The sequence below is a fragment of the Notamacropus eugenii genome, chromosome Y (genome assembly GCF_028372415.1).
Source record: "Notamacropus eugenii isolate mMacEug1 chromosome Y, mMacEug1.pri_v2, whole genome shotgun sequence".
NCBI lineage: Eukaryota > Metazoa > Chordata > Mammalia > Diprotodontia > Macropodidae > Notamacropus > Notamacropus eugenii.
In genome coordinates this window covers 11,383,395-11,527,573 of record NC_092880.1, presented here as the reverse complement: position 1 = coordinate 11,527,573, position 144,179 = coordinate 11,383,395, and the positions used below count along the sequence as shown (strand labels likewise).

The 144,179-nt window shown below is 37.0% G+C and overlaps 3 long non-coding RNA genes and 1 pseudogene across 3 annotated transcripts; 2 read left to right on the top strand and 2 right to left on the bottom strand.

Annotated features, from left to right (window-relative positions):
* Positions 1-15,083: 15,083 nt before the first annotated feature.
* LOC140516868 (olfactory receptor 4P4-like) lies at positions 15,084-16,091 on the top strand (annotated as a pseudogene).
* Positions 16,092-24,388: 8,297 nt separating this feature from the next.
* Positions 24,389-33,602, bottom strand: LOC140516661 (uncharacterized). The gene is made up of 3 exons (XR_011971416.1): positions 33,097-33,602; positions 31,697-31,868; positions 24,389-24,615 (listed from the first exon to the last, which is right to left on the bottom strand). It is a non-coding gene; the product is annotated as an uncharacterized lncRNA (long non-coding RNA).
* A 282-nt stretch (positions 33,603-33,884) lies between these two features.
* On the top strand, positions 33,885-133,664 carry LOC140516660 (uncharacterized). The gene is made up of 8 exons (XR_011971415.1): positions 33,885-34,323; positions 61,753-61,799; positions 62,548-62,692; positions 63,166-63,330; positions 93,307-93,513; positions 93,909-93,997; positions 94,970-95,053; positions 133,038-133,664. It is a non-coding gene; the product is annotated as an uncharacterized lncRNA (long non-coding RNA).
* Positions 124,629-130,127, bottom strand: LOC140516662 (uncharacterized). Its single transcript, XR_011971417.1, has 2 exons — positions 130,040-130,127; positions 124,629-124,808 (listed from the first exon to the last, which is right to left on the bottom strand). It is a non-coding gene; the product is annotated as an uncharacterized lncRNA (long non-coding RNA).
* Positions 133,665-144,179: the final 10,515 nt, after the last annotated feature.

Genomic DNA, 144,179 nt, shown 5'->3' with positions numbered 1-144,179 from the left:
TTTGTTTTCTTTGGCATTTAAGAAGGCTTGAGTCGAATTCATTCGAGCACGACCCGGACCGTCGGTATTTTGGGGTCCCCTTCACCATTAACCTCATCAGATGTACACATACATTGAAACACATTAAAAATTCATACAAGTAGACAAGGGTAGAGATACCATTCCATCACAAGGCAGTCCCTTAGCTTGGCCTCCTGCTGCTTACAAAAGAGTGTTCTTGTCTTCAGGGGACAGAGAAACACACACATACACACTTACAGAACCACTTTATACATTTAGGGCCACTGTCCTAGGCTTGTCATTTTCTGTTTGCAAGGGACTCTTCTTACCTCTCACGGACAGAAAGTCACCATTACATTGCGTGCCACTTTCTGGATTCAGGAGTTGGAAAAAGATATCATTCCAACCAGCTCCATCCAGCTATGTGCTGCACTGATTTGACTTGCCTGCAAGGAAAGGGGAGCAAACCATTCCGTTGACTCCCCCAACTAAACCGTTTGCCTAAGCTATCTAAAAATCACCTTAGTATCATTATTCAAAATCCATTGTCTCCATCTCCCACTGGCTGCTCCTTTATTGGCCTTCCTTTCAACTCAGTACTCCTTGCTCAATGTCCCACTTTAGTTGACCAACGTCTTAACTTGCCCTCTGGGAAAGGCTTGTTCCATCAGTAACAAAAACTCTTTGATTTTAAATCCTTTCCTTTCCAAATCACTTGCTGAGATGGGGGATTTGGAATGTTCATTTCCACTTATAGGCACATCTACCACTATCACTCAGTAATCTCTCCTACTATAAAGTTCAGTCAATGCTTTTCTGCCGTTAAATCAAAATTATTCTAGTTATTCTCTAAAATCTTCCAAAATCCTCCCTTTGTCTCCTCAATGACATCAGTGTTCAGGTAACAGCTATTTTCATCTATTACCCAATTCCTAGGCTCCTACTAGGGGATTTTTAAAGTACATGTTGATTTTTTCTTCAATCACCCCGTGATAATGTTTACTATAAATTTTTGGAATAATCTCTTTGTTCTCTCTGAAGCAAACTCAGAGAATGCCTCTTCCTGTGTCAGCAAAAGCCAGCCAGGGCTGACTCTGCACTCCTTGGGAGACCTTTAACCTATGACATATCTTGAATAATGGGACTCTCCTTTGTATCTTATTATCTATAGACACATACTATGTTATGACATATCTTGAATAATGGACACATACTATGTTATGGGATATTAATGGTAAAGAAAAATAGGCATCCTGGGTTTCTATTGAACATTGTTTGCCCTTTCCTGCATCAGTTATCTGTTTGGGGCAGGAAGCCTGCCACTTGCTAGTGGTGGGATTTCCTTCCTTCCTTGTCACCGAGACATATGTTTACCCAGCTTGGAATCCCAACATTTGATTGACATTGCTTTGTTAATTGTCTTGTCTTACTGAATTTATGATTTGCTTAGTTAAGAGAGTTTCCTCCTCATGGCAAAATGTATATAAGCCAGAGGATTTCTGCACTGGGTAGCCAGAACATTTCTGGCTCCATAATGCATTATGTAACTGTTTTCTTTATGGGGAATTGATCAATTAATTAATTAAATCATAAAATGTATGCATTTAGCCATGTTGCCTTTTCTTCAACAAGTTTTCAGGTCAACACCCGAAAGCTCAATTCTTAATTTCACATGAATTACTTCTTCACTCTACCTCGGATACACAAAGAAATGATCATATCCTTGATCTTTCCATCACCAACATATTTAATGTTTAAATTTTCATGAACTCTGAAATTCCCTTGTCTTATTAAGATCTCATGACATTCCATTTTCCCTCTAGTTTTCAATCCAAGTTTATTTTTAGTCTACACTTTGATATTCAGTCCATATGCCCCTTTCTTTTTTCCCCTCACGAGATAATTCCAGCATTAGCTAATACCCCTTTTGGTGATTACACTTTGTGAACCAGTTTGATTCTTCACTAGTCTGTTCTCTCAAGTCTCTTGGTTTATTTTTCTATTACTGCTCTTGCCTCATCCAGTCTTAGCCTTGGATTACTACTCTTATGTGCATCTTTCACTCCTATTCGTGTTCTCCTGAGCAAAGCTGGATAAAAATCACAAATATGTAATAATCTCAAATGGACTCTCACTACAACACAGAAGTCCTTTTTTGACAACCTAATTGATTGAGTTTCCTTCTCATCACTGTGGCTTTTCCAAACTTTTTTCCTTCCTCCTCAAACCTCTCATTACAGTTGCTTCCTCTATCTTCTCATCAAAAATGTTGTTCTATATTTCACTGACAAAAATGAGGCTCATTTACACGTTCTACCTTCACTTCATTTCTGCTCAGTTTCTTCTTAATTCTCTGCAGTTTGGCTTTTGACTTTATCATTTAGCTGAAATTATGCTCTCCAAAGCTATTCCCTTAACCATTAAATAGACTGGCTTTTTCTAAATCATCATATTCACATCTCTGGAGCCTTTGAATTTGTTAATTGCCCTTTTCTGATACTCTCTTCTTTTATGTTTTTGTGATACTTCTTTCTCTTCATTCTTCTCCTGCCTGACTGAAGCTTCTCAGTCTTCTTTGCTGGATATTCATTCAGGTCATGCCCAGTAACCATGAATATCAGCCCAGTGTCCTATCCTGTGTGTTTTGATGATCTTATATGCTCTCATGTATTCAGTTATCATGTTTCTACAAATGATTCTCAGATTTCTCTACCTAGACCTAACTTTTTTCCTTGACATCCAGTATCATGTCTTTCTCTGCCTATTACATATTTCAAACTTGATGTCACCTAGACACTTGAAATTCAGCATATCCGAAATTAATCTTATTACCTGACACTCAATTCCTTCCCTATTCCTAATCTTTTTTAATTACTTTGAGAGTACCACCATACTCTTAGGCATTCAGGTTTGCAAACTAGGTATCACCCTTGACTCCTTGACCTGTTTCATTCCCATAGGCTAGGTCTTCTGAACCTTGCATAGAGGCCAGTTGAGAGACCTTGGAGCAGCAGGTTAGCCACAAGACCCTATGACAGAGTTGTAGGAGGCCAGCAAGCAGGCATTGGGCTTCAATAGAAGAAGCTTGAGACAGTATCCCTCCATCCCAGAGCAGAACACAATCTCTAAAGTAAAGGAATAACTTGGAAGAATAATTATAGCAACAGTAATGATGAAGAAGGTGGAGGAGTGGGAGGAGTGGGGGGAGAAGTACAACAATAACAACCACACCCATAGAAAGTTATTATGTGACAGGGAAGATTAAAACACGATCTCAGAAGGAGATAACAATGTCAAAATTGCTCAAAGGAAATCTCAAAAAAAGTAAATTGACTTTAGACCCAAAAAGAACTCCTGAAAATGCTGAAAAAGAATTTTGAAAATCAAATAAGAGAGGTAGAATAAAAATTGGTAAAAGGAAATGAGTTGCAGCAATAACCCATTTAGGGCGTATCCTAAAAAGATAACAAAAATTGATAAAGGACCCATATGTACACAAGGATAGCAGCTCTTTTTGTGGTGGCCAAGAACTGAAATTCAGTGGGATGTCCATCAACTAGGGAATGGCTGAATAAACTGTGGCATATGAGTGCAATTGAATACTATTGTCCTATAAGAAATGATGAACAGCTGGACTTGAGAAAAACCTGGAAAAATGTACATCAAATGGTGCTGAGTAAAGTGAGTTGAACCAGGAGAACATTATTTACAGTAACAGCTACAGTGTGTGAGGTTTGTTTTCAAAGACTTAGCCCATGACATGATGAAAGGATGTTAAACATTTCCAAATTACTCGTGATGCAAAATGCCATTCATGTCCAGAGGAAAATTTATGGATACATCAGAATGAATCAAACTATTTTCTCTTTTGTTATGTTTTGTTGTGTTTTACTCATGGTTTCTCCCATTCATTTTAAATCTTCTATGCAATATGAATAATGTCAAAATGTATTTAATGGAAATGCTTGTGGAAAGCCCATATATGATTATATGCTGTCTTGGGGAAGGAGGGGAGAAATTTTAAAACTTATGGAAATGCCTGTTCAAAACTGAAAACCAATAAATTAATAATGTTTTTTAGGGGGAAGAAATGAGAGTGATAAAAGAGAATAATGAAAGAGCAAAGAGCTTTTGTAAGGGAAGCACAGATATTTGTAGCACATGGGGGAAGAAAGGAAACCACCTTAAAAAGTAGAATTGGCCAAATGGAAAAGAAAGTATGCAAGTTAACTCTAGAAAATAATGTTTTAGGCAAAGCAAAGATGGCAGAGGAGACCCACTGATGTGATCTAGCACTCCCTAAACGCCCATAAAATACTTGTAAAAATGATTCTAAACAAGTTCTAAAGCAGGAGAAATCAAAAGAATGAAAAAAATAGAAGACAATGTGATATATCTCATTGGGAAAAAATAAACTGACCTGGAAAATAGATCCAGGAGAAGTTATTTAAAAATTATTGGTCTACCTGAAAACTATGATCAAGAAAAGATCCTAGACATCATCTTCCAAGAAATTATGGAAAACTGCTATGATATTCTAGAACCAGAGGGTAAAATAGAAATGGAAAGAATTCACCGATCACCTCCTGAAAGAGATCCCAAAAGGAAAACTCTTAGGAATATTGTAGCCAAATTCCAGAGTTCTTAAGTCAAGGAGAAAATATTACAAGCACCCAGAAAGGAACAATTCAAGTATTGTGGAAATACAATCAGGATAACACAAGATTTAGCAGCTGCTACACTAAGGGCTTGGAATAGGATATTCCACAGGTCAAAGGAAATAGGATGAAAACCAAGAATCACCTAGCCTGCAAAATTGAGTTTGGTACTTCAGCTAAAAAAAGGAATTTCAATGAAATAGAGTATTTCCAAGCATTCCTGCTGAAAAAGCCATACCTGAATATAAAATTTGACTTTCAAGTACAAGAATCAAGAGAAACATGAGAAAGTAAACAGGAAAGAGAAGCCTTAAGGAACTCATTGAAACTGAAATGTTTACATTTCCATTACATGGAAAGATGTTACTTCTAACTCATGAGACCTTTTTTCATTATTAGGGGAGTGAGAAGGAATATATATATATGTATGTATAGGTATGTATGGGTTTGTATGTGTGAGATATATATACGTAGGATTGTCTGTTTTCATGGGTATACGTGTGTAAGTATATAAATATACATAGACAGAGGCCACAGGGTGAGCTGAATATGAAGAGAGAATACCTAAAAAAAATAAAATTTACTATTGAGTGGAATGTACTAGGATTAAGTGAAAGGAAGAGGTGGAATGTAGAAAATCATGTCATGTAAAAGATGCAAGAAAGAACTTTCATAATTGAGGGGAAAAGGTGGAAGATGAAAGAAAATACATAAACCTTACTCTCATGGGATTTGGCTTAAGGAGGGAATAACACACTCAATAGGATACAGAAATCTATTTTACTCTGCAGTAAGACAACGTGGAAGGGTATAACAGAGGGAAGATGATAGAAGGGACAGCAATTTCATAAAAGGGATAATCAGAAACAAACCCAATTGTGGGAGGACAGGTCAAGGGAGAGAATGGAATAAAAGGAGGGATGGATAGGACAGAGGGAAATGTGGTTAGTCTTTCACAACATAACTATTATGAAAGTGTTTTGCATGGCTACACATGTATGACCTATATTTCTTTGTTTGTTTTCTTAATCAGGGTGGGTGGGAATGGAGGAAAGGAGAGAATATGGAACTCAAAGCTTTAATAATGAATGCTGAAAATTGTTTTAGCCTACGACTTCAAAATAAGTTATACAGAAAATGGGGTATAGAAATATATTTTGCCTTACAGGAAAATAGAGGAAAAGGGGATACATAAAGTGGTGTAATGAAAGGAAGACAGTCTAGAGAATGGGGTGGATGGGGTGCATGCTGTCCTGGGGTGGGGGTGGAGAGAGATGGGGAGAAAACTTTGCATTCAAATTGTTGCAGAAGTGAATGTTGAGAAGAGAAAATATAAATGTATATTTAAAAATGAATAACAAAGGTACAACAGAGCAAACGGAAGCTAACAACTTTATAAGAAATTAAGTTATTATAAAATAAAACCAAAAGAATGAAACAAAATGGAAGACATTGTGAAATATCTCACTGGAAAAAAGATCCAGTAGAGATAATTGAAGCACTATTGGTCTACCTGAAAACTGTTATCAAAAAAAGAGTCTTGATATCATCTTCCAAGAAATTTTCCAGGAAACTCTCCTGATATTCTACAAACTGAAGGTAAAATAGAAATTGAGTGAATTCACTGATCACCTCCTGAAAGAGATCCCAAAATGAAAGTTCTTAAGGATATTGTAGGCACATTCCAGATGTCCCAAGTCAAAGAGAAAATATTACAAGCAGCCAGAAAGTAACAATTTGAATACTGTGGAAATACAATCAGGATAACACAGGATTTTGCAGCTTCTACACTACGGGATCGAAGGGCTTATAATACTATATACCAGAAGTCAAAAGAGATAGGACTAAAACCAAGAATCACTCCCCCAGCAAAACTAAGCATTTTCAGGGGAAAAAAATGGAATTTCAATTAAATAAAGGACTTCCAAGCATGCTTGCTGAAAAAACCATGACTGAACAGAAAATTTAACTTTCAAATGCAAGAATCAAGAGAATCATAAAAAGGTAAATAGGAAAGAGAATCCTTAAGAAAGTCATCAAATTTGAACTGTTTACATTTTGACATGGAAAGATGTTTTTTTAACTCATGAGACCTTTTTCAGTATTAGGTTAGTAAGAGGAAACATATATACATACATACGTACAGACACACACACACACATATATGAAATGGAAGTGTTTGGCATAACTACACATATATGACCGATATTATTTGCTTCCAATCTCAATGGGGGTGGGGAAAGAGGGAAAAGGAGAGTATATGGAACTCAAACCTTTAATAATAACTGTAAAAAAAAAATTGTTTTTGCATGCAATGGGGAAATAAGTTGCACAGATAATGGAGTGTAGAAATCTCTTTTGCTCCACAGGAAAATAGGGGATGAGGGGGTGAAAGAAGGCTATTAACAGAAGGGAGGATTGAATAGAGGAAGGGATAGATGGGGTCCATCCTGCCCTGGGGTGGGTATAGAGAGAGATGGGAAAAATATCTATCCTGGAAAATAATTATAGTAAAGATAGTTTAAGATTTATTTTAGTACTTGAAATCCATGATGAAACCAAAATCCTAGACAACATGTATCAAAAATTTATTAAATACTAGATCCCTGACATCATATAATCAATGAGAAAATACAAATTGAAAGAATCTAATGATCACTTCCTGGTAGAGATTCTTCAACAAAAGTTACCTGGAATATTATGGACAAATTCCAGAACTTTCAGGTCAATGAGAAAATACTGCAAGCAGTGAGAAAGAAACAATTCAAATATCATGAAGTCAGTCAGGATTACACAAAATTTAGCAGCTTCTACATTAAAGGATAAGGGTCTTAAAATATATTCCAGAGAGTAAAGGAGATACAATTGCAACCAAGCATAACCTACCCAGTAAAAGTGAATACAAAATCCTTCAGGGGAAAATTGAGCATGAAATGACATAAGAAGTTTCAAGCATTTCTGATGAAAACATCAGAGCTGAACTGAAAATTTGATTTCCAAATATTAGACCCGAGAGATGAATAAAAAGACTAACAGGAAAGAGTAAGCATAAGAGATTCGAGAAGATTAAACTGTTTACATTCCTCCTGAAGAAAACCATATTTTCTAACATTTAAGAACTTTATCAATATCACAACAGTTAGAAGGAGCATATATATGTGTGTGTGTGTGTGTATGTACATATACATATATAATACACACACATACACATATACAGAGAGAGAGAGAGAGAGAGAGAGAGAGGCAGACAGATGGACAGATATAGGGTGCAAATATAACTTTACTTAGATGGAATGAAATTTTAAAAAAATAAGTGTTGAAAAAATAAGATCACATTGTAAAAAGTGAAAGGGAAGGGAGAGGTAAAATGTGGTAAATTATTTAACATAAAAGGGCACAAAAATACGGGGAGGAGATAGTGGGTATTACTTTCACCTTTGAACATCCTTAAAATATTGCTATTACAGTGTACAATGTTTTCCTGCTTCTAGTCATATACTTTGCATGCATTGATATGTCTTCCTAGGTTTTTCTGAAATCATCCCATTTATTTCTTAAAATATAACAATATTTCCTCACAATCATATAATATAATCTGTGCATCCATTCCGCAATTTATTGTCATCCCCTGTATTTCGTTTTCCACTATTAAAAAGAGCTACCATACTTTTTAAAAATATACTCATAGGTCCATTTCTTTTTACTTTGCTCTCTTTCTAATACAAATCTATCCAGTGACATTTCTAAGTCAAAGGATATGCAAAATCTTGCAGTCCTTTGGCCATAGTTTTAAATTTTTCTCAAGAATAATTGACCAAAGTCAATTCTCTAGCAATTTCAGAAAGTGATTAGTGGAATATTTTAATTTCTACTTTGCCTTTTGATTTAAAAGTATCTGTATAATGTTTCTTGACGATTTCTTTGAATAAGATATCTAAGCACTCTTCAGGATTTTGTCTATTGTTTTGTAAATTTTGTTTATTTATTTTTGGTTTTCAAGAGACACTTCCACAAGATTTTGAGTTACAAATTTTCTCCCTATCTCTCCCGTCCACGCACCCCAAGACAGCATGCATTCTGATCATCCCTTTCTTCAATCTATACTCCCTTCTCTCACAGCCCTCCCTTCTATTATCCCATCCCCTCTATTTTCTGGCACGGCAAGATAAATTTCTATACCCTATTGCCTGTATATCTTATTTCCCAGTTACACGTAAAAACAATTTATAACATTCACTTTTAAACCTTTATTTTCATCTACTCTCCCTTCCTCCCTCCCCACACAACTCCACTGAGAAGGCAAGCAATTTATTATAAGTTATACATGTGTAATTAGGCAAAATGCTTCCATGATAGTCATTTTGTGAAAGACTATTTCCCTCCATCCTATCCTGCCCTGTCCCCACCATTAATTCTTTTCTCTCTTTTGACCTATCCCTCCTCAAAAGCGTTTACTTCTAATTACCCGGTCCTCCAATTTGCTCTAACTTCTACCATCCCCCTAACTCTCATTTATCCCCTACCCCAGTATTTTCTTGTAGTATAAGACAAATTTTCATACCAAATTGAGTGTACATGTTATTCCCTCCTTAAGGTAATTGGGATGAGAGTAAGGTTCACTCTGTCCGTCTGACCTCCCTCCTCTTCCCCTCAATTTAAAATGCTTTTTCTTGTCTCTTTTGCATGGGAAAATTTGCCCCATTCTATTTCTCCTTTTCTACTCTCAATAAATTCCTCTGTGACCCCTTAGTTTTATTTTTTAAGATAACATTCTTACCTATTCACCTCACCCTGTGCTCTCTGTCTATGCGTATATAATACTTCCAACTATTCTAATACTGAAAAAAGTCTCCTGTGTGATGCTGACTGTATTTGCTTCATATTTGAATTGTTTCTTTCTGACTGCCTGCACTATTTTCTCCTTCACTTGGTAGTTCTGGAATTTTGTAGTGATATTCCTAGGTGATTTCAGTTTGGGATCCCTTTCAGGAGATGATCAATGGATTCTTTTGATGCTTATTTGGCCCTCTGGATCTTCGACCTCTGAGCAGTTTACCTTGATGAGTTCTTGTAAGGTATTGTCCAACTCAGTAAGCTTTAATGACTCCGTATCATATCTAGGATGGTATGATTCTCCATTACACTCAGTCACTCAATCTTTTCCATTAGTAGTTGTGAAACATAGAATATTTAAGTTAGAAAAAAAAGAAACATTCCCAGACAATTGGACCTCCAAACTTTTGCTTTTCTTTCTGTCTTTCAGACTCTCATCCTCTTCTCTCTGTGTCTCTGTCTCTGTCTTGTGTTTCTGTCTTTGCCTGTCTCTTTGTTTACCTATCTCTTTCTGTATCTGTCTCTGTGTGTCTGTCTCTATATCTCATTTGTCCTTGTCTCTCTCTCTCTCTCTCTCTCTCTCTCTCTCTCTCTCTCTCTCTCTATCTCTGCCTTCCTCTATGTCTCTGCCTCTTTCCCCTCACTCTTACAAATTGTAGCCAAAGGAAGTTTTATACACTTGTAAATACACTTGCTGCTATTTCTCTTCTGGTGCCAAACGAGGGACAACTGCAGAAAACTACAGTAGGCAGACAGGACCTAATAATTGTCCATTTATTGCCTGTATTTCTGAATACAGTGCTCTTTTCCCTCCACTACATGGCATTAGGAGGTAACTGTCCATTTGCCCTGGAGGGCATAATGTAGGACTAGTTCTGTTTAATTGAAAAAAAAAAGTCTCCTAAACTCCCTCTGGGAGCATCATTTCTTCAGATTCTCAAAGCCTTTTAAATACTTCTGCTCACATGTTAGAATCTGCTTGGATATTCTTTCTTTTTAAACTGATCATTAAGAGAGTTGAATGTTATATTTATTTTACTTTGTAATGCAGAAATGTTCTTCCTTTATTTCTGAGTTAAAAATTTATGATGAAAATATGTGTGTCAGTCTTCAGCCACGTTTTCATTTCTGGGAAGCAATTATCTCTTCTCAGTTTCTCAGAAGCTGTATGTGCAAGGACTTGAATTCTCCAGTTCTTGTGGAAAGCAAAGGTTTTTCTTCATGATTTGCAACAGACTTGATCTGTCCATTTCTAGTTTATAAACCCCTGCATTTAATCCGACTTCTTAATAAAGTAATCTTCTGATAGGTGTGTTTGACCAGTGGGTGAAATCAGACATGGCTACTTGTAAGATTAATTACTAGTCAGTATGTAGGGTAGTGAAATATTAAGCTACTGATGTTATTGTACATATATAACAACTAGATTCCAGGCTAACTGGATATTACCAAATTTATTGTATTTCATAGCTAATGATCAGAAAAAGTGATTTGATAAATGGTCACCTATAATCTCTGGGGTAAGGAAAGTTATAATGATGGCTGTAACTCAGCCTGATGAATCAAGGGCATAAGGAGCTCATTTAAACACCACCCTGCAATTCCTTGGATTCATCATTCAACAGCAGTAAGTTTTCTAACACGTTACATTACTTCATTTTCTAGAAGAGATAAAATGCATGTGTGTGCGTTTGTAAATACTGTTGTTAATCTGGTGAACTGCATGAATGTAAATAACTAAATTGACACTTCTACTGGGTCTCATTGATGTTTTAAGGATTATATTTAACGTCATAGTATAGTTCAAGAATTGAGGCAGTCAGAAAACACCTTTTTTGGATACTTCATCCTTTATTGCTTGCTATGTTCATTCTAATTTTCTTTTGTTTTCACTTATAACTTTTTAATTTGCTACTTGAAAGTGTCGCAAACACTTTTAGTCATCTCATTTCTCTCATCTCTAAGGGAGATGCTTTTTTAAAAGGTGATATTTTGTAGTTCATGATAGCTCATTTTTCCAGACTGGTCATAATCCTGCAGTTGTTCACTGAGCAGCAACTCTACTTTTGAACAATGGAAACTATTCTTAAATAAATCAGTTTCTAGTCTTATTATTTACGCCACCACAACAAAAAAAAGTGAAATGAAATGGTGGACAGAAGCAAAACATTTATGATGATGATGATCAACATGGTAATTGTTATTATTATTCACATCATCAACATTATCCTCATCATCATCATCTCCATTTTACAGATGAGCATATAGAGGCTGAGAAAAATTTGTCATTTGTGCACAGTAACACAGCTAGTTCTTTCCAACCACAACATTCCTTCCCACTGACAATTATTTCTACTGATAGGAATCTTTTTATTTATCTCATGTATTTGTTGGTTTTCCTTTTCCATTTTATGAAAACATAGAAGTTAATGCAAAAAGGAATCTTTGAAATTTTTTAATTAAGTCATTCTAAATTGATAGGTGAGAAAATCAGAGACACAGAGTCAAATGTTACCTGCCAATAGTCCCAAAACTAGTAAGCAGAGTATGCCTTTGACCCGAGATAATTTTTTAACTCAAATTTTGGCTTGTTTCCATTATCCTCTGCTGACTCTGAGAAAATCATAATTTATTGCCCAGAGTCCCCATAACTATAAATTTCCAAAAATAGAATTTGGATTCAAGCCTATTTCCAACTTTTATTTAAAGTCTAATAGTTTTGCTCTTTTGTCTAGTACCTGTCTTGTCCACTCACCTAGTATCTGAAAGTTATTATAGGAAATCTCCAAAACACGTATTACTTTATTTTTTACTTTCTTTTTTATTTTTTCCCAAACTACTTATTTACTTTGATATTTATCAATCCTCCTCCACCTCTTTGAAACCCACAATTTTGTATCGGTTTGTGACTTTGTGTGTGTGTGTGTGTGTGTGTGTGTGTGCATGTGTGTGTTTGTGTGTGTTTGTTCACTGCATACATGTGGTGGGGGTTAGGTGAGATTTTCCTACACTGTCTGTGCAATGACTGTTTTATACTCCTTAATCATTTCGAAGAACTGTGTCTAATGCCTCCATGGAAAGGAGAGAGAAATAGAAAAAATGCAATGGGATTGTTTGTCTTTTGTTAAAATTCTTGGCAAAAGACTCTGCCAGTTGTAAGGTTGGAATTTTTGGTTTTGTAGCCATGTGTAATGACTCCTTCAGAATTGTTCCTCTCCCTCTTAAAGTGGGAAGAACTGGCATGATTCTTTTAATAACAATAATGATTTCATAGATATTGGCCATTTCATAGTTTATAAAACATTTAAGTATAAATTCTCACTTAGTTCTCAATCATACTTTGTGTGGTATAAAAGTTCTTAAAGCCATAGGAAAATTTGTAGGCACAACCTATAATCAATGCAATGTAGTCATCATGGTCATTATCATCATCATCACTTATAAGGACATTTTTATAATCACAAGGATTGTGTTCTTTGTCATTGACAGGCTTACAAATTACTTTACAGGTTATCTCCTTTGATCCTCAAACTATATGAAGTGTTTTCATATTCTCCCTTTGAAGATGAAATAACAGAACAACACATAAATGAAGTGGTACAACACAAGAACAATATGAAATGAAGCTAGCACTTGGAGGAGACTACAGAGATCATCCAGTATAAATTTCTTATTTGTAGTATGTGGAAACTGAGGTCAGAGAAGTTAAATAATGAACTCAAATTCACATAATAATGACAGCTAATTTTTATTTGGATTCATTATCATTTGCCTAATAAATGTGACGAATTGATATTATGGGAAATCTGTCTAATGGCAAGAATCCTGCAGAAGTTAAGCACCCTTAAAAGGTGAAAGATCTAAAGGCAGAAGGGACAATTTTTGGAAGAAGTAGCTTTTTATTCATTAATGGTCTCCAGTACATAGCAGAAGGATTAATTATTAGTGTTGTTGTAGGAGAAAAGTATCAGACACATGTGGCATGCATGCCATATATACAACAACATACCTAACTGTGGCCCAAGTCAGACTAAAAGGTAATAGGGAAATATTTTTGCAAAAATATAATAAAATAAAACCTGACTAATAATACATTATAAACTAAGTCAGTAAGAAGCTCATATGGATTCTAATTGGGCATGAGTAGCCCTCATTTCAATTTGATTTTAACACCACTGTTGTAGAGTAAATTCTACTTTGCATATGGGTTTACCTAGGTAGGTGGTAGAGTGGATAAAGTATGGAACCTGGAATCAGGAAGAACTGAGTTCAAACACAGCTTCATATACTTATAAAGTGGTGATTTGGGGCAAGTCACTTAACCTTATTTGCCTCATTTTCCTCATCTGCAAAATGAGTTCAAGAAGGAAACAGTAAAGCACTCCAATATGTTTGCCAAGAAAATTCGAGAAGTGGTCATGAAAACTCAGACTTCGCTGAAACAACAAAAATATATCCTCTGAGGTCCTTTCCAAAACTGACATTCTATTTTTTCTCCTCTCAACTAAGGTGGCTCAGCTATGAATACCACAAACAACTAGAAGGCGATCTGAGGGTCATTTCTGGCAGTACAGTAGATTCTTACACCTTGTTTTTATGTTATACAAACCTATTGCATTGTCAGGGTCAATTAAAGAAGCTGGATCCAGTTTTCAAATATGCCTAGAGTGAGTGTAATATTTTCTGAGAATTTTATTTCTTCCTTTATAGTTTATTTTTTACACTTCAGACTTGGAGAGAGTTTTCACAGTAAAGTACAACAGCCTATGAATGGATAAATAATTTTTGTGTTATACCAGCTACAGTAAAAATGTGTTTTTTATTTCAGTAGACAATGACTTTATTATAAAATTATGGCATGAAATGATTAGCTCAGATTTTTCTTCCTGGGATATAGAAGAACGGGGAATGCAAATATTTGTGAGGTAACAAATATCACTTCATTGAAGGGATTGATAATTTCAATTAATACCAACAAGTAACGAATTAACATCACCGACAAATTATTTTAAATCATGTTTAAATATTCCATAACTTTGTTTTTTTAAGACTCAGTTCCCCAAAACTAAATTAAATCTGACATTTATTCTAAATTTATTCAAGCTACTCCTCAAGAAGAGTCTCTTCAAAAAGGTGTATTATCCATGGATATCTATCATTGATCTGAAAGCTTATTATGAGGGAGAATAATTTATGTTAATAGGTACAAAGATTTATTTTGAAACAGATGTAATTTTAGAAAAAAATGATTCATTTCATTGAGGTCAAACTCTTTCTTTCAATATACATATATGCATGATGTCTGTAAATACGCAAATAAGCACACATATTAGAATGAACATGTGGATACGTGTATGTGTGCATGAAATACAACATGTATGTGCTACTGTGTATATATTATGTATGTGTGTGGATCCTGTTCCTTTTGATAGACTGTCACATATTTGAAGACAGTTATCATAGCATGCCAAAGTTCTCCTCTCCAGGGTAAGTACCAGCTACTAATTCTATTCATCCTACTAGTATGATCTCAGAGTGTACACACTCTGCATTACAATTAATAAATTAAAGACATTTTATATGAATATACATTCACTAAAATATATTTTTTCTAATTTCAGATACAGAACTTAATCTTGAATATTAATTATCAAAACAAAAATGAGGACTCAGGGCAACATCACAGAATTCATTTTCTATGGACTTTCCTATGACCAGAACATAAAAATATTTTGTTTTGTCTTCTTCTTATTCTGTTACATCAGTCTCCTCATAGGAAACCTCTTAATCTTCATCTCTATCTGTTGCAGTCATCTTTTCCACCAATATACTATTTCCTCAGTCACTTGTCTTCTATGCACATCTGCTATACTTCCAGTGTTACACCAAAACTAATTGGGGATCTCTTATCTGAGAGAAAAATCATCTCCTATGATTTTTGTATGTTCCAAATCTTCAGTGTCCACTTCTTTGGCAGTATAGAGGTCTTCCTCCTGACTGCAATGGCCTTTGACCGCTATGTTGCCATCTGTAAACCTCTCCACTACATGGTCATCCTGAGCAGAAAGAAATGTAACTTTCTTGTTTTAGTGTCTTGGGCTGGTGGGGCTGCTCACTCCTTCCCTCAGTTGTCCATGACTCTCAAATTGGCCTTCTATGGCCCCAATGTAATTGATCACTATTACTGTGACATCTTCCCATTGCTGAAAATTGCCTGCACGGATACTTACACCACTGGTCTTCTTGTTGTCATTAATTCAGGGATAATTGCTTTGGGAATTTTTGTGATCTTATTCGTTTCTTATGCCATTATATTATGGACCCTACGCCCTTTCAGCAGAAGGGCGCCGGAAAGCTCTGTCCACCTGTGGGTCTCATTTCACAGTGGTTGTCTTGTTTTTTGTACCTGCAATTTTTTCCTATCTTCGACCTCCCACCACCTATCCAGAGGATAAAGTGCTTGCTCTATTTTATACCATCATTGCTCCAATGTTTAACCCCATAATTGATACTCTGAGAAACACTGAGATGAAAAATTCCATGAGAAAGGTGTGGTGTCAAAAGGTATTTTGGAAAGGAAATCTAAATGAATTTCATTAATTTATCTATTGTGATATTTCATGGAAGGAAACAAGAGATTTAAATTTCAAATAAAATTTTAGGATTAAATACTTCAAGGAAAGGCCTTATATACTCGATAGCAGGCAGGGTGATAAGCATGACTGCAGTAATGAAAAGACAAATATATTAGCTAATAAGGGAAGTTAAATATGAATGTCAATTATTTTCTGTCCATATTTTTGTCATCTCCCAATTCACACGTTTTTGAAGTATTTATTACATCCCAATATTTTGGTTCATAGTATGAGGTTTTGAATAATACTTTCAATAGGACATATATGTGTGTTTGTGTGTGTGTGTGTGTACATATATATATATATATAATATATTTATATATATTCCTTTGAAAGTAAACAGAATTAGGAACAAATATATATGTAGTATATTTGCATATAATCTCTCTATATAAACATACATTATATTTATACATATGTATTTAGGTGTTATCTCCTGAAATGATTCTTGCTTCTTCCAACTGACCTCCTGAATAAACATGATTCACATACCCAGAGACTAAACGCAAGTAAAAGTTAATTTTTCTCAATTCCTTTTTGATTTAATAGGTTTCGAAATTTACCATCTACTCTTTACTCCCAGACTCAGATAGATAGATAGATAGACAGACAGACAGACAGACAGACAGATAGACAGACAGACAGACAGACAGACAGACAGATAGATAGATAGATAGATAGCTCTAAAAATCATTGGTCTAATGATACGATAACATCTTCCTTTGTGCTTTTCGTAAAATTTCCTGTGGATTCTGAATATTCTAGTCTGAACCTGGCACTTGATTTTCAAACAATTTTCATTCCTGGCCATTCAGGAATTTCTTGATGTTCTCAGGAGACTAACGGGAAATTGTCATTGGAGGAGAGAGTTATCTGAAAGCTGACTTTCTAAAATGATCTCTGCACATCATTAGGGAAGATGAGGTCAGGCAGGCGGAAAAGTAGAGTGATGAGCCTGAAGACAAGAAGAACTGACTCTTCCATTTATTAGCGGTGTGAGCCTTAGTCATTTCACCCTGTTTGTCTCAGTTTCCTCATGTATAAAATGAACTGGAACAGGAAATGGAAAACGTTCCACTATCCTTGTCAAGAAATCCCCAAGTGGGGTCATACACAAAAATCAGACATTACTGAAAAATAATTAAATGACAAAGAACAGATGAACTTTCTTTTTTTATTGAATTATTTTTTTGTTTTCAGTGATCAACAATCACTTAGATATATGTAGATTTTTTTTCCACTCCCTTCCCCTCATTTCCCGCTCCTTCCTCCTCCCTGCCTGAGACAGCATACAATCTTACATAGGGGCCACGCGTACATTCCTATTAAATGAATGTTGTATAGAAGAATTAAAATGAATGGGAGAAACCATAAAACAAAACAAATCATAATACAAAAGGAAACAGTCTGTTTCTATCTGCAATCCAATTCCATAGATCATTCTCTGCATATGGAAGGAATTTTGCCTCAGGAGTCCACTGGAAATTTTTTCAGTCCATCCACTTCAATAAAATACTAAGTCTACCAGAAAAGTTCCTTGTACAATGTGGTGGTTGCTATGTACCATGTTCTCCTGGTTCTGCTCCTTTCACTCAACATCAGTTCATATATGTCTTTCCAGGCTTTTCTTAAGTCTGTCTCTTCATCGTTTCTCACAGCACAATAATATGCCATTACATTCATATACCAGAGCTTGTTCAGCCATTCCCCAATTGGTAGGCATCCCCTTGATTTCCAGTTTTTTGCCACCAAAAATAGTACTGCTATAAATATTTTTGTACCTGTAGGACACTTTGCCATTTTTATGATCTCTTGGGGTACAGTCCTAGAAGTGATATTTCTGGGTCAAGGTGTGTGCACATTATTGCAGCACTTTGGGCATAGTTCCAAATTGCTCTCTACTATGGTTGGATCAGCTCACAGTTCAACCAACAATGAATTAGTGTTGAAACTCTCCCGCATCTTCTCCAACATTTATATCTTTCTGTTTTGTCATGTTAGCCAATCTGATGGGTGTGATGTGGTACCTCAGAGTTGTTTGATTTGCATCTGTCTAATCAGTGTTGATTTAGAACATTGTTTCATATCATTATAGGTTGCTTTGATTTCTTCCTCTGAAAATTCCCTGTTCATATCCTTTGACCATATATCAATTGGGGAATGACTTGTATTCTTGAACATTTGACTCAGTTCTCTATATATTTTAGAAAGGAAGTCTTTGTCACAGACACTAGATGTAAAAATTCTTTCCCAGTTTTCTGCTTCCCTCCTAATCATTGTTGCATTAAATTTGTTTGTGCAAAAACTTTCCAATTTAATATAACCAAAATTATCCATTTTCTACTTCATAATGTTTTCTATCTCTTGTTCTGTCAAATTTTTTCCCTTCTCTATAAATCTGATACACTATTACTTGCTCCACTAATTGGTTTTTAGTATGAATTTTTATATCTACATCATGCATTCATTTGGACTTCATTCTTGTGTATGGTGTCAGGTATTGGTTTATGTCCAGTTTCTGCCACACTGTTATCCAATTTTCTCAGCAATTTTTGTCAAGTAGTGAGTTCTTATACCAGAAGATGGGTTCCTTGGATTTATCAAACAGTAGATTGCTATAATCATTGACTACTATGTCTTCAGTATCTAACCTGCTTAGACCCACTGGCCTACCCCTCTGTTTCTTAGTCAGTACCAAGTTGTTTTGATGATTGCTGATTTTATAATACAATTTGAGATCTGGTGGGTGAGGCAACATCCTCTAGCATGTTTTTTTCATTAGTTCCCTTCATATTCTGGACTTTTTGTTCTTCTAGATGAATTTTGATATTATATTTTCTAGCTCTAGAAAATAATTATCTGGTAGTTTAACTGATATGGTACTGAATAAGCAAATCAGTTTAGGTAGAATTGTCATTTTTATTATATTAGCTCAGCCTACCCACAAACAACTGATATTTTTCCACTTACTTAGATCTCACTTTATTTGTGGGAAAAAATTTTTGTAATTATGTTCATGCAGTCCCTGAGTTTGTTTTTGCAGGTAGACTTCCAAATATTTTACAGTGTCTACTGTAGCTTTAAATGAAATTTCTCTATCTCTTGCTGTTGAGCTTTGTTAGTAATATATAGAATTGCAAATGATTTATGTGGGTTTATTTTGCAACATGCAAATTTTCCAAACTGGTTTATTATTTCAAGTAATTTCTTTACTCGAATATCTGGGATACTCTATCATTATATCATCTGCAAGGAGTGATAATTGAATTTCATCTTTGCCTATTCTAATTCATTCAATTTCTTTTTCTTCTCTTATTGCTACAGTTGGCATTTCTACTACCATACTGAGTAACAGTAGTGATCATGGACATTCTTGTTTTGCCCCTGATCTTATTGGAAATGCATCTAGCTTGTCCACGTTGCATATAATGCTTGCTGATGGTTTTAGGTAGATATTGCTTATTATTTTTTGGATAGTTTCATTTATGCTTACCAGTGTTTTCAATAGGAATGGGTGTTGTATTTTGTCAAAATCTTTTTCTGTATCTATTGAGACAATTATGTGTTTTCTGTTTGTTTTCCTGTTGATATGATCAATAATGCTAATAGTTTTTCTAATATTGAACCAGTCTTGAATTCCCAGTATAATTCCTACCTGATCATAATGTATTATTCTCATGTTAAGTTGCTATATTCTTTTTGCTAAAAACATTTAAAATTTTTGCATCAATATTCATTAGAGAAACTGGTCTATAATTGTCTTTCTCTGTTTTGACTCTTCCTGATTTAGATATCAGAAGCATATTTGTATCATAAAAATAATTTGCGAGGACTTCTTCTTCAGCAGTTTGAGGTCCCCCACTAGTGTAGTTTTGCTATTTCTTCCTGTAACTCCCTTAACTTATCCTATAAGAATTTGGATGCTATATCACTTGGAGTGTATAAGGTTAGCAATGAAATTGCTTCATTGCCTATAGTACCTTTCAGCAGGATATAGTTTCCTTCTTTATCTCTTTTGATTAGATCTATTTCTGTTTTGGCTTTATCTGAGATTAGGATTGGTACCCCCAATTTTTTTTTTTTTACATCAGATGAAGCACAATATATTCTGCTCCAACTTTTCACCTTTACCCTGAGTGTATCCTCCCATTTCAAATGTGTTTCTTGTAAATAACAAATTGTTGGATTATTGTTTTTCATCTATTCTGCTATCTGTCTCCATTTTAATGGGAGAGTTCATCCCATTCACATTCACAGTTATGATTACTATCTATGTCTTTCCCTCCATCTCCTTTCCCCCTATTTTCCCCTTTTTTGGGCATTTTCCCAACAAATTACTTGACTTTTGGATCCTTTGTCAAGAGTAGGGTATAATCTGGGAATCTGTAAAATCTCAGTTCCTCCAAGGTGGCACAATCAAGTATGTATACTGGTCTGGGAGCAGAGAGAGAATTTTGTGGCAAAAAATCTTAGCAGTTACCTCTCCACAGCGCCCTGGTCTCCTGTTCTGCCAAGTCAGCACTGGGAGGCTGGGATTCAGTCAAACTGTGGAGGCAGGGCCACCATTCAGTGTGAGACAAAGACCGGCTCTCTCAGGGCCTCTACACAGGGCCAAGATAATAATTAGCTCCTCAGTGCCCCCACACGTTTAACGATCCAACAATGGATTCAGGCTGCTGTAGGGGCTGAGATGGGAGCTGCTGCTGCGTGCCAGAAGTGACCTCTGCAGCTGCTGCCTGATGCTGGAGCTATGGGAAGGCCCTTTTCCCTTCCTTGGCCAGCTGAAAAAAACCCAGTCACTGACCTTTGGAGGGTTGAGGGTCTGCGAATCTCCTGCTACTGGGACTGGAGATTCCACCCCCGAGGACTGTTCTCAAGCTAAGCCACATGACCAAGGCTGGGCTGGGCTGGGCTCCCCGCTCTGCTCCATGTCTGTGCAACAAATGTTTCCCATGGGCCTTTCAGGTCACTCTGGGCTGGAAATCTCCTCCACTCTGTTGTTCTCCACCTCTGCTTCTCCAAAATTTGTTGAGAGTCCCTCTCTACAGTTATTTTATGGGCTGTGTGGGGAGAGCCTGTCTTTGTATGTCTTTCTACTTTGCCATCTTGGCTCCACCCCCTACAGTCTGATTCTTTTTCCAGTTCTTGCTCTTTTTTCAAGGTATTTACTTGACTTTTGTGCACTTTCTCGAGGTAGTTCTCAGCTTCCAGTGGGGGTGGGGGTGCACTGTCAATCGATTGTTCCCCCCACAAAGTGTGAGCTGGGAATTCCATAAAGAGTTGCTGCCACAGGTTCTTCTTCTGTGGATTCCTCCACTGCCTCCACAAACCTGAGGCCCAGCAACTCTGCTCTTTCACAGACGTCCCACCTGATATTTCCAATGACCTTTCAACTTGTCCTCATCGTTTTGGGGTCATAAAGTCTGGAAACTGCCACAAAAACTTCAAATTACATTTCCCCCAAGACCTGATCAGGCCTCATCTTTCTTGGCATGGCCCATATTGTTCTGTGCTCTGTTCTCTGCACGGTGCGATAAACACTTCCCTGAGATATTCCAGGCTGTCTTGAACTGGAGATTTGCTTCCCTCCATCATTCTGTTTGTTCTGCAGCTCCACAATTTGTTTAGTCATTTTTAGATGTATTTGGTTAGGTTCAGGGGAGACCATTAACAAGTCCATGCCATTACTCCAATATCTTGGCTCTGCCTCCTTGGCTATTGTTAATGTGATAATTTAAAGTAAATTTATTTTCTTTGAGGTATTTTACATTTTCTCCAATTTTTATCATTATTTCGATTTTACTTTATTGTTTCTTGATGTCTATTGGAGTCATTAGTTTACATTTGATCAGTATTAATATTTAAGGAGTTATTTTCTTCAATTAACATTTGTATCTCTTTTACTATTTGGCTGATTCTTATTTTCAAGGAATTATTTTCTTCAACATTTTATATGTGTCTTTTACCAAACTTTTGATTCTCTTTTTAAAATAGTTTTCTTGTATCACTTTCAGTTATTTTCCCCAAATTCTGTCTACTGATGTTATTTGATTTTTATTATTTCTCTCCTTTCCTATCTTTAGATGTTTTCTTTAGAAATTCTTGTTAGTACTATGTTCAATTCAAATTTGATAGCAGTCGACAAACGACAAATGTATGTCATCAGTTGCCATAATTGGGAGTTGTTTTTATTTCTATTATTTAGTGGACATTTGCAACAACTACACAGGATCAGAAAGTCTAGATGGATAACAGTATCCAGAATAAATAGAATGTAAATATTCGTGAGTTTCAGGTTGAAGTGGTAAAAGAAGTACTGAAATTCTGTGAAGTCTTCAAGCTTTGCAGATGGAATCTTTCTATCCATTATACTCTGTGTACCTTGATTTGAATTTGCTCAGGGAATTTAATTGCAGATCATGAATGACTGATAAAGGATATGAGTGAATTATTTTGTTTTGTTAGATGAGGGAAGAGCAATTAGGATAGAAACCAGATAAGTCACAAAGGAAATGAATATATTTTCCCTTAACCCTACTTCTCAGTCAATTGCTGATATTTAAATGTTTTGTTGTATAATTTATTTCCACTCATTCACTTTGCATGTCATATGTATCCTGTGTCCTTTTTCCTTAAACTGTTGAGAACTTTTACCTACAATAACTCCCTATTAACTATCAAATAATACATATGATCATTTGTGAAATATTTAAAGCTCCTCATGAATTGAAAACTCTTCACAATTTGTTCGACCTCTATGAGACTATTTTTCAAATAGCTATCTAAGCTATATTCATAAACCACAAGTCTTACAGGCCCACATAAAAACTCATGCCAGCACTCTTCCTTGCTCCAAGATCATCATCCATGATTGTGCCCCAGATCCAAGCAGGGCACAGCAAGAGAATACTGCCTCAGTGCCATCAAAGAGAACCCTTCAATCCCCCTCTGACCGGTCACTTGATCCCCCCACCACTGTTTGTGGGCTGAGAGCTCTGGAAGCAGCCACTGCTGCTGCTGCCTGGGATTGGGGCCAGACCTAGTCCTTTCTCACACAGGTCAGACAGACGTTCCCTACTGATCTTTTATGGTGTCTTTGGCATTTGCGGGTTGAGAAGTCTGCAAACTACCACAGCTGCCAGTGATTCAGTCCCCTGAGGTCTCCTTGGGCCAATCCTCTTGTTGAACTGTGCTCTTCTGTCAGACTGGTGCAACAGATCTTTCTTGTCAACCTTCCAGGTTTTCTTGGGCTGGAAATTTGTTTCACTCTGTCATTTTGTAGGTGCTGTTGTTCTAGAATTTATTTAGAGTCATTTTTTACAAGTATTTGGAGGGCTTGGGGGGGAGCTCAAGCAAGTCCCTATTTTGCTCCACCATCTTGGCTCCAACCTTCCACTATTAAAGACTTTCAAAGCACTTTTCACCAACAACCCCGTGGGTTGTTAATACAAGAATCATCATACTGTTTTCGCATATGAAGGAGCTAGGGGACAGAGTGATATGCCCATGGTCACACCACATTTAGAATATAGTTTGTCAACTAAAAGTTCAGTGGTCTTCCACTACATTAATATTTCTTCCATACATTTAGGCTCTAAACATTCTCTTATTCAAAAAGGATCATCTGTGTAGTCAGGGGGCCAAAGTCTTTATTTGAATTAATGGATGCTGCATAGTTCTTCTGGAACCAGCATCATGACAGCCACTGTTCTCTATTTATGTGCAAAGATATTTAAAAGAATTCCATTAAGCCTTCCTTGGCTTTTGTTCTCTTGTTTTAGGTGGAGGAACACTGTGGTCAATATATTGAAACAGCTCATATTGTTGAGGTTTAGGGATGTTGGGACCCTAAAATAGCGACACCTGGATCCTGCCCAAATGAATTTGACCCAAGACTTCTTTTAGCCAAAGAAAAAATACAAAATTTATTAAAAATCTGCCACATTGGTCAGACTCTTAAGAAATCTCAGCATTGGTTAGACTCTTAAGGAGTCTGAGCCCTCACCTTTGTCTGTTAAGCAATATTATTGACAGAACACTGGGTCTGGAGTCAGGAAGACCTGAGTTCAAATCCAGCCTTAGATTTTGCTCATTAGCTATGCAGCCCTTTCTGCCAAAGTTATCTCAATTGTAAAATGTGAATAATAATAGTACTTAGTCTCCAAGGCTGTTTTGAGAATCAAGTGAGATATCTGTAAAGCACTTATAGTGGTCCTTGGCACATAATAGGTTCTTAAGAAATGGAAGACAGAAATGAATAAGTTTAGGGTTAGGCTAAAATCTGTTTTATTAAGAAGAAAAAGGGGTAGGGTCACTTCTTTTCCACTCTTTTCTCCAGGATATACCATAGTGCCTGACACATAGTTGGCACTTAATAAATGTTCTTCGATTGATGAGTCTCTCAAGTTTTTAGCATGGCTTTTCTTGTTCCCTTCAAACAATCTAGAAACGCATTTATTTGAAATCCTTGGCATGCTACATTTCGAGTTCTGTAGGGGATAGAAATATATATGAAATATGTTTTTTACCCTTAAGGAGCTTTTGAGATAATTCCAAACAAAAACTGACACGGAAATAAACTGCCAAATGGGAACTAGAAGTTCTAATAAGACTGTGCTTTTCTCTAAAACTTGGTGTGCATACTACCTGAATGGCTTTTTTCAGGAATAGATAATACTGTGCATGATGAAAGGATGGGAACAAATATTAGATCAACTTTATACATAATTGGAAGGAGGTCACAGGAAGGATTCTACTCTTTTCCTTGTCTGCGTCCTTTAATACTTTTATCTTCTGTCCTGAATGTTCTGGACATTTGGGTGAGAATAAGTATGAGATGGAATGCAGTGAATAATGTGCTGTTTCTGAAATTAAGGACCTGGATTTGAATCTGGCTGTTATTTACTACCTGTATGATTTTGGGTAAATCCCATGCCACCTTTGGACCTCAGTTTCTTTATCAATCAAATGAGAGATTGAGTTAGTTTTTATCTCGAATCCCTCTCAGCTCTAAATTTGATGATGCCATCTTCCTCCAAATGTCTGTTCCTTCCATTCCTCTTTCATACCAATTAGATATATTTTCAGAGCTCAAGTAATAAAACAGATGTTTGACAATTAAAACTAAATGTCTATTAGATAAGTATAAGACACATGAAGAAAATGTGTTGAAGGAACATATTAAGGGCTGAAAATCAATTCTTCCATATTGGCTCAAATAAGCTTTTCAGTGTTATTCTCTTTTTTACTGTCAAAACATAAATCTTGAGACATTTCAAGTAATTCCTTCCCTCCCTCATTTTTAACTATTTCTCTGTGAAGATATTCCCCTGAAGCTATAAAATAGTTAATGATCACAGGTCAGGCTAATGTATTATATTACTAATAACCACATAACAATTATTATGAATGTCAACTCATCTTTTTTATAATTCACATAAGCATAGTCACTTAAAAAAAAAATAGAGCAGGGGGAATTTTAATGGATTTTTAGTTGGTTCAAGCAAATCCTCCCAGCGCTCTTTGGGTTTCTACATTAATTTTAGCCTACGTAACCAAGAAACAAACAACGAGGATTGGGTTCAGCTAAAAATGGGAACAAAAGGAAGAAAATGATATTGTCATAAAGATGACAATAAGCTACTGATAATTAGTGGCAAAGGCTTATTAACCTTCCCCGAGGTTCATAAAAAAAATCTTACCACGGGTGAGTGATGCAATGTTAAGTGCAATACAACTCATCAGAAGGAGGTATTTTAAAAGAGAGGGAAATGGTGAAAGTCAGTTGAAGACAGCAAGCTGAAACAAAATCATTTGGGGCAATGAGCTACAATAATCCTGAGAGACAATGTTAATCATTCATTTTTCCCCTTAATGAATTAGTATTCTCCAACAAAAGCAACTGATTTTCTGCTAAAGTGGAGTAGCATCATATGAGCACAGGGAAAGAATGGATAGTGAGGGGAAGAATTAGAATCAATATTGAAATTCATAACAAGTGTACAGTGGCTAAAAGTAACTTTCAGAATAAAATACTAGAAATGAGTTTCATTTCTAGTGAAGAATACAGCAGTATGCCATAAAATGAACAACATGTAGCCTTTTATTCAACCAATATAATAATAATTAATAATGTGAAGTTCCATGTAAGCAATTTGTGCTCTCCTTCAGTTCTATTGCTGCTAATCAAAATGTGCACCCAGATATGCAGAAATATTTTCATCTGTGTTCAAATAGCTAGATCACTGGCTTAATATGACTTGAGTTTTGCAACTCCAAGGTGGTTTCTTGGGGTCTAGTGAAGACTAATCTAAGATGTACTCATTTTAGTGGTATATCTATTGATATAATTTAAAATCTACAAAATTTTATTAGTGCAATAAGTCACAGAATCTGAGAACCAGGAGGGACCTCTGAGGTCATATAGATCTACTCTTGTCTAAAGCAGAAATCTTCCTGATGATATTCCTTGCAAGGACAACAAAGTCTCTAATCTCTACTTGATAAATTTCAAGAAGAATGTACTGCCTCCTGAAGCAGCCTAATTCACATTTAGAAAGTTCCTGATTAGTTAATTTCCCCTTTATATCAAGATTAAATTTGCCTTTCTGCGTCTAAATTGGGAGTTAGTTCAGGTTTCTGGAGCCATGTAAAACTTGTGTGAGAAGTCTTTCACATGACTGTACTTGAAGATAACTATCATGTCCCTGCCATCATATTTTCTCCAGGTGAAACAATTCTACTTCCTTTCATCTTTGGTTTGGGATTTCATCACCTTCCTATTTGCTTTTCACTGAATTTATAACAGTAAGGCAATATGCTTACTAAAACGTATATGTATTTTTTCATAAGTGACAACTATATGAAATATTACTTTAAATTACTAAGAACAAAAAATACAAATTAAAAGCTCACAATCAGGCAATTGGCAAAAATGACAAAAGACAGAAATAATCAATGACCTAAGGGCAAGAGGCATATTAAGCAATCAAACCATCCTGGAAACCAATTTGGAACTGTGCACAAAAAAAAAAAAAAGCCTAAAATCTTTATACCCTTTTAAATATATTTCAAAGAGGTAAAGGACAGGAAGAATAGTCCAACTATTTGTAGCAGTGCTGATTTTTTGTAGCAAATGACAAATTGAATGAATGGATGAATTATTGAATGAAAAAGTATTGCTTATATTTACTTAGAAGCAAAGCTCTGTGACAAGTGCTGGGAAAGCAAATAGAAAAATTCAGCCAATCCTTGCTCTCATGGACCTCATACTCTGATTGGGGTAGACAACACAAAATAAAAGAATTCAGATGTTTGTATGGACAAAAGAAAGGTCTAAACGTCCTAAGGGTACATTAAAGAAAAGAATGGTAAGATCCAGAAGTCTTTAGGATACATCAAATGACAAGGCCTGAGGGTATCTGCAGACTACGGTAGCAGGGCAGCTAGGACTAGGATTTAGTAGGAGGGTAGATGATAAGATTCGATGGTTCAGGCTTGTAAATGTTGATGCCCAGCTCATCCATATGGAATGGCCATCCCTGCTGCTTTTCCTCTCAGTGTTCCTCATGGGATCTGGTCAGAAGGGGACAGGTAAGGGGCAAAGAGAAAGCAAGGGGAAGGATACCCCATCTTGTGGTTTTTCCTGTTCATCTAGCCCAGAAGCAGTATGTATCAATTGGAAAATAGCTAAATAAATTGTTCACATGAATGTGATAGAATATTGTTGTGTGAGAAGAAATGTTAATAGGAATTCACAGAAATATAAAGAAAATTGTATTAACTGATGCAGAATAAGGAACTAAGAAATACACACCTATGTATGTATATGTGTATGTATGTACATATGTATTTGACTCACGAGAAAATATTAATACACTCATCTTTCATTGGAGAGGTAGGAGACTGTGGCGATAGCACGCTGTATGTATTTTTGGATGCAATTGATGTGACAGTTTTTCTTAATTTTTTTATTTTATAAGAGGAGTTTCTAATGGGCAGGGTACAATTGAATATGGTTATAATATAAAACAAAAGGCAAAAATGAACATTTAATAAAAATAACTAGTTTTAACTTCTGGCTTTGCCATTTTCTAACTATATGGCCTTGGGTATGTCCCTTAACATACCTGTTCCTCAGTTTCCTTATCTGTAAAATAGAGGTGGTAATACCTAGACCGTATTTTTCATGAGTTTATTATTAACATCAAAGGAGGTAATTTGTTAACAGATCTTTGTAAAGACTACGTATATATATCGTCACCTATAGTTTGATTCATAACTATAACTTCTTTAATGTACCCTAGACAAAAGCGTGATTCAATGGTGATCTAAGCTGTTTACTCTGAAAATGTACAAACAATTCATATAACATATAACTCAGTTCTGGGTCCCCCTTTTTAATTTTGCTCCCTATTCACTATTTATTTTATCCCAAGTTTTTAATCTTTCCATCTCTGCATCTTGCATGAAAGCATGTGAAATATTATATCTTTAATACCAGGATTATCAGAATGCCAAAAGCATAAGGCTTATTCCAAGATTTATTTCTGATTTTGCCACATCAATCCTGTCCTAACTGAATGCATCCCTCTAGTGAAAATATTTTGTTTTCATAGCTAAATTTTCTTTGGGAAAATATCGAATGGTCCATTTAGGTGAAAAATAAACAAATTAGATCTTTTATATCTAGACAAATACCAAGCAAGCACGAGATGAAGGAGTGAAAGTATGACACTATTCTTTAACATATAAAACATCTGAGTATTCTTTTTTTCTTCCTCTTCCTTCTGGCAACGTGTTTCATAAAGAACTCATACTGTCAGCTGCCCAACTTTTGCCTCTGATTTTTAAATTGTGGTTATAAGGAAACTTCTAACATTTCTTCATTGTACATAGTGCCTATTAGTCATATCCCAGAAAGGATGTGCATATCCAAAGTCAATTGTTCTCAGCATGTGCATGTGGGGTTTGAGGTTATCGAGAAACGTTCAATTCCATTCCATTCAATAAACATTTATTAAGCCCCTACTATGTGGAAGGCATAGAGTTAGGTGTTTTAGATACAAGGATGAAAAATAGCATAATCCCCAAGGTTATATTCCTGTGAGAGATCTAAATCAGCCTGTGAAATCTCATTATCAAGGATAAAAGGAATAGATCATTTGGCTGCGTAGAGTATTTGTTAATACTCATTTGACAACAGAGAGAGTAACTTTCTATTATTCATAAATCAATGAACTTTTAGAGTAGAGTGGGAGAATATAATGAAAAAAGTGGAGAGACACTTCTTAGACGGAAGGAGGAAACAAAAGAAGATTGAAGGAGAGGGCAAATCAGAAAAGAACAATGTATACTGTTTCCACACACCCCTCCACCAGCTTTTTAGCTCCTTTTTTGTGTGTTGACTTTTTTCCATTACAACGTACCATTCAGGATAGGTATTATATTTTTGCTTGTATTTGTATTTTCATTGCATAGTACAGTACCTTCAATGTAGTATGCACTTAATAAATACTTATCTATATATCGTCTATCTGTCTATCTATCTATCTATTGTTGACCTGAAAACTTGGTTAAAGAAGGCAACAGGCTGAATGCATACATTTTATGATTTAATTAATTAATTGATCAATTCCCCATAAAGAAAACAGTGATATAGCGCTATGGAGTCAGAGGTGACTCTGACTACCTAGTACAGAAAACATCTGTCTTAAATACATTTTGCCATGAGAAGGAAACTCTTCTAATTAAGCAAATCATAAATTCAGTAAGACAAGACAATTAACAAAGCAATGTCAGTCAAATCTTGAGATTCCAAGCTGGGTAAACATATGTCCCAGGTGGTAAGGAAATCCCACCACTAGTAAGTGGCAGGCTTCCTGCCCCAAACAGATAACTGACACAGGAAAGGGCAAACAATGTTCAATAGAAACCCAGGATGCCTATTTTTTCTTTACCATTAATATGCCATAACATAGTATGTGTCTATAGATAATAAGATACAAAGGAAAGTCCCATTATTCAAGATATGTCATAGGTTAAAGGTCTCCTTAAGGAATGTAGAGTCAGCCCTGGCTGGCCTCTGCCGACACAGGAAGAGGCATTCTCTGAGTTTGCTTCAGAGAGAACAAAGAGATTATTCCAAAATGTTATATTAAACATTATCACTATCTATCTATCTATCTATCTATCTATCTATCTATCTATCTATCTATCTATCTATCTTGAAAAGCCAAAGAATCCAGGGAGAGCATCCAAAAGCAGATTAGTTAACTGATTGAATGTGTGGGGTGAGAGAGACAGGGATAACTCCTTAGGTAGAACCTGGGAACCTGAAAGAATAATGACATAGTAGAAATATAGAAGTTTGTAAGAAGTTGATTAAGAAGAGATATCTAAAAAAGATAAAATTAAGGGGTGAGAGAGGAGTATATTGGGAGGAGAAAGGGAGACATGGAATGGGGCAAATGATCTCTCATAAAAGAGGCAAGAATAAGCTTATTCAATGGAGGAGAAAAGGGAAGAGGTGAGAGGGGAAAAGTGAAGCTTATTCTCTTCACATGTGGCTTAAGGAGGGAATAACATGCTCACTCAATTTGGTATGAAAATCTATATTATACTATAGCAAAGTAGGGGAGAAGGGGACAAGTGGGGTGAGGGGGATGATAGAAGGGAGGGCAAATGGGAGAAGAGAGTAATTAGAAGTAAACACTTATGGGGAGGGACAAGGTCAAAAGAGAGAATAAGGGGGGGGGCAGGGTAGGATGGAGGGAAATATAGTTTGTCTTACACAACATGACTGTTATGGAAGTCTTTTGCAAAACGACACATATATAGCCTGTATTGAATTGTTTGCCTTCTCAGTGGGGAATGGGTGGGGAGGGGGGAAGGGAGAGAAGTTGGAATTCAAAGTATTAGGAACGAATGTTGCGAAACGTTTTTTGCGTACAACTGGGAAATAAGAAATACAGGTAATGGGGTACAGAAATATATCTTGCTGTACAAGAAAAGAGAGAAGATGGGGATAAGGGAAGGGAGGGGTGAGATAGAAGGGAAGGCATACTGAGGGAAAGGGTAATCAGAATGCAAGACGTTATGGGATGGCGGAGGGGAGTGATGGGGAGAAAATATGGAACTCAAAATTTTGTGGAAATGAATGTTGAAAACTAAAAATTAATTAATAAACACTTAAAATTAAAGAAAAATAAAATATATATCTTATCTGAAAGTGATTAGTGAGAGAAGTTCCCTGATGGATGATAACATTGTTTAGGACTTTGATCATCTCTCATTGATTTTTTTAATGGCTGACTTACACTATTATAGGTTGAAATCACCTATTTCTTCTGTGCTTTTAAGAGGGAGTCAGCTATGGAGGTAGACCCTTTTTGTTATTTTTTTCCTTTCTGGAGGAAAGACTTTCTGGCAACAGAGCTACAAGGAAACCTGGGTTGTTCTGGGCCTGGGAGTCTTTGAAGAAGTGTATGCATGTCACATTCTCCTCCCCTGTGGTCACCTAGAATCTTGAATGGCTTTCTTAGGACAGAGGCACAGAATAGGTATACTCACTGTCTCAAATTAGGTCTAAGGGGAACTCGGCCTCCTGGATAGAGGAGAGACTTCTTAGAGAACTCCTGAATCCTAGGCTCTTGAACTTCCTTAGTAGGGGTGTTTGGAGAGGTGAAGGATATTCTTAAGTCTTCATAGGCCACTTGTAAAGAAAAGGATTCTGAAGTCCAGCCTTCCAAAGAGAAAGAAGGAAGACCAGGGCAAGAATCAGTTTCAGTTGTACCTTTTTAGTAACATTGAGAAGAGTAAGTTTTGGGACACTGCCATTCTCTTGAATAGAAGAGAATCCCAGAACCCAGACTTGTACAGGGAGAAGGAGTTCTTAAGCAGCAGGCAATAGCAGCTTCTTGATAAGAATAAGACTATGCATGTGTTTTCTAGAGTTATTAGAGTAACAAAGGAAGACGCCAAGGCATGAGCGAGTAGGAGACAAGGACTTTTCCTTTTGGTAGCAAATATTTGAATATATTGGAACTGGACAAGGACTTTTCCTTTTGGTAGCAAATATTGGAATATATTGGAACCTTTTGAATATATTGGAACTGATGAGAAGCAGATTGTCTGTCTAGCAATGTCATTTGTTCCCCTTCTGTGGGGATACCAAATCACAGGGTTGTACTATGAGTCTAGAGGATTGTAGAAGGCTCCAATGGGAACTTGAGATTCCTTAGAGAGGAAAGGGAATTGCACTTGTTTAGAAGCTATTGTGAATCCTTGTTATGTGTTTTCTGCAGAAAATGTTAAAATAAAAGCTGCTGTTTATCCAATATACACTGTTGACCTGAAAACTTGGTTAGAGAAAAGGCAACAGGCTAAATGCATACATTTTATGATTTAATTAATTAATCAGTTCCCCATAAAGATAACAGTTACATAGCGCTATGGAGCCAGATCAGAATTGGCTCCCTTAGTACAGAAATTGACTGTCTTAAGTACATTTTGCCATGAGGAAGGAGTTCTCTTAAACACATTGTAAACAAAGTGGCGTCATTTGGGTTTTATGATTCCAAGCTATGGGCATCTTCTTTCTGTAGCATATCTCTGTGATTTAAGATAAGGAAAAGGTCCCACCACCCAGATAACAGACATCCTGTCCTACACAGGTCTTTGAAGTTGTTATCTTAACAGAGTTTGACAAAAGCTGAAGTCATACCCCAAGGTATTTGTGTTTTTCTCTTAACACTAGGATGCTAGAAGAAGGGTCTGATAAGGACGTCCCATTTGCCCATCAAAAGGCATCCTCTAAACAAAGGAGACTAATAGGTCCAGGCTCTTCTTAATTCAAACTTTGGCCCTTATTAAAGTCTAAAATTTGTATTAAATATTAACAACACTAGATCAGTTACCATCCTCACCTCTGGGCACACACCGTAAGATTAAGCCACAACTTATTTCCATACCTGCACATAGAAAGGCATCGTAGCCTCGGGGAAGGAGCGCCGAATTTAAAAAGAACTGGAGTTTGAACGTTGGCCTGCCGTTTCCTTCTGGAGAAATTCACTTAAGCTGTGTCTGTTTTCCAAGCCTTTACCTTTAAAGTGAGGGGTTGGTCTGGGGAACTTACGGAGTGTCTCGTATTTTTAAAGTCTTGTAACACCATCTGGAATTGTTACCACAGAAATGAAGCTTGTGCTGGGATCCTGGACATTGAAAGTTGGAAGAATCCTTCGCGTTTATGTATTCTGAATTCCTCCATTTTTCGGATAAAAAAAAAATTGAGGTTGAAAGGTGGGATAGTTTAACTAGTGGGAGAGAAATTTTTCCTTGGCTTCAGTTTTGTTGTTCAGTGATTTCAGCTGGGTCTGAGTCCGTGACCCAGCTGGGCTTTTCTATAGATCGGGGCAGACAGTGGGAGAGAAAGGGCCGGAGAGGGGGGTAGGGTCAGAGGGAGGAGAGGGGGGTAAAGGTCAGAGGGCGGAGAGGGGGGTAAGGGTCAGAGGGCGGGGAGGGGGGTAGGGTCAGAGGCCGGAGAGGGGGGTAAGGGTCAGGGGGCGGGGAGAAAGGTAATTTATACCATTTGGGACTGGACGCGATTGGGCCCAGGGCCCTCCTATTACACACAGCGGTACAGCCGTGGTCGCGTGAATGTGTCTCCCGGGCACGGGACGCCTTTTCGTTGGCTCATGGGCTTGGGGTTGCCGGGGAACGGCATTAATGAGCGCATTCTCCCCATTGGTTACAATCTGCAGCTGACGTGCCTGCGGGACGGCTTCACTCCCCAGAGGAAGCACGGGATCTGCGGGAGTCACTTCGGGAACACGGGCTAAAAAACAAAACCAAACAGCTTCACGTGCTTCAAAGTTCGTTAGAACTAGACCAGCGGAGCAACGCAGCTCAGGCGCCCGAGGGTGGGCGCGCAGTTAGAACACGTGGGTACTTCTCTCCTACCATTGGTCGTTGTAGGTACTCTGCCTGGAAACCCCCGCCGATTGGGAGATACAGCCGTTTCTCAGACTTGCCAGCCAATCAGAAAAGGGAAGCCTCCCGGGACTCCTGGGAGTTGCAGTTCGCCTGTTTCTCCCCTTACCCAGGTGAAGAGGGACCTTGGCACCCAGGCTCTTGTTCCTCTGCCTCTGTGATCTCTCCGGACTGCTGACCCAGCGCTTGCTTCTCTTCCTTAAGACGAGGTAAGTGAGGAATAAAAAGCAACATCAGGTTATTAACTGTTAACTGTGAGGACCTTAACTATTCATCTGTTGAAGCGATTGGGGGATGCTAAAAGGCTTTCGGGGTTCGGGGGTGCGGTCACACGGTTGGTTCCTTCCTTCCAGCACCGAGGTCCAGGTTTCACAGAACCGGAAGGAGTGTGCGGGTTCAGAACCTCCGTGTCACCCTGGGCAGACCCTTTTCCTTCTCGGGACGTCAGGTTCGCAGCTGTCAAAACAAACGGGGTCGTAACGATTAGAGGGGCCTCCGATTTGTGGGGGCGTCTGGAAGGTGTTTGGGACCCTTAACTACCTGACTCAAGGGCGTGTGTGCGCGTGCGCACGTACACTAGATGTGCTGTATATGCACGTGTGTGTCATACATGTGGAGGTGCATCTGCACCTACTGCATTATGTGTTTACATGTGTCTTAATGCATGGTTAGGCTATAAACCTTAAAACCTCACTGAGATCTTTACAGCGCTATATGATGTATAATAGTTAAATATCATGTATAGATTAAAACTGTATTAAGGTGATTGGGATATTGGATATGACGTCACATTAGTATTAAACAATACATATTTACACACACATACACACGCACATTTTATATATGATGAGGCTTGGCGTGCTGGGACCCCAACAATGCCAAAGCAGAGTGGCCTGGAATGAATGTATACCCTCAAGCTCCTCTTAATCAAGTGGCAAAGGATTTATTGCAATGCTTTGGCAAAAATGGGCAGAGGTCCTTAGGAGAACGAACAACAGACGGAGGATGATGCTGGGTTTATGTACAAAACAAGGGCATGTGAAGAATCTAACGGTCCACGTATTTTCGAAAGTGATTAGTGGGAAACGATAGAGAGTATCCCAGACCTTGAGGGAGCTGTCCAATGCGTAGACCTTGAGGGAGCTGTCCAACGCGTAGACCTTGAGGGAGCTGTCCAACGCGTAGACCTTGAGGGAGCTGGCAGGGCCATCCAGGGACCAAAGCCCTTGGACCAGGGTCCGCCCTCCCACCCCCCGCTGAGCCTGACATAGGGACACATGCTAGCTAATACCCTGCGTAACAGTCCAAAACAGGAATTTTTAACCTTTTTGTCTCATACACCCCTTTGGCAGTCTGAAACCTGTAGACCTTTTGGGGGGATTAAAAAAGATTCATAACTGAAAGAAATGATAAATTTCACCTATGGGTTGCTTCATGAAAATAAAGACCTGATCTTTTTCCCATCCAACCTCATAAACCCCCTGAAAGTCACTTCTGATTTTTAGATTTCAGTTTCTTTATCAAGGACATAAAGACCTTTGTATAGATAATCTCTGTAGTTCCATCCAGTGCTGACATGTCTCTGGGAGTGCAGTGGGAGGACTCCGCTAATATGAAGTGGAAGACTGTTCTAGATGCACAAAATTAGAAGAACATAAGGAATCTGAAGCATGGTGATGAAACAAAAAGGACGAAAAATGGAAAAAAGCTTGGAGGAAAGTGGTTGAGGAGGATAGAGTGGATTAGAGGAGTGCACTTTCTTTTATGTACCTGGTGCAAATGGAGGAAGACTTCCATTGCGGGGGTTAAGTTCTCTTTCTTATAAAAACACCACATAAGGCAAATATTTCTAAAAGTAAGAGGAAAAGATTGTATATGAAACTGTAAATTTCTCATGTAGAACTTGCTGGTTTTTAAACAAAAACTTCAAATACATAACTATCACAGCCACCATGTCCAAAAATGTATTTCTTATTAAGTATTTTCAGTTAATTAGGTATTCGGCACTATGTTTTGTATTAAGTACTTTCGGGTTATGGCTATTTGTTGCATTCTTGTTTTTAATTTTTTTTAAACAACTCTCTTTTTGTAAAACTGTTTTTCCTGTTTCTACTTCCTTCTACATTATTTCATTCCTTTCCCAGTTTTCTCTGAATCCGTATTTTTTTTTTTTGTTCTTTCTTACAGAACCAATATATTCATGTACCATAGTTTGGTCCAACCTTACTCTCTAGTACACTGTAACTTTAAAAAGAACTGAATTAAATACTTTTGTTTACATGAACACTTGCTCCTCATTTTTTAAAATTTCTTTGAAAATAACTCTAGTAGTACTATTGCTTGGTCAAAGGGTATATATAATATAATTAAACACTTTCTCCAAATTCCTGACTTCATTAGTCTCACTTATCCCAATGCAAATTAGCAACCCCACATCCCTAAATGGAAAGTTTAGTGATTTTTTTCTTTTTTTTTGCTTTTTGCTTTGCATAGAAGTTTATCACTAGTGAATAACTGACTTTGGGGTATAGTTCCAAATTACTCTCCAGAATGGCCAGACCAATTCTGTAGCTCCATGAACGATGCATTAATGTGATCATTTCCCATCAGGTCAAGAAAACCATAAATTTTAGAAATATGACTCTTCTATTTGTAATACACTACTTTTCTAAAGAATTAGCATTTTCTCTATAGAGATGTTAGGGCATCAAGAACGGTCTCATGAGGTGAGATCACAAGGGAGATTGAGAGTAGAAATTTTTTAGAGGTAGAACTTAGCGTAGTATGTGGACATGTATAATATAAATGTACATACCTATATAAAAGTAACAATTTGCATAATATACTGGATTAAAAACTGCTCTGTGAAGACATTGATGAGTAAGTGCAGATGAGTGGCAGAAGTTGTAAGAACAACTGTAAATGTCAGATTCTCTACTTTAGAGAGTGATAAACACATTTTGAGAAAATGGGCAAAAAAAAGAGAAATAGATTTGGACTTGGAGCATCTTGTTTTGAATCTTGGGTTTGCCACTTAACTCAATGTGTAACCTTGTTGACTAAGTCACTTAATCTGTTTTGGCCTCAGTTTCCTTACCTGTGAAAATGGAGAGCATAATAATTGTAGAGGTTCACAGTAAGGCTTAAGTGAGATTCATGTTCTTTCCAAACATTGTAAAAAACATACATGCATACACAAATCAGTTATTAGGGCGTACCATTCTTTTGGAATTAATTGAACAGCTTCACAGAAAGCTATGAGGCCATAGAAAATGATTTATACAGGCATGTTTGATGGGATGTTTAGGGGTACATTTTGGCCTCTTCTGAATATTCTCTAACTGCAAGTTCTTCACCTAATTCATCATATTTTCCCCCCTCCAATATAATTCCTGACTTCCTTAGTCTGACCCCAATGCAAATTAGCAACCCCACATCCCTAAATGGAAAGTTTAATGACTTTTTGTTGCTTTTTGTTTTTCATAGAAGCTTATTACTAGATAGCCAACTTTTGGTGATAAACCTTTCTGAGCTTAACTCAGGTTTATCCTTTGACAGTCTTTGTGTTGTATTGCATAGGACCGTGGTATAGGTAGGAATTACCTCAGATTATTTAATCTATTTATGAATAAACTGAGGCCTATGGAGGTTAAGTGACTTTCCCAAGGTCACTGAGAGCACCCAGAATGTCTGGGGATTTGATCTTTAGTCTGCCTAATTCCATATTCTATGTTCTTTCCTCACCCCTTTGCAGCATGGTCGGATGTTCTGACAAAGAGTTTGGGAGTACCTGGTTACCTCTACTCATGACAAAGAAACTTAAAAGAACACCTCTAGACTGTGTGTCCTCTTAAGTGACAGTGGAAACTTTGTGCTAGATGTTTATTTCTAGCCATCAACTCAGTTATAGCTTTGCTATCCTTGCCCCTTATCTTCTCATTCTAGTTTGACCTTTCTTATCTCATGAATAATAATGGTAATAATGATGATGCCAGATTGCAATAGTTCTCCCTAAAAAGGTGGGAATATTTTCAACCTTTTAATTTTTTTTTTTGTGGAAAGGCGTTACAGAGAAAAATTTAGAGGCCACTGCTTCAGAAGGTTTTTTCCTGTAGCTAGTTATTCTTGCATTATGGAGAATGAATATGAACTAAGTGGCTATGTAATTTTTTTCGTGGTACATTGATTTCCATTAGAGAAGGACAGGATTGTGGCAGTGGTGAATCACTGACCAACCCAGTCCCTTTTGGCTAAGCCTCTTGGCATTTCTAGGACAAACTGCAGTCAGTTCTAGTACTGTTACTTCTCGTTAGGGATTTTTGGTAGCAGCCAGAAGAAGCTATTTGCAACCTTCCTCCACCCTTTTTTCATTTAAAAAAAAAAAAACAGCAAAAAAAACCAGTGTTCCCTAGGTCATATGGTTAGGGCATATGCCTGTACTCCAGTACGCTTCTGTGTGATAGCATGAGTGCTATTACTTTTATGATTTTTACGTTTGTATAGAATTTCAGGTTTTTTTGCTAAGTGCCTTTATAATCAATTTTTATGGTTCAGCTTAAAGGCAGGCAGAGTTATAGTCATCTTTGTCAGAAATCATTTAGCACAATCTAGAGAAAGGGCTGAATTCTAAATACTGGGCTCTTACTGTGATGTGCAAAAACTCCAGTGAGCACAAATTAGATAAAGTTGAAAAGAAAATGTGAACTCGTTATTATCTCTAGAGAACAAACTGTTAATGGGTGATACAGCAAGTAAGATATACTTAATGATTTTTACCTATATGTTTCAAAACAAGGAAATAATAGCTTAGAATTGGTTAAGATCAATGGCATTTCGTATCCAGTGGCACCCAGGGACATGGTGGAGAGCTTGGTAATTGTTTTACATGTCTACTGTTTTCTAAAATCTTTGAGTTCTGTGCAATTACCAGACGATGGTGCAGTTTGTATGTGCGTGTGGGAAGCCAAAGTAGAGCAAAGAGGACACTTGATGAAAACTGACTCTGGGCTTTCTTATAGGTTTTCCCCCATGCCTGAAAAATCTTCATTTCTGCTTCCTAGACTTCCTTCAAGTCTTATCTTAAATGCCACTTTCTACCAGTTTCTCCCTATCTTCATTAATCTTGGTGCTTTCTGTTTCTTGATTATTTATCCTGTGTACAGATTGTTTACACATAGTTGCTTTTATCTTGTCTCTCCCATTAGACTAAGCTCCTTGAAAGCAAGGGCTCTTTTGACTTTTTTGTATCACCTGTATTTAGCACAAGGCCCAGTACATAGTGCGTACTTAGTAAATATTTATCATCTAACTCAATAAAGTGGGTTAAATAAAATATACTCATTTTCAGGTCTCACTGACTTAGGTACTTTGTGTTAAAATTGCTGTCACTAATAGGATGCAGGTGAGATTTCTCGGTGTGTCTGCCTGTTTGTCTCTCTCTTTCTCCGTCAGTTCCAATTACCAACTATTTTGTAATCTGAAGTCTTTAAGAGTTACTTGGAGCACTAGTGAAATTAAGGGCTTTGCCAATGAGTCAGAAGTGAAATTTGAATCCAGGGCTTTCTTGTTAGGAGGCTTGCTCCTTGTCATTATTTCTCATTGTATTATGGGGTAGCATACTCTTAATATGCATCCTTTTTCTTTCATTCTTTCACTTTCTGCATGTATGAATGGAATAGAACATGGGAAATAGAAGTGTGTGAAATGATATACTGGTTAACCCTATATTAGGGTATTTACTCTATGCTGAACTTAGTCATGGGTTCTGTAGTTTTACAGTAAGGAAAACACTTGGAAATTTTAATAGTAGTGCCATCATTAGAATCTCATAAAAGGTCACTTTGCCAAATACAGAGTTATAATTTGCAGTGAATATACATTTTATATATAATATGTAATATTTTATAACAAATACATATATATGCACATATACATACATCTGTATAAAGTATACCTTGTAAAATGTATATAAAGGTGCCCAGCTGACTTGGATTTTCCTGGTCCCTTTCTCCTGTTCTGTGCTGTCCTGTCCTCTCCCCAAACCTTAAACCTATTGCACCCTGAAACTGGGACACCACAGGGCCCTGCCTAAGGGCTCCTCTTGACCCTCCTTGCTTTTGAGTGATTATCAATAGTAACTGTTGCTGTTTCCCTCCCAGCCTGATGTCTTTCTTTTCTTTGCCTCATTAAAGGGGCCACGCCCTGTCTACTTCTTAAACAGACCTATTCAATGAGTGGGCATTGCCTCACCCTAAGTGAGTACCTGAAAAGACCATGGCCTGAAGGGCCCAAGGTCTCCCAGTGCTTCCTGGGTCATCTCCAGTCTCCCTGTTGGATGTCTGACCACTGGACCCAGATGGCTGTGGAGGAGAAGTGAGGCTGGTGACCTGCACAGCCCTCCCTCACTCAGAACAAAGTCAAGTGCAAGTCATGTCATTATTTTTCTGATGGCATGGTCTTCTTTGGCAATGAAGTTCAAACGCAATCTTAGTATGTACAATATACTCTATATTATGATTTTTAGCCATATATATAATCTAGGTTAATAATATGTAATATAATTTTTGGAGTAATTTATTTTCAGCATTATCATCTTTTGCTCTATTGAAATCATACTGTTAGTACTTCACTGTCTATTTTCACTAAGTTAAAAGGCTGTATAATCAATTCCATCTAGTTAGTGCGTAGTCTTATGAATTGCTTCTATCTCTTTTTGTCCTGTACATTGATAATAGAATAATAATAATCTTCTGCTCTTGTCATTGCATTTCTCAATGAGGCCTACGGAATTCAGAATTCTTAATATGTGCTTTATTAACTCCTCCGCCACTCTTCACAAAATTCTTTACCACTTGTCCTCCTTAGACTATTATTACAGCCCAGCGTCAACTCTTTGCCTTGGCCACAGGTCTAACATGTTTGGACCTCAGCTATTGTAACACTGATGTTACATTAGTGTGATTTCTCTCTACAATATCAGCTAAGTTCCACTCATCAAACATTTGAAAATGCCTCCTATATGCAAGGTACCATGCTGCTAAAGACAAAAATGAAAAATAATCACTGACTTTGAGGAACTTACACAGATAAGTAAATACAGGCTAATTTGAGGCAGCTTCTTTTCTATCCTCATGAAATCTTTGTCAAATTTATCCCTTCCTCTATGTTCCTATTGTCATCATTCTGAATGCAAGAGCCCTAACATGTAATGCTCACGGTTGTCACTAGAGAGGGAGACTGTAGAATGCAGTTGACTTACAGCATACTATAAATGTGGCCTCCACTCTACCCTTTTTGTCTCTGGATATTTAAGCAACCACACTATTAAAACAATGAGGTTGTCTTTTTCCTCCTTTTCTTCATAAGGACAGTATAATGTAAAACTTCAGGTGAGCAAAAATGTTGGCCTAAAAAGATAAATAAAGCATGTTACAGTGTCTGTTAATGGATGAGCAGAAGTAGGGGAAAGACAACCCCTTTTCCTTAGAGATGGTGTAACCAATGACTTGAGCCCTAATTTTTTTCTCTGAGCCTGCAGAAGGAGATGACTTTCCTCTTAAGTCATTATTCTTCTGTGCTGAAGCTGAGTCTTCTGTGTGGTTTCTCTTTTTACTTGTTGCCTCTAGTGTGACAGCCAGTTTTGTGTTTGTTTTGGTTTTGGCTCAGTTTAAATCCTGGGCAGCGCAAGGCTAAAGAGGCTGATCTCAGTGCTGCTTATTCCTTATTTCTCCTTTGCTACCCTCCTCTGAAAAATGGAGGACTTAGATTAGGTGATTTGTATTTCAATTTCTATTGAATATTCAATTTCTGTTTCAGTTGTAGTCATAGAATTTGAGAATAGAAAGATACTCTACTTGCAATTTGGTTCAACACGTATGTAAAAGACATCTCTACTATAACACATCTCATATATGATTATGTGGTCTCTACTTAAAGCCCTTCAAGAAGGGGGAATGATATTTTTATTATAAAATTTGTCATAGATTTAGAACTACAAGGGATCCTATATATATCATCATCCATTCTAAGGCTTTTAGCATGATGTATACAGTTTAAGGTTTTATACATATGTGTGTGTGTGTATATATATATACACACACACACATATATACTGTTAAGGAATGTTAAGAAGTCGCCTGAACTTATTTTTTTGAGTTGCCATATTATCCCGAAACACTGGACCCAGAGTATGCAGGAGGCCCTGAATGTGTGGAGAATGAAGCCTCCCTCACCAGCTCCTCCTGTGTGGAAGGTCCTTGGGTGTTATGACAGGCACCAGTCAGTCTGTATTAGATTGAGAAACTGCTTGTGCAGCTGGGATCCTTGTAGATCATCCTGTTTTCATGGTCTAGCAGTTCCCAAGGGAAAAGAATGTGTTTTTGCCATAGCCTTGCCCCTCCACTTCCAGAGGTGTTTTTTTTTTACTTGCCTTTACTGCATATTTTCCCCTCCTGTGCCATGCCCCTTTAGGGTGAGATTTGTGTTTCCTTATCCTTCCTTTTTTGTACTGCTATAAATATGCAAACTTGTGTATGGATTATGAACTGTTTGGGTTCCACATGCATGTTAATTTCTCATATAATAAACATAGTTTTCACATAAGTTTCACAAAGTTGTGATTGTCTCTTGATAATACAGACATGTTGTGTGTGTGTATATACAAATATACTTATCTGTGTGTGTATAGTCAGTTATTTAAGAAGTCAGGAAACTATACGTACTATATAGAAATAGAAATGAAATGATCTTCACTCAGCTTTTCAAATTTCAAATCCACCACTTTTTGTTTTCTTTTTTTACTTGATTTTACGCCTTGAGTCTAAAGTCCTCAATTTTTGCCTGTAGGTGGGTGGGGCAGTGTTTTCCGTGGAGGAGATGTGAATCTCACAGTTCTCCTTATCACAAAGGACTACTTGATGCCTTTGTACTCAGGCTTTTAGCTTCTGCTTTGTCAACCTGAATGAAAATTCCCTTCAGAGTTCTGCCCTAAATATCAGTGACCACTTATATGCTCAACTCCATGACTGGAAGATATCAATAAATAACGTTGTCACTCAGATGTTATATTCCGTTATTTCCTTACATTAGATACCATTTTCTCCCTACCTTTGACCTTTTGAGTGTCATACTCATTTCTTTCTGTAGCAGCTTGATGGTACAGTGGATGGTTTTGGACTTGGAGTCAGGAAGACTTGATTTTGAATCTTGCTTCAGACAATGTGACCTTGGACAAGACACTTAACCTTTGTCAGCCTTAGTTTCTTCATCTGTAAAATGAAGATAATAGCACATATCTGTGTTGTTTTTAAGATACATGAGACATGTTGAGAAGGCTTCTTAAACCTTAAAGTGGTATATAAATGTAGGTATTATTATTAATAATATTAGTATTTGTCATGGATCCTGGAACCCAGGTCCCATCACAGTTTTGTAGTTGCCATTTGCCTCTAGGTGTCTTATGGGTAAAGCTGCTAGTCAGTGTTCTTATCCACAATAAGGAGATAATAGTCTTCACTGCCTTCTCTTTTCATCCCCCCCCCCCCCCTGCCCCCACCCCGGATCCTTTCTGCCTTCCTCCTCCACCCCAATCCAAACTGTCTAAATCCATTCTCACCACTGAGTGTATTTTCCAAATTTTTGAGGAGGGGTATAAGGAATCTCAAGTTATCTGGCCATTGGGCAAGGCCCAGAAAAGCTCAACCAAGGGGACTCTTTTGATTAGGTAGCATACATTCCAGTGTTCTTTTGAGAAGTGCTTATTGCTCTTTAACTCTCTGTAGTAACACTGCCTTTTCTGTGAAGATACTTCTTTGTAGGCTAGTTTCTCTGTTGGTTTTGTGTATGTGTCTGTGTAAGATCTATGACCTTGGCCAAGTCTGTTTATCTCTTTGTGCCTCAATTTCCTTAGTGCAATGGTAATTTAAGATTAACGGTGGGTGGGGGGAAGAGTTAAAGATCTTCCCCTCCCATTAGTAGACCTCAGTATCTTTTGTTAAGGAGTCCTGCCCTCCAGCTCTGAGGTAAGGCTTTACTTTGGGAATTAGCTATTGGAAATGTTTGTCCAGAGGAGACTCCGGGCAGCTGCTAAGGAACCCCTTCCCTTTGAAAACCCATTTGTCTGTGGTAACTATGTTTGTTTTACTTCTGGTCAGACAGTTGGAAGCCTTCTTTGTTGGGTTTATTCCTGTGTATTATCTCTGAAGTGTTCAGGGTGCTGACTCTTTCTTGTGATTTTGTTTGTGAGTGACTTTAAGTTTCAAGTGGAAGAGTTTGTACTTTATCTTAAAAGCAGGTGGGAGGCATGGAGGAATGAAATCATGAGTTCTTTACTTCAGGGATATTTATTTGGTGTCTGTGTGGAGGATGGATTGATGATGAGAGGCTAGCTATAAACACAAATTAGGAGGTGGTTGTAGTCCAGGAGAGACATGATGAGAAAGTGAACTTGTGTGGTGGCCATGAGAGTGTAGAGAAGGGAAATGATATGAAAAGTGGAGAGGTGCAATTGGCAAGACTTTATACTTGGATAAAGAAAATAAAGAGTCAAAGCTCACTGGTAGGATGGTGATGTTCTCAAGAAAAGTAGGAGGAGGGATGAGCTAAGGCTCATGTTATCATTCAGCCCACTTTATGTTATCATTCAGCCCACTTATCTCCCGTCTTGGCTTTGTGAATATCAATTCAATTCAATTGAACAAATACTTATTAACAATCATCAGCCTGTCAAATGTCTTCTTGAAATTAAGGTTATAACAATGCTGAGTGTATGCTAGTAGAATTTATGCTCTGAGTGAATTTTTAAATAGTAGGAATGGATTTATGTTAGTCCTTTTACTGTCTCTTCTCATCTCCCTCATTAACAATGATATATTTTTATGCATTAAGGATTAAAGGTAAATACTGTGGCAAACTAAAGTTCATTGATCCATTGAGGTCTGAGCCAAGATCATGTCTTTTTGACAGTTCCATACTCTTAAAAGATTGCTTTAATGAGCCCCAGAGTCCAGATATGCCAAGATTAACTGTATTTGTGGCTTATGAAGACAGGTCCTGAGAAACCCAACTTAAATTGCAGTTGGAGGGATTTAGATATTATAGTTTTGAAATTGAGAAGAAATACACCTCATATAGTCTAACAATTCAGGCTCCCTTGAAAAGCAGTCAATACCAACTTTGCTGGAAGGATGGTTACAACAAGAGATTTTTAAAAGAATGATTCCATATGAAACTGAATCCTTACTGAATACAGTTTTTATGTATGTTTATGTCATGTAAATATATACAGTATATATATGAAATTTTACATGATATTACAAGCTCATCCTTTCTTTTCTGTGTCCCTTTAAAAACTCCTTCTTGTTTTAAAATGTTTCATTGCTACTCTTTTCTTTCTTCTGCTACATTTTCTTAACTTTTCTCCAGGGCTAAATGTGGTTATTACAAACACGTACAATTTTAATTGTTTTTGTACTTTCAATTTATATTTTATGCAGAATTTTTCCTGTTTTTGCTTACTTTAATCAGCATCAGTTCATATAATTTCCCATGTTTCTCTGAATTCTTCATATTTGTTGTTATGGCAAATTATTTTGTCATGTCATAGCTTTGTTTAGTAATTACCAATTTTGTGGGCATCTTCCCTATTTTCAGTTCCATATTAACACAAAAAGTTATGCTGTGGGTAACTAATCATATATGAGACTTTTCTTTTTGTCTTTGATATTCTTGGAGTGTACGTCTAGTAGTTCAATCACTTTCTTGGCGCAGCAACAAAAATGAACGATGATAGCAGTATTATCTGATTGGATCCTCATGGTAACTCCAGGAGTATGATGCTTGTTTTATCCCCATTTTACAGATGAAGAAACTAAGGAAGGCAAGGTTAAGTGACTTGCCCCGCATCAGCTAGCAAGTAGGTTTCTAAGGCAAGATTTAAAAGTTGAGTCTTCCCAACTCCAAGTCTAGAACTCTAAATTGCTTTCTAGAATGGTTGGAACAAATTCACTAGCAGTTTATTAGGGTACCTATTTTTTAATGACACCTACAACATTGACTATTTCCATCTTTTTGTAATGTTTGCCCATGTTTGGGGTATGAGGTAATGCCTCAGAGTTGTTTTGATCTGTTTTTCTCTCAGTGATTTAAAATACTCTTCATTGTTTATTGTGGTTAATAGTTAATATTTTAGAACTATTTATCCACACATTTATTCATAGTAATATACATTGGACAATGACTGCCATACATTTGTATCAATTCATTCTACATACTGAATATTATACCCTTTTCAGAGATATTTGATTCAAAGGCTTTTTTTTCTCAATCATCAGTTACTTTTATAATTCTTGCTGAATTAATTGTTCTTGTATAAAAGCTTTGAATTTCCATCTAATAAAAATAATCGATTTTATATGTTGTGACACCCTCTATGCCTCATTTGGTTACGAATTCTCCACCATCCACAGTTGTGAAAGATCTTGACATCCATTTTTCTCAGCAATACCACAGCTTGGCCTATACTCAAAAGAGATAAAAAAGAGAGGAAATAGTTATTTATGTACAAAACCATAGGATCTCTTTTTGTGGTGGCATATAAATTGGAAACAAAGAGTATGTTCAACTGTTGAAGAATGAATAAGTTGTGACATATGAATATGATGGAATACTATTGTACTGTAAGAAAGGAGGAAACTGATGATTTCAAAAAAGACAAGGAAAGATTTCTATGAATTGATGCAGAGTGAAATGAACAGAACTTGAGAAACATTTTGTACTACAAGATCCATATTATAAAAACAATGAATAGTAATGGAAACTATAGTAATGAATTGTAATGAATATTATTAAAAATAATTCATGGTTAATACAATGACTTTTCATGATTCCAGAGGAAATTATAATAAAACACGCTATCCATTACAAGGATGTGACAAATTTAGGGTACAGAATGAGAATATATATGTGTGCATGTACACACATGTATGTGTACATATATACACATATACACAACAGATATATTGAATGTATATGAATATACAGACACACACCATATATACTAATACACATGTGTATATGTATGTGTATTTGTTTAGGTACATATATGCACATATACACATATGCATATATGCACTGAGGGAGTTTGTCTTGCTTGATTATGCATATTTGTTATAGCATATTGAAAGAGAGGAAATAGATTATTGTTAATTCTTTTAAAGTAGAGTTAGGAGTGCTTTGTATGTGAAATTTTGTGTTTTCAAATGAAGTTACTAAATTATTAATTTTACTTAATAAACTTTGTCTTAAGAGACCTCTCAAAAATTTTGAAATTTTTGAAATGTAGAACAAACAATGAACTTAATAAAACTGAAAAACCCCCCACAACCTTTTATATTTGTTGAGTATTCATTAGAAGCTGGTGGTACTATTTGGTATAAGATGTTGTTCTAACCAATTTCTTTAAAACTGCTTGGTAATTTTGCATTTTCATTAATTCTTGTCAAATAAGGAATTCTTCCTGGAGTAGTTTATATTCTTGGATTTACTGAACACAGTGTTATTGAGTTGAACTCTTCATTGCACCGTTCTACTTTTCTGTTTTTTTTTTTAACCAGTTTAAAATAGTTTTTTTAACAATTACCTCTTTATGATATAATTTGGGGTCTGGAAGCATTATTTTCACTTCATTCCTACTTTTTTCCATTATTTTTCTTGAGATTCTACACCCTTTGTTCCTTCAAATGAATTTTGTTATTGTTTTGTCTGGGTCCGTAAAGTACCCCATTGGTAGTTTAATTGGCGTAATGCTAAATCTGTAAGTTAATTTAGGCAGTATCACTGTCAGTATTTTACTGGCACAGCCCAACCATGAACAATGAGTATTCCTCCAGTTATATTATTCTTTGTTATTTTAAAGAGTTTTAAAATGGTATTTATTTTTATTGATATATTTTGTTTTTCCATCATATTAATCTCCAAATACATGCCTCTGGCAACCGCTCCTCCAGAGAGACATCTTTTGTTACAAAGAAGGAAAGAGAAGCAGAAAAAAGCAGCTCAGCAAAATTAACCAACACATAACAACATGTTATGGCTTATGCAACATTCCACATTCTTATTTGTACTTCAGATACATTTTCTCTTCTTCACGATTAAGTTTGGTAATTACAAATACAAGGTACAATTTCCTTTTCTTTTCTTCTCTCCCTCACTCCCTCACTTCTCTCTGTCACTCTTCTTTTTATGTTGATATAATGATTTTGTACATCAATTTCCTGGTTCCACTTATTAATTTTGCATCAGTTCCTGTAGTTTTCCATGTTTCTCTATATGCTTCATCTAAACAATTTCTTATAAATAAGAAATATTCCATTATATTCATGCAATGAAATTTCACCATTCTCCAGTAGAGAGACATATTATTTCTAGTTTTCCTTAATACAAAAAGTATTACTGCAATTATTTTTGCTATACATGGGAACTTTCTATCTTTGCCCTTCTTGGGTTATATACTTAGTGGTGGATTGCCTTGGGCAAAAGGTGTGAATTTGAGTTACTTTCTTCATACAATTCCATTTTTTTTGCCAGAATTATCAGGAAAATTCACAGCTTATAATTGTGTACGAGTTTTAGTAGATTTTAGATTTATTACCAGCATTTTATACTTAATGTTGAGTAGGATTTCTCTTTGCAGTACTTCCTTCTGGAAGTATGGCTGCTATATGGAAAGGATCATTTTATCGATTTATTTTGCATACTGCCACTTTGTTATTCGTTGCTTCTAGTTTTGTTCATTCTTCCAGATGATGGCCTTTAGATAATTGCAATCATATCTCTCCTAGGTTTTCTTTTCTCTAGGTTTAAGAAAGGGCAAATCTATTTCTCATGAATCAGAGCTAACTCTAAGTGAATGGGCCACCTCATGAGATAATCCTTTCCTGTTAATTGGAGATTTACAGTTAAAACCGTTTGAATCTGTACTTGTTGGGTATGTTGTGAAAATAATATAATTCACTTTGTGCTTTGGATTTGATAGCTTCTGACATTCTGGTTTTAAGCACCTCCTAAAATATAAGACCTTCCCCCAAGTTCTTCTCTGTTTCCTCCTTATGTCATGATAGGGATCCTAGTTTCTGGAAAGACATGCCACTGAATAGCAAGTTGCTCTGTGTTGAGAGAGTTTTGTGTATGATTCTAGGGATATGATGAATCTGCTGCCTGAGAACCAGCAAAGCAGCAGTATGAAGAGACTCATCACCAATGGGTTAGTTACTAGGATGAATTTCTTGACCCTAACAAGCCACCTCTTCTTCTGTAATTACCAGGGTGGGATGGAGGGATAGGGGTCAAAGAATCACACAGATTTTGAATCTCTGAATATCTCTTTGTCCGATAAGTAGCAGATTGACATATACTTGACCAAACTAACTCACCTAAATATAGATCAGGAGTGGGAAACCTGAGGCCTCGAGGTCACATGCGGCCCTCTGGCTCCTCAAATACAATCCTTTGACTGAATCGAAACTTCACAGAGCAAATTCCCTTAATAAATAAATCCCCTTAATAAAAGGATTTGTTCTGTGAAGTTTGAATTCAGTCAAAAGGCCACACTTGAGGAGCCAGAGGGCCACATGTGGCCTTGAGGACACAGCTTCTCTGTCCCTGACATAGATCAAAATGTTTTTAGTAAGCAGCTACTAGGTGACAGGCACTGTACAAATGTTATTGTAGTTATCAAACCAAGAAGACAAAAAGGAGTTGCCTTTGTTTTAAGGGGATTATTAAAAAGAACTTTTTGAATTCCCAAAGCTACTTCAGCCAACTCCTCTATTCAGTCCTGGTATCAGTTCATTGATGGTTTGCATTGTTTGTCCAATATATTTACATTTCTTCTTCATTCCTTCACCTGTAGAAGGAAACAGGAGAGAAATAAATGCATGATATCCTATGCATTTGTCTACATAAATACCATTCTGGGAAGGTGAGGAATGAGTGTATGAGAAAGAGTTATTGTTTAACTTGTGCGCAAAACTAATGCAGCAGTAGGGTAGGGAGAAAAGAAGAACTGATTTTAATGCCTTTAGAATGTGTTCAGTCTATTTTATCTTTTCTATTGGAAGCTCCTTAAGGGAAGGACTTGGGCCTCCATGCTGGGTTAGATGGTACAATGCAGTTGTGGGTAATTAGTAAACATTTACTAATAAGAAAAAGAATTAGTAGCAAAAATAATCAGTATACACTGGATCAGTAGCTAGAGGACTTAGGTTTCCATCTTGACTCTGTCACTTACCAGTTTTTTGACCTTGGATAAGTCATTCAGATCTTCCAAGCTTTAATTTCCTTATTTATAAAATGAGAGCATTAGATTACGTGACCTATAAGGTCCCTTTTAGCTCTACATCTATAATGCCAGTATGAGCCATGTTTATTCTAACATCTAACATTATAATGAGAGGTAGCCAGGTGGCGTAGCGAATGAGTACTGGGCTGGAGGCAGGAGGATCTGAGTTCAAATTCGACCTCAGATCCTTCCCAGCCGTATGATTCTGGGCAAATCACTTAAACTCTATTTGCCTCAGTTTTCTCATGTTGCGTTTACTTCCCAGAGTTGTTGTGAAGATTAAATGAAATAATATTTTTTAAAGCTCAGTGCCTGGTATAGAGTAAGGTGATGTTTAAGTACCAGCTGTTATTATCATTCTTATTATTAATAATCTAATTGTACTTAATGGAGTAATTAATTATAATTAACTCTTGGTTGGTTGGTTGTTGTCCTTTGTTCTGGAAGAGGATCAAAATGACATCACCATGATAAAGTGAAGCTTCATTGTGTCCAACTGTGGCTGATCAGACCCGTACGAGCTCAGAATGCTCTACCACCGGTTGGGCACAGATAGTCCAAGTGAATATTTGGAATGGATACTCCAAATTTGTGCATCCTGTGTTTACTTTGTGCTGTCTCAATTCTGCTTTGCTCATAGAGCACAGCACTCTTTCTGATGTGGGCACGCCGTGCTGAGCGGTCCTGTGCCAGTGTCTCCCATGTCGCACAGTTAAATCTAGAGTTCTTGAGAGAGACCTGGACAGTGTCCTTGCATCACTTCTTCTGACCTCCATGTGATCGCCTGCCCCATGTGAGTTCTCCATAAAATAGTCTTTTTGGCAAGTATACATTTGTATTCAAACAACATGGCCAGTCCATCAGAGCTGCGCTCTCTTACAATAATAAATGTAGTTACCAAGTAAGTTACAAAATTCAGCTAAAGTTTCTTCCATCTCAGGCTTTTATAATGATACAATGAAAGGCATGGAAAGAAGAATTGTTTGTCTAAGTAGCACATGTCAAAACAATGTCTGCATCAATGCCTAAAGACATCATTTGTAACCTGTTACTCATCATCCCAAAGCCTGGCACTTCTGTGGTCCTGGTCCTGGAACCATTGTGGTTCCAAAAGTGTCCTTCTTTGGCTCATTTTCCCCACCCCTCCTCCCTAGAGGTATTTCTTGGATATCTCTGACTTGATTATAACTTATGTCTTGTTTAGCCATTTCAGTCTTGTCCAGTGCTTTGTGACCCCACTTAGGGTTTTCTTGTCAAGGATTCTCAGTACTCTGTCACTTCCTTTTCTCACTCATTTTACAGATGAGTGAACTGAGGCAAGCAGAGTTAAGTGATTTCTAAGGATCACACAGCTAGTTAAGTGTCTGAGGCCAGATTTGAACTCAGGAAGATGAGTCTTCGTGACTTCAGCCCCAGCACTGAATCCACTGTGTCATCTAGCTACCTGAATCATATCTAGGCCTCCAGAGATGCAAGTACAGGGTTCTCAGCCCTGTATAGCACTCAAGGTAACAATTTCTGCTTGGTACAGTTTTTATTTTTACCTCACAGAAAATGCATAAATGACATAAAGGACTTAGAGTGGTCCATAAACAATCGATACAATTGTTTCTAGCGTGTTCCACTTTCCCCCAGGACCATTTAGAGATCTCTGGACTTAGGAAAACCCTTGTTTGGACATCCATTAGAATTGAAATTAATTTGGTATTTCTAGACAAGCAATCTCCCAACATTACCATGAGTCTCACTTTCACCCCAGAGACCTACACAAACACCCAGCCTCATGGTACCACTCTGACATCTTGGATTTCCTTAAGGGAAACACACTTGGAATTGTCAGACAAAATTCAGGGTTTGGTTATTGTTATTTCCTCATGTTGGAACTTTAGTCCTTGATTGTACCTCTAGCTCCATGTGTTACGTGAATAATTCTATGTTCCAGGAGTGGCTGACACTTCCAGGAACTCTTTCGTGTTACCATGGCCAGATGGAGGTACTTTTCCACATTTCTTTTCTCCTCTTCCCTCCCCCAATTCAGGCTACTTAGGTCCTGCCATTTTCCCCTCCAACAGGATGCTAGGCAGAAACAACTCCATTTACCCCAAACTTCCTGTCAAAGTCTCTTGTCCCCCCCTCCCCTTCACCCATTGCTTCCCATGTGGGAAGGAAGCCAGAATCTCTGCTTCACTCAGGCTCCTTCCTCTCTTTCCCATATTGCTGGGTTGGCCTCACTAGCCTCCCTCCAAACTTTGTTCCCCACCCCCTTTTTGTAGACGAGGCATAGTATCTCATACTGTTTGGATTAGTTAGGGGTCATTATTTGTAATTATTTTGTTAAGAAGACCCGTTCTAACGATCCATCCTGCTATTCTGTCCTAATGTCCACCTTTCTTGACAATAAGCTTTCATGTACTTGTTGACTCCCTCAATGATAGTATGAGAATGGGAACCATTTCCCTTTTGGGGCTTATATCTCCGCAGAAATTGAGAGACAGTGTTGCATAGATAGAGTGCTAGCCTTAGAGCCAGAAAGACCTGAAGATAAGACACACCTCAAATAAGTATTCTTTTGTTGATCTTGGGCAAATTTCTTTACTTCTCGGTGCAATAGGCAACTCTCTTGGACTCTAAGTTACAGAAAAGGTTTAGACCTGCATTAGTAGGAGTTCCCTGCATCAGTGAAATCTTAGGTTCAGTCCCTTTTACTATAATCCTCCTAGCACTCTGCACAGTGCTTGGCCCACAGTAAATGCTTAACCACCCATTTGTTCATTTCTCAGGATAAGTTGTCAAATTACACAATGGCCAATGATTACGTAAAACACTAATCTAGATTATACAGTATTTTATTTAAGAGAAGTTGTTTCCAAATTCAAGAATTTGTATGAAAAAGTAAGGACCTCAATGGGTAACATGTGGTATATAATAAGGTCTATAGGATCAGAGTGCCATGGATTACTTTGGACACAGATAGTAGTGGTGCTACCACTCAGCTTAAATTGCAGGGAACCAGTGTGATACTGCTTTGACTTTAGAACCATCTTGACTACTTTCTGTAGCACAGTACATAAGTCCAAATCTTATAGGTTTGCATTGATTCAAATCTGATATAATTCAAATATTTGGAATGACAGCGTGACTTACAATAAATAAATAATTAAGAAATTAAAGAACTACTTGGACCACAATAGGAAGAGTTGACAGTGGCCTGAAAGGAAAGAAAGTAAGCAGATTTAATTTGATCTGGGGCAAGGAACTTAAATTCTCTGGGTCTCAATTTCCTCATCTGTAAATTTACGTGGTTCATCAACATGACCCTCAGGTCTAAATTTTTGGAGGAAAAATTCTCCATGATTCTAGAGGTTTTAGACCCTAGAAGGAAGTCTAGAGTCTAGACCAATGATTCTAGAAACATTAAAATTTCATTTATAACAGACCATTTCTACTGTATTGTTGAACTTGGGGAAACGAATTTTTGGACACATTGGTCATGAACTTATTTCTGTAAACCTCAACTGAGCAAGCATAAGCTATTTATATACTCTGATTGAAGTTGGTCTTTCTGCCCACAATTGAATTTATTTTTGTCCTACTGCTTTTTTATTTATTTTTTTGTTATTTAAAACTTGACAAATGCCAAGAAACCTGAACACTTCCATATATAAATATCAGAAAAAGAGGATTACACTGCATATGAAATACGGAATCTATTACCTATAACTTGCTTAAAAAGTAAACAATTGATTTATAGTATTTTTTTTTGTTATAAAGGACAATCTGATTCCTTTCATTACTTTTAATAACAGATTTAATAGAAAAAATTATTCTTTTATATGGAGATGGTGTTGTATGGTAGGAGAAATACTGCAAAAGATGGGGGTTCTACTCCTCCCTTCTTGCTCCATGCCAACTCCTCATTGAAGCTACATGAGACCTTAGACAAGTCAGTTTATCATAAGGGGTCTCAGCTGTGTAATTCACTAAAAATGTTAATAGCAATTACTTACCTACTTGAAAGCAGGGGGTTAGGCCAGATGGTCTGGGAGTTCCTTTGAGTTTTAAGATCTGTGATGCTAGGTGATTAATAAAAAACTGGGCCTATGCATAAAGCGAGGAGTGTGTTAAAGGAAATATAGTAAATAAAATGAGTCAGAATGTTCTTACACTGTGCCTGTAATGTATACACAGAGTTAGGAGTAAATGCTTGGGAAATTGTTTTTGCAGGTTTTCTATAATACCTTGGGGAAGTCTGAGAGAATTCATACAACTCTTAAAGGGACCACTATGATTGTTTGGAGGACTTTAGAGGCTATGAATATCTCATCCACCAAGGAGCATATAATGTTGCTAAGTATAGCTACTTTTCACTCTCCAATGCTAGGGTGACTCTGAAAGAGAACTGCTAGTTTGAGGAGTCCAGGATTCAAAAGTTAAACTGGATTGGGGTTGATCTTACTAGGAAAATTACTATACAACATTTCAGTAAGACTCAAAGATTAGTTAAGGTAGTAGATAAATTGAATTAGTTAATATGACTTGGTAATTAAATTATTCCTCTGGAGAAACAAGAGGAATTAGGTACAATTTGCCTTTGTATTGAGGTTAACAGGTGAATCAGACAGAGATGTAGTGAAATAATGTGAAGTAAAATAATTATCAAGTCCTAAGCTTTTATACACTGATTTGTCTAAGATCTCTGGGATTGCACTAGCAATACCTAGTATAAAATTCTTGACAGTACATATTTAAATTTATACTAGAATGCTTCTGGGGATGTTGAGGTCAGTACTTCATAAGGCTATTAGAAAAGCATTTCTTATGTTAAATGGAAACCTGTTTCCCTATAATTTTTGCTGATTGGTCAGGGTTCTGCTCTTTGGAGCAGCACAGAACATATACTCTGTGACCCAGTGACACTGGTCTCCTTATTTTTCTATGTACATAAAACTCAGTCTTCTACTTCTGTACATTTTCACTGGTTTCTCTTCTAGCCTGGAATGCTCTTCCTTCTCATCCCTATCTCTTGCCTTCCCTGACTTTCTTTTCAAACTAGCTAAAACCTACCTTTTTCAAGAAGCCTGTCATAACTACCCCCATAAATTATCCCCCATTTTTTCTATCTGTATCTTGCTCTTTCCCCAACTTCTCCTCCCAGTGACTATGCAGTAATATTGAGATAAACTCTGCCAGTTTCTTTTACCTAAATGCTTATATTCTGAATTTTGTTTTAAGCAGAAAGAGGCCTGGAGTTAGCAAAAGACAGACACAGTTTTAAATGGGGATGGAGAGACAAAATTCTATCTGAGTGTTAGGGTTTTTTTTTCTAATTTGGGACTCTGAGCTATTGTAATGAAGCTATCAACTTTTTGTCTGACATAAACTCCATAAAATAGTAGAGGAAGGGGCCACAAGACCTAGTCTGAGAACCCCAAGGCTAAAAGTGAGCTAGCTCTTGTGACAAGTGATGGCTATGAAAGTCTCTAGCTTCACATGTGAAAAAGGAAAGATGGCAGAGAGACCTAAGTGAAAGTGATGAGACCTAGATGAGGTGCAGGTCTTCTTCTCCCAGAATGGAAGAAGGATTCATGACTTTTGAGATCCCTTCTAGTTTCAGATTTTTGATCCTATAAATCTTTGGGAACATGATGAAACCAAACTCAAATATTCAAAGAAAAGCATTGAGCTAGGCCTCTTTTTAAACAAAAACTACTTTATTTCTACTGTTACTGTCTTGGTTCAGTTGTTTTATGATGTTCAACTCTTTGTGTCCCAATTTGAGGTTTTCTTGACAAAGATACTAGAGTAGTTTATCACTTCCTTCTTCAGCTTATTTTACAGATGAGCAAACTGAGGCAAAAAGTGTTACAATGACTTTCCCAGGATCACACATCTAGGAAGTATCTAAGGCCAGATTTGAACTCAGAAAGAAGAGTCTTTCCTGACTTTAGGCCCAACACTCTATCCACTGTACCAGCTAGCTGCCCCTTATGTCTTCTAGTTTAATTTATAGTGAGATTTCCAAAATGAATATGGTCCTTTCAGAAAATGAGAGAATCACAAGATCTTAGAGTGGAAAGAGACTTTAGAGGCCATCTACTCTCACTCATAGTGGAATGAGGATCCCATATGAGTCCCACTTAGTACCTATGGAGGCAGCTAGGTGGCACAGCAGATAGACTATTGGGCCTGGAATCAGGAAGACCTGAATTCGAATTGACATTTAGACACTAGATGTGTGCCCCTACTTCTGTCTGCTTCAGTTTCCTCAACTGTAACATGGGGATACCTATCTCCTAGAGTTGTTGTTAGGATGAAATGAAATGACATTTATGAAGTACTTAGCACAGTACCTGACACACAGTAGTCACTTAATAAGTGTTCGTTCCTTGGTTCTTCCTCCATCTACATCATGAATCAATTAGCAAGTATTTCTTAAATGTCTACTGTGTTTCATAAACTCTGATAGGTGCTAAAGATACAGAGGCAAAAGTGAAATGTGTCTAACATCATTCTTACATTCTATTAAGGTGATACTATATATACATGCAACTATATACCATACATATACATAGATATGTAGATATAATGCAGTAACATCATATTATAATTATAATAATATAATTAACAAATATATACATGCTTCTGTATATGTTTGGAAATTGAGTAGGAGAGATTCTAATCTTGAAGACTGATGGATCAGGAAAGGCTTCAGGTATGAAGTGACATTTAGGTTTTGAAGGAAATTAAAGATTTTAAGAGACAAAGGTAAGGATGCGTGCATTACAGTCATGGGTGACAGCCTGTGCAAAGTTGGATACAAATGCTATATATGAGGGACAATAAGTAAGCCAATTTTGTTAACTCACAGAGGACAGGAAAGAGAGGAATGTGCAAGAGAATTGGAGAGGTCATTTGGAGCCAATAGTGAAATACTTTAAATGCCAAAGAAGAGTATATTTAATATTAGAGGCAAAAGAACCATTGGAGCTCCATGAGAAGGAACGTGAAGTCGTCAGATCTGGGCTTCAAGAATATCACTACGACTGTTGAGTAAAGGAGATACTGGAAATGGAAGAGAACTGAGGGAGGGAGATCAAATAGGAGGTTATTGAAACATTCAAGAAGAGGCGACGAAACCTTGAACATACAGACTTGTGACTCTGAGAGTAGGAAGAAGGGGAAGGATATCAGAAATGGAACCACAGAATCAACAAAACTTGGCACTTGATGAGATATGGGAGATGAGGAAGAGGGAATCACTGAGATCCGATTCTGATGTTGTGAACTTGGACCCTTGGAAAAACCTTTGAAAGACTCTTTGAAGGATAAAAATAGGGAAATTAGGAAGTGGAAGGGCTTTTGGGGGAATTTTTTTTTGACAAATTGAATTTGAGATATTGATTGGACATTGAATTGGAAATATCCAATAGGCAGTTGGTAAAGGGGGACTAGAGAAGAGAAGGGAAAATAAGGTTAGATATAAAATTATGAGGATCATTTACTTAGAGCTGTTTTTTGAAACCATGTTAATTGATGAAATCACTGAGAGAAGGAATATAAAACAGGGCCCAAGCTACTCTTCTAGTTAGAAGGCAGCAAAGAACATTGAGAAAGAGTCACTGGATAAGTAGAAGGAAAAGCATGAGACACTAGTACTCCAAAATCCCAGAGGATTCATGGCACATAGAAGATATTCAGTAATTGTTTGCTAAAATCATCATTGAATTTAGTAGTTAAGACTCAATTGTTAATGTTTGATAGAGCCATTTCCTTATAAAGTGGTATAGTTGGAAATTAGATTTCAAGAATCTGAGAGGAAGAGAGTTGTAAGAAAATAGAGGCAGCAAATTTAAATAATTCTTTTTAGGAATTTGGCAATGAAAATCATAATAGCTCAAGGAGTTGGCAAGGTAAAGTGCCGATTTTCTAAAGACATGGTAATTTTGAACCTGCTTATAGGCATTGGGGAAAGACTATAGACTGAGCAAGAATTAAGTTGAGAGAGAAAGGGAATGATTGCTAGAATAAACTTTAGGGAGAGAGTAATTGAAATGGAATCAGTGGTACAAATTGAATGGTTTGCTACCTTTTCTTTGCAGACTGTCAAAGGATAAAGAGGATAGGTGAAGGTATAGAGGGATAATGAGGTATGAAATATGGGTCATGGATAGATGAAGGAGCTCAGGATTTTTCAGTCAGGTAGCAGAAAGATTTGTTGAGACAGGGGGAAGTAAGTAATAAAAAATAAATTCAAAACCAACTCAAAAACTTGGGAGAATGCTATAAAAAAAGATGATGATTGACTCAGAAAACGGAGATTTAGGACGACAGAGGTCACACTGGGAATAAATATGGATTTAGAAGGAGTTATACATGTGTGCAGATAAGTATTATACAAGATAGAGCATAATAGGGTCTAACACGCTAGTCTGGGATTTTAAGGATCAGAGGTATAGTTTTGTTGACCTGAAAACTTGTTAAGAAAAGGCAACAAGCTAAATGGATACATTTTATGATTTAATTAATTAATTAATCAATTCCCTATTAAAGACAACGGTAACATAATGCATTATGGAGCCAGAAATGTTTTGGCTACCCAGTACAGAAATCTTCTGGCTTATCTACATTTTGCCGTGAGAAAGGAGTTCTCTTAGATAAACACACTGAAAACAAAGTAGCATCAGTTGGGTTTTATGATCCCAAGCTCTGGGCATCTTCTTTCCCTAGCATGCCTTTGAAGTTGTTTATCTTAACAGAGTTGACAAAGCTGAAGTTACAACCCAAGGTATCTGTGTTTTTCTCTTATCACTAGGATACTAGAAGAAGGGTCTGGTAAGGAAGTCCCATTTGCTTGACATCAAAAGGCATCCTCTAAGTTAAACATAGGGGACTATTAGGTTCAGGCTCTTCTTAATTCAAACTTTGAACCTTATTAAAGTCTAAAATTTATATTAAATATTATCAGTTTCATACTGAGTTTGATCTAGCTATAGGGAGGTTAATTGCAATAATACTTTACAAGTCATTGGTAATGGACACACACACACACACACACACACACACACACACACACAAATACCCATACCATGACCTTCCCTGAGTGCCCCCCCCCCCCCCCACGTATATGTACAAAGATTCACTTCTGTAAGTTTTTATTAGGAAATCCAGAGAAATGAAAAAGCACATAGGAATATCCAAAGAAACCAGCCAAGAGGTACTGGCTGATTATGAACAGCCCAAATGTTTATACCTTTAAATACAAAAAGTCATGAGTAGATTAGGTAAGGATGATCACAAGGCTTAATAACAATGATGTCTAGTATTTACAGAGAGCTTTAATGTTATATTTACATGCTCTATTTTTCTAAAACTGCTTCCAACTCTTCCTCATTATTGAACATCCATCTTTTGTCCTATATGATTAAGCTCAAATTTGTAGGATAGGGCATCCTGAGCTATATTCTGAGCTCCAAATGCTCTTTGGAATATGCTATTCTTATTCCCTCCTTCTCCTAGTGGGTATGAAATATTCTTATGTTAATTGAATGCCCTTTCCTTTGTATTTGATGGTCTTTCTCCTGATGGTTTGTGGAACTTGTTTCTGAATTGAATTGTTAAATTTAATCACTATGTGTCTTGGAGTTTGCAGCCTTGGGTTTTTTTCTGGAGGCAATCTGTGAATTCTTTCCATTGGGATTTAATTTTATATATTTAAAAGTTTTGAACATTTCTCTTTTGTAATTTCCTTCATTATGGTATTAAGATTTTTCTTCTTGTCCTAATCCTTAGGCTGTCTTTATACATCCTTATTGTTTGCTTGCATAGTAAACATATTTACTATTAATTTTTTTTTTGCCTCTCTTCTAGGTTATCCTTCATTTCTGTGTATATGCATTCCCAGTCTATTCTCTTTTGTTTCTTTGGTGACAATTTTCCATTAAAGATTCAGGTTTTTCTATTGTACTCATTATTTTGCTATGCAGGACTTAGATTCTGCTTTCATAATTCTCATTTCTCTTTTAAACCACTCAAGAACATTATGTTGCTGTTCAACGTTCTCTTCTAATTTTACAGGGTCCTCTATTTCATCAAGCATTGGATCATTTTCTTTCATTTTGCAATATTTATTCATACATGTCTGAACTCATTTATTAGTCTGGAGGTCATGTTTCCATCTGTTACTGTTTTTCCTGCTGATGTATCATTTTTTTGAAATTTCTTCTTCCTGAAAGCATTGATACTTTCAGTCTCTGCACCCCTGCCCCCATTTTCTTTATCACTCGCTTCTTGACTCCTTCTCCTCTGATTTTGGTTTCCTTGGGGGCTGAATCTCAAAATTTCTCAGACTCTTCCCACACTGGGCAATTCAGGACTGACTAAAATGATTATTGGGTAGTTAGAAATGGCCTTAGATGGTTGTGCTCTATCTCTGAGGCTTGGTGGAGTGCTGCACAAGACCTTACGCTCAGAGTACCTGTCCCACTCCCTCTGTTCCTGAGTTCTCTGGCCTGGCTCTAGCAGTTCAGAGCCTGCTCACCCTGGCACTGGCAGCTTATAAGTTTGCAGTGCTGGTGCTTCTGGGTGACAGCTCCCAGCAGGCTTTTGTTCCTGATGGGCTATGTCCAACCTAGCTGTTGAGACCTCAGAAACTTATAAAGTCTATAACCAGGGTCTCTATGGCACTTGAACGAAGGAGGGGGGAACTGGGTGCAGAAACTAGTTTTAATGGAAACCTATGCTGTGTCCTTGGATCTGCTGGTACAGTCTCACTGCCACTAGTGTAGGAGGGGACAGAGGGGTGCTGAGTGCACTCAGATTCAGTGAGCTGATGTCAGTTCCTGGGATTTGAGCTTTTTGTTTTTGTTTGTTTTTGTTTTTAACCTTCCTTTGGATTCTGCATATCCTGGACCATGGAAACAGCTGAAGTTGATTTATCTTTGATGCATAATTTCTCTTTTGGAGTGGTTTAGAGTTGTGGGTATTGGAGAAAATGTTTAGTCTGTCATCTTGTTGCTCACGTGGCTCAGAAGGCTTTGCATGTTAACTCAGTTGAGTCTCATAATAATCCTGTGAAAGTAATGGGATTATTATCCCTATTTTATATGTGAAAAAACATGTTGAGGAAAGATAAATGACTTGTTCAGGGTCACATGGTTAACTCATTATCTAAGGTGAGACTCACATTCAAACCAGAGCACTGCATCACCTCTCTTCCAAAATAATGCTTCAATTTGCACAGTATTATCATATTTGATCTTCATAACAACTATGTGAGATATGTATTATCATCTTCATTTTACAGATGAGAAAGCTGAAGCTGAGAGGAGAAGTTACTTGCCCACACAGCTAGTAAGTGTTGGAGGTAAAATTTGTTACCTCTTTCCTGTTTTTTAAATTGAAATTTTTAAACTTTTTTTCCCCAGAGATAGACTTTGAACTCAGATCTTCTTGAACTTAAAATCAGTGCTCTATGCATTATACAATGCAGCTGGGTATTGTAGTGGATGGAGTGCTGTACTTGAAGTCAAAAAGACCTAAGTCCAATTTTGTGCTCAGACACTTACTAGAAATGTGATCCGGAGTTAGTCGCTTAACTCTCTTCCTCTCTGTAAAATGGGGTTAATAACAGCACTTACTTCTCAGTGTAGTCATGAGGCTCAATGTTCAATCAGTCAAACAATAAATATTAAGCACCTCTCTGCCCGATATTGTGCTAAACAGTGGTTGTACAAAAAGGGGCAAACAACAGTTTTTGTCCTCAAGGAGCTTACAGTCTAATAGGGGAGATCAAGTGAGATAACATTTGTAAATCACTTTATAAACCTTGAAGGATTATACAGATATTAGTATTTTTATTAATTATTCCCAGCTGACTAACAGCTACATTCTTTTAGTGTTCAAGGATTACACTTAGGAATTCATCAGTAATTTTAGTTGTTTCTGTACATATGTTTCCTTTTCTTCCTGTGGGAGGGTAGGTAGGAAGGGGAGGGATCACTATTTGTATAAAGTATCACGAGATACAAATGGGCACTAAACCAAGTGTCTTAAGAAAATCTAAGGTTAGAAAGGTGATTTTTTTGCTGTGTTATTACAGAAGATTTTCAACAGGCTGATAATGTTAAAGATGGTCCTTCTAAGCATATGAATACATGGAGATAGAGAAACCTGAATGAGACTGGAATTAGTAATTTACTTTGGCTGAAACATCAAACGTGTGAAAGGGAGCAATTTGAACTAAGGTAAGAAAAGCATACTAGAGACAGATTGTGGAGAAAAGACCACAGCAAACAATAGTAGACAGGACATCCCATTTGATAAAAAGTACAAATTTTTAATGGGAAGAAATTAGTGGCATAAAAGGAAAAGCTAATAATTATTTATTTATTTAAGATCCTTTAATAAAATCTTACACAAATATTTCATCTTGTTGTGTAGATGATTTTGGGTTCCCAGAGATTTGGTCAGTAGAGAAAAATCTTCCACAGTTCCTGCCAGGGTGGGTGACAGGTCCATTAATAGACTGTGTGTCCCCGTGGAACAGTTGAAAGAACTCTAGGCTTGGCATTAGAGACCCTGTGTTTGAATGTCACCTCTGTCATGCCTGTGACATTGGGTGGACAAGACTCTTAATCTCTCTGGGTCTGAATATCTTCATCTGTAAAATGACCTCTGGGCTCACTTCTAGCTTTAAATCTCTCATCTTTTGTCCAAGACCAAGGAGATTTATGTTTGGAGACCCTCATGGCCAAGGTGGCCACAGGGTGATGAATTCTTCAGCCACAGCAAGTCTCAATGATCCCCTAAAGCTACAGAGGGTCTGCAAACTGTCTCCATGGATGAAGTCCACAAATCACAGCTCATTGAGATAATGAAATAAGTAAGTAAAGAAAATAGAACAATGAAATGAAATTGTGGCAAACATGAGATGATGATGAAAAAAACTTATTTTATTGTAACAGTGACAGGCTGTTAAGGGCATTGTGGAGTCACCAGCTTGGAGAATGCGTCATAGCCATCTTGAGGCCAAAAGGAGTCCATACAAAATATTGTTTATTTTTTCTTCAAATAATTACAAAAGAAAAGAATAGAAAAAATATACCAATTAGATGATGAAACTACTTCCAGGGAGGGAGAATCTAGATGAACCACACCTCATTACTCTGAACATTCCCACCAGATGACTCTTCACCACATCTCGGATAGATGTACGACAAATGAATGGTCTCCACCACATCCACAGTAGAAGTTCATTTAGAACCTGATCCATGCCAAATCATTTGTCACAATTTTGGCACATGGGCTAATTCCCCAAAACATATTCACAGGACACAACTAAGTGTATATGTACTGACTGTGCCTTCACATTCATGATGTAGAATCAGGGACATAAAAGGGATTTTTGAGAGGTCAACTAATCTATACCTTCTGTCTACAGGCAGGGCCACATCCAAAAGTGTGAGAACTTCTCCTGTTTTTAAAGCTCTCTGGAGATGTTTCGCTCTTTCAGCAGCCCATCTCAATGTCTAACAACACTTGTTGTCAGGAAATTCTTCCTTATGTCTAACCTAACCCCCTCATGCTGAAGATTAAACCCAGTTACTCTTGTTCTGTCCCCAGTGGAGATGGAAAACATTTGGTCCGATCATCTCCCTACAGTAATAACCATTAAGTCACCCCTTAACTTTCTCTTTTCCAGCTGGGCCAAATAATCCTAATTCCTTTAGCATTTACTTCATGGGTTTTGTTGGACAATATCTATTTTGCCTTTTTCCTGGAGCACTGACCTTGTACCTTCTTTTTCCACAGACACATAAAGTGTTAGAGCTGCAAAAAATCTTAGGGATCATTTGGCCCAACTTTCTAATTTTTAAAATGAGGAAACTGAGTCTCAAAGACGGAAAGTGATCTTTTTATGGTGACCTACTGAGTTAATTAGAAACAGTTATGGGTAGAACTCAGCTCTCTTGAGTCTTAATTCCCTGCTGTTTAAAAAATTAGGATACAAGGTAGGGTAGGTTATGGGGTGAGGAGAACAGCAAAAGATGGTGATGGTTATGTGAATGCTTGCCAAATGATAATTTTATTGTTATTTTGGAATTTTTTTGGAATCCCATTATAAAACAGCATATACTTCTGAGAAGAAGTGACTGTAATGTAATGAGATGTTTTATTGTGCTATAGGATTTGAGAAGAAATAATGGAAGCAAAAGATATTATAGAGATAGAATTGGAAGGACTTGGCAACTAATTGTATGTCAGGGATGAGGGTAGGGAAGAGTCAAAGGTTGTTCCAAGATTATGAGCCTAGGGATCTTGGAATACATTGGTGTCTAGAAATAGAGAAGTCAATGGGAAGGTCATGTTTAACAGTATGATGACTTTGATTTAGGATCTATTAAATTTGGCAAGCTGGATGACCAAAAAGAGATGCCCAGTAGGTGGTTGGAAACAAATTAGCATTCTAGGGAGAGATAAAGATTTGGAGTTAGGAGTCACTGTATGGAGATGATCATTTAAACAATAGTAATGAATTAGATCACCAGAGGAAAAAGTAGAAAGAAAAGAGAAGAGGCCATGGACAGTATCTTGAGGTACAACCATTTTTAAATGATGGTAGAAGAGTAAACAGTCAGCATGAGGGAAAGTGGAGAAGTCTCAGAGGTAGGAAGAGGGGAGAGTACAGTATCATGGAAATTAAGGGAGAAGAGAATATGAAGAGGGAAGGGTAATATAATAATAATAATAGGAATGAAGCTTAATGGTATAAGAAAGGAAACCTATTTATATGAAAAACCGTCAAATATTTGGGAATTAACTTACATAAGAATATCTAAGAGCTATATAAGGAACATGATAAAACTATAATGATTAAAATAAAGGAAAATCTAAACAACTGCAGGTCATTCATAGGCAGATTGGATTAACATAGTGAAAATGATCATATTCGTCTAATTAACTAATTTATTTAGTGCAATGGTAATCAGAATAACAAAGGGTTTTCTGGATGAAATTATAATTAAATATATGGAAAATAAGTAGGTAACATGGAAAGCTAATTAAGGGGATCTTGTATTTTATACTTTCAAAAATAGTATTACAAAGCAATTGTCAAAATGATCTTGTGCTGAGAAAAAAAACAGAGGAGACCAATGAGATACTAGATGGCCAACTGAATTTATGCAAAATATTAGTGTCTAATAAACCTTTTAGACGTTAATTAAAATATGGGGATACGAGTCATTCTTTGCATAAATAGACTTAGAGAAATAAGTTGATTATTTGACAAGAAGAGGTGTCGGACCTGTAGTTTGCACCATGCACTCTAGTAAAATGTAACTGAAAGATCTAAACAAACAAACAAACATAAGAAAGACCTCTAGAAAAGATGAAAGTAAATGAAATGAATTTTTTATCTCATTTGTGGGTGAGATGATTTTTTTTTCAATTCAGCAAGTGGAAGGAATTTTTTGGGCTAAGATAGAAGTGCTAGACTACATTAAAATAAAATAATGTTAAAAAATGAGAAAATAATGACAAAACATGTATGATAAATATCACAAAACTTGACATATAATACATATAAGTAATGGTTAAACAATTGTAATACTAACTCTTAGACTATAATGTATAAATGGTCAGATATATGAACAGAATATTTCAAAAGAGCATATAGATATTGTTAATAATCACTTGAAAAAATTCCCAACCTCACTAATAATAAGGGAACTAAATCAAAATATTTTTGAGGTACAACTCCCTATCAAATTGATGAAATTATCTAATGGCAATGAGACTAAAATTGAAGGGATTGTGAAGAAATAAGTCCACTCATTCATTGCTGGTGGAATTGCAAATGTTTAGAATACTTATTGTAAAAATGTGATGATCAAAATAATGAATTGGTATTGGAAAGCAAGAGCTCAAATGATGTGAGATCACATAAATTTTTAGTAGACCCAGTTGGTGCAATTGTATTTTTTTCTTCATCAATCTTTGTAACTTGGTTGCAGGAGTGGAGGAGATATTTACCCATTGTTACTCAGAGTTGATTCACAAGACGTTAGAGTTGAAAGGGACCCTAGAAATCATGTAATCTAGCTTTCTCGTATTACAGAAGAGCAAATTAAGGCCAGACTATGAGAAGTGACATACCCAAGATCACATAAGTGCCACAATCAAGACATCCTCTAAATCTATCTAGTGATTTTCCATTCTATCATATTAATCTTTAATAGAGTAAGAATTCTGGAAGGTCAAAGGAATTCAAGGGCAAGAGGGTAATAATAAAGTTATTGACAATAAGATCTGGCTGGGTAGGGAAGAATGTGTGACAGAAGACTGCTACTGTATTGTAAAACTTAGTGACCTGAGTGCTAAGGATAGTGAAAAGAGAAATAGGAGGTATAAGGGAGTGGGGCAGATGGAAGCTTAGGGGATTTTGGTTTAAGAGAGGAATGCCAGAGTTCAGAATTTAAAAGATGGATCTCTTTTAAATTACAGTGAGGTCTAAACTATGGCTATTCTACTGATTAGTTAAAGGGGAAGAAAAATAGAGGCCCATTAAAGTAAGTTGTCAAAATGTCAGAGGAGGAGACTAGAGGAAGCAAGAGAGAAAAGAGATAGAAAGTCTGTAGCCAAAGTCATGGATAAACACAGGGGAATGGTCATAAGGTTAGTGTATGATAACAACATGGATAGGTATAATTTGAAATTATGGTATAGATTGCTGAGAAATAATGGATAAAACTTGTAGTCAGAAAACCTTGGGTTCAAATTTTGTGTGTCATTTACTGACTAAATGACTTTTGGCCAACCAGTTAACCAATCTAGACCTCAGTTTCTTCAACTGTAAGATAAAGAGGTTAGACTCTAAGTTCCCTTCCAATTCTAGATTTATGATCCTGTATGGTCATAGAAGAAAGGGAAATATTGAATAAGCAGAGACAAATATTTCATTAAGAAGGTCAAGTTTCCATTTAGAAGATTGGTGTGATGGAGCAATCTCTAAAAGCCTGGGTTTCCATACACGTAGCTCTCCCCTAGATTTCCTGAATGCTTTGAAAGGGCCATGTTGAGAAGAGAAAGTTAAACATTTTGTTTTGATTTCTCTTTTTGTTTTTTGGATATGCTCTTTCTGCATGTGCATGTGGCTATTATGGTGTGCATAAACATCTCTACCCTTGCTGTCTTCACGCTATCACCTCTGCTCTCTTGCCACTTAAAAACTAGACATTGATCTAGAATCAATGTGGGATTTTATAATATGTTTTGGACTTATCTTACTTAATTCTAGGACTCCATAGCATTTTACTGACATCTCCAGACATGCCACAGATTACTCCACACCTCCCCTAACCCAAACATTTCCAGTTCTCCTTTATGTGCTGTTTTCTACCATTAGAATGTAAACTCAGGGAGGCAGAGCAAAGATGGTGGATTAGAGGCAGTCACTCAGCTGAACTCTCTCAATGTTCCCCTTTAAGAAATTTTAAAATAATACCTCAAATCGAATTTTGGAATAGCAGAGCCAACAAAAAGTTCAAGTAGGCATTTTTCCAGCCTAAGACAATTTAGGAGGTCAGAAGGAAAGGTTTTGTCACTGTTGAAGCATCAGTGCTGGGCCTTAGAGGAAGCTGAGACAGCAGCAGCTGCAGTAGCTTTTGGAACTCTTAGCCCAGAGATGGTAAGGGGCTCAGACAACTGGTCAGAAAGAACACTCTCCATTCAGCAGCACAAAGAAGCTTGAAGCTTGGCACAGTGCCTCACCACTCCCAGGTCAGCAGAGACCAACTTTAACATTAAGTTCAAAGTCAAGACATAGATTGAAAAAATAGCCATCAAAAGCAACAACAAAAAATGACACAAAAACCTGTGGTGGTAGGGAAGAGAAGGAGAAAAAGACATAATCTCAGACTAAGACAACAGTGTGAAAACAGCTAGATGCAAAGTCTCAAAGAAAAATCCTAATTGGACTGAAGCCCAACAAGAATTCCTGGAAAAGTAAAAGAAAGAGATAAGAATGACAGAGGAAAAATTGGGAAAAGAAATAAGAATGATACAAGATAATTATGAAAAGACAATGAACAGTTTGATAAAAGATGGACAAAAAATACCAAAGAAAACAATACCTTAAAAACAGAATTGATCTAATGGTATAAGAGGCACAAAAATTCACAGAAGAAAAGAACTCCTTATAAAGCAGAATCCCCAGATGGAAAAACAGGTAAAAGAACTCACTGAAGAAAATAATCCTTTACAATTAGAATTGGACAAATGAAAGCTAATGACTCCACAAGACAACAAGAAACAATAAGACAAAGTGAAAAGAATGAAAAGCTAGAAGAAATTTGAAACATCTCCTCAGAAAAACAATTGACCTGGAAAATAGATTGAGGAGAGATAATTTAAGGATTATTGGAAATAGAATCACTGATCCCCTCCTGAAAGCGATCCTATATGAAAAGACATAGGAGTATTATAGCTGAGTTCCAGAATTCCCATGTCAAGGAAAAATATTGCAAGTAGCCAGAAAGAATTCAAGTACCATGGAGTCATAGTCAGGATTATTCAAGATCCTTCCATGTTAAAGGAGTAAAAGACTTGAAATATGATATTCTTGAAGGCAAAGGAGGTAAGATTACAGTCAAGTATAATCTCTCCAGCAAGACTAAGCATAATTCATCAAAGAAAACTGGATATTTAATGAAATAGAGAACTTTCAAAGATTACTGATGAAAAGATTAGAGCTGAATAGAAAATTTGATGTTCAAACATAAGACTCAAGAGATGCATAAAAGGTAAACATGAAAGAGTAATCATAAGGGAATTAATGGATTTAAACTGTTTACATTCCTACATGGGGCAGTGATATATGCAACTCCTAAGAACTTTATCATTATTAGGGCAGCTAGGAGGAGTCTGTACAGACAGAGGGCATTGGTGTGAGTCAGTTATGTTGGCATGACCTCTGGAAAAGAATGTAGGGGAGAAAAAGAGGGATGCATTGGGAGATGGGGAAAGGGACAGGTAGAATGTGACAAATTTTTCTCACATAAAGGAGGTACACAAGTAAAAATTGTATAGTAGAGGGGAAAATTATATACATATGTATATTAGATATAACTATATATATATATATATATATATATATATATATATATATATATATATATATATATATATATATATGTAGTAGAGGGGAGATAGTAGGCAATGCATGAACCTCATTCTACCTGGCATTAGTTCAAAGAGGGAAGAATATATCTACATCCTCAGCTGGGTAAAGAAATCTAATTTCACCATCGGGAAATAGGAGAGGAAGGAGATAAGAGAGATGGGGCTGGGGGGAGATCATGATAAAAGGGAAGGCAGGTTGAGGTACAAAACAGACTTTTGAGGGGGGACAGGATAAAAAGAGAGAGAAAGAAGGAAAAATAGAAGAAGAAATGAGGGAGGGAAATATGTAGTCATCATAAGTGTAAATGTGAATGGGATGAGTTTACCTATAAAATGAAAGCAGAAAGTAGAATGGATTAGAAACCAGAACCCGCCAATATGCTGCTTACAAGAGACACATTTGAAAAGGAAAGGTACATACAGAGTTAAAGTAAAGGGCTAGAGCAGAATCTGTATCAGAATGCATCAGCTGAAGTAATAAAGGCAGGGGTAGCAATTTTGATCTCAGACAAAGCAAAGCAAAAATAGACCTACTTAAAAGAGATAATCAGGGAAACATCATTTTGCTAAAAGGTACTGTAGACAATGAAGTAATATCAAAAAAACTTTACAGCAAGTTTCTCTGATAAAGGCCTCAATTCTCAAAAAAATAAGGGAATGAATCAAAGTCATAAAACTAAGAATCATTCTCTAGCTGATAAATTGTCAAAAGGTATGAACAGGCAGCTTTCAGAGGAAGAAATCAATGATAGCTATAAGTCATATGAAAAAATGCTTTAAATTACTATTATTTAGAGTAATTCAAACAAAAACAACTCCAAGACTCCACCTCACACTTATCAGAAATGACAGATGCTAGCTTTTTTGTGGTAGCAAAAAATTGAGAATTGAGGGCATGCCCATCAGTTGGGGACTGGTTGAACAAGCTGTAGTATATGGATGTAATGGAATACGATTGAAGCATAAGAAATGATGAGTAGGTTGGATTTCAGAAAAACCTGGAAAGATTTACATGAACTGATGCAAAGTGCAGTGAATAGAACCAGAACATTGTACACAAAAACAACACTATTGTATGGTGATCAACTGTGAATCACTTAGCTATTCTCAGCAACACAATGATGCAAGACAATTCCAAAGGACTCATGATGAAAGAAATGCTGGAGTCTGAATAAAGATCTAAGCATACTATTTTTCACTTTATTTTTTTTCATTTTTTTGTCTGTGTTTTCTTTCACAGCATGACTAGTATATGTTTTATATGATTGCACATATATAGCCTATATAAAATTGCTTACCATATTAGGGAGTGGGGAGTAAAGGGAAAGAGGGAGAGAATTTGGAACTCAAAGTTTTTAAAAATGAATGGTACAAATTGTTTTTTTACCTGTAATTGGGGAAAATAAAATATTTTTTCAAAAAGGAATGACAAATGTTAGAGGAGACCAGGGAAAGGAGGTACATGAATAAACTGTTAGTGAAGTGGTGAACTGGTCCAACTATTCTAGAGAACTATTCAGAACTGTGCCCAAAGTATTATAAAACAACAATACCCAACAACACAACTACTAAACCTATACCCCAAAGGGATCAAAGAGAAAAGGAAAAGGACCTCTATGCAAAAAAGTATTTATTACATTTTTGTGGGTCAAGGAATTGGAAATTAAGAGAATGCTTATCAGTTGGGGAATGACTGAATGAACTGTGGTGAAGTACTGTTGGGTTATGAGAAATGACAAGAGGGGTGGTTTTAGAAAAAAATGCAAGACCTATATGAATTGATGCAAAGTGAAGTGAGAAGAACTGGAATATCACAGTGCACAGTAGCAGCAATGTTGTAACGATGATCAAATGTGAAAGACTTGGCTACTCTGATCAACACAGTTATTCAAGTCAATTCCAAAGGACTCATGGGAGAAGATGCTATTTATATTGAGAGAGCTAAAGAGAAAGAGGAGAGCTAATGAATTCTGATAGTAAACTGAAGTATAATTCTTGCTTGCTTTATTATTTTTGCCTTTTTTTGTATTATGCTAATATGGAAATGTTTTGCATGATTTTACATGTATAATGATATTCTAATATTGATTGCTTTTTCAGTGGGTGGGGGAAAGGTGAGATGTAGGAATAAAACTTGGAACTCAAAATTTTAAAAGAAAAAGATGTTAAGAATAAATAATAAATTAAAAATAATATAAGTTCATTGAGAGCAGAGCTTATCTTACTTGGTTGTATTTGTGTTCTCAATTTTTAGCATAGTGCCTGGCACATTGTAAGTAATTAATAAATGAATATCTTTTTAATTTTGACTGAATCACAACATCTGTAATACTGCTTCTAAAAGACAATATTGGGAAAAATAAAGCTTAGGTTAGCAACAAATAAGCTATCTGACCTTAAGCAAGTTGTTTGTTTCCTCTGGACCTCAGTTTCCCAGTATTACAGAATTTTAGAGTTGCAAAGGGATTGAAAGATCAAATTGCCTGACACCTCATTTTACTGAAAAAGGAAACTGAGACCTAGAGAGATTTCATAACCTGTCCAAAGTCATATAATTGGAAAGTATGAGAACATCAATTTGAACTCAGGTCCTCTGAATTCATGTCCGGTACTCTGCTCCCATTTCACTGTATTCCCTCATCTCTAAAATAATGGGCATGGATGAGATGATTTCTAAAGTTCTTTTCAGCTTTAAGAGGTTATGATTCCATGATACTTTGAGATGAGTAGTTCGGTCCTCCCTGTCTGCCAGACGCAAATTGAGAAAAAGGGAGACTGCAAAGTGTGCTTGTCTTTTCTTTGTGGTGGGTTATACTCATTTCCTCCCACTGAAGGGGAGAAGTACTTTGAAACAGCATCTTATCATGCAAATAGATTTCAAGTCAATTTACCACTTTTCTAAATGCAGTACAGGCCAAAGTCATGATTGTAGAAACTATAATGCAACTCCTAAGTGTTTTTCCTCTGGGGACAATTTATTAAATTCTTCACTGGCCATACATCAAAAACCTGTGATTTCATCAGTGTGGGAACTCCCTCAGGCCATGCACATGGCAACCTGTCTGTAATTTAGAGAGAGAGAGAGAGCAAGAGAGAGAGAGAGAGAGAGAGAGAGAGAGAGAGAGAGAGAGAGAGAGAGAGAGAGAGAGACAGATAGACAGAGACAGAGAGAGACAGAGACAGACAGAGAGAGAGAGAGAGAAAGAGAGAGAGAGAGAGAGAGTTAGTTGACCAGAGTAGTTGTGTGATTTACTCAGTTACACAGCCACTAAGCATCAGAGGTAGGAATTTGAACTTGGATCTTCTTGAGCCCAAGTCCAGTACTCTATCCATTTCAACGTACTGCTCCTCCTCATCTAGCCAAAGTGGTCAGTGCTTATGCTCTTTCAAGGACTTACAAAATCTTCCCATTTGAACTTCTTTTGAAAGTGTCTTTTTATGTTTGGGTCAGTCATTTTGTTATGTACTGTGTACATGTTATCAAACCAGCCTTGACCTTCAGTATTCAGGCTGCTTCCATAAGGGTCGAACATGCCTGGAAATCCCCAAGCTAGCCTCTGACCTATATGAGTACAAAAAAATAAAGCACCACGTTGCTCACCGGCATAGTACCTGGAGTTTTGAACTGTTCCTTCAGGGTTAGGGAAAGTGTTTAAAGAGAACAGTGTGAGCAATCCATTTCACACTCGGCTGACTTCCCCTTCCCTTTTTAATAAGCATGTTTAATCTGGATCCATTCCAGGCACTGTAATCTTATGCTCCATACATTTATTCATTGATGATAATAGGGTGTAATGGCAACAAACAACATTTCCATCTCCAAAGTGCTTTGGGCAAACATTTAATTAGTAATCTCTGGGGGGCAGGCTCATGAATTTTCTAATTCCTGGCATACTGTGTGACTGAGGACCCAGAGAAGAATTGGGTTACCAAAATTTCCCCTGGGTCCAAATCACAAAAATGATTATTTTCCCATGGCATATCCTAATAATGCATTTCTTCACCAGAAACTAGAATTGTTTATATATCTGCAAGCATGTCCTGAGCCTAGAGAGATAAGTGTTCTACAAGGGCTCCCCTTTGCTTTTCTTGGGATAGCTCTTTACTCTTTCTGAACAGCAGAAGGAAATAATGGCTTGAGCCTGTGTACTAACAAAAAAAAAAGTCCACTGGATTTATGTACTAAGTCTGTCAAATCATATTCATTGGGACTCATTGGAATTTGAGAGTATTTCTAAATAACCTTTAAAAGAAAACAGCTTTTGGCAATTAAGAAAAATAATAATTTGTAAGCATCATATATTGACTAAGGTTGGCCATAATATTTATAAATAACCATAGAAACACATGACTAACAGGATCTACACAGTTGCTTCCAAACCTCCTTGCCAGCATCACTATATTCACATAACACTCCTAATCTGAAAGACCAGGTGATGGCAAATATTACTTATGTGAAGGTAGAAGAAGCAACCATGCGAGAGGCGTTCGTTAATGGGGATACTCTGCAAATAGGACAGCCATAGTCAGAGAGGGTGCAGACCGCAGATGACTGATTAAATCGTGACGTATCTACAAGGATTTGCTTGATGCTTGTGGTTTGAGAAAGCTGTAGAAATATATAAAATAGATTTGTTCTATATTTCGTCAGGCTTATTGGTAGGAGGAAAGAAAAATCAAAAACCCAAAGAAAATCAAAATAGATCATGTCTCTTAAAGTATTCCTGAATATCTGATCCAAAGGAGATTTGTCTGTTAGCTGCTTGTAAATCTCTCATGCTCAGTGACAGCCCACATGACTTTTTCAGGGGAACTCTGCAAGGATGTTAATGCTACCATTGTGGCAAAGCATCAGCTGAACTGGAGGCGGCCCTCGCATCCAGAATTAAAACCATCAATCCAAGAAGCAAGACACTTTGCAATGACACAGTTTTCTTTGAGAAGACAAGAAGAAAAACAGAGAGGTGGCATGTGAGCTCCAAGTCACTGGACAGCTCTGGAGCTGATTGTTGGGGAGAGAGAGAGAGTTTTTGAGAATGGTGTTACCGCCCTAATTAAGCTCAGTCTATGATGTCATTTGGGGAAATGCACTGTCCCGAGCATCACTTACCCAAGAATGATTTCAGAGGGCTGAAAATAATCATAGCTTGTTTGGTGCAGACATGTAATTAGTGGAAATTCTTTCTTCATGCATGCCAACATCACACCTCATGTCTGTTCTTAATGTAACAAGATCACCTGGTTCTATCTGGAGAAGAAATCTACTCCAATACGTGTGGGTTGTATCCTGTAGGCTTTGAGATATCAGTTATGCTTTTGAAAGAAGGAGTAGCTCGATGGTGCAGTGGATAGAGTGCTGGGTCCAGGGTAAAGAAAACCTGAGTTCAAATCCAACCACAGACAAGTACTGTCAGTGTGACTCTGGGCAAGTCACTTAACCCTGTTTACTTGAGTTTCCTTATCTGTTAAATGAACTGGAGAAAGAAATGGCAAACTACTCCAGTATCTTTGCCCAGAGATAACTGAATGGACACATCTGAAAACAACTAAATAACCTGAAAGTAAATTCCGATTGCCTGGCAAAAACTTTATGTTTTTTTAAGTGCTTTCTGTAGTTCCATGAGGGTAGGGAGCACAAATTAATGGTGCTTACATCTTCCTTCCACTTCGAATAATAAATTGTTGTTGAATGAATAAATGAATACATTATCTAATTCTTATAACAGAACTTTGAGAAAGGGAAATTGAGGGTGAATGGTGAAATGACTTAGTTAAAGCCATGCATTGAATAAAATGGTAAAATTGAAATGTGAACCTCACTCTTCTGACTTTTAAATCCCATGTCCTAACACCATTTTGCCAGTCTTTGGAGGGCAGGGAATATGTAGATTTAGGTACAATGTTAGTGTCAGCATTGAAACAGTGCAATTTTATACAACTCTGGCCACACTATCCCATGAAAAATAAATGTAGCAGTGGTGTAGAAAGGCATCCATGCACTCAACTAATGTGACAATTTTGGCTGCATAGCTATTCTCTATCCAGCAATTATTGTCATTGATTACCAGCAGTTGTACTGAACTGATCTTTAAAAAGACCATCAACAAACTAAAATAAGCATTCAGCTCATTCCCCAAAGTTTACAGATTTCTGGCTAACTATGCCAACAGCAGCTCACAGGGTACAAAGGGCTATTTAGTAGTTTGGTCACCTGTATCAAGCTACTTCAAATGACTTTAATACCCTTAAGTTGCTTGCATTCTAATAGGATAGTAGTCAGTCAGTAAAAGTTGTATACTATACTAAGTGCTAGAGATTCAAAGAAATATAAAAGAGAGTTTGCTTTGAAGGAGCTCTTAGTCTAATGGGGGAGGCAATGTGCAAACAGCTATGCACAAACAAGATCTATGAAGGAAGAAATGATGATCAACAGAGAGAAGGCACTTGAATTTTAAGGGGAAATCAAGAAAGGCTTCCTGTAGATGATGGGAGTTTAACTGGGGCTTGAAGCAACCCAGAATAGAGGGATGAGGAGGGAGACCATTCCATGCATGATGAATGACCAGTAAACTGGAGTTAAGAGATGGAATATCTTCTTTGAGAAACAGCAAGTGGGCTGGCAATTTGGAGACAGCTAGATGGCTCAGTGGAGGAGAGTGCTGAGCCTAGGTTTTTCAGAAAAACCTGAATTCAAATGTGACCTCAGACACTACCTGGATGACCTTGGGCAAGTCACTTAACCTCTGTTTGCCCTGGAGGCAGCGGAAGTGGCTCAGTGGATAGAGTGCTGGGTCTGGAGTCATGAAGACCTGAATTCCAATCAGGTCTCATATGCTTACTAGCTGTGTAACCCTGTACAGGTTACTTAATCTCTGTTTGCCTTAATCTACTGGAGAAGAAAACGACAAACCACTCTAGTATCTTTGCCAAGAAACCCCATGGATAGCATGGTCCCTGTGGTCATGAAGAGTTACATATGACTAAGCAAATGAACAACAAATGGGCCAGTGTCATTGAATCACAGAAGACAAAGTGTGTTTTTATCATTGTAAGTACATGTTTACATATATAAATTAATTATAAGAGTGTTGAAGGGAAGAGTGGAGTAGGTTATAGGACTGGAAAATTGCTAGAATTTGTCTAGGAAAATGACTTAGTAGATTCATGTAAATTTAGAATGTTAGAGCCTGACTTAATCCAAGGGAGAACATCTAGTTGAAACTGTTCATTTTATAGGCAAAGAAACTGAGTCCCTGAATGGTAATATGATCTATCCAAGGTCACAGATGCTTTATGACTCATTAGAAATTATAAATCAATGAAACTCATTATTCTGAGTAATTATAAATCTCAAAAAGTTCTTTAAACATAGACTAAAATTCGGTATTTTAATCCAAATTGCATTGCAATTGGAATATCTTCACATACAAACTCATACAATTCAAGATTGAATAAATAGGTCTTAGACTATCCAGTTCAAAATTTGAAAATGTCATAGCTTTTCCTCTACTGGCTGACCATACTTATTTCCTTTAATAGAATCTTACCTGGCATAGTCTTAAGACTCTTCATTGTCTGGTTTGCCTTTTGGACAGTCTCTTGCTAATCAGTAAATCAGCAAGCATATTTTAAGCTTCTACTGTGTGGCAGGCTCTGTTTTAGGAGGCATACAAGTACAGCTAGATCCCAATTAGTGGAAAGAATTAATTCCCCCTAAAAGGGCTGCATTATTTGGATTCACACTGCATATTTCCATTGGACTTAAGCCCATCACCATATTTAACATAATTATAACTTAGAATAGGGTGAATTCAAAAACACGCAAACACCATGTAATTCATTATTTGCATTAATGAATATCGATCTCTATAAAGAAAGAAACAACACCTACTTGAAAGAGTTTGCATTCTAATTGGGGCCAAGGAAAACCACCACCATAACCATATATAGCATCAAATAGTGAATAAATGACAAATAAATACAAAGTCGTTTGGAAGGGAAGAAGCTACATGTTGGGAGGACCAGGGGTCCGAGACAGGTTTTAGGAAGTCCTTGAGGTAGATCTTACAGGAAAAAGAGAGACTTGATATGGTGTCCAGAGCTGAATACAGTACTCTAGACAGAGTGGGAACTAGGGCTATCATCTCCCAAGTCATGGAAACTTTACTTCCTTTAATGAAGTCTAAACTTGAATTAGCTTTTGGAGGCAACTTTATCATTATTATTCTATCCTATTGAAGTTTTAGTCCATTCAAGCCCTTATACTTTTTTTTCCAGGTGATCTATTGTCTGGTAACATCTCCCCCACTTTGTTTTGTATTGATATTTTGAGCCCAGTTATGATGTTTTATATTTATTCATCTTTAATTTTTTTATTAAGGTTAGCATAATGTTATAGTCTCTTAAAATCTTTTTGATTCTTTGTCCTTTAATATATTATCTACCCTTCAAACTTTGTACCATCCGAAAATTTGGTAAGGGTGTCATCGAAACCTTTATCTAAATCACTGATGAAAAAATTTAACAGAACAGGGCCACTAAGAAATACCTGGGGCACTCTGCTAGATACCACCTTCCAAACTGACATCAAACTATTAGTAATTATTCTCTGGGTCTGAATATTCCACCATTTCCAAAACCACCTATTTCATAGTCTCCATCTCTTTGTCTTTTCCAAAAGAACAGTATGAAAAACTAATAAGCTTGTTTAAAATCTAGATAAACTATATCTGTCATTCATTCCCATGATCTACCACTCTATTAACCTGTGGAAGAAAGAAAATAATGATGGTCTACTATGACATGTTCTTGATGAAGCCTAGATGGTTTTCTGTGATCATCACTTCATTTCCTAAGTATTTATTGACCATCCTTTTAACATCATGCTCTTAAATTTAGTCATAAAACTAAAGTCAAAACCCATATTTTACAGATTCCATTATTTTCCCTGTGATTCCCAGCATCTGTCTATTCGAAATAGAAGCTAGGGTGATGGGTGAATTTAGGACTGACAGATGTCCAGTGGGATGCTGGTGGCCATGAAGTAACTACACTTAGCACTTTTAAGAAGGTACTCTATCTCTAGCCTCCATGACATACTTAATCCAGGAAATAGACATAGAAAAAGGGCATCCTGTTCTTGGATTTCAGGTTCCAAATGCAACTTTACTTCATATTTCTCAGTTGCTTTCTTTTTAGGAGCAAAGTAAAGATATCCCCGTTCACTGCTATAAACTGAACAGCCTAGCAGAATTTTCTCACAATGATAGATGTAACATGCAGCTTAAAATTCCTGATCATTGAGGAGACTAGAATTAATAACGCCCAATATCCCATGAAGTGAGGAAAATAATTCTAGCATGCCTCTAAGAAAATGAAGGTATTCTGGATCTTTGCTGTCATTACCTGCTGATATTCAATATCAGTTTAGTTTTGTGTTAGAAAGACCTGATTTGAAAAGCTATCTGCTTATAATATTTGTGCATTGTCAGATCGCTACTACAATGCTTCCTGAATCACAGAGACCATTGTGGTTCTACCAAATCCTGTGTTTCTCGGTCCCTGGCCTAAGCGATCAGTTTAAGTCACTGTCTTACTCCTTTCTTGGCACTCATACCATGGTACTCTCTCTGAATGATTACAGATGAATATTCTGTGGAAGGACTGTGGCTTAGGATCATTAAGTGATCCAACATTTCTATTTCTTTAGTACCTTACCTGGGTTTCACTCTTCTGTCATTGAAGACTGATTCCTTGGCAAAATCTGTGACTCAAGACCCTGAATATAGCATTTCCTCCTACCAGTTAGCAATAGTAAAATAAGACTGAGACAAGACAGTTTTTTGAATTCTATAAATATTGTGCATTTTGTGTGCTAAAATAATAATACATTATAATATGTACTCTCTAATACTGAATACTCAAATTAGATCTGTTGATACCAACAACATGGAAGTTTTTTCCAACAATACAGAATAAAATCCATCCATCCAACTGCCTGTACTCTTTTCCATGTTCTCCTATAGGTTTGCCATGGGAGGTCAGACAACATGCTGGAGACCTTTCTTGATCTCTCAACAGTATTTTGGTGGAACACTTGGGCTTTCTAAAAGATAGAATTCACTCTCACTGTGTGCCCTTCCATCTTTTTAGTCAAACACTTTTTGATGACATCCTTTCAAGCCACAAAACAAAGGAAAAAAACAACTAATCAGGATCACCTTTATTTTTCTTTTAACAGATATTATCTCCTTATTCTTTCCTACTTCACACAGTACAATTAAATTGATTTTAAGGTTCTGAAAGCTAGGAGAGGAAGAAGCTAAGTGTCCAAGATCACCAGTTAGGTTCATAATAGGTGGGCTCAATCAGTGAATTAACTAACATTTATTAAATGCCAACTATATACTTGGACTATACTATGGGTTGGGGCAAAAGTCTAAAGGATTCAGGGGTAAAAGTGGCCCTCTCTGACTACAAGATGCTTCCATTTCATGGAAGTGGGACAGGGTGAGGACTTAAGTCTCATAGTTCTTAGGTTAACCCATATCCACCACACTAAACTTCATTACAGATGTCTCAGAATCCCCAACGCCCAGTCACTGTACATGGTCTTGTGTACCATTTGGGTCGTTCACAAAAGACAATAACATTTATTCTTTGAAAGCTTGGTTAATGCTACAGCTGTCAGCTGGCTATGGCATATCTCATACCTGCTGTCGTATCTCACTAAGCTCCAGCAGTTGTGTGACCATGGGCAATTTTTTTAACCTCTCAAATATGCTCCAGACTAGAGATATCAAATCACTCTGGTCACATTAAACACTTTGAGTATAGATTGAACTAGATGAAATATAATTGGGAAATATTTAACAAAATAAATAAACAATAGGACATAGATAATGTTGGTATGTGCTTTTCTAAGTCAATATTTCAGCCTACAGGGATCCTTATGTACAGTTTATTGGTTCCATTTCCATTTGAATTTGGCATCATTACTCTAGGTAACTCTCAAAGACTCTAAGTTATAGAAGAGCTGCTATTGTGCATTGGTGGAGGGATTATCTACACCAAATGAAATCATATATCTGTACCAAAACCAAGACCAAAAATACAGAAGCATATACATATATATGTATACATATGTATATGTATATATGTATGTATGTATGTATATACACATAGACATTTTCACACACACACACACATATATATATATGTAGCCACATCTGAAACACATATATATTTCATTCTTCTGAGGACTAGTTGGATAATTCTTAATAACTAAGTCATATGGGAATTTCAATTAGGAATGAGTCCAGAAATATATTTTAAAGCAGCTAAAGTGTTCCCAAATCTTTTTTGGGAGGGGGAGGATGATCTCAGAAGACAGCTTTCCCAGAGGAGGAATTTACAGGCCCAGGCGATCTTTTTGGAATTTCCAGGAGGAACAAACCCACCAAAGAGGTAGATTTGAGAAACAGATCATTTTCTGTTTCTTTAGAATATGTGGAAACTTAAAAGACATTGAGTAACTCCCCCAGATGGAAGCCACGCTTGCTCGGCAGTGATAAAAAAGCATCAACATCTGCAAAAGGTTCATTTGAACCAGCACTGGGTTTGGAAATAGGAAGACGGGCAGCTGCAGACAGTCAGTGGGGGCAGGGTGGGGATTCGAAGCTTACAAGTAAAAAAAAAACAAACATTTTATTGTTTGAAACCTTGTGAAGAATAAAATGGTATGGCCTTTCCAGGTCCAGCTGGTTACCCAGTTTGTAATAGAGTTGTTTTTTTCTTTTTTTAAAATTCTGCAGGTGTGGAAGGAGAGAAACATGAAAGATTCTTTTCAAACATCTTTGTGTCTTCAAGATGTGCCATGTAGGATAGGATGGACCAAGGGCACCCTAATGATCCCTAATCTGTTTTTAAATGTGAATCATGCCCAGATCGCTTGTCAATTTTTTGGTACATGTGTGTAGAAGGAAGGAAAGTGAATGTAGGAGAATATCATTGTTTTAAAATTATTATTTTTTTAAAAATATCAATGACATTTATTATATGTAAAGATAGGCAAGTCACTTAAACAAATTTCTTTAAGCCTTACTTTCCTCATCTGCAAAATGAGGATTTGGAATAAATGACCTGTAGGAGGCTTTCCAACTCTAATTCTGTGATCTGAATATTTACCTTTCCTTGTTCTCCCTCAGAGAACCATCTCTTGACTTGCAAAGATTAGAGAAGAGGGAGAAAAACAATTCAGTGAGACTAACTAGCAAATCAGACAACTCTGATATTATATGTAGAATTCCATACCCATAATCCTCTCCCATCCCCACCCCCCCACACTCTCTGCAAAGAAGAGAGGGAAATTTATAAGAGAATGTCATTCTAAGGCCACCTCATTTCTCTAGCATGGGAGTCATTAGACAGTGTGCAAATATGGCTAAAAGAAGAACCCTTAGAGTTTCCCAAACCACAAATTTCTATTTAATGGCATTTCTATGTCAAAATGCTCTGCTGAGAATAATAAATAGTTGGTAATTCTATTTCTTTTCAAATTCATTGAATGAATTGGTGCTTAGAAATTTTTGCCCTTTAAGCACATTTACACAACAACATCACACCATCATGCATGAAGCAAAGAAGTATATGCCTGTCCTGAATTTTTCTTTCCTGAATACATGTGGAACAGTCTTGCTTTTGATACACTGAAGAGAAGGAACTATACCTGTGTTGCTCTGTGTCTGAATGTATTAGGAACAGGTAGAATATAGGTGTTCTCATAATTGAGTGCCCAGTAAGCCCACCCAGGGACAGATATGGATGGAGGATGCATTACTCAGTGTGATGGGACCCAGTGCAGATTTTGTAGGTCAAGTCTTGATTTGAATGTTAAGGGACATAAAAGCTATTGTTAAGACTAGGCTAAATATGTATTAAATGCTAAGAAATTCAGCTAAATCACAATTTAGAGCTAGGATGAATGGATTATTTTATTAAATCTCAAAGACAGAGTGTATACACACATATACACAAAGTAACATGTTATATATATCATATAATATATGATATAGATAGATATTTACTGGACAGTAATAGGATTAAAGTTACTGCCGTGAACCAGGTCAAAATAATAAGGTAAATTTTAGTGGTTTATGAAATTGTAGAACCAGAGCAAAACCTGAACACTATAAAAAAATTCTCTGAATCACATTGCTCTTTGGGCGCTCTCTCTCTCTTTCTCTCTCTCTGTCTCACACACGCACGCACACACGCACACACACACACACACACGCACACACGCACACACGCACACTTACATGTACAATTAGAGCTCTATATCTGCCCAGAACATATATCCTGGTCCTGTTCAATTCCTCTCAAGAATGTCCTCCACACGAATGCAGCCTGGATAGCATGAATGCTGGGAAGTTATTTCTGTCATGTCACTTAGTGTAGTAAATGAGTGTTGTTGTTGTTTTTCTCCTTAACTAAAGTGGAAGTCAGTAGTGCAAGGCACAGTTTTCACTTTTTCTGGATGAAAATAAAAAGAAAGGAAAAAGAAAATTCAGGAAAATAAGGATGAAATCTGAGTCCACTTAGAATTTAGAAAACTGTGTCGGGCTGTTTAGCCTATTGGAGCACATCTGTCTTCTTTCTATAGAGGAAAGAAATCGACCTTCTAAGGAGGATTTAATTTTCTCTTTACAAATGTGCAACAGAATCACTGCTGTGGAACTCTTATTAACCTTTCTTTTACCATAACTCTTGATATCTGTACTCCATATATGATGGTCTGCAAACCTGAAATCTCCAAATGAGCTTCAGGGTCTACCCTGATATCTGGTGATGTGTGAATGTTTGATGTCCTAATCCAGTCCATCAAATGTGTTTTGGAGAAGCCTCGGCAGTGAGGAGGCCTGCCCAGAATTCCAATGGGCAATAGTTTTGCCAAACTACTTTGGCAGACCTAAGAGTGAGAGTTATGAAAAATGATCACAGCTCAGAAATGGATGAACACTTGCCATGTACCTTGTTCTGATCTTTCTCAGGCACCTTCTTAGCCATCTGCTCTTCTTGTGAAGGCTGACAGCACCCCCACCATACCTATATCAAAGTGAATATTTATGAGAAGGGGGATGTCTCAATACCAGCTCCATGTGGAAGAAAGCTGAATTGTTAACCCGGCTCCATCAGGGTTTTGGTTTGCCAATTACGCAGCAGAAGCCGAAGCTGGCGGACTTTGCCCCAAAGCATGAAATGCCTGGCGATATGCCACATCCTGTGGAGAGTGGACCTTCTTTTTGATTGGAAAAGCAGCATCATGGAAGGACTCAGACTTAACTGGCTCTGTCAGCGATTTTGGAAACACCCTCCCTTGAACGTCAGTATCTTTTACCAGGTGCTCCTCAGGAAAGATTGCTTAGAAATCTGTGAAGAGAGTTTTGAATTGGTCCATTAACATGCACGGCCATGTCTGGACTCACTGAGCAGAACACTCCTAGACAAAACGACAAAGTTGGAAAAATGTAGTAAAGGACCAAGGAGTTGATTTATGTTTTGCGTGTGTAATAAGTTAAGCCTTGGTCCAACTCATGGGAGGAGCAAAGAAATACTTACTCAATTTGACCATAACAAATATTGGAAAGACAAGAAGCTAGTGTGGATGGTCTTGAGAGAATTCTTGTTTTAGACGAGAATTAAATTAACCAGAGGTATTATCTTATAAGGAAATATGTGTGAAGCAATGTGTGCTATAGAGAAAGTAGAACCCAGTAGACAGTGAGGAGATTTTGCTTCTCTTCTGAGTTCTGCCGCTAACCAGAGGTCTCAATTTTCTTATTTGTATAATGAAGGGGATAGATGAGGTTGTCTCCAGGGTCTCTTTCAGCTTTAAAAGTCTGTGAGTACTCATTTAGCACTGCATTTGCAAACCAACTTACTATATCCTCTACTAACTCTCTCTTAGAACATAAGACTGGTATAATATCTTCTATTGTTAGCTATGAAATTTTGCCCAGAGTAATGCAGGATGGTAAGGAAAGGGCTGGTGCTAAGTATTCAGGGCCCCAAATGTCGGTACTACTCTTTACCCTGACCCAGACACAATACTCCCTAATCTCAAGTCTGCACTGTTAGATATCAAACTAGTGTTGTGACCTCAAGTCTTCTTTTCTAAAAATGGTAAAAGTCATTTGTCATTTTCAACTCAAACTCTTATTGTTAAAAATAAGTCATAATGCAGTGTTTAAAAAGATCCATTTTCCCCTGTGACCTCTAATTTTTAGACACAATGAAACGCTTTGGGGTTAAGGATCTAACCACTTTATTTTAGACTGACTATGACTGTACATACAGTAGAATTATCTTCTGTATTCTCGTCATCTTTACCCTAATGGTTTTGCCAGGTAAAAATCCTTGTAGTTAGAATACAGCCAAAATGGAAAATTGTGCCTTTAACATTCATCAGTGATACGCTATAGGAATTTACTAACATAATCGGATACTTATGAAGAGAGGCACACTGCCTTCCTATGTTATTAGGATTAGTAACATAATCTGAAGCAATGGAGGATGCTTGGTGATCTTAGCTATTCCTTATAGTTAATTGTTTCATCTGAGACCTGGTGGTGTAGTGAGTGACCATATAGCTACATGTTTCTGGGGCTGTCCCAATGTCAAGAAATGAAAATATGCTTTTAAATAAGTCTCTGCAAAAGGAATATACTTTGCCAGATCATATGGCCTGATTTTTGGTTCAGAAATATGGTCACCAAAGAAAGAGAGCCAAAGAGAAGGAAATGAGGGTTCCAGTATTTCTGTGCAAGGGAGTTTAGAGTAAAGAAGTGGTGGATCCATTGAACACTGTGGTCTGTCAGAATAACTGGGTCCATTCACAATTTCTGCCAAAAAAGTCTTCTGTGAGGGGAGCTCAGAATTTCCATTGACTTCAAATGGAAATAGAGGCATATAAAAAGATACACAGCATACACTGTGCTAAAAGGAGAAATGTTCATCAAATTATAATCAAAGTTAGTTTCTCTATGTGAGTATAACTGTTCACCAAATACCCAAAATAAATCCTATAAGAAAAACCACCCATCTATCACTGCTTCAAAATATCTGTCATGATGTGAAATCCTGTAAATTCTTGTTATATGTTAGAGGTTTTGGGGTCTAATAGGGGCTGCTTTTGTTTGCTGATCCATAGGAAATACTAACATATTGTCCCTTGATTTTTTTTATTGACAGGCACAAGATCTGTTTTTGCAATTTGTTCATATAGCACACGTTTGCTACTAAGGGTAAAAAATCTGTAAAATATGGCTTCATTTTATTTAATGGGATTGTATAAATGAAGATGATCTGCGTATGTGTGCTTGGATTTTTAAAAAATGATATATATGTTCTGCATATCTCCTCCTTGATCCAAGTATATATCATACCAATTTAGCAAATACTTATAAACTGCCTCTTATGGTCAAGGCACTGTGCTAGAGTCTAGGGATTCAAAATTGAAACAGACCTACTGTCAAGAATCTTATACATGTTTTACAGGGTATGATGCAATATGTGTACAAATAAGTAAATACAAAGTATAGACCAACACAAAGTGATTTCAAGGAGAAAGTGGTAATTACCAAGAGGGAGAGGAGAGAAGGAATTTGTGTTTTTGTTTTGAAGGAAACTGGAGATTGGATGTTGGGGAGGTGAGGAAAATGTACCTTCCAGATATTGGGGAACAACTGGTGCATATGAAAGGAGATATAAGACAGAAGGTTGTCTCTGGGCAACAGATGGATGGTCAACTGGACTAGAATGTGAAGGGTGTAAAAGAGAGTAATAGGAGATAATACCAGAAAGGGTAATTGAGATGTAGATCACAAGAGACTTTGGATATATCACAGTGAGGATTTTTTTAAATTTCATGTCAGAAGAGAGAAGGTACCATTGAAGATTTTGGAATGTCTGTGCCCTCTGCTCCCCTTGCCTTGAGTGGGGACCCAATGTGAGATAGGGAAGAGGTGTGTGCATGGCTGGGGTAGGATAGAAGGAGAGGTGTTTGATGACTGTGTTTTAGGAATATCAGTTTGGTAGCTCTGTAGTGTAAAAAATGCATTGAACAGGGAATATTGAGTAGTAAGCTGTAAATTAATAATTTAATTCTTTTTGCTTTGTTTCCCACAAGTATTTGTTGATTATGATAATTTCTTTCCTTTTTTTTTTTTTAAAGTGTGAGGCAATCAGAAGTTAAGTGACTTCACACAATAGGTATCAAGTGTTTGAGGCTGGATTTGAACTCAGGTCCTTCTGATTCCAGGGTTGGTACTCTATCCAGTGAGCCACCTAGTTGTCCCAATGGCAATAATTTCAACAAACACAATTCTTTATCTTTTCTGAGGATGTCATCTGTGTGTATATATGTGTACGTGTGTGTATATGATTTTCCTAAAGGTTTTCATAGAGATAGGAAGATAGAGGTATTTAGGTTGGTCATTGATATTTTGGAGAACACTTTTTTGATATTGAAAAGTACTGAGTTTCTTCCCCCCACACCTTTGACTTTTCATCCTCCATATAGTAAATTAAGTTCCCAGGATAATTATAATAGCAATGATAAGATTGTCACTTCTAGCATAGATCCCCAGCTCATATTGATTTGTGACAGTCCATTGTTAAATTTTCAATGGGAATATTTACATCAGATATCAGCAAATGTTAGAAGTCAGGGCTTTGCTTATTTATTTTTGTTTTTTTTGTGGTTGACCATCTAGACTTAAGAAAGTGATGAGAAAATTTTAGTAGTGTTCTGATTGGATTATTTTATGGTTTTCATCTGTTCTAAAATTCTGCCAGTTTTGACTCAAAAATATGGTCCACATAGACATGAGAAGGTGTGGTCTCTAGGATTTCTGCACTATGGTCTTTAAAGAGAAGAAAAGGTGGCGTTCCCAGGAAACATTATGATCTTTCAGAATCATGAGATTCTGATTAGATGACTAGATCCTGCTTTTTTGGGGACAAAAAGACCAGTGCTTGGTCTATATGATGTGTACATGTATTTTTAGGAAGTCGTTTAGTGAACTCAAAGGATCATAGAACTGGAAGAGATCTCAGAGGTCACCAAGTTCATCTCTCTCATTTTAGAGATGAGGATATTAAAATTTGGAAAAGTTAAGTGATTTGCCCAAGGACAAAGGTAGTAATTGCCAGAGTAGGGAGTCCAACCCAGGTATTCCAACTACAAAAGCAGCATTCTTTTCACTGTACCTCAATGGTAGCAACTTCTTTTCATGTCCTCTCTTTTCAAGGTGAATTACCGTGTTGTTCTGAGTTCCAAAAAAGGCAGTCCTAGACTTGTCTTCTTTTTTAAAAAAGATTTATTTTGACTAACACTATACCAGTGTTATATATAGGCCTCCTTTCCAATTATTTACCTTTAAATAGATGAGTTTTTACTTATCAAATATCGTAACTAAATTTCACTCACTCCTTCCCAGTTTATCACATTGATTTTTATTCATTCATTCTTGTTTACTTTTAAAAATCATCATTTCTAAGATGAACAGGTAGATGTCAGAAAAACCTGGAAAGACTAATATGAACTGACGCTGAGTGAAGTGAGCAGAACCAGGAGAACATGATACACAGTTACAGCCACAGTGTGTGAGGGCTTTCTTTGATAGACTCAGATTTTCTCATCAATGCAAGGTTCTAAAACGATCCCAAAGGAATCATGATGGAAAATGTCCTTCACATCCAGAGAAAGAACTATGAAGTCTGAATGCAGAGCGAAGCAGACTATTTTTTTTGTTCTGTTTTTTTCTTTCTCATGGTTCCTCCTCCCCGCCATTTGCTCTAATTCTTCTATACAACATGACTAATGTGAAAATATGTTTAATAGAAATGTATATGTAGAGCCTATATCAGATTTCATGCTATCTTGGGGAGGGAGGAAGGGGGAAACAAATTAGAAACTTATGGAAGTGAATGTTGAAAACTAAAAATAAACTAAAAAATTTTTTTTAAATCATCATTTCTAACTTTAATGTACTCAGGCCCATTGTATCTGAACATGATACTTATTAATATAAGCATTCTCTTTATTCATTTTTAACTTTAAAAAAGATTGTAAAGTGTTTCAGAGAAAAATTTCAAGAATTATTCCACTAAAACATGGCTATGCCTCTGATAGTTAGAAAATATGTAATTTGGCACTATGACTAAACACATTTATGGTTTCAAATCCTTTCTCAGACTAGCTGCGTGACCCTAGGCAAGTCAGTTAACTTCTCTCGTATAGAAAAGGTCGATTATAATAGCACATACCTAACAAGGTTGGTTTGAGGAACAAAATGAGATAGTGCCTCTCAAGTACCTTGCAAGCCTTAAAGCTCTGAAGCATGATATAAAAGTATTATCATTATTATCATTTTACCTTCTCATATAATTTCACAAGGGGATTGCCTACCCTGGGACAGGTAGATTGGTTCTTCATAACTCTTTTGATATTCTTAACGTGAGAATGGTGCTCTGTTATAGTGTAAAGTTACCAGTTTCCTCCCAGCTGACTGTAAACTTAGACTTAAGTTTCAAGCACTTCGTTTTTCTTTTACCTCTAAGAAGAGGGCTTTATTTTGGCCTCTGACTTGATTTTTCCATATTCATCATTCACTCAATCAAAAATAAAGAGCTTAGTGAATTTCTGCAGGTTGCTACCACTGAGTAGTAGTGATGAACTTCCAGACAGGTAGGCTATAAATAAACATTGCAGTGGAAATTCTCTGATTAGTTCATTGAGGTAAATGAGGCACAATTACATAATATAATGCTTATGGACATATAACATTAATTAGAGGAGAAAAAATGCTGGAACCTATTCCTTCCTGAAGATCCATATGTTGAGCAGTACAAGAGCCTGCTAACAAGCCTTTCTCTGTGTTGATTCTCTATGCAGAATTTCAAAGATGACCTAATCCAGGAAAAAGAAACAAAACAAAACAAAACCAAACCCCAAACCATCTTTCGAGGAAAAAAAAGAACAAACAGACACTTTAAAAAACAGAATTTGTTTTTTATTAGAGCCATGTTTTTAAAAGGTCCATGATTGGGGAAAGAAAAGACGTATGTTTCTGAAAACAGCTCCTAAATTGTCATTGGCTTCCTTTAGAGCTGTAGTGCCTTCAGACAGCATTTCTGACAAAATCAGAGTGATGTCTCTTATTTGTCTGAAGCCTAACCCTCTGAACACAGCAAAGCTTTGGGCAATGCCGGATTTCTAAGAAATATCATGTCCTATATTGGGAATTGAGCATAATGTTGAAGTATTAAAAGGATTAAAATGTGAGATCACAGTAAAAATCATGGATCCTGTTTGGATGTATTACTAAAACCTAGTGTAAACTCTTGATTGTAAAGGAGTTGAGAGAGAGTTCCATGGAACAGTCTATGGGATAGGAATGGTGAGGTCACACATTTTCCTCTATCTGCAATGAAGCCTGGATGGTCTCTCTATTTCTAATCTATGGTAGTGTTAAGTGATAGTGTTATTATGGGAAAGATGAATACAATCTCTTGGTTGATTTTTAAAAAATGAAACATCTTTGAGTAAGAGAAAAGTGACTCAGAGAAGAGCCTAGAATGCACTAGAACATTCTTAATAAATGTTAGATATGTTATATGTCATATCAAGGTTGTTTCCTCTATAACTAGAAAGACAGGCACATGACCAACATCTTTTCCTTCTGCTCACAAATTGGTTGCATATACAGTAACTCTAGAGCAGTGGACTCTGAGTTGGAACATGAGTTTGTCTTTCTGCCTACCCTTAATAGCCATTATAACTATTAATAATAATAGCTATCAAAAATGCATGCATGCATATATATATATAAAATTAAACTCTTTAAGGGTTACAAAATTTATCTCATTTGATCCTTACAAAGACCCAAGGAGGGAGGTGCTATTTTTATCTACAGAAGAGGAAATTAAAGCTGACAGGCTAAATAACTTGCCTAGAGATTTCTCTCTAATTAGTAATCTTAGGCTCCATTTATACTCAGGTCTTCCTGACTCCAAGTCCAGTGACCTATCCACTGTGTCACCTAACTGCCTCTAAAATTCTCTGATCCTTACCATACTCATCTGTAACATGGGAATCATAGTTCTCAGACTACCAGCCTCAAAGTGGAAGGAAAACAATTGCCATAAACTATATGAATGTGAATTATTTATTAGCTATTTCAAATAAACTCTGTGAAGCGAAGATACTTCCTACCCCACCGTAGATTTTCTTCTGCAACTTGCAAATCTCCTATTTCACACAGACCACAAGGGGGTATGGGGTCAGTTCTTCTGCCTGGTTTCCCTTACCTCCCATAGGGAAGGGCCAATCGGTGGTTACTGCTGAAAATTCTTCCAGATGCATGGCATATATAAACTGCTCAGTTCTTATTTAGAAAATTAAATCCACTCAAACTTGCCACTTTTTATTTATTGAACGTTCAGTATAATCATATGTAATGACCTAACCCAATGTGGACTAGTATAGACAACACTGGTGCATTTTCCATTCCAGTCCAAGAAACGTTTATTATGCACCTACTTTGCACAATGCACAGTGCTAGGATTTGGTATAAAAAGCAAAATGATAGAAAATCCCTGCCCCCAAAAAACTAATATTATATTTTTGAGTATGGAATTTATATCCTCTTGCTCTTTCTCTTGACTTTGGACACTAGAGCAGCACTTGATATAGTCAGTGACCCACTCTTTTGGCATTCAAGTTGTAATTGGCACTGCTTTTAAATAGAGCCATCCTGTTGACGTTTGCCATGGGTAGGTCATCCATCTGTTCCTCTTCATGTAGTGCTGAGCTCAGTGCCGTGAATTCTGTGGTGCTAAATCACTCTTATTTGATGATGACTTGAGAATGACAGGTTATAATGGTGTTAAAGTAAATTTATTTAGTGAACATTGCTGCTGTTGCTCTGCCCTCCAAAGGAGACCACAAAGGGCCATGTCTGGAAGGGGACCATGCAGCCTTATGTCCACTTCATGCTGCAGTATGTGTATCCCGCCTTATGTTCTGAGAATTTTAATCAAAGCAGTCCTGAAAGGCTTCTGGGAAGGGCCTATCAACTGATTGTCCTGTTGGTGACTATTCAACATCTTCGTGTTTCCAGACCACAACTCTAGCTCTCTTCTCTGGCCACCCTTCTGTTATATATGCTGTTTTTCCCATTAGAATGGAAGGGCAGGTGAAGTTTTTGTATTTGTATCATCAATGATTAGTAGCCTTCTTTCCTTCCTTCCTTCCTTCCTTCCTTCCTTCCTTCCTTCCTTCCTTCCTTCCTTCCTTCCTTCCTTCCTTCCTTCCTTATTTTTACTTGCATAGGTATTATCAATTAGTAATGAAGCTTCAGCAAAAAATGTTTTGCATTTTTTGCAATTATATATCCAATGAGGTACTAATGTATAATGGAAAGAGAGTGTGCCTCAGAGTTAGAAAGACTTGGGATAAAGTATTGTCTGTAACACGTACTGGTTATGTGAGTCTGGGTCAATTTATTTAAACTCTCATTGCCCCCAGGCAACTCTCTAAGATCATGAATTGCAGAGAATGTGCCTTTATGAATTGGTAGCAGAAGAGAGTTTGTGCCTCATTAGGAGCACCCTTTACCAAAAAACTTACATATCTGCTATGAGAGAGAGAGAGAGAGAGAGACAGGGAGAGAGAGAGAGAGAGAGACAGACAGACAGACAGACAGACAGACAGACAAAGCTGTATCTCATTGAAAGTGCGTTTGAGGTTAGGAACTGTTTATTTTTTTTTTGCATTTACATTTCCAGTACCTAAGATAGTATTTTGCACAAAATAGGTGCTTAAGAAATAAGAAAATTCTCTGATAAAATTAATATAAGAAGATGAGCCCCAGAAGAATTAATTTATTTCTCTTGGAGATTTCATTGTAGGCACAGCAAGTTTTAATTCTCATGCTTTTTTTGAATGGTGATGACACAAATGTTGGTTGTATTTGTGGGTTTTGGTTTGTTTCTTTGCTGCATTAAGTAGGCCCTAGAATGTCACACAGTGGAGATGTGTGAGGTGAACGGTATATTTATTTGAGAGATTTTAAGCATTCAGTTGAGATTAGGAGGGCTGATGAACTGCAGAGATCAATTTACTGTCACTTATATAATGCAAATAAATGGAGTAGGCAGCCCCCCCTCTGATTTGCTGAGTGTTCCCTTTGTAGAAGGGATTGTGATTTTTGGCTTCAGGAGAACAGTAGGGGACCAAACAAAGCAATGATATTTTTTTTCTTTCCACCAGCCAAATCTTAGGTCTATTGCTTGCCAAGAATGTAACTGTAATTTACAGTATAAACACAAATTCAATTATATACTGGTTTAAATTAAGTTTGAACTGTACAATATAGTTCATGAGTGTCAGACTTTTAACTTTTTTAGTCCTTTCTTGGGGTTGGGGTGGGGGGAGTCTCTTGAAGGAGAGAACTGTATATTTGAGCCAGGGTCAAAAGAAAGAGCCATAAGGAAGGGGAATTTTATTTGACCTTATCTCATAATGTCACTATTCTAATCCTACAGCAACTACTGCCTCTATAACACTGACAACACTTTAATTTTATTTTGCTTACTTCCCCCTGTCACTTAGGTGAGAACTTGGAGATGACCTTTCTTCTGCCTTCCCATCAGCTGCCTCAGCTGCCTCAGGATGATGCCACTCTGAGACCTACTCTTGGGGATATAGAGGGCCCGGCCCAGAGTGCACTTTCTTGAGGGGTTTTCAGCCACGCTGCTCACTTTTCTCCAGCTAAACTTACTCTCCATGCTGTTCAGCCAATCTGCCTTACCAATATGGGTAATGTCTCTCCGCCAGCCCTTGAAAGTAGGGATTGTTTCTTTAAAATATTGTATCCCTGCTACTTAACACAGTGCCTGACTCCTAGTAAGCACTTAATAAATACTTTCTTGATTATCTATCATCTATCCATCTACTAACCCACTTACCTTTATCTATCTATCTGTCTATCTGTCTATCTATCTATCTATCTGTCTGTTTATCTGTCTATCTAATTATGGTCAATCCATAATTCATTATGACTGAAACACTTTTGTATACTGTACCCTGAACTTCTCACTTGGACTTATCCATATCACCAAAGGAAGGGAACTTGAGGAAATTTGTATTGAGCCTGAACTGTGACTTAGAAGCCAAGAACTCAGATGTACCTTCTCGGTCTTGCTTGTTCACAGTATCCCTAACTGTATTTTGACACAAAGCTCTGGGGTGAAAGCTGCTAAAAGAACAATGGAGAGGCACCATTTTGAAGGTCAAAGAAGAGGTAAGGTAAAATTGCTAAAGAGACTCTTCTATTTATTTTTTCATGATTATTAGTAGGTTCAACTTGAAACAAAATTGTGAGATGGGTGATATTTATCTTTGGAGTTCTCTTTCTTTTTAACACTCCCTCCTATACATCTATCATTTTTCCCCCTACTTCTCTCATTCTGACTCTTGGCTATCAATCTCTTGATAAAGAATCTTTTCAAGACTATCAGTTAGCTATTAGATTGGAAAACTAGGCTCTGTGATATATTAATGGCTAATAACAAAGGAGACAGTATGATATAGTAAATTGTTGTTGTCCTTTGTCCTTTGTACTTGAAGGGGAACCATGACATCACCATGTTGGGATTAAGGTCCAGTGTGTTCAATTATGCCTGATCAGTCCAATGTGAGCTTGGAAAACTCTACCACCGATCAGGCACAAATAGTCCTTTTCAACATATTGGTTGGAGATGTCTCGAGATTCATGTATGTTACATTTCCTTTGTGCTACTGGGATTCTGCTTTGCCCATGGAGCCCAGCACCCCTCTTTGATGCAGGCATGCCATACTGAGCTGCCTTGTACCAGCATCTCTCAGGTCTCACAGTTGATAACCAAAATTTTTCAGAGAGATCTTGAGAGTATCCTTGCATTGTTTTTTCTGATCTCAATGTGAGTACTTGTCATGTTTGAGTTCTCTGTAAAATGGTCTTTTAGGCAAACATGTTTGGCATTCAAACAATGTGGTCAGCCCCTAGAGTCTGTGAATGCTTGGCAGTTCAGCTCAAGAAGGTACCTCAGTGTCTGGTACCTTATCTTGCCAGGTGATCTTCGGAATCTTCCCAGGTTAGTTAAAATGGAAGTAGTTCAATTTTCTGGGATGGTGCTGGTAGACCGTCCAGGTTTCACAGGCATATAACAATGAAATCAGTGACTATGTGGACTTTCAGTTTGGTATGTAGCCTAATACCACTTCTCTCCCACAGTTTCTTTCAGAGTCTCCCAAATGCTGAGTTAGTTCTGGCAATGCATGCATCAACTTCATCATCTATGTGGACACTCCTGCCAGGGTAAGTGAATTTATCTACATCCTTCACATTTTCTCTAATTGCTGTTACCAGTGGTTCTGTGTATGGCTGGTGGAGAATCTTTGTTTTCCTGGTGTTTGTTGATTATCAGGCCAAAATTAGCACAAGCAGCAGAGAATCAATCCATGTTCTGTTGCATCTCATCCTCAGAGACTGCATTGAATACACTACCATCTGTGAACAAGAAGTCATTCACCAACTCTCCTTCTACTTTAATCTTGGCTTGTAACTTTTTCAAGTTAAATAGTTCACCATCAGTGCAAGCTGACTTTGATTCCATTTTCATCCTTGTTGAAAGCATTTGACAACATTGAAGAAAAGATAATGCTAAAAAGCGTGGGATGAAGCACAGAGCCCTGCTTCACTCCATTGGTAACTGGGAAAGTGTGAAAGCGTTGTCTTATATCTAGAACCTGTGCAAGCAGCTTTTATGAAAATGGCATATAGTGATGAACTTCTCCAGGCAACCAAATTTCACCATGATGTTCCACAAGCCCTTATGACTGACAGTGTCAAAGGCCTTGGTCAGATTGAAGGACATTGCATGCAGAGTTCTATTCTGCTCATGGAATTTTTCCTAGAGTTATTAGGCAGTGAACATCATGTTGGCCATTCCTTAGACCTTCTGAAGCCATGCTGACTCTGAGGAAGCTGACTGTCTTCCAGGTGAAGGATCAGCAGTAAACAGACAGTTGGTCTTAGAACTAGGAAGAACTAGATTTAAATCCTGCCTCTAACTCATACCAATTGTGTGATCCTAGGCAAATCATTCAACTTCTCAGTGCTCTGATGAATTCTCTAGGATCACAAATTTCAGAGAAGCTGCTGACCTGCTTTGATAGAGTTTCTCCACCTGGGAAGCTGAGTTATGTAGTGCCTAGTCACTGTCAGGCGTTATGCAAGATGCCTTACAATTGTGGTCTCATTTGATCCCTGCAATAACCCTGGGAGAGAGGTGCTATTATTTTCCTCATTTTAAAGTTTAGGAAACTGAGGCAAAAAAGAAGTTCAGTGACTTGCCTAGGATCACACATCTACTGCCTGAGGCTCCATTTGAATTTAAGTCTTCATTACTCCACGGTCAGTGCTCTATCTATTGTGCAGTTGACAGAATCTCCTATTGCAATCAAATTTTAAGTCCAGTTTCTATCCCTAACCAATAAATGAAGATGTTTTTCACCCAGGGAAATTTGCATTGTAACCCAGGAATTCAGGAGGTACCATGATTCAATTAACTAATTAATTTTAAATGATTTATCATTTTATTTATTTTTTGTTTGTATTTGATGTTGAGTAAATTGGTGGAGAAGGGGGGATTTAAATCAGTAGGCAGTGTGATCCTGAATACAGTCTTCTAACTAGAAAAAGGGAGATTCCCTGGGTAGTGATGGGAAACATTGCAGTCAGCTCCTCATTACTCTCAAAAACTTACTGTTAAATTTTCAGTGGGATCATTTACACCAAAAAAAATCACCAAATGTTACAAATCATGACTTGATTTATAGTTTTGTTGATTGTCTCAACTCAAAATGAGGGAGAAATATTAAAAACATAGATTAAATTTTAAAGTATATTGTGTAGATGTTTAAAATTTATTTCTTTTATTTTTAACATTTGAAATAAAATAAGCATTTCCGTAATAATAAGTAATAAAATCTTAATTAAAAATGCTTGCACATGAAACTGCAAATCTATTTTAAAATATATAGTAAAGTTATCATTTAATTTACTTTTTCTTCTTTTTTATTCCCCTTCTCCCACCCTAGAGATTGCTACCAGTAGACACAAATATATGTATATATATATGTAAAATCATTCTATACATACTTCTATTTATTACATTCCCTCTCCCTCCCACTCACCCCCCAGAGAACTGTTGTTAAATATCTACCAGCACACTCCATAAATAAAGATTCAAGAATTTCCAAGTTTGGTAGATCAAGGATCAAGCTATCCAGAGAGAAAAAGGTACTGCCTAACGTAGCATATTCCTTGAAAAAAGAAGTTTTGCACATGCTACTTGGGTGGTGTCCTTCTAGGTGAGCTGGATCAAAATAATCAACAAGCATTTATTAAGCACCTGCTATTTGTACTAAGTATGTATCTAGGGTGATGATAGCGGATGAGATCTAGATTCACCAACTCTTGCTGTTGCAGTTAATTATTTAGATGGTGCATATCTGATGGGAAGGGGAATGCTTATTTAGCAGCCCTAAATCCACAAAGGGGTAAAGTCAAGTTTTGAGGAATTATGTAGGGTTCTGTGGCAAAGAGGAACTTACCAGAATGTCAAGAGGTTGCCCATTTGGAAACTCCAAGTTCAGGTCCCTTCCAAGGATAACTTATTAGCGTGTTTTATGTGTTTCTCTGTTTATAGATTTGGGTGATTTCTTTACATCTTATGCATTTTCTGTGCGGTGAAATAAAAGCTGTCCAACCCATGGGCATTCCTAACTTGTGGGCCTCTTTGGAAGTAGAGAATCCTTATTAATTACCTTTGGGGAAATTTAGACAAGAAATATACCCACCCTATGTTTGGAGATTCCCTGGAGCAGCAGGTAACTCCATGCGTGGGTAATGAACCAAAGCAAGAAACTGATCCCTTTGGGTCAGTCTCCAGAGGATGGACTAGGTCTTTCTTTGTGAGCCTAGAGGGGGTCCTGGCCCTTGGTTACAGCTTAATGTGACTTTACTTGCATATATATATACAAAAGTGAAATGTGTACATGTACCTATAAATGAAAATTGGAGAAAATTGGCAGGCCTGGAATCAGGAACACCTGAGTTCAAATTCGACCTCAGACACTTACTAGCTGTGTGATCCTGGGCAAGTCATTCAACCCTATTTGCCTCAGTTTTCTTATCTGTAGAATGAGTTAGAGAAGAAAATGGCAAACCACTTCAGTGTCTTTGCCATAAAAACCCTGAATGGGATCACGAAAAGTTGGACGTGACTGAAACAACAGAATGATAACAAAAGTTAAAACCTAGCAGTGTGAGAAAACAGAATTCAACAGACCATAGGGTAAAGGAATTTAGTCTGATATTCCCCAGCTGGAAAAGGAGGCTGAGAGTGACTTGGGATGTCCAAAGTTTTGAAATATCCTAAAGAATGAAAAATGCACTTTGGAGGATATAAACATTTTGGAGCACAGTCTTATGGCTGATGTGGGTGTCACTGCAAAATTCCGACTCCTTGGCTAATTCTTAGGCCAAATAGCCCCTGCTTTCCTGAAACTGAGCTGGCAGAAACAAACTAGATACATCATGAAATCGATCCTAATTTATGGCATTTTATAAGGATTACAATTTCACCTAAGTACTACCTAAGTGGCTTGTTTAAACATCTCAGTTATATTTTATAAGGTAGATTTCTTGTATGCTTAAGGGAAAAAATGAAGCCATTAAGACTTGCTTTTTGGCATTGTCTTCCATCTTTCCATTACTTAGGCAAATTAAAGATTATATTATGCTATTAAGAACAGCTGGTCTTATTAAACCAAGCTCTCTAAAATGTAAACAAATGGGCTCTATCTCCTCTGCCTAAAGCTGTCAGATCAACACGTTCATTTAGGGGATTATCAGCCAAATGGGTCCAGGGTTTTCTCACTGTTGGCCACCTTGTAGAATAAAACCAGAAGCAAGCGTTTGTTTTTGAGATAGACTACTTCCCCTAAAAATCTCTTTAACTGTATTCTGGGAATTATAATCTCATTGTTGTTCAGTTATTTCAGGCATGTCTGACTGTTCATGACCCCATTTGGGATTTCCTTGGCAAAGATACTGGAGTGGTTTGTCATTTCCTTCTCTAGCTCATTTTACAGATGAGGAAACTGAGGCAAGTTGGGTTAAGTAAGTTACTTGCCCAGGATCACACAGCTAGGAAGTATTTGAGGCCACATTTGAACTCGTGTCTTCCTGATTCTAATCTCAGCACTCTATCCACTGTGTCAGATGTCAAGAAAACAAAGATATATATTTCACATGGACTTTTGAGGTGATCTCGGCTTTTTGCTGTGTACCTCTGATGACAGTTCGTATTTACTGCTCTGGGCACCTATTGAATTCTATACCCCCCAAGGGAAGGCAAGCTCTTTGAGGGTAAAGACTGGTATATTTTTGTTTTTGTTTTTCCAGCATTCCACATAAGACTGTGCCTTACAAATGGTTGTTTAATAAGTGTTTTGAATTGACTAGAATGGCTAACTCTCTTTTTTTGTAGATAAAGGAATTGAGGCCTGCTAAAGGGGAATGATTTGTTCAAGGTTACGCAACTAGTTAGAATCACAGACATGGTTAGTAACTATGTCTTCTCGGTTCCAGGCCATTTCTTTCCCTTATACATTCAATTCTCATATCTACCTTACTATGTTAGGACTCAGAGAAGTTAGAAGCTTGGAATCATCCCTTTATTTCTTTCAAATGTCTCAGTTATGAATTAGATATTTACCCTTGAATATGATAAACAAATCCTTCAATGTTAGAAAGTAAGGGAATGATCCGCTTACGTACCGTTGTCTTCAGTATTTCCCTTTCTCAAGAAAAGTAAAGATTTTATTATGCTGTGTAATAACAGCTCCTACCTGAAAAGGTTGTTGTGAACATCAAATGAATAATATTTAGGAAGCACTTAGCATAGCTGACTGTTAAATTTTCAGAATGAGCCTTTACACTCAGAGATCAGCAAATACTACAAATTTGGGCTTGATTTATTATTTTGTTGATTGTCTAGACTTAAGAAAGTGATTGAAAAAAAATGTTAATAATGCAAATTAAACTTGAAAGTGTGACCTGCATATAATTTTTTTGGGGGGAGAGCCAATTGTTAAATATTTACCAGCATACCCCATTTCCCCTTCCACCCCCCCCAACATATAGACTTATCTCTTTGCTGAGTTTATGGGAATGAGACAAAACATCAGAGTTACTTTAATTTGACTTTCTCTTGCTATCCATGATTTGGAAACTTATTCCTAGTGACTCTTGGTCTCATGCATTTATACCAATTGATTGATTTCATTCTTCCAACTGTGGCTTTTGTAGAAGTAAATTTTGTTGAGTAAACAGAAATATCTGGAAGTCCACACCTCTCCTCTGTAATAATCATTGTCAGTTCTTTTTTCATTATTGATTTTTTGAGTATGTTGTCATGCTAGACTTTGTCTGATGCAGGCTATCTAGATGGATATTAAGCCATGTATTTCCCACTTTAGGAAGGAGTAGGACTGTTTGCCTGTAACAGATTGAAGCATAATGAATTGAGCTGATTAGGTAAATCTGATGAGGTTTTCTTAGGGACACTCAAAATGATGTTTCCTTGGGATGGATGCTTTTCTTGGTAGTAGCCCTAGTTAGGTCAAGATAGGTTCTAGTGAATTCTCCCTGCTGGGAGCTCTGATCACTAGCAAGTCTGTGGGCTGTTCCATTTTGGGACACCTAAGGCTTCTCTGAGATCATTTAACAGTTACTTGAGTGTGATTATGGAATAGAGAATTACACACAACACTTTCCAGATGAAATGTGACTAAGGGTCAGACTGAGTCCCTGGGATGACTGTCACCAAGAGTGTCTACCCTGGGAAAAGTCAAGGACCACACCAGTTTCTCCCCACACCAAGTGGGTTCAGGTAGAATTCAATTCAACTCAATTTAATACTCATTTATTGAGCGCCCCCTATATGTAAGGCATTGTGCTGAGTCCTGGGGATTTAGAGGTGGAATAAAGGGTGAGTTCATACTTTTAAAAATTCATTTTTATTTTTTAAAGTTCATTCTTAAAAGAGATAACAATCCAATGAGTTAATATTGTTTATACATGCAAGCATAATGCAAGACAAAGAAGTATTCAGACAAAGTTATATGAGAAGTTTGAAGGAGAAGAAATCTTGGTTGTGGGGAGGATGAGGGAAGCCTTCACAGAAGAGAGGATGCAGAAGGGAAGAGCTTTTAATAGTCAATATGACATAGTGAATACAATGCTGGAGTCAGGAACACGCAGATTCAGCTCTGACCTTTGATAATCGCTAGATGTATGGCCCCAGGAAAATTATTGAGGGTCTCCAAGCCTCAGTTTTCTCAGCTGCAAAAATGAGTGGGTTGAACTCAATAGAATTATAATTCCCTTAAAATACAAATTCTATATTCCAGTTATTCTATAATAGGGGAAATTGGATTTGGAAGGAATATGAGGAAGGAGGATATAGCATGAGTAAAGGAAGAGATAGAGAAAAGGGGAGGACAAAAATGGGTAATGGTGTTTTGTCCACTTTGGCTAAAATATAGAATAACAGAAGGAGAAAAGGGAAGAAATAGGAGATAAGATCGAAAAGGAAGGAAACACTGCTACAAGCAGATGGTCTCTGGTCCAGCTCGCTACTTAAGGCTTCCTATGATGTTAGACTGTGGGACTTGTAGCATTCTCCTTGGGAGAAATATCATGGTCAAGTTGGGAAATCGGCTGTGGTTCAGTTCAGCGTGGACAGACGTGCTTCAAGCCAACATCTGAAAATGGTAATCCAAAATGAACTCAGCCTACTAATGTTCTAAGGGGGACCCGGAAATGAACAAAGGAGGGAAGAGTATTCCATCAGCAGATGGGAAACACACAGGACTGCTTGCATCCCAGTGCTTCTGTGATGAAGTCAGTGCTAAACTGAACAAAGAAACCTGGGTTTCCCACTCAGGCTCCAGTAAGCAGGCATTCGACCCAATCCCCCACTACTGCTTTTGGCTCAGCAGTTTACATAGTAAGAAGAGATCAAAGGACCCAAATAAAGAAACACAGCGATTTGTCTGTCCAACTCCAATGGACCTGCTAACAGGAATGCTAGAAAACTCTGGATGCAATTTATTTTAAATGAGGAAAATTCTGATATTTTAACATACAGTTCTCATTCTTTCAGGGTATTGTCAGCGTAGAAAAACATTAGGGCTGGGAATGGTTGTTCCCTTTATTCTTACCAGCAGCTGGGTGGTCCTGTTCAAGAACATTTGTCAAACATTATTGAAGGCGATTGGGTAAAGAATAAACACTTGTTGGCAGCCATAGACATCAGGTAGTTGAAGTTGCTATATAGTGAACATGGGAAAAAAAAGATTTATTTCTTCATTTTATAGAACCCCATTTGACTTCATTTTTAATAAAGAAAAAACAGCAACTCTTCCAGTTGATTAATCAGCATTCCTAAGATGATTTCTTTACATATTAGCTTATTTGGGTATAAAGTATTGCCCTTTAGGGGTAGAATTTTTATGCGCTTGTCCTTTTGGGTAGAAGAGGTGGAGGGAGGGTGATACCACTGATACATATTGGAACAGTGCTATATTGTCTTCTGGTCACTCATACCCAAGTCCAAGTGTGATAGTCAGGAGCCCTGGAGGCTAATTTCCTGCTCTCCAATTGTGTGACCATCAGCAAGTCCCTTTTTAGTCTTCATATCACTAAAATAGGATTGTTGACTGCTCCCTACATCCAAAAAATAATGTTGTAGAGCTAAACATATGATGTGTGTGAAAGCTTTGGATGACCTTTGGAGAAGACTATGTAAACATAAAACATTATCATTCGTAGTTTAAAATAATACATTGGAGAGGAAATGTGTTACAATGTTAGAAGACCAGCCTTTGAATTAGGAAGGCCGGGCTCCAAGTCTTTTCCCTGTCCTATGCTGGTTCTGTGGACCCTGGGCAAATCATTTAACCTCTCAGCGTCCTTGGGTACAAAGACCCAAGACTTGTACTGGGGTACAAGTGGTAGATATGTTGTTGGTCTGCAACAGAGGAAAGAATTTTCATACTGGAAACAGATATATACAAATATACATACATATACACATGTATGTTTCATCTATACATATAAACACATTGATTATAATGATAAGAAGATATTATGTAATGATATCTAATCAAATAGAAAATAGCTGATGATAGATAAGGGCAGCTAGATGGAGTAGTGGATAAAGTACTGGGCCTGGAATCAGGAAGTCTTGGGTTCAAATCTGGCCTCAGATACTCACTAGCAGTGTGACCCTGGGCAAGTCACTTAACCCAGTTTGTGTCAGTTTCCTTATCTGTCAAATGAGTTTGAGAAGAAAATGGCAAACCGTTCCAGTATCTTTGCCAAGAAAACCCCAAATGGGGTCACAAAAAGTCAGACACTAATGAAAACAACAAAACAACTGAACACAGGGGTTGTTGTGGGGATCAAATGACTCATCATAAAAGCTATAGAAATGTTAGCTGTTGTTATGATAGACCAAGGGCTGAACTTGACATTCAGATCAGAAAGATAGGTCCAAATTTAACATCCAGCTCTTAGTAGCTGTTTAACTATGGGCAAGTAATTTAAATTCCATGCCTCAAGTAAATCTCTAAGATTTTTCTATTGTTACACATAGGTTGCAATCTGAACTGGCTTGGGGACCTCCTGTCTATGAACTAACTATTTAGCTTTCATGTAGCACTTGAAGGTTCACCAAGTGCTTTCACCCATTATCTCATTGGATCATTTATTCATTTATTTTTTTCCCCTGAAATGCTGACTTCTTTGCTTTGGGGAGCCCCCTAATGGAGAAACTCCATCTAGGTCTCCTCAACCCAGATTCAGAGAGTTGCCTGTAGCGCTGAGAGTTTAAGTGACTTGCCTAGGGTCTCAGAATCAGTATACATCAGAGGCAGGAGGTTACTTCAAACCTACTTATCTCTTAGGCTGATTCTCTGTTCCCTAACCCAACCTGTTATTTTATCATTACTTTTGTTTGATAAAATAATAGAACTCTAAATATTGACAAAAGTAATTTAGAGTGAAACAACTTCTGGTGTTGATTTGCATAGTGTTATGGTCTACTTGGTAGCTATTTTTGAAAAAAAAACAAAAGCCTTTCTCTGTTATATGCTGAAGAGAAGGTCTTGTATCCTGCCTCCTATGGTTCAGATGTAGGGATGGGGAACCTGTGGCCTCAAGGTCACCTGTGGCTCTCTAGCTCCTCAAGTGAATCCAAGTTTGAATTCAGTCAAAGGACCAAACTTGTGTACTAGAGGGCCACAGGTGACTTTGAGGCCACCCCTAAGTTCATAGATGGCTAGTACTGGAGGATTCTCAAGATCACCTAGCCAAACCCCTTGTTTTACAGGGAGGAAACTGAGGCACAGAGAAGTTAAATGAATGGTAAAATGCCACAGGGCTGGTTAATGGTAGTAGATCATACTCTCTTGAGTATCTTCATGTTGCACTGCCTGTTGGCTGCCACAGAGTCTTGGCTGTAGAAGTGTCCTGGGCAGTTTCCTATACCATGGACTCTTCTCCTTCTTGCACTCTATTTTGGGGGAAGTCTCTCAAATCACACTAGCTTGTAATTGCGTAATCATGAATAACGCTGTGTCCCCTCTTTCTCACCCAGAGGACATTCAAGGACATAGTAAATGGCCTTATGTATCCTGGCAACAGTATTCTCTCCAACCTGGACACAAAGAATCAGGCTTGCGATGTCCCATTTATAAAAGTTTTCAGCATTTTCTTATTCTGAGTCCTAGGGATAACATTAGAAGGCAGGCTCAACCTGTATTTAGAACTGAGAATTTCCAGAAGTCCAATTTCCAAATCAAATACCTGACCTGGCACCCAATTCCTAATTACCCATTGCCTCCCAAAATATCATCAGTCACCCCGCCAAACTGAAATAGGAAAGGAACTAGAAAATACCATCTGCGTAGTCCGGATGAGTATTATTTGCAAGAGTGGTTTTTTAGAATTTCATTTGGTTTTGAAGATTCGTTACTTGGAAAGGACTATTCACTTGGCACTATTTTATTCTGATGGAAAAATAATTGTAGGACATTAGTATTTTTCAAGAGTGCTTATTTTACTAAGTCTAACACACTCTACTCTTTGTTCCCACATCCAGTCGAGGAACTCTGTGCTTGGCAATTGTCATTTGAGGGTGAGCATCCCATTTAAAACAGCTGGAATCATTTTCCAATATGGGCTGGTGCGAATGACTTAGAAAAAAAAGCTGTTAGGGTGTATAAACTGACAGACAAGATAATAGGATTGCTTTCAAGCCACTATTTAATAGAGGCACAATTAAGGAATTTAATTAAGTGCCAAGTGTTGTGCCAGGCACAGTACTAGGAGATGTATCTACAAAGGAAAGCAAATCAAGGCAAATGAGTCTTTACCCTCAAGGGAATTACAGTGACTAGTGGAATAGATTAAATAATTTGCTTCAAGACAATTTGAGGAGGAAGAGAACACCAACAAGGAAGGGATGAATGGTGTTAGTGTTGAAAACGATAGATTCTAAGACATGGAAGTGAGAAGGGAGTAGGTCCCAAGTGTGAAAACTCAGAGACAGGTGATGAAACAAGCAGTTTGGGGCCAGTTAGCTGAAAAACGGAATATGTAACCGGGTATCATGTAAGATAAGTGTGGAAAAGGAGATACCTTTGAAAAATTTCAGCAAAATTCTACGTATATCAAGCCCATTTTGCTGCTATATGTTTAGGCAGAAGTTCTTCATGTTGCCAGAGATTTATAGAAAGGTAAGGTTCCTGCTGGTCTCAGGTGGATGTATATGCTAATTTGTGGTGGAAAATGATAAAGATTCCTTAGAATATTTTTTTTTCACATCCAGGAATGTCTGTGAAAGAGGATTTGATTTGATTTTTCTTGGCCCAAAGGACAGAAAAGAGAGGACAGAATAAGAAGAAGGTAAATTTTAACCCCAGATAAAGAAGTTCCCAATAATTGGAGGTGTTTCAAAATAAAGGAGCTACCTTGAAATTTGCTGACTTCTCCTTAATTAGGTCTTTCATCGAAGGCTAGATGACTTTGTGAGAGATATTGTAGGGGACGTTCCAGATTAGGTACAGATTTAGCTAGTAGAGTATTACCATAGTCCTCTCCCACCTGTGATTCTGTGAATCACAGTGAACATCACACTCTTTGAAACAGAAATCAAATCAGACCTTGTTTTTCTTGGCTCTGTAACGTATAACTAGGACTAATAGGGAGAAGCTACAGGAAGTCAGGTGTTTATCTCCGAAATACCTAACAACTAGGTATGCTCTAAAGTGGAATTACTGCTTGAGATAGTGTTTGTCAAGCACATAGAACATTACCTGGTGCATAGTGGGTATTATATAAATGCTAGCTGCTGTCAATATTGATTATTATTATTAATTACGGGATATCTTAAAGTAAACACTGGGTTCCCACTTAATGAAGAGGGGCGTAGTATTGTGGAGGGTATTCTATGAGTAGTTTGGATTAGTTGACCTCTGATGCTCTTTTTAGCTCTGAGATCTATAATTATGAGTGTAGAAGTCAAAATTAATGAAGATAGAAGGTAAATGGCATCTAGATCTCCTGATGGACAGTGTGGAAGGGGAGAAGAAAAAGAACAAGAATGAATTAGATGTTAACTAGAGTGAAATAAAGTAGAATAGATAGAGATTATGGAGTACTTTAACTGTGAAGCTAAGGAATTTGTCTTCTAGAGCCATGGAATAGTTTTGAGCAGGGAATCAATGGATCAAACTGACAGAAAATTGATCTGATTGACAGATCAAAAGATCTGCTTATGAAAGATAATTTTGGTGACTCTCTGATTGTAAGGAAGAGAGATTGTAGGCACAGAGATTAGTTAGGAAGTTGTTAGAATAGCTCGGGTGAGAGGTAATGCAGGCCTAAATAGAGTGGTTGCTGTATGATAGGAGAGAACGAAAATGATAAAAAAAAGATATTGTAGAGATAGAATCAATGGGCCACATCTTTCTACTATCCACAAGGATGGTATGAAACTTTGTACAATGCTTTGCTAAAATCTAAATAAACTAAATGTATAATTTGTTGTTCAGTCATTTCAGTCACTTCTGACTCATCATGATCCCATTTGGGGTTTTCTTGGCAAAGATACTAGAGAAGTTTTGCCATTTCCTTCTGTAGCCCATTTTACAGATGAGGAAACGGAGGCAAACAGGGTTAAATGACTTGCCCAGTGTCACACAGCTAGTAAGTGTCTGAGACCAGAGTTGAGCTCAGGTCTTCCTGACTCCAGGCTTGGCACTCTTTTCCATGGTACCACCTAGCTGCCCCCAAATATGTTATATTTCTTCAGTATATGTCTAGTAACTCTAGATTAGGAAATGAAGTTAGTCTCATATGACCTATTTTTTTTAAATAATGCTATCCTGTCTCTTCATGGTTTACTTCTTTTGGAGATGTTTACATTTCATCATGTTAATAATTCTGAACTTTTGCTAGGAATCAAAGTCAAATTTACTAATCCATAGATGTCATTCTTTCTTTTTTTTTTTTTTTGAGGGGAGAAGGTGTCTAGGTGCAACTGCCCCTGTGGGTATCTGAGGCAGTGGGGAGATAATATCTAGCATTTATGCAGTGCTTTAAGGGCTGAAAAATGCTTTACAAATATTATGTTATTTGATCCTTATAGTAATTCTGGAAGGCAAGTCTTATTATTTTCAATACTATTATCCCCATTTGACAGTTGAGGAAATTGTGGCAGATACAGGTTAACTGATTTGCCCAGGGTCACCATACAGCTAGTAAGAACCTAAAGTCAGATTTGAACTCAGATCTTCCTGAAAACTGACCAAGTGCTTTATTTATTGTACCACCTTTAGAGCGCTCTCATCAGGCGACATTCGCTTTCTAGACCTGTATGATCCAGTTAAACTGGTCTTCTCTTTGTTTCTTCACACCCTACAATCAATCTCCTCTCTCCTCGAATTTGTACTACCTATATCAGATACCTGGAAAGCACACCTTTCTCATTTCCATCATAAAGAATAACTTTTCCTGCAAAATCCATCACCTTCTGTGTAATGCCTCTACCATTTTCTTCAGTTGAGAATGTCCTCCCTCTTAATCTCCCTTGTTTTTAACTTCATTATACTTATTCTGTATATAAACACCTCATTGTCTCTGCCCCATTAGAATATGAGCTTCTTGCCAGCTGGGATTGTTTCATCAACTGCATTTGTGTGGTCAATGGCACATGGTAGGCACTTTAAAAAATGCTTGTTGACTGATTGATTTATAAATGTGAGTAAGTTATTATTAATGCTAAAATGATTACTTAATGATAATATGTAAAGGAGGTGACAAAATATTTTAAATCTTAAACATCTTAATTCTTAAAAATATTCTGAATTGCAACATCATCTGAATAGGATGATACAATTGGGTGTTGTTCATTTTATAGAGGCAGATTTTATGGAATGATGGTCATTTGGAATGATAACAGAATAATGAGTAATTTGATTCTTCTTTCTTACTCTGTCAATGCATGTGATGGTGCGCTAGGGAAGGTAAGAAAAAACAATTAGCGCTGAAGTAGAAGTGTCTTCAGGGGAAAGTCAGAATTCAATTATTGTTAGGAAGTGGAAGGAGAGTATAAGAGGATGAGTTCAAGAGCAAATGAAGTTTGTTAATAATAGAGTAGAGGTCTCTGAAAATACAATGGATAGAATAGAGAAAGATAAAGATTGGGGAAGGATGAGGCTGAACAGAATGGCATGGCAGAACAGGCTGTTGAAAGTGATTTTTTACTTAGAAAGGAATCGATTCTGAATGATAGGGACTAAGAGAACAAGAGGTTGGGATTTTCTTTTCGAAGGTATGGGGAGAACCAAGCAAGCACACTCTTGCAGAAGAGACCAGTCTCGAGGTTCTAAATGGAATATGGAAGATGGGACCTTCTGGTTTCCAAAGGCTTAATGGCAGGAAGGAAGGAAGGGCTGGTTACTGAGGACCTTGTAGGAGCTCTTCACAAATTGAATCCCTTAAACACAATCCCCTATAACAATAATTACCCAAAAGCAACCCTGATTAATCTTTACACATGTCAAGTAACTTTTGCGAACTCTAGACAACTGATTTGAGAGTGTATTCCTGGTAATACCTTAATACTACATGGGGTGTGTGTGTAAGGAAACTGCTGGGGAAAGTGTGTCCTAGATCTTCTAGAAGAAGCTGCCAAATCTTCAAATGATGGCAACACAAGTGACAGCAGAGGCAGGGAGAGGGTTGTTGTTTTTTTAAAACAAATAATTGCAATAAAATTTGACCATAATTGCCATCCTAGGAAGTGAAAGATATTGTCTGACAACAACAGCACCAACCACATAGTGCTGCGAGATTTGCAAAATGATTTAGATATGTGAGGTGGCTGCCCCAGGGTCCCAACCTCTGTTTGATTGTAGAGGGTGCAGGGTGGTTATCAGAGAGTGCCTCCCAGATGCTCTATTTAAGGCAGTGGCCCAGGGCAGGCACCTCATGATTTCCTATCTGTCTGCCTTCCCTCCTTTCATCCCTCATGCCCCCTTTCAGCTTCTTTTTTTCTGTGTCGTCCTCCCTTCATTAGATTGTCGGCTTTTTGAGGGTAGCGGCTGTCTCTTGTCTTTATTTTAGCACTTAGCATGGTGTCTGGTGAACAGCAGACCTGACTGACTGAATGTTCACTCATTTGCTTCTCATAACAACCCTGGGAGGTAGGTGCTATTATTATCCCCATTTTACAGGTGAGAAAATTGAAGTATATAGTGGTTAAGTGACTAACCCAGGGTTACACAGCTAGTAAGTATCTGAGGCAGGATTGAAATGCGGTTCTCCCTGATTCAGTACTCTATCTACTGCACCACCTAGCTGTCTCTGTAAGAGTGCTCCAGTTTGACTGATCATCTAAATAGTCACATTTCTAGGAGATCAGGGTTGAACATATCTTCTGGGGTGCCAAGTCTCTGCCCTGCTCTATTTTGTAATTTTTTAGTTTGCTTCTATTTAAAGGAAGACAATTTTGACCATTATCAAACTCAAATAGTGACAGGGGCTCCTAAACCTTACATAAGGATTGACACTTTCTGGGGCATGAGGATTGTAAAAATCACATGTTAATTTTACCTATGTTCTATTGTATTTTTCTTTTTTTTATTAACTATTTCCCAATTACATCTTTTCTTGTCCAGGCAGTACTTAGGGGAATTGCTGGCTGGAGTGTTGGATACCTCTGGCCCTGATGATTCTCTAACATTGCTAGGTAGGATAGTGGGGAGAATTCTGGACTTGGGATTAAGATCCGAGTTCAATTTCTGCCTCCAACACTTTAAAAACTCTGTGACCCTAGACAAATCTTTTCCGGGGAGGGGGAACCCGTTGCTCAAGGTCACATCGAAAGTGCAGTTTCCCTATCCTTGTTTTAATCTCTCTCAACTTCATTTTCCTCTTCTTTAAAATTGAGTTGATAGCAGCAAAAATAACATCTACCCTACAGGGTTATTGTGAGGCTCTAATGAGACACTATGAGTAAATTTTTTGGCAAAGTTTAACATACTATATCAATATTGTTTTTATTATTACCATTATCATCGTATGATCTTGGGGCAAAAGTGTTAGCACACCCTCAAAGTTCAGGTTAGAGTCTGAGTCTTTCTTTAGACTTAGAGACCTGTAGCCAGCTATTGTCTGAGAGCTGGCAGGGTCACGGTGCTCCTTTTCCTTCCAAAGAGCTAGTTGCTACTTACAGCAGCATTGAGCAACAGGAAATAGGCTGGGTAACCTGTAACTTTGGAAGACAAGTCTTGACTTGAGACGGTGGCTCCCTGTTTTATGGCTGTTATTGACTTTGGGTCCAGGGAGACCTCTGTTTTTGGCTAACCAAACATTTGGTACCTGCAGCGACTGAAGCAGCCTTAGTGATATACCACATGTTCTATCCATGGACACATGATACGTCACCCACACTTGGAGTTTGTTTGCACTTTGGAAGTACAGTGCATGCAGCTGTATGTGCTGGAGTCACTGAGTTTCATAAGAGAGAGGGGCTACATTCCTATAGCCTCCTGCTTCCTCCAGCAGTCATGGTTCCCACTGAATCCAGCGCTGCAGCAGGTGTCAGACTGCAGGCTCTGTTGTAGAAGAAACAGCTAGAGGTCAAGTCATAAGGCCTAGGATGATGTGAGCACACCTGTCACTGGAGAGACAGCTGAAGTTAGGTGCCAATGAATTTACTCCTTTGGAAGAGAACAGGTAAAGAGGATTAGTGAGTGGTACATTCCTCATTATTTTCCTCCTGATTTGGACCCTCAAGCTTTAATTGTCACTAATAATTGTGCCACCACTTGTAATCTGATCCAATGATGTTCAGCAGTTAAACTGCTCAGCTTTAAAGGAACACATGGTAATCCTCTAGGCCAGAGGTTCCCAAACTTATTTGGCCTCCCACTTCCTTTAAAAAAATACTCAGCATACCCCTGGAAATCTATTTTGTTTAATCCTTAAGTGATTTTTTTTACATTTGGGTGATTTCAAAAAATATTGTATATATATATTTAAAATGACATCTTAAATTAATAATGAATTGTCAATTTGGTTTTTTTCTGTTTTGAAACTTTGATGATGTAATATTGCATCGTGTAACTGTGTGGTATCACATTGTTAACTAATCATTACATGCACATATTCCTGCTTATGCATGCTGCCCTTCCTGACAGTGTTTAATATGCTTGCCTGCCAGCACTTGCTTCTTAAGACCTGTCAGTGCACTTGACCATTGATGGCTTATAGCTTTCGTTATGTGTGTTTATTTGGAAAATAATGTAGTCACTCTGACTTTAACTCTGTTACACAACAGATAAAATGTATATGAATTGTTGTTCAAAATCTTGTCTTCTGTTCTTTCCTTATGTTTCCACCTCCCTCTTATTTTTATTCATTGTGCCCCCCCACCTTATTGCACGGGAGGCTACTGTCACCCCCATGGATTGCTACGGTCCCCCTCAGGTGGTATTGCCCACTTGGGAACCTATGCCAAAGGTTCTTATCTTTTCGTGTGTTATGGACCCCTCAGACTGTCTGGTGAAACCTATGGACCATTCTTTGAATAATATTGTTAAATACAGAAGTAATAAAATGCAGAGAATTAGAAAGGAAACTAATTCTATGGAGTACAATCATCAAAATAATTTTTAAAAAAATCGTGAACCTTGGGTTAAGAACCTGCATAAAGGCAATGGGGACTGGGGACTTTCCCCCAGGTTACTCATAAAACTGATCTAAGGAACCTGAAAGTAGAGCAATATATGTAAATAAGCAGAGTAAGAGGAGCTCTGTTCCTCAGTAGTGAAATTGAGAGGACCACAGACAGTACTTTTAGGTCTTCAACAACAAAGTACTAACTGTCCAACTTAGCTTAGTGCTTAGCTAGCAAAGATAATTCATTAAACAAAGGAAACTAATGACTGGTGGTGTTCATCTGACAGGTGAAGCCCCTCTCTAGCCTGGCCACTTTTTGCTCACTCCCTCAAGAATAGCTCTCTCTTCTCTACCCTCATCTTTACCTCAGCTACACAAACAGCATGTTTTGTGCAGCTTATCTTGGATGCAAAAATTGCTACCTATGATTTTGCCTTAGAATTTCCTAAAATTAAGTCAAGAAGCCTATGGCTTGGGTGTCATATACATGGTACGCTCCTTCCAGTATTGGCAAGCTGTATTATGTAGTAGTAACTGGTCTGTTCCCTGTTGTCATGATCCTGCATGGGTTGCAGCTGAGCAGATTTCACAATGTTGATAGAAGTTTTCTCTTTTTTGGGGGGGAGTTGGTTCTACACATACGTTCTTATTATATACATTTTCATATTAGTCATGTTGCATAGGAGAATTAAAATGAATGTGAGATACCATGAGAAAAATCCAAACAGAACAAGGCATAACACAAGAGAAAATATTCTGCTTCATTCTGCATTGCAATTCCATATTTCTTTCTCTGGATGTGGAAGGCATTTTGCCTTTGGAGTCCTTTGGGAATGTTTTAAGTCCTTGCATTGCTATGAAGTACTAAATCTACCAGAAAAATTCCTCACACATTGCAGTTGTTGCTGTGTACAATTATCTCCTGGTCCTGCTCCTTTCACTCAGTATAAGTTCATATATGTCCTTCCAGTCCTCTCTGAAGTCTTCCTGTTCATCATTTCTTATAGCACAATGGTATTCTATTATATTCATATACCATAATTTATTCAGCCATTCCCCAATTGATGGGCATCCCCTTAATTTCCAGTTCTTGGCCACCACAAAAAGAGCTGCTATAAATATTTTTGTACACATGGGACCCATTCCTATTTTTACAATCTCTTTGGGATACAGTTCTAGAAGTGATGTTGCTGGGTCAAAGGGTATGCACATTTTTGTAGCCCTTTGAGCATAGTTCCAAATTGCTCTCCAGAATGGTTGGGTTAGTTCACAGCTCCACCAACAATAAATTAGTGTTCCAACTCTCCCACATTTTCTCCAGCATTTATCATCTTTCTGTTTTATCTTGTTAGCCAATCTGATAGGTGTGATATGGTACCTCAGAGTTGTTTTATTTGCATCTCTCTAATCAGTAGTGATGTAGAGCATTTTTTTCATATGACTATAAATAGCTTTAATTTCTTCCTCTGAAAGCTCTCTCTTCATATCCTTTGATCATTTATCAATTGGGGAATGACTTTTGTTCTTGTACATTTGACTAAGGTCTCTCTATATTTTAGAAATGAGGCCTTTATCACAGATACTAGTTGCAAAAATTCTTTCCCAGTTTTCTGCTTCCTTCCTAAGCTTGGTTGCACTGGATTTCTTTGTGCAAAAACTTTTCAATTTATGTAATCAAAATTATCCATTTTGCACTTTATAATGTTTTCTATCTCTTGTTTGGTCATAAATTTCTCCATTCTCCATAAACCTGGCAAATACATTCTTCCTCGCTCCCCTAATTTGTTTATAGTATTAGTCTTTATACTCAGATCATGCATCGATTTGGACTTTCTTCTTGTGTATGGTGTCAGGCATTGGTCTATGTAGAAGTATTTTCTTTTGGAGCGAGAGGGTGGGGGAAAGTATCACCCTGCAAAAGAAGGGGAAAGCAGAACTGGTAGGGTAGGTGAAACAAAAAAGTTAGGAAGCAGACACCACTGCTACATGATTTTCAAAAGATATTTTTCCCAACGTTTTCCATGTAGTTAACTAGAATTATCCATCATGAATTCACTCAGGTAGCATTTATTAAGTGCTTACTCTATGCTAGTCATTGGAGACATAAATGTAAAGAGTAAAACAGTCTCTTCACAAAGAAATTTGTATTCTGAAGGGGGAAAACAGTAAGTGTTTGTATATATATGTATATATGTGTGTGTGATGTCACGTGTATGTGTATATTTATATATATAGTCACACATACAAACATACAAATAAATACAAGACACTATGGGAGGGGAGGACACTAGAAGCCGATGATGGGGAAGGATCAGAGAAAACTCAAGTGTCACAAAAGAAGAGAGGGGGAGAGATGCTATTAGAGGCATGATGGATGGCCAGTGCAAAGGCATAGAGATGGAGATGGAGTATTATTTGTAAGGAGTAGATCACTGTATGGATGATATTTTTCCTAGGATAACACAAAAACAAAAAAACTAAGACTGAGTGAGAGCCTTTTCTTGTTGTCATAACATGTTCATTCAAGAATATCATGGTAACATATAACTTTAGATAATTTGAAGGTGAAAATTAAAGAATTAGATAATTTTAGGCCTAAAACAGATCTTAGAGAATGATATATTCTAACCTCATTCTAAATCTAAGAAAATTGAGGTGTGGAGAATTTAAGAGTCTGACTCACACAGTCTCACAGCAAGCATAAGACTGGAACCTGGGCTCCTGTTCTTTATCCAGTATTCATTCCGTTCCATTCCACTAATGTTAATTTAATCTAAATCTCTATAAACACCGATCCTGAATGAAGGGGATTGTTCCATGTTGGGGGGGCTTCATGATTTTTTTTCACAACAGAAGTAGGTTGCTTAGACCGTAGTATCTTTTAATGTAATTAAACTACCACAGGTAATAATATATCCATAACACACTGAAAACCTGGAACCCAGATGATTTAAAATGCTGAAATTTAGCCCGACTGCTTTAAGGGATCTCAAACTGTGGCTTTTCTTTTCACATGTGCTTGAATTCACAGAACTGTGGGATTTACATGGTGTTATTCTAACCTGATTTTATCTGAGTATCTAGAGTGGTAATCCCATTTCTTTATTGGTTTAGTGATACCTATATTTATAGGTATTCAGGAAGAGACAACACCAAGATTTTATTAAGCTTATCCATATTATATTATTTGCAAAAATTACCATTTCTTAATCTTGAGGCATTTTCCTGTGATTCTCTAAAATCCTGTTAATTCTTCTCCACCCCCAACCCCTTTAAATAGTTATATAGTTATTCTGGTTTATTCTTCTTGTCTAGTGGGTTCGCCATGATTCCCTTGTGACTTGTGTTGTTACCATATAACTTTTGGTCTGCAGTTTCAGCACATGAGGTAGGCTTTTTCCTCTTGGGTATTTAGGCAAACTGCCATGATATGGGGGTAGGTGGGCTATTCCCTGCTGTCATGACCTGGTATGGACTGGGGCTGAGCAGGTTCCATGGTGCTGACTGAAGCCATTTTTTTTTTTTTGGAGAAGGGAGGAGGCATCATCACTGAATAAGGAGGGGAAGGGAGAACTCTTTTGCTTTAAAAAAAAGTTTTATTGATATGTTTTGTTTTGATATTACAAATATTTACAGACTACTCCCACTTTGTGAGAGAACTCTTGTTAACAACGTAACTCAGACAAGTAAAAGTACCAACTCAGTGACCTCATCTGAAAGTGCACGCAACATTCCACATCTGTAGCACCCCCTCCCCAACCTTTCTGTTTCAATTATTTTAAAAAAATGAGCAAAAATCTGTTTTTCCCTGTTGCCATTGTAAAAAGAAAAACTAAAAACATTCTTTTTAACAAATATGCAAAGTCAAAGAAAGCAAATATCTGTATATATATATATATACACACACACATATATGCATATATATGTATAACTCTGCATATATACATGTGTACATGTGTCTGTGCATATATATCTACATCTCTGTTAGCTGTATCTATGTTTATGGATGCACCTAAATCCATCCATCCGTTTATTTATCTATCAACATATACAGATATACGCGTGTATATCTGTGTCATTGAAATTTATGTTGTTTGCTGTTAGTTATTTCAGTCATGTCTGACCCTCTGTGACCTTATTTGGGGTTTTCTTGGCAACCATTTCCTTTTCTAGCTCCTTTTACAGATGAGGAAACTGAGACAATCAGGCTCAATGAATTGCTCAGGATCATGTAGCTAGTTCAGATTTGAACTCACAAAGATGAGTCTTTCTAACTGCAGGCTCTGTACTTCTATCCACTGTGCCACCTAGCTGCTTCTCATCTATAGATGAGAATATTTATTTATTTAAATATTTGTCTATTTATTTTTGTGTACACATCTCATTATATCTCAGTCAGAAACTGGATAATATATTTCAGTATCAGTTCTTTGGAATGGAGAGAAATGATTAATTTTTCTTTATATTATTTTTCCCTCTCTAGTTCCTCCTTCCAAACCTAGTCCCTGGGAAAGACATTGCTGGTAGATGAGATTGGGTTAACATTTCCTTCAATCTTGCGTGAGAAGTAGCTTGGATAGAGGTAAATCTTTTTGTTTAGATCGCCCAAGGTAAAGGTGGTCTGGGTAGAGATGAGTCAGAATGATATAATCAGAGTCATGTCCCCCAGCTTCTCATTAGAATAAGCCTACCTTTCATTATAATATTTATTCTCTCATTAATAGTTAGCCAGTCAGAGTTGATTTCTGCCTGTTGGGAACACCCACTCTTCCAAGAGTATCTAAATTCTCAGTGGGTCCCAAAGTTTGTCTTTGGTTCTTCAGTGCCACTGACCTCATTGATTAATTTTTAGCTAGCTAAAATTAATAAATTGGTATTAATTACCCAGAAATTATTTATCTCAGACTTTTTATGCATTACAGAATCTTAGATGGTCATTGTGTTGGTCACAGTTCTTCCAGCTTTCCAAGTTCCTTGTCTTTACAGAGTTTTTGTTATTGTATAAATTGTTCTCCTGGTTCTGCTCATTTCATTCTATTAGTTTAAGAAAGTCTTCAAAATGATTCATTTTCATAATGTAGATGTCACAGTATAAATTATTTTGGTTCTGTTTATTTCCCTCTGCATCAGTTTATATGTCTTTCTATGTCTCTTTGAGATGATGTTTCCTCATTTCTTATAGAACGGTAGAATCCTATTTATGTTTACATACCACAATTTGGTCAGCTATTCCCAAATTGACAGTCATCCCCTTAGGTTCTAGAATAAACTAAAAGAGCTGCTATAAATATATATTTTTGTATATACAGAATTGCTTCCTCTCTTTTTTAAGGATAAGGCCTAGTAGTGGACATGCACTATTTAGTAACATTTTGTGTATAATGCTCAGTGTTTTCTAGAATGGTTCATGGAACCCATTCATAGATGCACCAAGTATATCAACATGCCACTTTTCCCACAGAACTTCTAAAATTTGCCATTTTCTTTTTTTTGTGCCAATCTGAATGAAGTAGAATCTCAGAATTGTGTTCGTGTTTATTTCTCTAATTAGTGGGGAGTTGAAACATTTTTTCATATGGCTGTGGGTCATTTTTATTTCTTCACCTGAGAACTGCCTGTTCACATACTTAGGACTATTTATCAATTTATTAGTGGGAAATATATTTTTCTTATAAATTTGAATCAGTTCCTTAAGTATCTTGAAAATGAAACCTGTATTGGAGAAGCTTACTGCAAAAATTATTTCTCATGTAACAGTTTCTTTTAATCTTAGATGTATTATAGTTTTGCAAAAGCTTTTTAATTGTGTGTAATCAAAATTTTTCATCTTATCTTCTGTGGTCATCTCTTTTCTTTTCTGGTCAGGAAGTTTTCTCCTACTTATAGATTTGATAGGTAATTTTTCCTTCATTTTTCAAATTTACTTATGATATAATCTTGTAAAGCCAATCATGACAACACACTTCAGGACTGCTGCTGTGAATGATTTTAAGGGCCTAATTGCATAGTATAATGAATTCTCTATTCAGTAACAAACTAAGCATTGTTCAGTAAAGTCAAGCATGGCATTCATAGCAACATCCTTAAGTAAAATGCATCATTCAATCAGTATATATCTCCTAACAATAGCAATGTTTTAAGTAAAACATCAATCAGTATCAAGTATCCTTTTTCAAAGTACCACACCACCCACCCCTCAGTCACTGTACAATCTTCTTAATCAGTATCATGTGTCTAAGTAAAGTCCTCTTTCTTCTTGACTTGAGGTTGACTTCCATGTCCCATGGCTCTTCCTCTATGGACTAGCCACTCCCAACTCTCACACTTAGGTGGCTCTCTGCTCCTGCTCCATGTCTCAGGTCATGGGGACTGTTCCACTAAGCAACTTCATTTTCTGGGAAAACAAAGCTCAACAGGGCAACAGTGATACTAATACACACCACCAGCCCCATTATCTCTGTTCACTCATAAAGACCAACAGTCAGGGCTTCTGTCTGAAAAATCAGCACCGATGAATAGACAGGGCTTCCTTTCAGCTCTCAGAGGTGGTCTTCTCTATCAGAGGTCTCCTCTCAGCCCTCTTCTCCTCAATGCTGGCTCTCTTCAGGTCTGCTTCTCTTAACTCTGGCTCTCTTTACATACAATTGTACTCAGTCAGCATCTGATTGGCTAGAGCCCATGATTGATTAGAGGCCACTTGCACATGGTTGATTGGTTAAAACTCTCTCTAATATATACATATACATATACATATATATATATGTATACACACACACACACACACACCATTTCTAGTTAAAGATTCTCGATTAGTCAAAGGCAAGATTCAGTTAGATTGTCTAAAACAGAAATAGCAAAATATCTTACTTTGCTTGCCATTACAAATCTTTAGCAAGATCATAGATTCATTTGGATCTTGGTATAAGTGTGAAGTTTTGATATAAATCTAATTTCTTCCATACCGTTATTTAATTTTCCTAACAGTTTTGTCAAATGATAAGTCCTTAGTTCAGTAACTCAGATCTTTGTGTTTATTCAATACAAATCTACCAGATACATTTGCTTCTGTACATTGTTTACCTTATCTCTTCCATTGATTAAGTTATCTATTTTTAGCCAATAACATATTATTAAGAATTGTATTAATTGAGAATTACTGCTTTGTAGTTTAGTTTGAGATATGGCTCCACTAAGTCTTATACATTCCTATTTCTTTTAAGTTTCTCCCTTGAGATTCTAGAACTTGCTTACTTCCATATGAATTTCATTATTTTTTTATTTTTCATTATTTCATTATTACTTTTCTAATTCTATTAAATAATCCTTGGGTAATATGATTGTAATGTATTTCACAAGTAGAATGATTTAGATAGTATAATAATTTTATTATAATGATTCCTCCTATTCATGAGCAAGAAATATTTTTTGCAATTATTAACTATAAACTACTACAAATTATTAACTTCAAACCACTGTTAACAGAACTAAAAAACCTAACTAATTACAAAAATTCTGTTTTTATATATCTTGGTAGATAAGAGTGTCAAATATTCTATATATTCTGTAATTATTCGAAATAAAAGTTCTTTTTTATCTCTTCTATTAGGTTTTATTGTTACCTAGAAATTGGAATGATTTGTGTGGATTTATTTTGTGTTCTGAAAGATTGCTGAAGATATCATTTAATTTAATTTTTATTTGAACTTTTAGGATTGTGGTGAAAATGGACATCCATATTCACCCCTAGTCTTATTGAAAATTTATTTCCTCGTATAGAATAAAAACTCTTGGATTTATACTATTTGTCAGTTGAAGGAAAGATCTATTTATTCACAGTTTTTTTTTCAATATATAATTCATTTATTTTTCAGTTCTTACCATTTACTTCCACAAAAATTTGAATTCAAAATTTTCTCACCATCTCTCCCCATCCCCCACCCCAGGACAGCATGCGCCCCATTCACCCCTTTCTTCAGTCTGTCCTCCCTTCTATTATCCACCCTTCTTCCATCCCTCTTCCCCTCTATTTTCCTATAGGGCGAAATACTATACTCCATTGCTCATATATCTTAATTTCCAGTTGCATGCTAAAACAAGTTTTAACATTCATTATTAAAGCTTTGAGTTCCATAGTCTCCCTCCCTCCCCATCCATCCTCATTGAGAAAATGAGCAATTCAATATAAGTCATTCATGTGTAACAATGCAAAGCACTTCCATAATAGCTGTATTGTAAAAGACTAACCACATTTCCCTCTGTCCTATCCTGCCCTCCATTTATTCCATTCTCTCCCTCGACCTGTCCTCCCACAATAGTGTTTGCTTCTGATTATCCCTTTCCTCAATTTTCTGTCCCTTCTGTTTTCTTCCCTTTCCTATCCCCTTCCCCCTTGCCTTCCTGCAGGGTAAAATAGATTTTCATATCCAATTGAGTGTGTATTACTCCCTCCTTAAGCCAAATCTCATGAGAGTAAGGCACAGTTACTTCCTTTCATCTCCCCCTTCTACCGCTGCATTGTAAAAGTTCTTTCTTCCCTCTTATATGTTAGATGATTTGCTACATTCTGTCTCTCCCTTTCTCTTACTCCTACTATATACCATTCAACAGTAAATTTTAATTTTTTTAGGTATTCTCCCTTCATATTCAACTCAACCTGTGTCCTCTGTCTATGTATACATATACACATGTATGTACACACATAGACACATACACCCATGTTCATTTATATACCTACACATGTGTAATATACAAATATATACATACCCATACACATCTACATCTATATATGTATATATGTATATATCTATATCTATATATATTCCCTTTAACTATCCTAATGCTAAAAAAGTTCTCATGAGTTTCAAATAACTTCTTTCCATCTAGGAATGTAAACAGTTCAACTTTAATGAGTTCCTTAAGGCTTCTCTTTCCTGTTTATCTTTTCATGTTTCTCTTGATTCTTATATTTGAAAGTCAAATTTTCTATTCAGCTCTGGTCTTTTCAACAAGAATGCTTGGAAGTCCTCCATTTCATTGAAATTCCATTTTTTTCTCCTGAAGTACTATACACAGTTTTGCTGGGTAGGTGATTCTAGGTTTTAATCCTATCTCCTTTGACCTCTGGAATATCATATTCTAAGTCCTTTGATCCCTTAGTGTAGAAGCTGTTAAATCCTGTGTTATCCTGATTGTATTTCCACCATACTTGAACTGTTTCTTTCTGGCTGCTTGTAATATTTTCTCCTTGACCTGGTAACTCTGGGATTTTGCTACAATATTCCTAGGAGTTTTCCTTTTGGGATCTATTTCAGGAGGTGATTGGTGAATTCTTTCCATTTCTATTTTGCCCTCTGGTTCTACAATATCAGGGTAATTTTCCTTGATAATTTCTTGGAAGATGATATCTAGGCTCTTTTTTTGATCATGGTTTTCAGTTAGACCAATAATTTTACAATTATCTTTCCTGGATCTATTTTCCAGGTCAGTTGTTTTTTCCAATGGTAAATTTCACATTTTCTACTTTTTAATTCTTATTGATCTGTCTTATAATTTCTTGATTTCTCATAAAGACATTAGCTTCTATCTGCTCCATTCTAATTTTTAAAGAAATATTTTCTTCAGTGAGCTTTGGAAAGTCCTTTTCCATTTGGCCAGCTCTGCTTTTTAAAGCATTCTTCTCCTCATTGACTTTTTGGATCTCTTTTACCATTTGAGTTTGTCTATTTTTAAACATGTTATTTTCTTCAGCATTTTTTTTTTGGATCTCCTTTAGCAAACGGTTGACTCCCTTTTCATGATTTTCTTACATCACTCTCATTTCTCTTCTCAATTTTTCCTCCATCTCTCTTATTTGATTTTCCAAATCCTTTTTGAGCTCTTCCATGGCCTGAGCCCATTGAATATTATTTTTGGAGATTTTGGATGTAGAAGGCTTGACTTTGATGTCTTCCTCTGATGGTATACTTTGTTCTTCCTCATCTGAAAGGATGGAAGAAAATACCTTTTCACCAAGAAAGTAACCTTCCATAGTCTTATTTTTTCCCCTTTTTTGGGGGGCATTTCCCCAGTTAGTTACTTGACTTCTGAGTCCCTTGTCAAATGTAGGATATACTCCATCGACCTGTAAGTTCTCAGTTCCTCTACGGTGGCACTATCAAGGAAGAGGAGTTTACTTCTCTCTTTGTACTCTTGTCTGTGAGCAACCACAAGCACTCTTTTCTGCCCAGGATCTGCAAGTAGTGTTTCCTCTCCATAGTCACCACCAACTCCACCATGCCAGCACCAGTGCTCCTCCTCACCCCATGGCTGCCACTCAGGGCTGAGATCCAGATCAGCTTCTTGATTCCCCCAGGGTCTTTAGGCCTAGGGCTCCAAAAGTGGATGCTGCCACAGTGACTATTGCTGCCCTGGAGCCGGAGATGGGGCTGGACCCAGGCTCCCCTCTCACCCAGGTGACAGAGTTTTCTTACTGACCTTTGAAGCTGTTGTTGGTGTTTGTGGGTTGAGAAATCTGGGAACCACAGCTACTACCTGTCATTCTATGCTCTGAAGTCTGCTCCAGTCCTCTCCATGCTGCGCTGAGCTCTGAGCCCAGTACGATAGACCTTTCCTGTCAGCCTTCCAGGTTGTCTTGGGCTGGAAATCTCTTTCACTCTGTCATTTTGTGGCTTATGCTGCTCTAGAATGTGTTTAGAGTCATTTTTTACAGGTATTTTATGGGATATGGGGGAGAACTAGAGCAGGTGTGTCCTTGTATTCCACCATCTTGGCTATGTCCATGCAGGTTTTTTCTTTTAACTGAAATGCGTATTATATTTTGTCAAAAGATTTTCTACATTCATTGAAATGATTATATAAATATTTTATTGGTTTTGTTATTAAGATAGCTAATTAGGTTTATATTTTTCCTAATGTCAATCCCACCCTGCATTCCTGGTATAAATCCAACCTGGTCATAATATAGATCTTTGAGATATATTGCTTTATCCTCTTTACCAATATTTTATTTAAATGTTTTCATCCATATTAATTTAAAATATTGTCTTGTAGTTTCCTTTGTTTCTGTTTGAGCTTTCCCCAGTTTATTTGTCAAGATCATATCTGTATCACAGAAGAGAGTAGGTAGGTTTTCTACTTTTGGTGCTTATGCAAACAATTTATGTAATACTGTAATTAATTATTCTTTGAATAATGGAATCCAGTTGTGAATCCATATAGACTTGAGTTCTTTCTTTTAGAAGCTCATTTTTAAAAAATTTCTCTGAAATTGGATTGTTTAAATTCTTTATTTAATTTTCTATTTTTTTCAGTACATATTCATTTACTTCATTTGAATATGAGTTTGGTTGACTCATTTTTGGGTACAAATTAATCTCCAATAATACCCTCTGTGCTCCATTTGTTGTAAATTCTTTTTCATTTTTTGATCTGGTAATTTGGTTTACTTTTTTTCTTTTTAATTAAGTTACCTAGTTGTCTATCTTCTTTGTTTTTGTAAAATCTTCTAGTTTTGTTCATTTTGGTTTTCATTTATTTTAGTCTTTGATATTCAACATTTGTATTTTGATATTGAATTGTGTTTAATTTGCTGGTTTTCTTGTATTTTACTTGCATTGTCAATTCATTGATCTGTTCTTTCATTTTTTCTCTCTCTTTCTTGTTAATAAAAGTGTTAGTGATGCAGACTTTGCCCTAAGGCTGCATTTCTCAAATTTTGGTATACTGTCTCATTGCTGTCTTTAACTTTCATTATATTTTCCATAATTTCTGTGAGTTTTTTTTTAATCCACCACTTCTTTAGGATTATTTAACTTCCAGTGAATTGTTAATGCTTATTTCCAGTGGCCCTATATTTACTATAATTTTTATAACATTGTGGTCCATAAAGGATATGTATAATATTTCTGCTTTTTTGGTATTTCTTTGTTACATTTTTGTGTCCTAAAATATGGTGAATTTTTGCAAAGATACCTGAACAACTGAAAAGTAAACAATCTCTTTTATTTCCATTTAGTAATCAACAGAGGTCTGTTTTTTTGTTTTTGTTTTTTTTAATTTTCTAAAATTCTAGTCAGGTCGTAGACTACTACTGCTGCTGCTCCTCCTCCTCATTCATCATCTTTTTTTATTTCTTTGTTTAGATTTATATAGGGCCTACAGGGATAACTTGAAGTCTCCCACCGCTATAATTTTATTATCTATTTCTCTTTATAATTCATTTAGTTTTTCCTTTAAGTGTTTGGAAGCTAAGCCATTCAGTCAGAAGTGTGTTGGTAAAACAAATTCTCTGATAAAAAATGTATGCACAATACACTTAAGTTCAAGCAGTGTCATTAATGTTTTCTCCAACCCTTTCTTAAGTCCAGACAATAAAGAAAACCATAAATCAAGCTCTGATTTGTAGTGTTGGATGATTTCAAAGTGTAAAAGCTCACACTGAAACTTCAGCAATCTTCTCAAGCTGGTTGGAGCTGGCTCTAGAAAGTCTCTTCAATTTGATGTATATATGTTAAATATTGAAATCATGTTGTCTCTGCTACCTTTCAGTAAAAAGCAGTTTCCTACTTCATCTCTTTTAATCAAGTTTATTTGTGCTGTTTCCTTGTCTGAAATCATAATTGCTTCCCCTCCTTTATTTCAGCTCAGATATAATAGATTTTGCTCCAACCCTTTGCAGAATTGCAGAAAAAGTCAAGATCGCTTCAAGAAACCCAGGTTATAGAAAATACTAGATGCGGTTAAGCTGTGTCTGAAATAAAAACAAGATTCAGAGTCACGTCCAAAGTGTTAGTGAGAAGGGTTAGGGGTAGGGTTAGAATGAATGTTGGGGACTGAATTTAACATGAAGGTAAGTAGCAAGGGGCTGAGCACCATGGGCATCAGTATATTTCTATACTTGGTCCTATGTAGTCCAGACCTAACTTTGATTTTACATTGACTTTCATCCCACTTGAGATCTCTTGCTATTCTGCCCAGTAAGAATCAGAGAATGCTGGGACCTGGATTCAGATGGTCCAAGTTATAAGTCACATGTTTTATCTGAGATCAAAATCACAGTTCTGAATTTTCTTCTCCTTTAACAAATGAAACAAAAACAGTTAAGCCAGTGTTTAGGCAGTCGACACACATTTGTTAAGAGCCTATGAAGAGCCAGGTCCTGTGCTAAGCAATGGAAATACAAAGAAAGACTAAAGACAAACCTTGTTTTCAAGAAACTCAGAGCCTAACAGAGAAGATAATCAAAGGAGGGAATGCATTCGCATTAAGCTGAATAAGGAAACCTTCTTTTAGAAGGCAGGATTTTAATTGGGACTTGAAGAAAGTCCTGAAAGCTGATCAATCAATAAACATGTATTAAGCATCTGCTATGCGATAGGACTGTGCTAAGGTCTAAGGATACAAGAAGAGGCAACCTGGCCAAGAATCGTCACTATACTTTGTGCTGTAAATTGGTCATCTAACCTTTACTTATAGCCTTTAAATTGGTCATCTAACCTTTGCTTATAGCCCTACCCTCAATAACGGAAGAGACAAAATGCAAAAAAATATATACAAAGTAAGATATATACAAGATAAGTAGGAAATAATTAAAAGAAAGAAGGCTCTAGAATTAAGAGGGGGTGGGGACGACTTCCTATAAAACTTTTCATAACTTTATTATAAATAAGTTATTATAAATAACTTTTTATAACTTTATTATAACTTTTTTATAACTTTATTATAACTTTATAACTATTATAAATTTAAAAGGTATAACAAGTTGTACATAATAGATTCACAATTTCATGAGCATTTGTCTTTTTTTTTGTACTATGTTATGGAAATGCTTGTTTTATTCCATAAATTAAAAATAAATTTAATTTTTTAAAAAAGGTGGTATTTTAGTTGGGACTTGGGAAGCCAGGAGGTAGAGATGTGGAGTTCTCAAACAATGTGCTGTTGCATGAATTTTATTGGGTATATGGCAAAATTTTACTCTTCTCATATCCATTTAAAACATAAACTACAAACTACCTCTTATGACTTCTACCACAAATCCACCTTCTTGAACTCCCAGTTAATATTATGAACCATCAGAACCCAAACAAAACACCCTCCTGACCAGCAAGTGGTTGCAAAACTTTATCTGTTTTGAAGTGCCATCTCATGCCTCAGTCTCCTGTTAAGGTACCCGTTTTCATACCCTGAAGCATCCATCTTCCTTAGCCCTGACCCTAACCAGCAGATTGTTTTTACTGGCCTGTTCTTTCTGTCTTCCCTTCTGGGAAGGCCACAAGAGTAGTTTCTCACCACAGACGTGTAAGGCTACCTCCTACACTGTAAGGGGAAGTAAAGAAAGAAGAGGGTGACAGTGTGGGCGAACAGAAGGAGAGGTAGAGTGATCCCAAGGCCTGGGTGATGGCTCTGGAGGCCCAGCCACCTGGGAACACGTCCTTGTTGCCAGCTTAAACATTCAGAGTACCACATTTCCTCATGGAAAAGAATACATTGCAGTGAGCAAGAGAAAAGTTTGAAAACCTCAAGCTAAATATAAAGTAGATAATATTAGAAGGCAAAGTTTTGAAAGATAGGAAACCTAGGTACAATGGGATACTTTTATCCCTATTCCGTAAGTCATAACTCATAATAATTTTATCCCTAGACATGATCAGAATATTCATTTCTGATTCCTGTTGGATGCTATATCATGACAAGTTTAGGTTTAGGACGTAGTATACATGGTATACATAGTATACATAGTATGTATACTATACACAGGTTTGGGATATAGTATAGCTTTACTTAAAAAGTAATTCCAGCAGCTTGTCTTCAACCTTTTGGTTGACACATGTCTAAAAGTCAAAGAATCGCATTGTTACCAAAACCTAGACCTGCCCATACTTGGCCAAGAATCGTCACTATACTTTGTGCTGTAAATTGGTCATCTAACCTTTACTTATAGCCCTTAAGTGATAGGGAACCTTTAAAGCAGTCCATTTAACTTTGGGTTAACTAATTGTTGTGAAATTTTTCCTTTCCTTAAGGTTATATCTGCTTCTGCAAATAATAATAGCTCCATTAATATAGCACCATGCGAAATGCTTTACAATTATTGTCTCATTTTGTCCTCACAATGACCCTGAGTTAGGTACTTTTATTATTCCCATTAGACAAATGAGGAAACTGAGGCCAATAGAGAGGCTAATTGACTTGATCAGGGTCATATAACTAGTAAATGTCTGAGGCTGGATTTGAACTTGGGTCTTCCTGAATCCAGGCCCAGTGCTCTATCCATCCATTGCAGCTAAGTAATAGAATGGATAGAGTGCTGGGCCCAAAGTCAGGAGTTCAAATCCAGCCTTAGAGACTTATTAGCTGTGTAGCCCTGGCTATTTCACTTCATTTTTGTGTGCTGTAGTTCCCTCATTTGTCAAATGGAGATAATAAAAGCGCCTACCTCCTGGGATTGTCATGAAGACAAAATGAGATAATATTTTTTAAATGTGCAGCACAGTGCCTGGCATATGATAGGTGCTTAATAAATGCTTGTTTGCTTTGCAGTCCCTTCTCTCCTTTCCCCCAGCCCCCATTCTCGGTTGTATCTAGTTTTACTTCTTGGACTAAGGAGAAAAAAAAAATCTAATCCTTTTTTTTTTTTTTTTTTTGCATGACAGCCCTTACAATACTTGAGGAAATCGTTCATTTCACCCCTCTCTCACTGTCTTCTTGTCTGCCCACTAAGCATCCCCAGTTAGATCAGATAACCACTACGGTTCCTTCTGGCTATAAATCTGTGCCCTTGAGATTTTTTTTATTGGTCCTATCTGGCATGATTTCAAGGTCTCTTAACAGTTCAGTTGCTCTTCATATGACAATCAATATCTTTTCTAAAATATGACATGCTGAATTGAATGCAATATTCCTTAGAAAAGATCTGACCAAGACATTATTCCACTTATTCTTAACACTATTTTCCTTTTAATTCATCCCTAATCTCAATTCATTTTTTGTTTGCCATATCATATTGGAAAATCTTATTGAGTTTACAATTCACTCAAAAACCCAGATAATTTTTTTCCCCATATAAACTGCTAGTCATTTTAGCCACACCATCTGCATCTTGGGCATCTGAAATTGATTTTTTCAAAGTCAGGTGTAAGATTTTTGTTTTAAGTAATATGTTAGCTACACCTTCAAGCTACAGACAAATTTCAAAAAATTTTAAGCATGCCATTTATACTTTTATCTAAGTTACTGATAAAAATGCAAATAGCACAGGGTCACACATAGATTGGGACACTCCTCCAGAGACCTATCAAAGCATTAGTGATTACTCTTTGTTTCCTGTCATTTAATGAATTCTAAATCCACCTGAGCATATAATTATCAAGCTCATGTCTTTCCACATCATCTACAAAGTTAACATGAGACAATTGGTCAAATGTTTTGCTGAAATCTAGATCATCTATATCTATGTAATGTCCCCTTTGGGGCTACTTTACCAGCTTACTCATAGATTGGATTCCCTGGGGGATGGCTGCCCCAGAATGAAAATGATCTGTAGGTCTGCACTCGCAGAACTATAGCTCAGGAGTCCTCTACTGAAGAACTTATTTTCAATGGTCAGTCAGTTGACATAATTAGCTCAAAATTAAGGTACTTACTAAAATTTCATTAATAATAATAGAAGTAACAATATTATCCTCATAAATCTGGTGTCAATGGGAGTGGTAAGGAAGGGGAGAGAAATCTCTCTCTCTCTCTCTCTCTCTCTCTCTCTCTCTCTCTCTCTCTCTCTCTCTCTCTCTCTCTCTAGTTTTATATTAGAAAAGAAAAAAGAAAAGGAATAAATCCCTCTGAGGACCTATAACTAGTTTTCATCTCAACTGCCAGGGATAAATCTATCTTGACTGACTACAAAACTAAGCTTGTATAAAGGGTACTAGGGATTTCTGACCTTTTCAACCAGCCAATAGCTAGGTGTCTTACTGTTTGAGGAGCTTTTTTATTACCTTCTAATAGAGCAGAGAAGTAGAAACATACCCTTTATACTTTCATTATATGTATATAATAATACATATGTTCTTTCTATCTACAGCAATCCCTTGATCTACCATTCTAATGAATTGATTGAAAAAAGAAGTGATATTAGTTGGGCCTTGGTCTGTTCTTGATAAAATTATTGCTGGTCCTTTGTAATGATTGGGTTCCTTTTCATGTATTCAGTAATCATCCTTTTAATAATACATTTTGAATTTTTTATAGGAATGGAATACGTCATTAAGTTTTGGAGGATCCAAGGTTAATAGGATTTCAGGGCTAAGGGAGCTTCATGTATGATACCCATTTTGGTTACAGCCTTCTTTCCCAACCTGCTACTATTTTCTCATTGGTTTAAGGGCTTCATAAAATCTTAGAGCTGAAGATGCTTTTGAAGCTCTCTAATTCAAACATTCATCTAGTCCAGGGATGGGGAACTGGCAGCCTCAAGACCACAAGTGTCTCTCTAGGTCCTCAAGTGTGGCCCTTTGACTGAACCCAAACTTCACTGTTTGCAGACCTAAAGGGCCACATATGGCCTCAAGGCCACAGGTTCCTCAAATCCTTTCTGTCAGAGTCAGACTCCACTTGAATATTTTTGTAATGTTAGGAAATCTACTACTGTGTCAAGTCACTCATTTCATAACTGTACAGCTTTTATTATGAGAAGATTCATCTGTATGGTAAACTCAAAGCTTCTTCCCTATATAGTCTAACCACTGGTGTCAGTTCTGATCTCTGAAGCAACACTAAACATACCAGACCTTAAAATTTTTGAAGATGGTTATCTGGTTTCCCTTTAGTTTTGTGTTGGCTAGTCTCAACATCTTCAGTTCCTTCAACAATTCCTTATGTAATCCCAAAGTACATTGGTATGGGACTCTCTCCATATTGATGGAGATCAACATATAAGGGGTGGATTGAAGTTGGTGAGATAGGGAAAGAGAAGAGTTTCAGTACCTTTGGTCTTTTGCCCTCTGCAGTTCCTTTGGGCACTTCTGGTTTCCAGTTTCAAGAAAGAATGTGATATAACAATATGAACTTCATTTCATTGCCAAAGGAAGAATAAGACTCTAGAAGAAGCAAATATTAGCAAAGATAGCCTTTTCTATCATGTTCTTATCCCCAGCTTTCTACATTAGAAACTTTGGGAAATCTTCCCCTCAGGTGTGATCTGGGATTTTCTCTATTGGTTGAACTGAGTTATCTCACTCCCACTGGGCAACCTTCTTCACTTTATATTGTCGGGTATATAGTTGCATATATATTTTCTCTGATTCAGTTTTGCTGTTGACTTAGATAAATGGGTTTCTTCACTATTGGCTATATGCATGTTCATTGTGGAATTGGTATTTGGTGGAAAGGAAGTCAAGTTTTTGATATAAAGCTTATGCCATCCTTTTCCAATTAATAAGCCGAAATCAGAAGTTTCGCTTGAATCCCAAAATCATATCCCTTAGACTAATATTATAGGAGCAGATAGATAAAATTCTAGCCTGGTGTCCCCTCTCTCTGAGGAGATCAGAGTGACCAGGCTTCTGGTTCTAACCTCCTGGAAGGAATGAACATGAAAATGAAGGATGCGGGGGGAACTGTCGTCTGTCACTAACACTTTCCGAAGTCTAGACCGTCAGCCAGCCCGCAGGTCAGGCCGGGTTAGGATTGTTCCTGCGCCTCCCGGCTTGCGAGCCCTGCCTCTGACCCTGTGAACCCTCTTGCTCGAACTCTTGCCGTAGCCTTACCGATATCTCTGTATCGATCTCTTCTCCAATCCACCCCCGTAGATCTGTGAAATGATAAAGGCACCGGGCCGCACGGCTCGCTCCCTAGCCCAAGGAGCTCCAGCGGCTGCCTAGGCACCTAGGGTAAGAGACAAGCAGCCTCTGACCCGGGCTGGTTCTGTTCTGTTTTCTGGACTGATTTCTACGGTTCTGCCATCCTTGTGCCAACCAGACTAGGTTACTTGCCGCTCCCCCTTACACGCGTTCTATCTCTGGCTCACTCATCCCTTAGCCAGCAGTGACCTCGGACTCCTGGAATCCCTGCTTCCCTTGAGTGCCAGCCCTTCCAGGAGGCCCCAAATCACTGTGTATTTATTTTGTATACTTATTTCCCCTCCCAAAAGGCTGCTACTAAAGCTTCGTTAAGCTGTACAACATTCTTTTAAACCCTATCAGGCAGATAATATAGGAATTTCCATTTTACAGATGGAGATCCTAGGCTTTGAGAAGTTAAGTGACATGTGCATGGTACAAAGCTGATGACCAAGGTCAGAGTTGAACAAGACTTTCCTGTGGCCAAGTCTGGTACTCTATCCAGCCCATGTAATGGGACCTCTTTGAAGGCAGGGACATCTTATCTCTCCAGTGCGTAACATGTAGTAGGTACTTCATACATGTTTGTTGCCTTGAATTTCATTGAGTTGGCGGTGGAACTTGGAAGTCAGATTAGGAGCTGGTAGTTCACTAACATTTGTATTTCATAGACCACTTTTAAAGAGCTTAAATCATGACTAAAAGTCCCATATTAATCCCTGATATATACATGTTAATTCACTAATAAACATTTACTAAATGATAGCTATAGATAGTGCTAGGTGCTTGGTATGCAAAGAAAAAAAAATAAGGAACCTTTCATTCTTTCTGATCAATATCTAATCAATCCATAGATTCAGACCTTTAATGTATTATAAATTCATAGTTTTAAATAAGTATCAATCCTGGTCATAAGTGACCAAACAGTCACAGAGATTATACAACCCTGTTAACTCTAAAAGTACCAAATTTCTCACACAGGTTATCACAACCACAATTAACTCTGAAATAACATAATAAAACCAAAGAACTAATAGTGGTCATAAGCAAAAAGCTTTCTTTATTCCACTGGAGGAGGGGGACTAGACATATATACTGGGGCCCTCTCTAGTAGGGGTCTAACTTTTGGTATGGGTAAATCTCAATATACATAGCCCTGACAGTTAGGGGTAATAGCAATAATGAGACAAGTTTGATTTGTAACAGGGCTTCATGAGCAGAGGATGGGTACTGCAGGTGCTTGTCCAAGGTGAGAAAACACCTGGTGCTGATGTGAAACAATTTTAGAATTTTGCTGTGGCTGAGTTCATCCAGAGGGTGAGCACAAAGAATTGTTGTTATGCCAACCTCAGGACACAGCTTGCTTGCTGGATCTTAGCTCTGGAAAACAGTGTGTGTCTTAATAGTTAAAAAAAAGAGAGGGGCAGTCTTGGCATGGGGATCCTGACATATATAATCAAAATTCAAAAGAACCCAATATGAACTCCTCCTACCATGACCATTCCTTTCTAGGTCAATCTTTAATGAAATTATTTTCTGAACATACTTGTGGGTAATAAAGAGAAATGGGGCAAGTAACCTCAGGCTTATGAATTAAAGGAAAGTAGGGAATACAAAAGGAGGACTTGGATGATGCTAGCCCTTCTTTGATACTCATTCTAGGCATGTGGTATGTCCAGTGCAAAGGCTTGAAATGAGTGATGGAATATTATGTAGGAAGAAGTGAGAAAAGTCCAGTTTGGGTGAATCATAGAGTGTGGGAGAAAAGTAGTATCCACTGAGGCTGGAAATACAGTTTGGAACCAGATTTTGGAGGGTACTTGTTCATAATATAGTAGTCTACAACACCTGTCTATCTTCTCATTCTTTTTCCACACCACCACTAGAGGTGATTTTAATTGACTACTAGATTCTGTGATGATATCACTGATCAACAGTTATTTGGTCATTTTTTGAAACTGTCCAGCCCAGACAGAAAATTTTTCCTCTTAAAAAGGCCAGAAATCAACAAGGTAGATTTCGTTTGATTGCTCCTTGGGTATATCTCACATATTTCTCTTACAATGAGAATACCCTTATCCCTTTCTTTCCCCACCCACCCCCTCCATGTGCTTCTCTCTTAACTGATCTTCCTGTTTTTTCAGGTCCTAGAGAGTAATCAAAGTGAAATTCCTCTGGTTCTGCTTCTAAGCTGGAGAAACAGTTCCCTGCTGACATTCTCTGCCATCCTTTGCTTCTATCCTCCTGTAAGCTTCTGTACAACATTCATGGATAAACATGGTGTTCAGGTATCAAGTCCCAGATTTCTGCAGGGAATATTCTGCTATTACTCAAATAGGTTGAAGTTTACCCCAGTAAATGCCAACAAATGTCTCTCCTCGATATCCCAGAGGCATGGTACTTACTTCTCCTTTTGAATGTATATAGTACACAGAAGCTATTAGCAATAATAAAAGAAAAAAGAATCAAAGGAATTAGAATAGATAATAAGGAAACAAAATTCTCATTTTGCAGATGATATGATAGTATACTTAGAGAAACCTAAAGTATCAACTAAAAAGTAAAGTTGTAGGATAGAAAATCAACCCACATATAACATCAGAATTTCTATATATTACCAACAAAGCCTAGCAGCAAGAGATAGAGAAATTCCATTTAAAATAACTGTAGATAGTATAAAATACTTGGATGTTTCTCTGTCAAGACAAACCCAGGAACTATGTGAAGGCAATTACAAAACACTTCACACAAATAAAGTCAGATCTAAACAAGTGGAGAAATATTAATTGCTCATGCGTAGACCAAGCTAATATAATTAAAAAATGAAAAGTCTGCCCAAATTAATTTATTAACTGGTGCCTTACCAATCAAACTACCAAAAATTATTTTACAGATCTAGAAAAAATAATAATGAAATTGTTTTGGAAGAACAAAAAGTCAAGAATATCAAAGGAATAAATGAAAACAAAAGTGAAGGAAGTGGCCTAGCAGTACCGGATTTTAAATTGTATTACAAAATGGTAATCATCAAAACAATCTACTATTGTCTAAGGAGTAAGAGTGGTGGATCAGTGGAATAGATTAAGTATATAATACACGGTAGCGAATGACTGTAGTAATCTAGTGTTTGATAAATGCAAAGATCCCAACTTCTGAGACAAGAACTCACAATTTGGCAAAAATTTCTGGGAAAACTGGAAAGCAGTTTGACAGAAACTAGGTATAAACCAACATCTTACACCATATACCAGAAAAGATCAAAATGGGCACATGATTTAGAATAAAAGGTTAGAGGAGCATGGAATATTTTACCTGTCAGATCTATGGATAAAGAAGAATTTATGACCAAATAAGAGATAGAAAGCATTATGGGATGTAAAATTGATAATTTTGATTACATTAAAATGGTTTTGCCCTAGTAACACCAATGTAGCCCAAGATTAGAGGGAAAGCAGCAAACTGGGAAAAAATTTTTATAGCAATTTTTTTTGATAAAGGCCCCATTTGTCAAATATAGAGAGTCAAATTCATATGAATACAAGTCATTCCCTAGTTGATAAGTGGTTAAAAGATATGAACTGACAGTTTTCTGAAGAAGAAACCAAAATATAGTTACATGAAAAAATGTTCTAAATCACTTTTGATTAGAAAAATATAAATTAAAATTGCACTTGAGGTACTACCTCATACCTATCAGATTGGCTAATATGACAGAAAAAGAAAATGACAAATGCTGGAGGGAATGTGGAAGGAACACTAATGCAACATTGATAGAGTTATGAATTAATCTAACTATTCTGGAGAGTAATTTGGAAATACAACTAAAGGGCTGTTTTGACCCAGAAATCCCACTACCAGGTCTGCATCCTAAAGAAAATTTTTAAAAAAGGAAAAAGACCTTACAAAATACAAAAATATAGCAGTACTTTTTGTGGTGGCAAAGAATTGGAAATTGAAGGAATGCCCATCAATTGGGGAATGGCTGATTAAGTTCTGGTATATGATTGTGATGGAACACTATAGACCTATAAGAAATTATGAGCAGGATAGTTTCAGAAAAATCTGGGGAGACTTTTATAAACTCATGCAAAGTGAAGTGAATAGAACAAGGAGAACATTGTTCCTCATAAAAGCAATATTATATGATGATCAGTTCTTGAATGACTTAACCATTCTTAGCAATCCAGTGTGCCAAGACAATTCCAAAGGATTCAGGATGATAAATGCTATTCACCTCCAGAGAAAGAACTGATAAACTCTGAATGTAAATCAAAGGATACTTTTTAAACTTTATTTTTCTTTTTGGTTTGTGTTTTCTTTTGCAACGTGGCTAATAGGGAAATATGCTTTGTATAACTGAGCATGTGTTCAAATTGTTTGCCTTCTCAGTGAGGGGGGAGGGCAGGGAAGATGAGTGAAAATTTAAAGCGTTCTTCTTCTCATGGGCTTTTTGAATCTCTTTTGCCAGTTGAGTTAGCCTATTTTTAAAGGTGTTATTTTCTTCAGCATTTTTTGGGGTCTCCTTTGGCAAGCTGTTGTCTCACTTTTCATGATTTTCTTGCATCACTCTCATTTCTCTTCCCAATTTTTCCTCCACCTCTCTTACTTGATTTTCAAAATCCTTTTTGAGCTCTTTCATGACCTGGGACCATTGCATATTTATTTTGGAGGTTTTGGATGCAGAAGCCGTGACTTTTATCTCTTCCCCTGATGGTAAACATTGTTCCTTCTCATCTGAAAGGATGAGAGAGAATACCTGTTCACCAAGAAAGGAACCTTCTATAGTCTTATTTTTTTCCCTTTTTTGGGCATTTTCCCAACCAGTTACTTGACTCTTGACTTTGTCAAGAGTAGGGTATATTCTGGGGACCTGTAAGTTTTCAGTTCCTCCAAGGTGGCACAATCAAGGGAGAGGAGTTTATTCTCTGGCTGGGCTCCTGAATGAGATTCAGATCAGCTTCTCAGTTCCCCCAGTGCCTTTAAACTGAGGCTTCAACAATGGAGGCTGACTGTTGCCTGCTGTGGCCACCGCCACTGTACCCACTGCCTGTTGCTGCTGCTGCTGCTGCTGCTGCTGCTGCTGCTGCTGCTGCTACCACGGCTGCCTGGGACCGAGACTAGGAGAGGACCTTGCTTCCTTGTCATGGAGGTGAAAAAGCTCTCTCACTTACCTTTGAAGCTGGCTCTGGTGTTTGTGGGTTGAGGGACCTGCCAACCACTGCTGCTGGGGATTCCATCCCCGAGGCCTGCTCTGGTTCCACTCCTCTTGGTGCCGCATGGCTAAGGCTTGGCTGTGCTCTGCTCTGCATCTGGTGCAACAGACCTTTCCTCTCGGCCTTCAAGGTCACCCTGGGCTGGAAATCACCCTAACTCCATCATTCTGTGGCTTCTGCTGCTCTAGAATTTGTTGAGAGTCTTTCTTTACAGGTATTTCATGGGCTGTGGGGGGAAGAGCTAGATTATGCGCATCTTTCTACTCTACCCTCATGGGTGAAAATTTAAACTTATAATTAAAAAAAAATGAATGTTAAAAGTTGTTCTTACTTGTAATTGATAAAAATATAAAAAAATCCCCTTTCATGAGCAAATCTTCGTTTCTATACTCTTAGAATTATAAGTTCCTTTCAGGTTTTTATATTTCTTACTTCACACTATATTTTAAAATTTTTGGTTTTTATTTTGTTCAGATTCTTTTTAAAACTAAAGTCTGCATAACTGATGCAAGTAGCAAACATATAATCATGCAGTGGCATGTATTAATAAAAGCATTAAAATAAAATACAAATATAAACAATATATGGCATTTTGTAATAATGGTAAGTGAAAAACATGCACTTATAATTTGAATATGAAAAAGCAGGCTGTTACTGAATTCAATGTCATATTTGTTTAAGCATCAGTATAATCCATTTACTTACTGTTATTAACTCCAAGCAGAAATGATTGACAATGTAATACTACTGTAGGCAGCATTGATAATACAATAATAACCAATTACATTCATAAACACAATGCATTTAGAATCCTACATAATAGATTGATCTCAAGAAAAGAAAATCTTAAGAAAAAAATCAAAATTTAAACCAAAAATGAATAATTCTAGTTACAAAAATATTTCAAGAATCAGAAGAAAACAAATTCAGTTGAAGAAATTGTGTTAAATAGAATTTTATGGTTCCAGTCTTCAGTTAGAGATTTTATAACTTTAAAGCAAATCAAGCTCACTTAACTAAAATGCCACCTCCTCCCCCCAATATTTGCATTAACTTATTTCAATGTAAAAATCTACCTATGGTTTTGTGAATGAGAAAGATCTGTCCTTCCCTGATAGATTCTCTAGATTTTGCTAAAACTATATTTTATGATCTGAATGTTGTTGAGTACTATGCTATCACAAGCGTACAAAGACACATGCAACCATTTACAACACTATTTATCAGATGCTCAAGGAAATGGTTTGTACCCTGGTAGGTTTATCTTACTCTTAGACAGTCTGTATCTTCTCAACATGCCATAAATATACATAGCTTCATTTTCTTCTCCAGCTCATTTTATAGATGAGGAAACTGAGGCAAGTGTTTTCAACATCATTTATTAACTGATAACCAGAATGTAGAATACATTGAACAGTCCAATTATTTACCAATAATGCCCATTGCAATAAAAACTGAGTGTTGCTCTTATTGCAACAATGTGTCAAAGAATAAAAACTTTATGGTAGATTAATTGGAACTCTGTTTCAGTGCATTTCACATTAAAAAGGTCCTTCACAGAAGACCCTAATGATAATTGTCTTTTTCTGAAATATATGATTTTAATGATAATTTTTGTTGTATGTCTTACACTAAAATTTAAAGTTATTTAAAAATATTATTTGTTATGTTGGCAGTACAAATAAACCAGAGGAGGGAATGCCGATAATACCTTTACATTTCATAGTGCCCTGTTCATGAAATTTCAGATAAAATAATTCTTCCTCAAAATTAAAATAATCATTACTTTGTATTAAATATACAAAATACCTCAATATTGTAACATGAGAAAACAAAATTTAATGAAACTTATATTTCCCTTGTTGATACAAACTTCTTTTGATATCAAAATTTGGTGTACAACTTGGTTTTTCTTCCCATTATCGTTTGCAGCCGTTTAAACATACACAAACACATAAAGCAAAACGTTAAATTATTCCATTCTATACATAAACTAACCAACTTCTGGCAAGGTGTTTTATGTAATAGAAGCACAAAAGCAAGCACCATGACATATACAAGAGGACCTGCTATCACAGCTTCTTTGATCTGATTTTCTAAAAGGAAAGGCAACTTTTGAGGGGTCAGCAATCACTTTCATCAAGCACATGTATCGTTCACTTAATTCAGGGGAATAAGTCAGCACCCTGAACTTCAGAGAAAACACAGAGAAATAAAGATCAACAGACAGGGCTTCCAGTTATCTGGCCATAAGCAATACATACACCACAGATCAATAGACAGATGTACATACATAGTTACCAGAGGGAGAAGCAGCAACATCTGGGTTTTCAAAGCTGGCGGGGCTTCTTAGAGGCTTCCCAGAATCTCATCTGGCAAACAAACCTTCTTCTAAAACCTGAGCCCCAAAGTAAAATCTCACTTCAGAGTATTTATACACTTTTCAGAGCTGGAGCGCTTGACCCTCTGACCCAGTGCCTCAGTAGAAGTTAACAAAAGGTGCTTGAGGTCTATTAATGGGTGGGGAAGGTCTAATTAACAATACAAGAAGATACCAACCTATGCCATATAATGAACTAGCATATACACTCTGATAAGCAACTGTCAATCTGCCCCTTCTTTAAATGGGAGAATTTTGAAATTTAAGTTTTTATAGTTATAATTATAACATTAATTGTTACAATATGTTTTAGAAACAAATTTGAGTGGGTTATTTCATGAATTATTAAGAATTTAGGTTAAGGCTCCCAGAATTTTTAAGAAGTTAACAAGGGACATTAGAAATTCCAAGTAGCAGATACAGGTCTTCAAGAACCTTAACAACTCAGAACATAGATGCTAGGAACACAAATATTTAAATGGTAACACTAAAACTACAATATAATATATTTTCATGTCATAAACCTGAAATGTACATGAGATGTTGAAAGAAAATCCTTAATTTCAGTAATGATGTTTTGATCTTTACGTGATATCAAAAAACCGGAATATTATTGTCAGTGATATCCACACTTTTAGGTTTTGACTGTAACTGAAAGCATGATATTGGTAATCACACAGCATTTTTGTTGTAAAGTAGTATCTCATAATGATGCATAATGTTCTTACCATTGTAAGTCATTGTTGTGCATGTTAGTGGACATTTATATTATTAATCATCCATGATATTGTATTCAGTATATATTGTACTTTGAAATGACTTTGTTAACAATAAGGTCTATGAACACTCAAATGATTTCTTGAAAATATGGGACAAGTGGACGTATTGTTCTGGAGCATGTTGAGTGAATTAGGAACGTTTTCAAGGACTCTAGCATATGGGCATCTGGAACTGTTCATTCTGTTGTTGCTTTTTAGTTATTTCAGTTGTGTCTGACTCTTCATTATCCCATTTGGGGTTTTCTTGACAAAGATACTGGAATAGTTTGCCATTTCCTTCTGTAGTTCATTTGATCGATGGAGAAACTGAAACAAACAGGGTTAAGTGACTTGCCCATGGTCACACAGCTAGTAAATAGACTCCAGGTTTGATCTTCTAGCCATTGCACCTCCTTAGCTGCTTTTCTAACCCATGACAATCAGGTGGTTCAGGTATATTTAGATATTCGCATATTTCATATATACCTCATTTAAGGTAACGCTTGTTTGTGCAGAGGATTCGCATTTATTTTATTTTATTCTACACATTTCATTTTTATCTTAATTTTTTTTGTGCCTATTTTGACCTGGGTCTTCCAAAAGTACAGGACTTCCTGTGGCTTGGATCCAGAGTAAACCAGTTTGCCCAAATCTAAGGGCACTTTTGCCTATCTCCTCTGGTTTTCTGCAAAGATTTTCTCCTCTATTACCTCCATTTTATCTTTCTAATCTTTAGTGTCTCCACATGGTCATATCTTTCCCCATGCTTAAAAGGCCCTCACTTGATTTTACCATCCCTGAAAGCTGTTAGATATTCATAGGACATTTCAGAGTTAGCAACAGAATAGTTATTTAGTCATAGCAGAGGAAGGATATTTAGTAAGGATACATCATTGATTCAGCTTTGCATAGTTTCCCTGCCTCTGTTTCTCATGTTGGTCTGCTGCTCAGAATCCTAAAGGAGGAAGCTCTTTGTCTTTTCCTGATCTAGTTTTTGTACCTGTGCTACCAGGAAGCTTCATTAAAGCCATAAGCTTTTTAGTCCCTGGAACCAATTAAATTTTAAGAATATTTTAATTCCTTTTAAAGAAAAAAAACCACACACACCTAACCCTGATTTCCATAGAATTTTGCCATAGAATATTGTTCAGATCATATCTGCCTCTCCATTAGAAAGTGAGCTTCTCAAAGGCAGGGATTATCTTTTGCCTCTCTTTGTATCCCTAAGGCTTAGTACAGTGTCTGGCACATAGCAGTACTGACTTTCCGTAAACCCTACAACAACAGTAATTTCCTATCTTTTCCAATTTTCTGGATGTGAGGCAAAAACCCAGAGTTGTTTCTATTTGCATTTCTCTTTTTATTAGTGAGGAGTTTATCTCTTGTAAAAGATGCTTAAAACAACCACAGTAACTTTTTCTTTTATGATGAATGCTAAAGATACATTTCTCTCTATCCCTGTTTTTTCCTCAAAGCCTGGAGTGAATGAATTACATCTGATTAACACAGCCTCATTAGTAATGTTTTGAGAGGAATCAACCATAGATGAAAAATTCTAAGTTAAGGCTGTCAGAATGTCCTTCAGCTGTCCTGCTGCACTCATCTATTGTTAGTCATAGCTCAGTTCTTGAATAATTTATAATAACCATGTAAATTAACTCCCAAAGATGAAAAAACTTATATAATAACAAACAAGAATTTTATGTAACCATTGCGATTGTCTGTAAAGTACCGTTTGGAAGATTGTCAGGCTGAAACCTAAACAGAAGCCCCAAGAGAGGATTGGACCAAAGAAGTAAGTGGTGGAGGTCATGGGGATGAGCAAGAGAAGAGAACTTCAGGGTCTTGGAGAAGATTGATTCATATGCTTTCTTGCCATTAAAATTCTATGACTTTTTGTAATTACAGAAATCTTTGAATCTGGGTCTTCCCTTGTTTTATTTCTACTCAGCAGGTATTTATGTACCAACTGTGAATTCAGGTATTCCGTTGCAAAGGGTTTATATCTTGTTTCTTCCTTCACTGATCCTGATGTAGGCTTTTCCTTCATAGAATCTTTCATCAAATTCATTTTTCCTATGCTGCAACTCTCTCTTAACACCTTATTCTTCTGGAAATGAATTCATTGGATAACAGTATTATAGCTCTAGAACTGAAAGAGACCCTAGAAGACTTCACTTCCAAACCCCTACATTTAAATGAAGGATTAAGGGTATCATTTGTTTTATAGATGAGAACACTAAGAAGGCTCAGGAACCTTTTCTGTCAGTGAATTTCTATATGAAACATAGTTTTCCATTCCAGAGCAGGGAAGTCACAGTAGGTAGGCTAGTCATTAGTTAAATAAAGAAATACTCAAAATGTTCATGTGATAGCAAATGCACAGGTTGATATGACTGATTCAATCAAAAGGGGTCAGTTTGGGAATAAGGATTATTTGTTTTGTTTTTTGTGGGGGAGAGCACATGACTAACAAAACCCAATTGTTTTGCTATACTTTTCACTTTTCACCTGGTTATACTGACATCTTATAGGCTTTATAAGTCTTGTCCATTTCTATGTAACCTCTAGTTCCTTTTCTCAGGAGGAGCAAGTGATCTCACATGTTCTTTTCCAGGTTCTCTTTCTAGGACTCTGATTAAAGGATCTCATTGCCTGGTACAAGATCTTCATTTCTGTCATCAGCCACATGTTATAATTCAGACTTATTTCCCCTTTCCCATCATTTACAATACAATTGAAAACCCTCCAATTAGGCAGGAGAAGCCAACAGGTATATACCTTGGTACGGCTGCCAAAAAAATGTAATCCGTTTTTACTTATATTTGATTTTCTTTCTATTTCCAGTGTTTAGGACATTCCTACATAATCAACTGATAATATATCCTTTAGTGTACAGGCTCTTATTCTTTCACCCTAGAGAAGCCATATCAAATAATCAAGATTGTGAGAATTTTGGACTTGACCTTAACAATGCTAGATACATAGTAGATGCTTTAAAAGAACGTGTCATCATGAAGTACACCATATATCTACTGTGTAATTTTCTAGTTTTTGGTGTCTAGTATAGATTGATGCATGCTAGATGTCTCTTGTACTTTGACAATAATATGAAAATTATTAATATATTACTCTGAAAATGCAATGGAACTGTGATCTCATCATTATGGACAGCTTCTCCAGTGGTATAAATTTTAACCCATACCTATTTTCTCATCCTTTTGTGACTCCCATATAACCCCATAAATCTGCCATCATGGGTCCATCTTAGTGCTGGAAACTTTCTTCTAGATCTTTTTATATGACATGGATACCGATGGAACATAAAGACTTTACATCTATTGTTGTTTCTTCCTGCAAGAAGGCTTGGGCTACCTGCTTTTCTGGTCATATGTGTCTGTTTTTTTAAGTTTGAGTCTCCCTATTTCATCCAACATGGAAGTTCAAGGGCTACTCATGGGCTTAGTCCTATCACTAGTTGTCAAAGGAGTTTTACTTTGCTCCATTTTTTCTGACCCAGGTCATCTTGCTCCTCCTTAGACAGCCTGGTAGCTCCCCATGTCTTACTGTATTAATGTTAGGCTTTAGCATGAATACCCAATTGACTTAACTTACTCAGAACTCCTGAGCTCAAGCAATCCAGTAGCCTTAGTCTTTTTAGTAGCAGGGTTTACAGATATGTGCCACCATGCCTGGCTGCCTCCTGTACTTCTGAAATGGATATTAATAAATACATCTTAGGTTTGACCCTATCCTGTCAAGAAATTTTTGCATACTGACCTTATCATTCAGTACTATATCATCTTTGAGAGTTTTTTCTTCTTTATGCACAACAAAATAGAAGTTTTGACCCTGGTTTGCAACAGTAGAAAAGATGAGTGAAGGTGAATAACATTAAGTGTTTAGTTAGCAATCAACTAACAAGCAACTGTATTCCAGGTACCATGATGGACCCTGGGGATATAAAGACAGAATAAGCAGCCTCTACTCTCAAGGAGCTGACATTCTAGAGAGAAAGGCAATTTCTATAGGGTGATAAGCTAGACAGTGATAGAGGGAAACCATTTTCATTTCTTCTGTGACCCCTCTTGTTTCTATTTTCCCTTTCTTTCCTGGGTGATCCTCTTCCACATCTCTTCTAGACATCTCTACTACCATATTCTGTGATTGTGAAGCATTAATGTTACTAGTACGGGAGTGTGGGTCTGTAGCCATGGAGAATCTGTATTCAAAGCTCAGCTCTGCCATTGCTTGGCTGTGAGATCCTGGACAAATAACTTCATCTTTCTAATTCTCACTTTCTTTATCTGTAAAATGAGGAGGTTGAATTAGATGGTCTCTAAGGTCTGTCCTGGTGTGATGGTAATTTAAATCTTATTCATTCATTAACTGACCCATGTGACCTGCTGAAATCACAGTCACATGTGGTGGAAGGAGTTTGCTGAATGGGTAGAACAGGAAGGGTGAAGCAGAACTGGGAAGAAGTTGGTGAAAGCAGTTGGGTTGGAGGAGAAAGGACTCAGCCAGGCAGTCAGGCACAACTAGGCTTGTGAGTGTTTGCTTGTGGGAAGACCATTACGGAGGTGGGGGGAAGGCTTGGGAATGGTTTTGTCCCCTGCTGTGCTAATGTGTGTTGACTTCTTGGCTACTATGACAGATTTGGCTTTCTGGTTCTGGGATTTGGCTTTCTGGTGTCTGAATAAATGTTTTTCTTCTGCCTTCTATATGGAGAGTCTGTTCTACTTTGTAACGGAGAATTACTCCTGCATATTCAGTCACCATCAGTGCTGTAATATTGCGTGGGCATTACACCTAGCTCTAAGTTTCTGTTTCTCAGATTGGAACATAAGTTACTGCTATAAAAATAAAAACTATTGTTTATATGGCACTTTAAGTTTTCTGCTTTACAAATATCTTGTTTGGATAATAATAGCT